At 38.5% G+C, this 144179-nt stretch overlaps 1 protein-coding gene across 3 annotated transcripts; it reads left to right on the top strand.

Annotated features, from left to right (window-relative positions):
• The first annotated feature begins 84244 nt into the window (after nt 1–84244).
• On the top strand, nt 84245–128708 carry NAB1 (NGFI-A binding protein 1). Of its 3 annotated transcripts, XM_057744976.1 has the most exons (9): nt 84245–84511; nt 90227–90330; nt 94104–94941; nt 105869–106002; nt 108699–108750; nt 120244–120333; nt 121955–122117; nt 124228–124344; nt 126287–128708. In XM_057744976.1, exons 2-9 carry the CDS (start codon nt 90230–90232, stop codon nt 126373–126375), a joined length of 1584 nt encoding a protein of 527 aa, XP_057600959.1. In that variant the 5' UTR covers nt 84245–84511; nt 90227–90229; the 3' UTR covers nt 126376–128708. The 3 variants fall into 3 exon arrangements, with proteins under 3 accessions (XP_057600959.1, XP_057600960.1, XP_057600957.1); XM_057744977.1 differs by lacking the exon at nt 90227–90330 and having other exon boundaries at nt 84246–84511; XM_057744974.1 differs by lacking the exon at nt 84245–84511 and having other exon boundaries at nt 121958–122117.
• Nucleotides 128709–144179: the final 15471 nt, after the last annotated feature.

Below are 144179 nucleotides of genomic sequence, written 5' to 3'. Positions count from 1 at the left end.
CCCAATACAGGGGGCCTGGGTTTGATTCCTAGTTGGGAAACTAGATCCTGCATGCCACAACTAAGAAGCCCACATGTTGCACCTATGAGCCCATGTGTCGCAACTAAAAGAAGATCTCGCATGCCACAACGAAGATCCCACATGCCACAACAAAGAGCTGGTGCAGCCAAAATAAATAAATAAAAATAAAGAAATAAATAGTTACAAAAAAGAGTTTGTTGGGAAAAAATAAAAAATTTCCTCCTTTTAATATTTTATTTCTCTTAAGGCTTAATCTGTTTTATTAAGTTTGCTCTTGTGTTTCTTCATTTTAGTGTAACTTCTGAAATAATTTTTAAAAAATTTTCTAATTGTCTGCTAGGTTTTGCCACCTCAGTGGCAGAGTATTTTAATAATATTTTCATTTCGTGTCTTTGTCGTTTTCTTAATGCATTTTAGCTTCTTTTGAGATAGAAGATAATAGTTTTGATTTTTTCTGTGAGCATGTCTTTCTGGTGCAGGGATATTATTCTGCTCATTGTTTTTCTTGGAAATAACTTTGCAAGGCATTTGGCCTCAATACTTTTCTGTTTCTCATTTTTATGTTAAAATGGCTTTCCAGAACTTTTAGTAGGAGACATGGCTTTGAGTAGCTTTTCTAACTTCATAAACTCCCTTTCCTGTTGTTTTCAGGTAGTGTAAAGAAGGATCAGCCTGCTTTATGAGATTTCCTGGTTCTGTTCCCTTCCCCACCATTTTTATCTGGCCCTCCTCTATCTGTTGTTCTATCTGTCTCTGTCCAACTCAATTTTGATTCCACTCTCAGCATTTCTCTTCAGTGTGACACTCTGTCCTGGAAGGAAGCTCTGGCAGGTCAGTCTCTAGGACTGCTTAAGCACCTTCAGTCTTTGTAGCAGACCCTTTGCATTCATCACCTACTGGATTGGGCAAAACCTGCCCACATGTTTTCCAGTAAACAATCCTTGCTACTCAGGGCTTCTCTTCTCAAATCTATCAATATCTGTCAAGCTTCACTGCTTCTCTCTGCTTTTCCTGCTCACAAGCTGATACGATTCAGGTCTTGTGGCTGTGGGTGGTTTGTCCTCACTCACATGTATTTTGAAGTTTGTGTGGATGCCTTGCAGCCTAACTTCAGTGTAAATGTTGTCCATGGGATTTTAATTTTAAGTCGTTGTTCCATATGTTTTTATGTTACAATTTGGATTCAAAATTACACTGCCGCTGTAGTCATATTCCCAGAATTCACCCAATAGATATAAACTACTCTCTTCTTTAAGTAAAACCCACATTTTCACAACAATTAAAAATATTAAATTGCTAACAACTTCCTACGCTTTGATAATTTTATTATAACTTCATCAGGGTTTAGGAAATGTGTTCTCCATGTTATAAAATCCTCTGAGAACTTTGGAGTAGTGTAATTCTTGTTTTACTTCTGGTACAATTTAAGAGAGAAAATTTCTGTGTCCCTGAACTAGTTAAAAAAGTTAGGTGCTCCATGTATCAATAGAAACCAACTTTATATAAACTTTTGGTATAAGGCAAGTATAAGCTGACGATTATAAAAATGATAATTCTCACTGTTGTATAAGAGGAGGTGTGTTTACACAGTGTTTTCACAAATATTATCTCATTTCATCCTCAAAATAACCCTCTTAGGGAGGTACTGTTATTATGAGTCCCACCCTTCAGAAGAAGAAGCTGTTAGAGGACTTAAATGGCTTGTTTTAAGACACTGGTAGAGAGGACTCTTACCACTTCTGTGGGTAAAGGATTTACACTTTAAGCCTTCACTGAGGGCTCAGCTTTGGAGAAATCCCTGTGCAGCACGTGGGAGGAAGTGGAACCTGCCTGGCCAGCTGCATCAGTCAAATATTTCTCGAGGACCCACGGGGTGACAGGTGCTGCAGGTAGATCTCTTTCACAGTCTGGTTAAGAACTTTGTCTAGCACCTTAGAGCCTGTAGGAGACAGAGTAGCATTTGAGCCTGGGTTTTTGGACTCTAGCTCCTGTGGTTTGCGTTTTCCTGCTGGCTAAGGTCAGCGTCAGCAGTGCACTTTGTGTGAGCTGCGGCACTAGGAGTGGCTCCATGTGGCATCGCTATACCTGCATGTTGCTGGACACGAGCAGCTTCACTTCGTGGTAGATGTAGCATCAGCATTATTTCTGGTGCTTGTGGCACTGCTTCTCCAACGTTTACTCCTGAGCGCTCTGGGCAGCAGAGGGGAGAATCCTGTCCCAACCTCCAGGCAGCCTCTCATTGCATTCTAACATCTTACCTTAAAATTCATGCAACTTTTAAATTCTACTTTGCATTATATCTGTGCTATTGAATACAAAAAGCGTATTTTCCATGCATAACAGCAAGTAAAATTTTCGTTATAGGGAAATGTAGACTTTTCCTTTGGTGGCTCTTGGTACCTCCTGGCACATTGCCACACACTCCTAAAGTGTTCCTCAGTTTGAAAGCATAAGAAGAAATACAGAGAAGTAGACTGGGGCTCCATCTTGGGAGTTTGAAGGTTTTGCTAAATCTTTGGACTTTGTTCTGCAGACACTGAGGAACCAATGAAGCATTTCAAAAAAGAAAGTGACCTGATCAGTTCTCTGTTTTAGAGGAATGGCTTTGAATTTCTTTGATGGTCATCTATAGTAAGAAATACATTTTACATGCCAATTCATATGCAGATTATAGATAATATATGCATATGTGTATATATGATTATATATTTGTATGTATGTACAATAAAAAGTTGATGAAACTTTACCTATATATTTTCCACCCTAACCTATTTCATCTAGGAAAAGTTAATGCAATCTACTAAGTTGGCTGCACAACCCTTAATGGATTGCACCTCAGGTAGCCAGAGAATTTATATACTTCATTAATATTTCAAATGGAACAGAGTTGTACTCATTAAGAAATGCTTTAATGCTTCTTCCAGGATATGTTATTGGCACAGAAGAGGAGGGGAGTTTCCCAGGCCCTATTACCACGATTTTCCTGGGAGCCCACACACCTTTTCCCTGGGGCCAGAGTCTCTCTGCTCCCCTTGGTACCATTTGTTTTCCTGCAGCCTGCCCTCTTCTCTCCTAGGATAGTTTATTTCAAGCAAAACCTTCTCCAGTCATCCTACTTGAGAAGACCCAAGAAGTGGGAGAGGGTAATCTCTGTCTTGAACTTTCACTCTCTCAGAGAACACTTGAGGGCAAAAGGTAGCACATAATGAAGACTGTATATGTTAGTCTCCTAAGGCTGCCATAGCAAAGTACCACAGACTTGGTGCCTTAAACAGCAGAACTTGATTTTCTCACAGTTCTGGAGGCTACAAAGGTAAGGTCAAGATGTCAACAGGGTTGGTTTCTTCTGAGGCCTCTCTCCTTGGCTATAGATGGCTAACTTCTCCCTGTGTCTTCACATGATCTTCCTTCTGTGTGAGTCTGTGTCCCAATCTCTTCTTATAAGGAGATCAATCGGATTGGATTAGGGCCCACCCATAAGACCTTGTTTTCACTTAATTACCTCTTTAAAGGCCCTATCTCCAAATATACTCACATTTTGAGGTACTAGGGTTTAGGACTTCAACATATGAATATTTTTTGGTGGGGGGGGCAGAAATGACAAAATTCAGCCCTGTAAAAATTAATAAACAGAAATCTCAATTAAATAGAGTCAGGAGACCAGAAGGGGGCGCTCTCATGCCCTATGATGAGCCCAACAGGAAGGAGAAAGATTCCTTTTTTTCTGGTAAGAACCCAGCCTATGAGAGACAGTCACAACTCAGCCAATGAAAAGCCATGAGCTCTTTGTTTACTATACTGCCCCCCCCACCACTCTATAAAATAGTTCTCTCCATTTCTGTGGGGCACTTGCAAGTGGCTCACCATGGTTGCACACCGTGAACTGCAATTCTTTGTTGACCTCAAATAAATCCATTTTTGCTGGAGAAATAACTAGCAGTCTATTTGTTTTAGGTCATCAGTCCATAGCACCATTTATGTTTATTTTTAAAAAATCAAATACAGTCATTTTTATGTTCTACAAAATAAATGCCAAAATACCAGCATTACAAATAACAGCACAGCTTTATTCTCATAATATAATGAGTTCAGTTACTTAACTGTTTTATGGATAGATAGATTTTCCACTTTAGTGGCCCCCCCCAGTAGAGACTTGGAGGCTATTAATTTTTTTTTAAATAAGAAGGTCTTAGTTTTTATTTTACTGTGTACTTAACTGCTGCCCAACTGTTTCATCTTGCTCTTGACTGGATGTCCTCAACACATAGAAAAATTTGCACAAAAAGCTGGTAAATGGTAATTAAAGGACTTCAGTAAAAGAGAAGAGAAAGACAAGAAATCTTTAGTTTGGGATTCACTGGGCTGACTGAAAAGAGAAAATCCAAACAGCCCTTTCTCTCTTAAGTTCAGCAAAGAAGCAAGAACAGCGGGTCTGAATTAGCTCAAAGGAAAAATACAGCCTTACACCAGTAGAAATGGGACACAAACTCCTTAGCTAAGCTCTGGCCTGATAAGGCCACTTCCCAGTCAGGAAGCTCCTGTGGCTCCAGATGGACTGGGTGTGCCCAGTCCCCCTGTTAGCTTCCCACAGACATGCCCTGTAGCGCCAGAGTGCTCTTCCTGGTCTGCATCCTGCTGTGCCAGTCCACATGCCGCACCTCCTGCCTGTCACCTCTCCGTGGAGCCATGAATACTCCCCAGCTTCTGCCTCTGAGTTTCCCTCTTCACAGTTATTTTAGGAGGCTGCTGTGGGTGGGGGCCCGTGCCCATGTTTCCAATTGGTTGACTGATTGATCAAACTTTGTCAACTCCCTGCCCTATGCCTTGGCGGAGTCTTTTTGTTCATCAAGATGATCTCTGTGATTCCTCTTCACTCTAATGTTATATGAGTCTAATCTTCAGTTTCAGGCTTTAATACAGATTTTTTAAAAAATCCCATGTAGAGTTACAAAAGAAATTTAATATAGATGTCTTTGCCTAACAGATAGAGGGAGAAAAGTACTTGTTTCTTCCTAGGATTTTAAAGCTTGTTTTAAATAGAAAATTTATGATTACCTCAACTATGGGTCTTCAACTTGCTCCCCTTCTCTGCCTTTGGCCACTCTTGTTTATGGAGGTAACTCTGAGATCACTGCTGAAACTACATATAAGCTGAAACATTCTCCTTCAGTGACATGGGCATGTTCACCACCAATTATCAGGCTAAGTAACACACATAATTCTGCATGACATACTTTTAAAAATTCAAAATGACTATCTGTAAGATGGCATCGTCAGCAATGCTTTGCTTTTTAAAATGAGAATTGTTAATGAATTGTTTTCTAATGCTCTTTTGTAGTGTCCTATGGATATTTTCTTAAGATATTCACATTCGCAAAATGGCTTTGCACTGTTTTCTCCTCTTACCCACTCACTGCCCACACACACCTGGCCTCCTACTCCTTGCTGACTCATGGGCCCAGCCTCCACCCACACACACACTCAGTGACCTGGCACCCACTATCGACCCTCTCCTTTGTTCTCCCACAAATCCACCCACTCATCGTCTCTCCTTTACACAGGTGGATGTATTCACACTCCCACTGCTCAGCAGCCAAAGCACAATAATGGCTTGGGGCCGAGGAGGGGGGGGCGGGAATCATTTTTCCAACGACCATTATGTTTTTTTTAATTAGCAAGCTCTATCCACACGAGTAGTCGATAAACAGTTCTTTTATTCTCAAATTATTTTTTCAAAACTCCCTCATACACAATAATTGGATTTTTTTATTAAAAAAAAAACTCTACCAAAATATATGTGCAGTTTGCATGTTGTCAGTTTTTCAGTGACAACAGATGTCCTTATCTTTTGTCCAAATTGAAATGTTTTACTCACATTTGAAGTGAATGGGTGTACCAATGAGACGATGGCTCACTGGGATGGTTATTTGTAATGACAGTGTCTGAGCTATAGCTGGAATCAACAGGCTGCCTGACAAGATTAATTGGCTGTGAATTATGCCAGAGCAACTCCAGAGCCAACACAAGGGTCAGCCCACTCATCAAAGCCCTGCCAAGGCCTCCTCTTGGGGAGGCAGGACCCAGAGGAGGCGGGGAGGCCAGCCTTTGCTCCTTGTATGTATTTTTAAGGCTACCAGAAAGGCCCTCCCCAAATCACCCTCAATCTGATGTTGCTTTGCCTAAAATTCCAGCATTAGTGAGTCATTCCTGAATCTTCTCAGTATTTAAAGTATGAAGAATTAGAAAGATATTGCCGGAGTTTCTTCCCATTTGTGGTAACTATTTTTATCTTTTCAAGGAGCTCAGATTATATGCCACATGGTGTGAACAGAATCTATTCTGCAATATTATAAATCTACTCTTTAATAGGAAATAGGAGCATAATAGTGGGTTTGAAGAAGCGCACAATTGAATTTGTGTTGGTATTTTTTTGTTTTGTTTTGTCGTTTGACTTTCTCTGTATTAAATTGATGTGCACTCCTTGAAGGAAGGCTGGGACCATTTCTCCTCATTTCTGTCTCTGAGATGTAGTACGACATAACAAGCCTGGAAAATTGCTACCTATCCCTCATAATTTCTCTTGTCAGTACTAAACCTTAGGGCCAATTTTATTCTACTTTGTATCCACCAGTATTTTACTTTTTATTTTGAATGTAACTATTTCTTTTCCTTTAAATTTCCACAATGCCGGCTTTATTCTCATATATTTATCGCTTTTCCTCTTGTATTACATCTAATCTTGGAGCTCACCATGGCTCAAAAGGACTTTTAAGTTAGATCTCTATATGATTTAACTTTGTGTCCTCACGCAAAGCAAAAATCCCTACATAAAAAAACTCCTCACATAGAAAGATGCAAGCAAAGTATAAAAAGCAAGAAACAAATACCTCCTAGCCCATTCCACAGCTACAGTCGTGATAAGACTGCCACCAAGTTTCTTAGGTGTGAAATTCTAGCTAAAGATGGTAGAATGAACAGAGGCATATATCTCCTCTCAGTAGAGATCAGAAAGAGGGGTTATGAATAGATGCAAGATGTCAATAAATATTTGGTGGAGGAATTCCCAGGTGGCCCAGTGGTTAAGAATCTGCCCGCCAATGCAGAAGACACGGGTTCTATCCCTGGTCCAGGAAGATTCCACATGCCACAGAGCAACTAAGCCCATGCGCCACAACTGCTGAGTCCTCATGCCACAACTACGGAAGCCCACGCACCTGGAGCCTGTGCTCCGCAACAAGAGAAGCCACCACAATGAGGAGCTCGCGCATTGCAACAGAGTAGCCCCCACTCACCGCAACTAGAGAAAACCTGTACACAGCAACAAAGACCCAACACAGCCAAAAAGTCAAATTAATTAATTAATTAAAAACAATTTGTTGGAAAGGGAATGGAGGAAAGTTAACTGGCCCAATGGGAAAGAAAGTCACAATCTACAGTGTGTGCAGTGGGGCATGCTGAAGATAAGCAAGATACTTCACCTTGAAGGACCTGAAAGAGGCTCAGGACTTGGAGTCACCACATTTGGCAGAGAGTGAGATTAAGGTGAAGAGTGTAAAGCAAAAGTTGAAAGCTTATATATGGAACAATCACCTACTCTTATACCCCAAGCACAGAAAATCAGTAGGCAGGCTATTCCTTCTTGGAGGATGAGGAGGGAGATTTATTTCCCAGAGATACTCAGTAGGAAAGGCCTGGGCATCAGAGAAAACAGGTCTATAGAAGACATGGATAAGGCATGGGGATGTAAACAGCAAAATGAATTCGAGTTCTGCACTGGGAGTGGTTGGATCATCTTTGTCCTCTCCACTGCCACACAATCAAAACGCTGTTAATCAGGAAACTAACCCTTAGGCCAGTCTTTTTCAAGCTGTGGATTATGAAATAGTTATGATTGGTGGATGCTGAAATCAGTTTAATGAGTCATAACAAATGCTGTCATTGGTTGGGTTCCCCAGGAAGCAGATTCTGAGACAGAACTGAGAGTTGAGAATATTCATTAGAGCGAGATTTTGGGATCAAAACCTGTAGAAGGAAACAGAATTGGACAAAAGATGAAGTAGAGCTGTGATTCAAGGCCCACTGACCTCTTTAGCCAAGCCCATGAGGAATACTGAAGCTAGAATGGCTCTTCAGAATTGTCCCAAGTCAGGCCAAGGTGGCCAGGACTTTATCCCCTTATCCTTGATTTGGAGATGGGGTCTTTGTTAAAATGAGGCCCTCAGGTTAGAGCCCTACTCCAATGTGACTGGCATCCTTATAAGAAGAGGAAGAAACATCAGGCGCATTGCACAGAGAAGAGGCCGTGTGAGGACACAGTGAGAAGGTAGCTATCTGCAAGGCGAGGAGAGGCCTCCGGAGAAAACAAACTGCTGACATCTTAATCCTGGGCTTCTAGCTTCCAGAACAGAGAGAAAATAAACTTCTGTTGTTTAAGTCAGCCGGTCTGCAGCATTTTATTATGGCAGCCCTAGAAAATTAATACATCCCCCTTCATTGGACGTGGCTACCTTGGGCACGTCAACTCTCTGAACTGAGGGAATCCCTGGAGGGGCTGACAGCAGAAGACCGCCCACCAGCAGGGCTCAGCGACGGGGCAATCAGGCTTTCATTGCAGAGGAGATGACTGGTACATCACGAGGTATGTCACAAACATGAAAGAAAATAAAATTCAATAGACTAAATAGAAAATATCAGAGTGCATTATATTTAGAAAAGTTAAATATTGTTTCATGAAACTTTTTTGCATATACATATATATACATATACGTACATATGTATGTATGTGTATGTGGACTGGACATGATGAAGTATAATTTCTTTCTGTCAAAAATGTTTAAAAATCACTTCCCTAGGCAAGAAATTAGAGGAATGTTTTCCAAAAAAGGTGAACAGACTCAGAGAAGAAACAAAATATTTTCTCCACCATCCAAAAGTGAACCATTACCCTATAAACACCATCCATACACACAGAGTTCCTTATCAGCCTTTTTAGCACGCTGTTCTTAAATATGAATGAACAAAAAAAGACCCCCAGATATATAAGGTAAACTATAACCTAAAAAAGAGGACTCAGTATGATAAACAGAAAATAGAATTTAAGAGAAAACTACAGAGAACAGAAAAATACTGTTTATTTGCTAATTTATAGCCTCAAAAATTATGAGATTTGTATATATATATAAGAAAGGCAGAATGCTATGATAAAAAGAATGTTAAGAGGAAAAACAAGAGTGGGCTCTTGGAAATTAAAAATATAATAATAAAAAAAAAGTTCAGTAGAAGAACTGGAAGATAAAATCAAGGAAATCTGAAAATAGAACCAAAAGATTAGTAGATGAACAATAAGAAAGAAAAGATATGAGATTTAGAGACTCATTCGAGTAGGTACAATATCTGACTAGAAGCAGCTCCAGAAAGAGAAGAAGTGGAGGAAAAATTATCCAAGAAAAGTTTCCAGAACAGGAGGGCATAAGTCTGAAAACTGAAAGTTCCTACAAAGTATTCAGCACAAGTGAAAAAGGGCCCATCATTGAGAAATAAGTGTCAGACCACTGGGAATAATGAAAGAATCTCAGAAACGTCCAGAAAAAGAAAATGAGTCTTACACTAAAAAGTAGGAATCAGAACGCATCAGGTTTCACAATTACAATATTGGACTCAAAAAAGCAACGGAACAATTACAAAGGAAAATTTTTTAAACCTAGAATGCAATACCCAGCCAAACTATGAAGAAAGTGTGAGGGCAGAATAAAGATATTTCAGACATAGAAGCAGAAATTCTACCTCTCATGTGTCTTTTGTAGGAAGCTACTGCAGGATATGATCTAGAAAAATAAGGGGGCGGAAACAAGAAAGTGAAAGACATTGGATTTAAAAAAAAAGAAAAGGAGAACCATCACATTTGGATGAAAAGGGAATGTACATGATCATTGTGAAGGTAACTGGAGTGCAGCAGCTCTTCAAGAAGCCTAGAGAGCAGCAAGTTCAGTCTACTGCAAGAGGACACAGGGCTTTGGGAAGGAAGTCTCCAAGAAAATTGAGAAATTTATAGAGTGCTTAATGCGTGCACATATATAATGAAGTCACTGAAAAAGTATCCTCTGTGAAATAAGAAATGCCCTTTGTATAATGTGGCTAGCCTTGCAATGAATCTATTTTTCCAATAAAGTGCAATACACAGTTTACTTACTTGATTTTTCTCAAGCCTTATTGATTTTTGAATAAGTTCCAGATTCAAATTTTATCTAATAGTAATTAGAACCAATCTATCCATTGTGGAATCCCATTAAAGCTGGTCTGTGGGGAATGGGTTAGGAACAGGGGGTTGAGAAATTGACCCCCACATTTCTTAGGGTAGGCAGATCCCCTGAATCGGTAGCCTCTGGCCAAGAACAGCCTAACTTTTTTATACTATACTACATGATTATTATATGTTTTCTTTGAGTGCCCTGTCATGAAAAAGGTTGGGAAGCATTGCTTTACATAGGTGGCATAAAAAATCCATTATAAGGACTGACAGCTATTTAGATAAAGTCTGAAAAAAGCTGTTTCCTTATTAAATTTATAAGAATAGTCAAATGCCTTTAGGTGATTTTTTGATGTCTCCCAAATCTGAATGGAAATTATGTAACATTAGGTTTATGTAGGACTTTGGATTATTAAGTTCAGCTACAAGTAACTTAACAGAGACCCCAAGAGAGCCATTTAAACAACTAGATTACTCCCTCCTATAAAAAGAATTCTGGAAAAAGTAGCCCAAGGCTAGTATGGTGGCTTCATAATCCTCAAGGTCCCGCTGCTTTATTGCTAAGGCTCAGGGAATGCAAGCCAGCACATCCACACTCCAAAGAGCAGGATGGAGGAGGAGAAGGGTGCGCCCTTTCTCTTTTAGGAAAACTTAACAGAAGTCACTGTCCTATTCCCATTTAGGTCTCCTCATGAGGAATGTAATCATATGACCAATAGCTGCAAGCTTGGTTGAAAGTTGTAGTCATTTAGGTAGGTGACAATATGTCCAGCTTGAGATAGGAGTTTCATTAATTTGACAGAGGAAAAAGAATACTGGGTAGGCAACAGCAGTCTTTACAACATGTTTTAGTAACTGCCACGTAATTCATTTCAAACAAAAGCCATCTGTGGGACTTCCCTGGCGGCCCAGTGGTTAAGACTGCGCTTCCATTGCAGAGGGTACAGGTTTGATCTCTGGTTGGGGAACTAAGATCCTGTAAGCTGTGGCATGGCCAAAACAAACAAACAAACAAACAAACAAAATCTGTCAATTCATTATTTTGTACATGCTGCTTAAAAAGCTGACATAAGTATTAAGGAAGGCCAATTAGCAAATTCATTATTTGTAGCTAGGAGGTAAAAACTCAGATTCTGAAGCAGACTGCTTGGCTTCCATTCATTAGTTGTGTGACCTTAAGAAAATTGCTTACATGCTCTGTGCCTTAGTTTTCTTTTTTGTAAGGTGATGTTAAAAATAATAGTGCCGTATGCTAACTTATATATACGGAATCTAAAAAAAAAAAAATGGTACTGATGAACCCAGTGACAGGTCAAGAATAAGGATGCAAATGCAGAGAATAGACTGGGGGACACGGGGTTGGGGGGGTGGGGGGTGAAGGGGAAGCTGGGACGAAGTGAGAGAGAGTAGCAGAGACATAGATACACTACCAACTGTGAAATAGATAGCTAGTGGGAAGTTGCTGTATAACAAAGGGAGATCAACTCGACCGATGGGTGATGACTTAGAGGGCCAGGACAGGGAGGGTGAGAGGCAGTCGCTGGAGGGAGGGGATATGGGGATATATGTATAAATACAGGTGATTCATTTTGGTTTACCTCAAAAGCTAGTACAAAAGTGTAAAGCAATTATATTCCAACAAAAAGCTTAAAAAAGCGTAAAAAAATAGTGCCTATTTAACAGGATTTTGGAAGATTAAATGGGTTAGTACATGTAATGTACTTAGAATAGTGTCTGGCATATAGTACGTGCTCAATAAATGTTAGCTATTAATATATCTTTTACTTAAATTAAAATCTTTCCCTCTAAAATCATAGGTAGCTGTGACAATCTGATTGTCTATTAAGGATTTCCAGGTATGCAATATTTTCCTGGTTTTGCACTGATAGATAACTTTAAAATGCTGATCCTTGGAGTCAAACCATAGTGCTTTATTTGAGCTAATAAATGTTATATTCCACAGTAGCATTATGAAAGGAAAGGAGTTAGGCACTGATAAAACTGAACAATAGCTGGTGTGCCTCTTTTTTCTCTCCCTTTCTCCCACTTGCTCCTTTAATAGACTGTACTGATGATATCACCGCCTCTCCTCTCCCCACCACAGCCTGACAGTCTTCTCTTGCCCCAGGGCTGTACAGATTCTTAGTATCTTTACCCCCAGCACTGCAGCATGCCTTGCCCATCCATAGTCCTTCCCAGTCATGTTCCCTAATCATTTCTGGTGGCTCAACATTATAAATGGCTCAGATGGGAGCAAAAATGTTATTTACACGTGTCTTTCTATTATTTTCTACTGTTTCTTTTTCCAGGTTTTCCTCAGATATCTCTGCAAGTATGAGAGGTTCTAATTTCCTTTTAGAAAAGCAATATTTAAGTTAAATTTCAATTATTAATGGCATTACAAGTACAGCTAAAACACTTCCTCACCTTTTAAAAATAACAGAAATTATGTATGGAAACACGAAAGACCCCAAACAGCCAAAGCAATCTTGAGAAAGAAAAATGGAGCTGGAGGAATCAGGCTCCCTGATTTCAGACTATACTACAAAGCTAAAGTAAGCAAGAAAGTATGGTACTGGCACAAAAACAGAAATGTAGATCAATGGAACAGAATAGAAAGCCCAGAGATAAACCCATGCACACATGGTCACCTTATCTTTGACAAAGGAGGCAAAAATATACAATGAAGGAAAGTCAGCCTCTTCAATAAGTGGTGCTGGGAAAACTGGACAGCTACATGTAAAATAATGAAATTAGAGCACTTCCTAACACCATACACAAAAGTAAACTCAAAATGGATTAAGAAGCTAAATGTAAGGCTAGACGCTATAAAACTCTTAGAAGAAAACATAGAACACTCTATGACATAAATCACAGCAAGATCCTTTTGGACCCACTTCCTAGAGTAATGGAAATGAAAACAAAAATAAACAAATGGGACCTAATGAAACGTAGAACTTTTGCACAGCAAAAGAAACCATAAACAAGACATAAAAGACAATGCTCAGAATGGAAGAAAACATCTGCCAATGAAGCAACTGACAAAGGATTAAACTCCGAAATACACAAGCAGCTCATGCAGCTCAATATCAAAAAAGCAAATAACCCAATCCAAAAATGGAAGGAATACCTAAATAGACATTTCTCCAAAGAAGACATACAGATGGCCAACAAACACATGAAAAGATGCTCAACATCACTAATCATTAGAGAAATACAAATCAAAACCACAATGAGGTATCACCTCACACTGATCAGAATGGCCATCATCAAAAAATCTAGAAACAATAAATGCTGGAGAGGGTGTGGAGAAAAGGGAACCCTCCTACACTGTTGGTGGAAATGTAAATTGAAACAGCTACTATGGAGAACAGTATGCAGGTTCCTTAAAAAACTAAAAATAGAACTACCATATGACCCAGCAATCCCACTACTGGGCATATACCCTGAGAAAAACCATAATTCAAAAAGAAAAACCACAATTCAAAAAGATACATGTATCACTGTGTTCATTGCAGCACTGTTTACAATAGCCAGGAATGGAAGCAACCTAAATGTCCGTCGACAGATGAAGGGATAAAGAAGATGTGGCACATATATACGATGGAATATTACTCAGCCATAAAAAGGAACAAAATTGAGTTATTTGTAGTCAGGTGGATGGACGTAGAGTCTGTCATACAGAGTGAAGTAAGTCAGAAAGAGAAAAACAAATACTGTATGCTAACGCATATATATGGAATCTAGAAAAATGGTACTGATGAACCTAGTGGCAGGGCAAGAATAAAGACACAGATGAAGAAAATGGACTTGAGGACACGAGGGGGGAAGGGGAAGCTGGGACAAAGTGAGAGAGCAGCATTGACATATGTACACTACCAAATGTAAAATAGATAGCTAGTGGGAAGCTGCTGTAGAGCACAGGGAGATCAACTTGATGCTTTGTGATGACCTAAAGGGGTGGGATAGGGAGGGTGGGATGGAGACTCAAGAAGGAGGGGATATGGCGATGTATATACACATATAACTGATTTACTTTGTTGTACAGCAGAAACTAACACAACATTGTACAGCAATCATACTCCAATAAAGATGTAAAAAAAAAATAACAAAAATTACATTAAGGAAGTTTTAGAAAAAATTTTTAAAAATTCATATTTCCATTAATATGTGGCTTTCATCTTTGGACCTAAGGCAACTGATTCAGTTGTCACCACTTCCCTTCTAGAGAGGGGGTGAATAAGGGATGGAGATCATGTGTCTCATCATATTTCTGGGCAAAATTGGGAAGTTTTACTGATTTCTTCTGCTCATATTCTATTGGTAGGAACCTAGTCACATGGCAATACCTAGATTCAAGGGAGGCTGTGTTCCATAGCTGGGACCAGCTAAAACTGGATGTGGGGTTTCTATTACCAAAAAGAGAAAAGAGAACAAATGTGCAGAGTGTTAGCAGCCTTTGCCACACGAATGTTTCACATACTTGCAATACAGTAAAAGCAATTTTATTTTGCTTTTTACTTAACATTATATCAAAAGCTTTTTTTTCATGTTACTACATGGTCTTCATAATTATAAAGCAATGGCTTTATAATAATTAATATGTATATAATCAATAAATTCTTTGACCCTTCCTATTATTGAAAATGTAGATTCTTTTCAGTTCTTTACAATGTCACAATAGATCTTTCCATAAGTATAACAGTATAATTTTTTTTTATCTTCTTGGGATTATTCCCTTAGGATAAATTCCCAGAACTAGGATTACTAGGTCAAAGGGTGTGTGAACAGTTTATGACAATGTTTTTGTTCCAAATTGGTTTCTGAGAAGGCAGTACCAATTTGTTCCCAAAGGAAATGTGCATATTTTTCTATGAATGTGGGGAGGAAGACATATTTACATATCCTTGTAGGTCAGTTTTCAGGGTCTGGCTGGAATGATCAGGAAACACAAGACCTGGGTTTGAATCTCTTACTCTGCCACTTCCTAGTTATATGGCTGTAGGCAAGTACTTACTCTCCCTGTGCTTCAGATTCCTTATTTTAAAAGTGAGGATAAAAATTCCCTCATAAGATTGTGTGGTAATCTTTAAGGTTGTACACAGGTTAAAAATGCAATTTCCTGCTCCATTGAAGAGAGATATAGCCATGTGACTTGCTTTAGCTGGTGAAATAGAAGCAAAAGTAACATGTGTCATCTCCAGGCATATATTTTAAGGATCTGTGTGTTATATGCCACATTCTTTTTACCCTTTGCCATGTGATCGGAAATACTTCAGATTATACCAGCTCTTTAAATGAGTCCTAGAGTAAGGATGGCACAGAGCGAAGCCTTGTGCCAGCCTGAGATGGATAAATGAATTTAGTAAGAAACAAATCTTTGTTTTTTTTTTAAGCCACTGAGACTTTGACATTGTCTGTTATTACAGCATAACCTAGCCCATCCTGACTGCTGCTGCATGTTTTCTCATGTTTTTATTTCTAATAAAATAATATGAATGAGATGTTGGACCAATGGTAGAGACTGAACATATGTCCTTCATGATAATAATTACTACCATTCATTCAATGCCCTCTTTTTGCCAGGCACTTATATATATTATCTCTAATCTTCAGAACAACCCTGTGTATTATAAAAGCCTCCATTTATAAAGGAGAAAAACAAAGCTTGGAATGGTTAGTATTTTGCCAAACATCATCCAGCAGAGCTGGGATTCAAACCTGGTGTGTGTCTTTCCATCTTTATCTTTTTTCTTTGTCTTTGGGAGTTTATGACATTTTTTTTTATTATTTACATCATTATGTGAAATTTTTAACATTTGTTTTCTAAACTTCATATTTATTCCTGCTACAAAACCTCTGTTTTCTCAAACTTGTTGGACGATAAACAGAAATTGAGTCAAAGGTACAGTAGCTTGCTGAATTTTCAAGCCCCTGCTTGTTCTGCAGGAGAAACCACATGAACTCAGGTACCTTTTACATTTTTCTTGGCTTGAATATACCTGAAAGCAGTTAAGATTTATACGCTTATAAAAAGTAAAAAATGGTTTCAAAAGTAAAAAAATGCTTTGCAAAGTAAAAAATGGTTTCAAAATTGGAGTGGAATGAGTCAGATTAGAATGGGTTATATTAGATTGAGTAAATTCTCAAACCAAACACTTACTGACTGTCTCTCTCTGTCTTTTAACAACTTTATTAGGATATATTTCACATACCATTCAATTCAATCAGTTACAATTCAGTGGCTTTTAGTATTGTCACAGAGCTGTGTATCCATCACCCCGATCAATTTTAGAGTCAATTTTAGAGTATTTTCATTACCTCAAAGAGAAACCCCACACCCCTTAGCCATCACTTGAATCTCCCGATCCACCCGCCACCTCACCCCCCAGCCCTAAACAACTAATGTACTTTCTGGACTCTGTCTCTTTTTACAGTGGCTTCCAGAATTTGTTTCCCTCCAACCCCAACAAATGGTTCTCCCCCCACCCACCCCCACTCTAGCCCTACACCCAACTCTGCAAAACTCTTTGTTCAATTATTTTTAATTCAAAGCTTAAATTCTAAAGTATCTGGTGTGAGAAACTAATTTCTTTTTTCTAAGAAGTTTTTTACTTACTCTACTAAAAACTAAGAATTTCCTTGTGATGTATCAACATTACTAAAGGTTTAAAAATATATGAGTTTTTAAAAACTCTCATCTGTTCATGACCTGATTAGTTTTTAGAGCTTTTGAAACTTTTTCTTCTCTTCCATTATTCTCTTATGAGCCATTTTGCATGTTAGTACCTCTAACTCATTATATAAAGTGGTCAAAAAAGTGAGATTAAATTAAAATTGCTCACTTATGACTCTGTTATTTTTAAAGTGTTGGTTAGGAGAAGGTATAAATTGAAATTAATGGTTCAAGAGACTACAGTAGTCTCCCTTACCCACGGTTATGTTTTCTGTGGTTATCTGCGGTCAACCATGGTCCAAAAATATTAAACGGCAAATTCCACAAATAAATAATTCATAAGTTTTAAATTGTGTGCCATTCTGAGTAGTGGGACAAAATCTCTCGCTGTCCAGCTCCACCTTGCTTGGGATGTGAATCATCCCTTTGCTCAGGGCATCCCTCCCGTTAGTCACTTAGTAACCATCTGGGTTTCAGATCAACTGCTGCGGTACTGCAGTGCTCGGGTTCAAGTAACCCTTTATTTTACTTAACGGTCCCAAAGCGCAAAAGTAGTGATGCCAGCAATTCAAATATGCCAAAGACAGGCCGTAAAGTGCCTCTTTTCAGTGAAAAGGTGAGAATTCTCTACTTAATAAAGAAAGAAAAAAATCATATGCTGAAAACAGTTGATTGAACCTGGTGTACCCCCAAAAAAAAAAAAAAAAAAAAAATCATATGCTGAGGGTGCTAAGATCTATGGTAAGAATGAACCTTCTATCTGTGAAATTGTGAAGAAGGAAAAGAGATCCATGTTAGTTTTGCAGTCGCACCTCAGACTGCAAAAGTTATGGCCACACTATGTAACAAGTGCTTAGTTAAGATGGAAAAATTTGTACAAGATATTTTAAGAGAGACCACATTTATACAACTTTTACTACAATATATTGTTGTAATTTTATTATTAAATTATTGTTAATCTCTTACTGTGCCTAGTTTATAAATTAAATTTTATCACAGGTATTGATGTTAAATAAAACAAGAAGCAATGAAATGCACCAAAGCGTTAAGAGGATGCTAGAGTTGAACTGTTCCCTAGGAGGGAAGAAATTAGTGAAAGATGTAAATGCTTAAATACCCGTGAAGACGGTAGTTCTAAGACGTACTGAATTGAAGATGAATCAGCTCGTTTATGGGGGTCTGGTTCTAGTCTTTACTTGTGCTGTGCTGACTTGTTTTCTGTGTGTTTTGGATACATATGGTGACAGCAACCTGTTATTCTCTGGTAAAAGCCAGTTCAAAGATATGTGAGGCCTGGACATGTGAGGCTGAATAAGCACATCCTAAAGCCATGAAATGTATTAACATTGTTGGGCAGTTATGGCAACGGAAAAACAGTGTTGATGAATAAGAATGCTTAAAGGGCGATGGCTTAATGTAAGGAAACAGCAGGCACTGTAAAGGCTAAGAGGACATGACACGCCTTTCTTTTATTCAATGCGCTCTGCAAACTCTACTTTTGCCCTATTTACAACTGCCCTGTTCTCACAAAGCTTACTTTCAGCAAATGTTTATTCAACAGTATAAAATTATGCATAATTCAACAGCTAGGAATTGTGCGGCATACAATGTAGAAATGACAGCACCCTTGGCCTCGAGATTGTGTATAAGAAATGACAGGACCCCTGGATTGTATGGGAAAGCACAGACGATGTTTGAGAACCAATGAGTCCAGTGTGTAGACTACTACACTGGTGGGGAAAATGAAAGAAAGATGAGAGTTGCAGAGGAGTGTAGGACTCAACAAATTTATGTTAGGACTTTATTCTTCACAAAGCAGGGACTCATTAATTTTTTTTTCCTTTTAATGTGAAAAGAAAGTCATCAAAGCTCTTTCTGGCTATTTATTCACATATTTTTGTCCTATTGATATGATCTTTTTTTAGATAGTTAATTTTCAGTGAACAAAAACAATATCTATTTTACTTGCTTGTTTAATGTCCAACGCAATGTGGTAGGCTGTGCTTAATATTTAGCTGATGTAAACACCAGCTGTTATTAAAAATTCAAGAGTTCTTAGTACGGAAGGAATAAAGGACCCCCTTTGTTCTTAACATTTATTTAGCTACACTACCATAGGCTTCACCAAGAAAAAAATAAGAAACCTAGGTAACTGTGGCAAATCATTTGCCCAAGAAGACCACTTTTAAATCCTAGTGAAGTTATCAGGTACCATGAGCACAGAAGTTCTATAAACTGATATATTCTGTATTTCAGCGATTCAGCACTTTTTCAATGCTATATCTGTAGGTAGATTCCAGAGGACTAGCATATACTTAAATTATCTAAGGGTCTGGTTAAACATGATCAAACTAATTCCCCTCTTTTATTGTCCTTTATATCCTCCGCGGGATCTCCCAGCCCCGAGTGACTGGTTATAATGGACAGGATGTGAAGGATGCCACCCCCAGCTCCACATTGGAAGGGCATCTGAAGAAACAACGGAAAAGCCTGTGACAAAGTTAGAGGGAAGGGCGAATGATGGTGACTACAGTAGAGCCAGCACTGGTTCCTCCAGGAATTTCAAGAGGGAAAACAAGAGTTTTTGTAGTTTCCAGAAATAGGACTGACTGCCAGCTCCTTTCCATCCTCCGTCTTAGACTCGCTGTGGGAGAAGGACAGGCAGGCACATGCAGGCTGACTACTTTCCTGCCTGTGACAGCTCCAGATTACACATGTGCAGAACAAGATTACAGCGCCAGCATTCCCAGGCCCCAGGAGCAAACTGCGGTGAGCTGGGATGAGGTGAAGGAAAATCACAACATAAAATAAAACAGAGGAGATGATGAGAACAGGAAGTAGGGGTGGTAGATATGGTATAAGGTGCTCTGAGGAGGCTGAGTGGAAGCAAGGGTGAGGGCGTGAGACAGAAAGCCTTGCGCTGCCTGGTGTGCATCTGAGAGAGGTGTGGGCGTGTTTGCAGAGGAAGTTGTGGGGGCATGTGTGTGTGCACAGTGCATGATAGGGAGGGGTTTTATTGATGTAGGAGTGGGAGGGTGTGTGCAGTAGGGTGTGGAGTGCAGGGGTGGAGAGAAAAAAAAGAGTGTGGAGGGAGGGAGGGCTTTTATGGAGTGCCAGGAACACCCATTTCACAAAGGAAAATTGCCAGCTGCCAGAGAGTCAGATCTCCTTATGGGAACGAATTAGCTCCCCACGGTGGATTCTGGCCACAGATCCTACCCCAGGATGTCTGCCAGATTTTTGACCCCAAAAGGGAGGGACACAATTTCTGGATTTCTACCACACCCTGATCCATGATCTTTCCCAGGGACTGATGTTTTTGCTTGCATATTATCATAGTGTTGGTAACAGAGCAGCATTTCTTGGCAGACAGTCTAGTGAACAGAACTATAAATTAGAGAGAAAGGCTAGTTTCTAGTCTTGGTTGCTTCATGTGCTTTTTGATGGCCTTTGGAACTGTGCTATAATATTTCTGTGTCTCGGTTCCCAATTTTCTTAGTAACAAGGAAGAATATACCAACCAGCTAAGGGAAATACGTTGTAGAATTAATAACTGCAGTGAATAAATAATTATAAAGACAACTGGATAATAAGTTTTAATCCAGTATGAGAAAGAACTTTTACTAATTAGAATTGTTCAAAACTAGGAGGAAGTGAAACAGGAGGGAAGGGGGCAGGGCACAACGTTTAAAAGAACTACACAATCATTGAGGATACGGCATAAACTGGGTAGAACCTACTAGGCCCAAGATGGCGGAAGATTCGACCTCCCGTAGACCTCGAGCCTCATTATATGCTCATTGTGATATACCAGCATGTGCTGGGTGACTCACCCACAGACACCATGACAGTTCTGAGGCTGACCATAAAAGGCCAAAAAGTGAGTGGGGGACCAATTCCTGGAGATCCCTGCCCCTTCTCCAAAATAGTTGGAATAATCCTTTCACTCATTAGCCTATGAAATTGCCCAGCCCCTTAAAAACTAACCACCCCATATTTTGGGGGCGCTCTCACCTTTTGAGACAGACTGCATTCTGTCTGAGGAATGCATATCTCTCTAAATAAATCCACTTCTTACCTATCACTCTGTCTCTCACTTAATTCCTTCTGGGTTGAGACCTAAAGAAGCTGAGCTTCATTAAGTCCTGAGACCAGGTATGTGATTTCAATTAAAGGACGGTGGGTTCAAGACCCAATCTGAGTTGTGCAGTTTCAGTGTTATGTATCATGTCATTAGAAATGTCCAAACAGAGGGAAGATGACCAGTTATTGGCTGTCCAGCAGCAAATGAGAGGTGTACTTAACCCTGAAGGGTTATGCAAAAACCCTAAGACATTATGATTCTAGGACTAACAGTGCTTTAAGCAATACAGAATTATTTCAAATATTAAAGTGCCTTAGATATGAAATGATCAAGGAATTAAATGATCAGCTAACAAAAGAATGTCTCTGTATAATTAGCACTATTATTGAACAGACTGTATGTACAACATATAAATGCAGAGAGAACTTGAGGCCTGAGTCCTAGACAGTAACCCTGAAGCAAACAGAATATAGAGAAGTCCCTCCTATGTACCAGGGAGAATTTACTTAATACAAACAGGCTGGAACTCTTATCAGTCATTCCTGAATAGCCTCTATTCCTATGAGCCATCCAGTCCAACTTTGTGTAGCTCTGAAAGAAGACCAGAAGTGTTCTCTCCAGTGGTAAAAACTCTCAGATATTTGCTAAGCACCAAGTTTAGATACATATGCAGTTCTCGTTTGATAGATAGTCCAGAGCTCCTTTAGCTTTTCAAGTACTGTTGATAAGTCTTCTCAAATGTTAATATGCATTGTAATCACTTGGGGATCTATCAAAACACAGATTCTGATTTGGTAGGTATGAGGCGGGCCTAAGATCCTATACTTCTAAGAGATGCTGATGATGCTTGTCCACAGGCCACTCAAAGAAGCAAGGCTCTACATGAAAGCATTGAGGGAATTCCAGGTACTCACCCATTTTCCTAGGCAAGGGCACACATTGCATTAGGAGGATAAGATTCAATACTATCCCATCCACGGAATCACAAGATTAATAGTATAAAAGGAAAGAAGCCTTGTGATGCCATCTGAAAAGCATAATTTGGTTCTTTTCACTGGTCAAAGTTTATTATCGGAGGGAGTGTGAAATCTGTGTGGAGCTGGATTGGTGTCTCCTGGGTGGTGATAATATGGTCTATGAGGGTAAATGTCAGGGACTTCTTGGGAATTCCAAACTATACTGTCAAGGAAATGAAGTTTGTTCAGTCCCTGCTTGTCTTTTCCCTTCTTAGAACATGCTTTTCCCTAACAGGCTACTTTGATCTCCTCTCTCAGGACTTTGACCTCAACTAAATGTCTTAATCTCCTCTAAGGAAACAGACTAGAATTTAAGGTGTGATCTTTCCCAGGGAACCCTTTAAGACTCCAAATTTTCAAGACACAAAAGGATAAAGCTCTATCAGGAAAATGTCAGACTCTGTGACAGGCAGAAAAGTATTTTATTAGGTGGACTTGCTTAAATGGCCTTTTCATTCCTGCACAGACTGACCTTACCCAGGATAAAAGGAGTGGGGAGAAGTGACCGTGCTGGGAAAAGTCTTAAGAAGGGTCTCAGTCTCATTTGGACCCATCAGGATTGAGAAGGTCAAAGGATGAAAATTTTGGTTCAAAGGAAAGACATCTGAGCACAAGAATTAGCTAAGGTTGTTAACCATTCTCTGAATGGTTACTGATTTATTTTGCATCAATGAATCAGAAATAATTAGATTCCACCCTGTTTCTCACCTCAGAAGCGATAGTAACTAACATTGTGCCATATAGTTTTAACTATATTAGAACTGTAGGAATTCTTTGCTTCAGCCATCCACAGCTTAGCTCCCCAGTAGTACTGTCCATCTGGAACACAACCGCAAACCAAGAATTATGCAAAAAGTTCCTCAAGCAGGAAAAAGAGATGTCATTAAATTCATATGCTCAAGCTCATAAGAGCTCAAGTTCTTAGAATTTGTATAATTGACCTCTCCCATCTCATGTCAGTCATTCATTGCTAACAATCAGCTGTTTTACATGAAACAAACTGACTGGATGCCTGTTTCCCATTATTTCAAGTGGGAAAAATTATAATGTGTCACGCATCAGCCCTAAATCACTGACAAATTTCTAAAAAGGTAATGAAACCATAGTAAGATGTGTATATGTAAGTAACAAATGACATACTATGATGTAAAATGACTAAGCAAGCTTACCGATTATGAAAGAATGGACACGGAAGTTAACAGCTGCTCTGAATGCTTTGATGTCTTAGTATCAGTAACACAGAAACTCACCTTTATTGACGATCTGTGCACATGATTCTGACTCTCAGTTATTTTCCCCACATATGGCTCTTTAAAAATGTTCTACTGAGTTTAGAGTATGTAAATACTTAATTTTCCCCATAAAAATGTCGGCCCCAAAATGATCTCCTGAGAGTGATATATGTTCTGTGAAGCTGGGTGTCAAAAACCAAGAGATGTCCTATGAGAAGATGTCTGGTGGTGTGCTGGAGCCCACTTATATTGGTTCACAAAAGCCAATCGTTAAATTTTCTGGAATTCAGCAAGCTGCTTTATGTCACATTGATAACTCAAAATCAGCCACGGTAGAGTATTTACACCACAAATATAGGCAACTACTACAAGTCATGGACTCCTCCCATCCCCATGAGAGCTGGTTGTTGGGCACTTACTAGCACACCACTGAGTATACCTGTTCTGTATTTCACCAAATGTAAGATATCATCAGTTGTTGTAGGTTATAATATTACAGTAAGGATATGCTAGACTCGAGGTGTAGTGAAAACAAACCCCACACATCAGGAACTTGTGCAACAAAAATTTGTTTCATACTACAATGAGGGTCACTTGAGGTTCTGTTCTACTTGGTCACTAAGGGGCCATATGCTGACAGCTCCATCATCTCTATAGGAGGTTTCAGGGTTTACTATGGTGAGAGAAAAGTGACTGCAAGTCAAGATCTAGCTTTTCTAAGCTTGGATTGAGAAGTAACACAAGTCACTTCCCATCCATATCTTCTGGCCAGAGCTAGTCACATGCACAGCCTACTCAAAAGGGCACAAGGAAGTCTGGGGGACAGATTGGGTGAGTGCACTGTTCAGTTACATGGACTGTTTGTTTACATGTCTCTAAGGAAAAAACACTGTCAATTAAAGTATGACTTGAGGCTTTCTTATAACACAGAATGAGTTATTTGGACAATACATTAAAAAAATCATTTATCACTCTTCTGCGCAAGGAAGAGGGTAAATTAATCAAAATAAATTGGTTAAAGTAGTCTCTAAAACAAATGCAAATCAAAACTACAATGGGGGGGTGGAATGAATTGGGAGATTAGGGTTGACATATATACACTAATATGTATAAAACAGATAACTAATAAAAAAATGGGGGGAAAAAAAAACCTAAAATGAGCTAACCACCTCACACCAGTCAGAATGGCTATCATTAAAAATTCTACAAATAACAAATACTGGAGAGGGTGTGGAGAAAAGGGAACCCTTGTACACTGTTGGTAGGAATGTAAGTTGGTGCAGCCACTATGGAAACAGTATGGAGGTTCCTCAAAAAATTAAAAATAGAGTTGCCATATGATCTAGTAATCCCACTCCCAGGCATATATCTGGACAAAACTCTATTCAAAAAGATACACGCACCCTTATGTTCATAGCAGCTCTATTCACAATAGCCAAGACATAGAAACAACCTAAATGTTCATTGACAGATGAATGGATAAAGATGATATGGTACATACATACAATGGAATACCACTCAGCCATAAAAAATGAAATAATGCCATTTGCAGCAACGTGGATAGACCTAAAGATTATCATGGTAAGTGAAGTAAGTCAGAAAGAGAAAGACAAATACCATATGATATCACTTATATGTGGAATCTAAAATGTAACACAAATGAATATATCTATGAAACAAAAACAGACTCACAGACATAGGGAACAGATTTGTGGTTGCCAAGGGGGAGGGGGAGGGAGGGATGGAGTGGGAGTTTGGGATTAGCAGATGCAAACTCTCATATACAGAATGGATAAACAATCAGGCAGGTCCTACCATATAGCACAAGGAACGATATTCAATATCCTGTAATAAACCATAATGGAAATGAATATGAAAAAGAATGTGTATATATATATATATACATGCATAACTGAATAACTTTGCCGTGTAGCAGAAATTAACACAACATTCTAAATAAACTATATTTCAGGAAAAAAAAAAGTACTCTCTAAAACTTCTGCACATTTAGAGTCTTGTTCTTCTGGATCACCTTTGAATTCAGAGTCGCTGGTATCTGTGGTTTTCTACAGACACTGCCACCAAGAGTATGAGTGATGCTGCATTTCTTAAAAGAGTGTTCCATTATTATCTCAACAACTTTTCCCCAAGCCAGTAACACCCATTCTGCAAGTTTCAAATCTGGAGCTTTATGAATCCTCCTGGAAGTTGTTGGAAGGTTTTCAGACAACAGGTTTATACTCCTCTCTTAGATACCCTCAAATGATTTGCTGTCTGAAGCCGTGCAGTTGTCCAGTCAGGCTCTGATGGGAACAACCAAGTCACTATATTTTCAGCAAGCTCATTTTTTAGTGACTAATTTCTCACGGATGTAGGCAACTATGTCATGAATGTTGCATGGCAAAGTGTGATTGTCATAGATTATAAGATGTGTCCTGAGTTCAGAGATGTCAAAATGTAAAAATTAAATGAATAAAATAAATAAGTGTGTTTTAGAATCTATTAAATAGCACACTTACCTAAGGAGGAGGAGATTGCACTGAAACTCACCCTTAAAGATCTTTGAAAACTTGATGGACAGAAGGAAGGAGAAAATCTCCGTTATTTAAAAGCTATAGACAGTTTTTCTCCTCCCTAGAGGTGGCAGCTAGAACTCACCTTCAGGGTAGACTCTTCTCTTATTTTGGGAAAATCATTGGAATGAGTCACTTAGGTGTCAAACCTAGCAAAGGCCTTGTTCTGAGCTGGTGATTTTCAATCAGGATGACGCTGAGTTGCTAAACATCTTTGTTTTATAACTCAACAACAAATGCCTGTTTTGTAGTCTGCAGAATTGCATCTCTGCACATGGTATTTCCCTTTGATAAATATTTATACTCTTCAAAGAGTGAATTTAGACTACATTGTGCCTGAAAAATATCACTTATTCATTTGGAGATTTGTGTGCACCCTTGCTCAGAAGCAAAATCTGGAGATTGCGTGAAGGATGAATAGGCAAGACATGCATCTCACACTAGTGGAAAGACCACACAGAGGACAGAATTGCACTTGGTAGGGTTCAACCAGGCCTGGACTGTCGATGTCTGTGGATTACATAAGGTCACCTAATCCAGAATTTACTGATGCTGCACTGTTGTGTTTTGATGCATCGTCCTGCTGGGAACCATGGGACAAGTTCATGACTCTGTTGATCTGTCATCTGAGGAAAAGGAATAGGATGCTGGCACCAGTGAATGATGATTGGAGACGTGGGACTTGAACTGGAAGGAGGAAACTTCTTCCCACGTCTGGAGCTTGGCAGTGGGCTTGTGCTTAGAGCTGTGGATACTTTTGACCAGTTTCTGGTGTTGGATAGGGTGGGGACTAAACAGGCACATCTTTGTGGAGGATTCAGAGTGGGTCTGAGCCTCCCTGGGCTCGGGGTAAGCTCATCTGGTAGCCAAATTAAGCAGCAGTACTGCAATGTACTTCTGTTTTTCTTCAACCTTCAGTTAACGTCTTAAAAGTGCAGCCTGGTCTCTAAGGGCTGTAGTGAATTAAGGAAAGGTCTGTTTCACATCTGAGATGACATGACAGAGGAGAGTAGGGCGCTTTCCTCTGAAGTCAAAGAGGTGGGAGCAACATATCAGGAGCGAAAGGGTTTTCCTTGCACGTTCACTCACAAGAGTGAAAACAGAAACCTGAAGAACGGGATAGAAGATTAAAATTTTTATGTAAAGTAAGCACAAATACTGAAAGAAAGGAAGAGGAAAAAACCGCAGTAACTCTGTGGGACTAGGTGAGAGTCAAACAGTGTCACACGTCTGAGCTGATGCGCTGGGTCCCAAGATATCACTCTTATAGCCCAGTACAAAAGTGCATGTTTGTCACAACAATTCCAAGTTCTCGAGGAAAGGTTAAGTTTGGCAAACTCAGTTTAAGATCACATAAAACTTCATACCACCACTGAGAAAATTTTTTACACAATTTGTTAATGTAAAGAAAATCCTTATGATACAGAAGCTTAGCCCTCAGTTCTTTGGAAGACTTGAGTATTATGGATGCTGAGAAACCCAGAGAGCCAGAGAGCTGCCTGTTCAATTCATGGCACTGGCACTACAGGACATTCTGAAGACAAAAATGGTGTTTTCCCTGAAAGCATTTGGAGACGTTCCCTGTGTGTTTCTAACAATGCTCTAGCAGCTCATATGAATCTAACAGGCATGAATTTATCTAAATCTTTCTTTATCCTATTTATATTTGTGGACTCTGCAACATCTTGAGGATAATGAGTTCCATATGTTTACTACCCACTGTATAAAGTAATGCCATCTTTTATTTATCTTTAAACTACTTTCATAGAATTTCAATGGATGCCCTGAAACATTCCAGGATTTGAGGATGTTCTCACACTAGAGCTACAGCTAGCACAGACAGGGCTTTATGCAGATAAGAAAAAAGCACCCCCTCTGGGCACTTGGTTGAGGAAAGGGTACTCCCTCTTTCTGACACATGCAGTCTTGGGTTAGGTGCACGGCTCAGTGAGCAGAGCACAGCTAGGTTTCGGTCCCAGCTTGGTCTCCTCTGACTCCCTCCCCCTCATCATGCCCTTGTCTGGTGCCCCTGCTGGGTGCAACTGGCACAGTGCTATACAGTGCTCTTGGGATTTGCCAAGATTTTACATATTTTCATAACATCCTTTCTCAGCGACCATCTTCCTAAGGGATCTTAGTCTTCCTATTAATTCTTAATTTAGAGTCTATTGACCCTTCTCTGCCTTTCTTGGGATATGGGGTTGGGGCAGCTATAAAACAGGGGCCAGAGGAAGAAGACAACAATGGATTCTATTTCCAGGGTTTCCAATGATTCAAATAATTCAGAGAAGACCATCTTATAATCATAGTTTAGGTTAATTTTTCCAAGACTCACTCACTGTCTGCCTGTGCACCACGCAGAGAGTTATTGGATACTTCTCTATCCATTTTCCCAGCTTGATGAGGTATCTTTGCATTTTTTCTTCATCAGTTCAGATCTGTATCACCTGTACCTGTCCCCTTTCAGATTTCATTCTCTATTTCTTTTCCCCAAATATGTTCAAATCCTAAATAATGCAAGAACTAGCATAATATACTAGTTCTATTATAATAGTTATACTAGTATAGTTATATACTAGTTATACTAGCATAATACAACCAGATAATACAATTTTTAGAAAAATACTGAAGATCATGAGTTTATTTCTCCCTCTTAAAAAAAAATCTTTAAACCTGTTCTCTTTTTAGATAAACTCACCTAGCCCAGTGTTGACACTTGGTTGATATGCAATGAAAGAATGAATGACTAGATTCCCCTTACAGTCAGTTTGTTTTGGTTTCATTTATTATATAGAAGCAGCCTCTGATGTAAACATTTGCAAGTCCCTCTTTCTCCTTGTTCTGCTCAGTGAACACTGGAATCTTAGTGATGTTTGGGTTATACGTTAGATCCTACCAGCAGTTAATCAGCCAGTAAAATTCAATTGTTCAAATTTCTTTCACCCCAGGTCTTTGTCCCCATGTTTAAAATATATCAAATATTTCTAAAACTAAAATTTCAATTTCAATAGTATCCATGGATAAAATACATATTTTTCTTCTTCCTACCATAGTAGAGTTTTTCTGGAGGAGAAATATTCTATACCAACTTCAACTATCAGAGGATTTATCCTAACCACTTTCTCTTTAATGGGGAATTTCATTATTTTAATACTGTTTAATTAAAAAAATTTTAATTATTACGAAAAATTTTAAACACATAGAGTGAAGAGTAAAAAGAACCCCCAGATACCCACCATACTGCTTCAACAATTTTCAATAACTCGAATTTGATCTAGTATAAAAAAAATGCCTTGACTTCTACTGTCACTTCGACGCCTGAAATTCTCAAATTCTTCCTATTCTCTTGCGGATTTTTATTTTAGCCTCTTGAGGAAGGTTGAAAATTTATTTGTATAATCATAAGCTCTCAATACCTCCAGGTATATAATCCACAGAATGACATGAGCTGTGGACTCAGTGCCTGGTCAGTGGGTGTTTGAGTGCCATTCCCATATTGTTATTGCTGGTTATTTCTTTTTGCTAATGGAGACATTCCCCAAGGGTTTCTCATATTTCTGTACACCTGTGAGCAAAGAACTGACTTGCCCTTTGTTCCCTTAAAAGGATGTTTGTATAGCGAAGAGCCCTGGAAGTCAGAGGTAGTGTCTCTCTCTGGAACAAAGGGCAGGCATACTTATTGGCCATTATAAAAAACTCTGGTTCTCTAAGCTTGGGATCTTTCTGTAACACAACCTACTGCATGGGCAGATGTTACCTGATCCCACTAGCATCCTTCCGTGGGAATCAGGAACCGATGTAAAAATGCTAATGCTCAGGTTGTTGTTAGTGCTGTAATAAACCTCATCTCCAGCCTTGGAAACTTGGGCTTTCTACTAGCATGCATGACACCGTGGCAGGCTAACTTTTTAGTCTGCAAATAGGGTAAATGTCAGACTCGTCACAGTTCTTGACAGTTTTGGCACAGATGGTGAGATGCTGACAGAGACATGGCTTTCTGAAAGAGAACGCATGAGTGCCTCCCGGGCCAATTAACAGGATTTGTGGAAAGCCCCTGGGAATCAGTAGTGACTTCACCCAATGTTATGGCCAACTGGGAAATAAATTTTTTTGTTTGTCTGTTTGGTTTTTACTTTATTGCCTGCTGAAGAGAAGAAATTGGGAAGGTGCCTGCGGGCGCGTTATCAGGAAGGAGTTTCAGAGACAGCTGCCTGACCAATGCCCCGCTTGCTGCTAATTCTCCCCTGGGGGGGGGGACTTCCTCATCAACCCAGGGGTCAACCTCAAATGTGCCCCACTGTAACAGCCAGTAGGTACTGAGATCCATCTCGCGTAGGCGGAAGGTTCCACGTTTGTTCAGACAAGATACAGAGACCCACATCCACACTGAGCATGAAAGGAAGGAAAACATGCTACTGTTATGGGCAAACCCCAGAAATCACTGGAGCTTTGGCTGATTTGCTTGGGAGATGAGGGAGTGGGGTGTGCAATGCTCATTAAGGAAGAGTGGCAACAGCTGGGCTTTCTCACAGCTTAAATCCTCCTGCACTCTATAATGCTAACTTTCGATCTACTTGGAGAGGACAGCAAAAGGTCTCAGACTTTTTTTTTGCCGTGGATCCTGGCAGCATTGGTCTTCACGGGGAGATTTTTCTGAGACAGAAAAACTCCTGTGGGAAACCACAGATGTGGCATTGACTAGCAACCAGGCTCTCACTACTCTGGACTGGGTTTACAGTGTTGATGAATGAGACTGAGAAAATGATGTCCTCCTACCCTTCTGACCTCAGCCACATTGAGAAGAAACAATTAGATGTGGAAGTCTATATTTCCCCATCCTCTGTGACCGATGATTCTGTTGATGGAAGCCTCTAGCAAAAGGAGGCCGTCTCCACTCAGGGATGCTGCCTTGGGGTTTTGGATTCATTACCTCCCTGATGCAACTACCAGAAACACTTTTTTTTTTGAAAAGTAGCTATTAGCTTGCTACTGTGCTCTTATCAAAACTGAATGCCTGACCCATGGAAACCTTGTGACTCTCTGATGTAATATTTCTGTTTTGGGGTGAGTCAACTCAGATTCAATGACTAACAAAGGGGGACAGTCCCAACAAGCTTCACTTGTCAAATGAAAAAGGCATATTCAAGAACACAACCAGCCTGGCCTCAGCAGCATCTAGGCTTTACATGTAAAAGTGGTACCTATTCCCTTGGGGGAAACTCTGTGCCCCATTATGTCAACTGAAGCAAACTCACTGGCCCTTACAGGGCTGTCAATTCACAGCAGTTTCCTGAAATGCCTGGGTCTGCTTCTTCTGTTTAGCTGAAATTTAGTGGTATTTGCTGGACTGCTATGGCTGTTCAGCTTCAGAGCTGTGATGCAAAACAAAAAAGAATGACGTTGCCCCACTCAGTGGGTAGAACTCAAGGCTGTCCTCACAGTTCTGGTTAATACTATCCTTGAAGAACCTTGTTATATTTTTTACTGACTCTTGGACTGTCGCCCGTGGTCTAGCTGTTTGATCTACCTCTTAGGAACTAAAGAATAACAGGTGGGAGACGCCCTCTTTGGGGCTGCAAACTGTGGGAATAAATTGCGGCTGCTGATAGAACTGTCTGGGTCAAGCCCATGCTAAGAGTCCCTTCTCTGATGAGACTTACAGTTGACTCAAGCTGCTGAGTAAGCTGTTACTGTCCAGATTTTTTTTTACCACCCTCGCCTGAATCCATCACTGTACCAGACATGGAAACACTTACTATGGAAGCATCGTAGGCTGGGCACAAAGTAAAGGCCTCTGTGTTTCCAGCGCAGAGGCTACTGCTGCATGCCAGACTTGGAACACCTGCCAAAAGTTGACCCATCCGTCTTGCACAAGGGGGGACATGTCACGTGGGACATCAACCCTACCGACTCCTGGCAGAGGAACTACATTTGACCTTTGATCCCCTCTCAGGGCTATCCATGGGGCCTCAGGGCTGTTGATACTTTTTCAGGTTATGATATTTCTGTTCCAGTCTAATCCGCCACCTCTGGCAACACTGTGGTGGCCCTTGAAACTAACCCAGGTCAAGTTTTTGGCCGTCTGGACCATTTGCAGTCTGACAATGGTGTGCTCTTTATCACAAGCCACTCAATGACGGACTAATAGTCAAGCACGGGCCTTCCATGCTTCCTCACATCCTTGGGCATATGGTATTGTTGAGCGTTGGAACGGCCTCCTTGAGAATTGACTCAACGATGTTTCCAACTCTACCTTCCTCGCCTCCTTCTGGCCTGCACACCTTAGTAAGACAATTCGATCACTGAATGCATCTCTTCCCAGAAGGGGATCATTTTCTCTCAGTTGCTTCTGGGTAATGATGAGGATGAAAGTGGTAGGAAGTCATATAGTCCTAATCAGAAGATTTAGGACTCTTCCCTGACCATTCCCAGGTAAGATGTTTCTACTTTTCTCCCAATGGCAACCCCAGGCCAGCACAGTTGGTTCATCTACTACTGCTGTGAATAATAAGCTGTGCTTTATTTCTAGTTTCTTCTTATTTTCTTATTTCTTCTAACAGAACACATGAATCTATGCCAGGCTAACTTGTCAGCTCGCAAGTAGAGTATAGTATCAGGCTCTTCATAGTTCTTGACACTAACCCGACACTGAATAACAGTCTGGATTGTAAAACAACAATCAGAGCACAGAGCTCTCCAGAAATGATACTTGCTTTTTACCTTTCTGCCTAGTGTTGTCGAACTGATAGTGATAACTCTGTTACATGCTCTTAGGGATGCAGCAAGATTATACAAAGAACATTTTGACAAAAAGTGGAAATGAATAGGATTCAGGCATTCTTTGTTCCCTTTGTATTACCACGCAGGGGAAGAAACTGTGTATTTTCTTTGCCAGTTGCCATCATGCTTATAGGGTCCAGGGTGTGATTACCTACAGGAAAGTGTGCCTTTTAATGACCTTTCCTCAGCGGTGACACAACGTGTACCACAAAGAATCTAATTACACTAAAGACTGTATGCAGCACAAATCAGCATTGCCTAATTAAAGCTAATGTCGTTGCTGACAGCTATGAATATGTTTAAAGAATTTGTTGTGAAAGCTCCTCTTATGTTTACTATTGTGATTCAGCCTCCATGTGGTGAGGTTTCAGTTCAGGAGGTCCCTGATACTGTAGAGCTCTCACTGTGTGTATGGATGTGTGTGTGTGAGCGTGTACATGTGCTGCCCTTCAGAACCTTTTAATACATCAAACCAAGGCAGAGTGAAAAAGCTGTTTTCTCATTTACTAACAAAGGTTTATGCAGTTACCATAAAGCACAACTTGAAAAGGTCTTTGTTTATGTCAACATGTGACAGTTCTGACACGCAGTACTTCACATGTCTTACACACGTGTGATAGCTGCTGCTCATAGAAACCTCATGAGGCTTGGGGGCCTGGGCTTAAGAAAACTCAAAGACAGACCTGGTGTGGTCATGGGCAACTGGATGATGATACATTATTGCTGTTAGGGAATCTGTGGATGATTCAATAAACATTCATGAGGTGCCCGCTATCTGCAGCTACTGTACCAGACACGAAGAACACACAGATGCCAAAATGTCTACCTAAATGTCTGATGAAAAGCTGTCAGTCTAGTGGAAGCAACCGTGAATAGGTCTGTAACCCAATAGTTCCTCTACATGTGGACGTGCACAAAATGCTAAACGGGAACACAGAGGAAGAAATGACTAATTCTGCCTGGGATTAAAAAAAAATTGAGAGCAGGAAGTGGTTTGGGGGTCCATTACATATGTTTGGGACTATTGCATACGACCGTGCATTCTGTGTACCATGAGGCTTAGACTGCTCCAGCGGTGCATCCAGAAAGGTAAGCTCTGAGTCACAAAGCTCTGAGTTTGAATTGCAGCTCAACCATTAACAACCACTTACTAGTTACGTGACTTAGTAAGGAATTTAACCTCTGTCAAACCTCCTTTCTTTATTGTTAAAACAGGAATGATGTTTCACATTCTCCAACATAAATTATAGCAATATTTTCTTAGATCAATTTCCCAAGGCAAAAGAAATAAAAGCAAAAATAAGCAAATAACCTAATCAAACTCAAAAGCTTTTGCACAGCAAAGGGAACTATCAACAAAATGAAATGACAACCTACGGAATAGGAGAAAATATCTGCAAATGATGCAACCAACAAGAAGTTAATATACAAAATATACAAATAGCTTATACAGGTTAAAATTGAAAATACAAACAACCCAATCAAAAAATGGGCAGAAGACCTAAATAGACATTTTTCCAAAGATAACTTACAGATGGCCAACAGGCACATGAAAAGATGCTTGACATCACTAAGTACTAGAGAAATGCAAATCAAAACTACATTGAGGTATCATCTCACACCGGTTAGAATGGCTATCATCAAAAAATCTATAAACAATAAATGCTGGAGAGGGTGTAGAGAAAAGGGAACCCTCCTATACTGTTGGTGGGAATGTAAATTAGTGCAGCCACTATATAAAACAATATAGAGGTTCCTTAAAAAACTAAAAATAGAGCTACTGTGTGACCCAGCAATCCCACTCCTGGGTACATATCAGGAAAAAACAGTAACTCTAATTCAAAAAGATAAATGCCACACCAATGATTATAGCAGCACTATTTACAATAACCAAGACATGGAAACAGCCCAAGTATGTGTATGTGTGTGTGTGTATGTATATACACACACACACACACACACACACACACACACACACAATGGAATATTACTCAGCCATAAAAAAGAATGAAATATTGCCATTTGTGACAACATAGATGGACCTAAAGAATATTATACTTAGTGAAGTAAGTCAGACAGAGAAAGAGACACTATACAACATCACCTATATGTGGAATCTAAAAAATAATACAAATGAATGTACATAAAAAACAGAGACGGACTCACAGACAGAGAGAACAAACGTATGGTTTCCAAAGGGGAAGAGGGAAGGAGGGAGTGAGGGACAAATTAAGAGTATGGAATATGATATTGCTTACATGTGGGACCTGAAAAAGGGGACTTCCCTAGCGGTCCAGTAGTTAAGACTCCACGCTCCCAATGCAGGGGGCCTGGGTTCAATACCTGGTCAGGAAACAGATCCCACATATTGCAACTAAGACCAGGTGCAGCCAAATAAATAAATAAATAAACAAATAAATAAATGGTACAAATGAACTTATTTACAAAACACAAATAGAGTTACAGATGTATTCACAGATGTAGAAAACAAACTTATGGCCAGCAGGGAGTAAGGAGGGGGGAGGGATAAACTGGGAGACTGGGACTGACATATACACACACTACTATACATAAAAACAGATTGCTAATAAGGACCTACTGCACAGCACAGGGAACTCCACTCAACACTCTGTAATGGCTTACAGGGGAAAAGAATCTAAACAAAGAGTGGATACATGCATATGCATAACTGATTCACTTTGCTGTACACCTGAAACTAACACAGTATTGTAAATCAACTATACGCCAATAAAATTTTTTTAAGTTTTTTTTAAAGCATGGAATTAACAGATACAAACGACTATACATAAAATAGATAAGCAGTGAGAATTTACTGTATAGCACAGGGAACTGTATACAATATCTTGTAATAACCTTTAATGGAATATAACTTGAAAAAAATAACTGAATAACTTTGCTGTACACCTAAAACTAACACAATATTGTAAATTAACTCTACTCCAATAATTTAAAACAATAGAATGATGGTATCACCACATTGAACGATGAGGATCACAGGAAATAACCAACCTAAAGTGTACACGTGGTAGGTGCTCCATAAATAGTAGTGCCCCTTCCCTCCCACCCTTCACTCCCATCCTATACTGAGTGATGTAGCAAAGCCAAATTACCAGCTTACTGGGACTGACCACTTAGTCATTCTTTCAGGGATTCATGGAAGATTTAAGTATTTTGGAATTTTTGAGTTTAGGAAAGGAAGAAACTAACAACTATGACAATATTTTTTGCTGGTTGCTTTACATACATTTTCTTTTTTAATCCTCAAAAAAACAAAAAACAAAAAACCCTCTAAGGGAAGTTGTGTTTCTTCCATATTAAAGATTATTTTCTTACCTAATGTAATATTAATATTACTTAACTCATTTTGTTTCACGTGTGTGTAAACCTTCATAACCTTGAGATGGACTTAAAAAAAAATTAGTAAGTTTCCAAATTAAGGTACACTGCAACCAGGTGAGAACAGTTGGCTGTAGCCACCCAGTACAGATGGAGGGACGAGGCCTCATGTGTAAATGTGCTCCATTGATAGAGCTTTGTGTATTTTCCATTTATGTGCATTGTATAAATACTACATCACTGGGGGTAATTAAGTCAAAATGTAAAGTTTCTTTAAAATAATGGTGAAGAAAACAAGTCTATGTTATTTTTCAGTTTCCTTTTTATCGGTTTATCACAAACTTAATATTATACAGGGTTCATGATTGGAATGTTCCTTTATTACTCACCCTGAATCTTAGCTGGGGCTCAGAACTCTCCCAAGGCTTGTGTATGGCCCTAGGGCTTTGGACTAGATTAGTATCTGAATAGTTTTTCTCTCAGTTGGCTATGCTTTCTTCCTGTTCCAGACATAAGGGCACTGATCAGCCCAAAGACATCTGCCATGCTCTGGCTTCTCTGCTCTAAATGCTTTCCCAGAGCTCCTCAGTTCCTTAAGGTATGGGATAAAAGTGGTTCTAACCAAAAGAACCTAGAATACAGCACAGCTCTAAAAAGAAAGAAGTTTCTCTTTCTCATGTGATATAGATTGAAGGGGAGTGTTGAGGCCAGCCAGAGGGCTGTCCCATGAGGTCATTCAGGGAAGTGTGTCCTTCCATCTGGTGCTCCACTAGGCCCTAGGGTGATGCTCTCACGCCCCGGGGGTCAAAGCTGGGCTGATCCATGTCTGAGTTTCAGCCCAAGGGAAGAGTGAAGAAAGTTTACCAAGCAGCTGTGTCTTTAAGAAGATAATCTAGACTGAGCACACATATTTCATTTCCCAGTGGGCTAAATGTTGTCACAAGGTCATTCCCAGCAGCAACGGAAGTTGGGATATATAACTGAAGACCTAACGGCCATGTGTCTTGCTAGAACTCAGGGAGTTCTATTACAAAAACACAGGAGAGGGACTTCCCTGGTGGTGCAGGGGCTGAGAATCTGCCTGCCAATACAGGGGACAAGGGTTCGATCCCTGGTCTGGGAAGATCCCACGTGCTGCGGAGCAACTAAGCCCGTGAGCCACAATTACTGAGCCTGTGCTTTAGAGCCTGTGAGCCACAACTACTGAGCCTGACCTCCACAACTACTGAAGCCCACGCACCCAGAGCCCGTGCTCCACAGCAAGAGAAGCCATGCAAAAAGAAGCCCGCACACTACAACAAAGAGTAACCCCGCTTGCCACAACTAGAGAAAGCCCGTGCGCAGCAACGAAGACCCAACACAGCCAATAAAAATAAGTTAAAAAACAACAACAACAACAAAACACAGGAGAAAGGATACTGAGAGATGATAGTAATCTCAGCCACACTCTAAAAGACAAAAGTTGAAAGAGAAGAGTAGCTACACAATGGTAGATCACTTTTTTTTGGCCCCAACGAGGAGGTACTCTCCCATTGTTAAGTTTTCAGTATCTCTCCTCCACTGTTATCCTTGCATGGCAGCTTCTAGCGGTGTCCTCAACAGCACTCTGCCACTACTGCTGCCTCCCCCAAATCCACTGTTGACACAGAAGCCAGCAGGATCTTTTTCAAATGTAAACTAGGCAACATCACTTCTCTACTTAGAACTCACCAAAGACCTCTCTTTGCAACAAAGAATCAAATCTAAATTCTGTACTGTGGCCTGGAAGGCTGCCCTACTGGCTTCTGCTTCCTTCTCTTCCTTCTCCAAACTCGGCCAACTTTTGTTGTTTTCCCTGAATATACCAAGCTTGTTCTCATCTTGGGTCTTTCCCTCCTGCTGTTCCTTCTGCTCGAGGTCATATCTTCACAAAGCTTCTCCTTCTAATTTTCAGGCTTCAATCCAAATGTGACCACTTCAGCGAGGCCTTCCATAAACACTCAGCTAAAGCAGCCCCACCCTCCTGGTTACTATCTGCAACATGACCCCAAAACGTCTTTCATAACATGCATCTTGACCACTATTATTTATTATCCATTTACATGTTTATAGCATATAAGCTCCTGGAGACAGAATACCATCTTGTTCACCACTGTATCTGGAACTCCTACTGGGTAGCTATGAACACATAGCAGGTCCTCTGTGACTATCTGTGAACTGACAGCCATTAGCACAGGACCTTGCCATAGCAGGTACTCAGTAAATATTTGTTGAATGAATAGAACTAGCTACAAACTCCAGTGAATCAGAGAGACAAGGGATGCCATTTGAAAAGGCTTTACATAAACATTTTGTGTTTAATAATTTTCTGAACATTAAAGAAACCAATAATTTTTGTAAAAAATACAGATAAGTATAAAGAAAAGTCAAACCACTGAAAGAAAACAATCGTTAACATTGTGGTAAACATACATACAGACTTCTCCTACATGTGTGCACACACACACAATTTTTAAAAATTGGTATGATACATACACGCAGTTTAAATACAAAACGTCTCAAGTATGCTCGCCAAGAAAAAAATGCTTATTTTAAAGTATGAGAATGAACATTAAGAAACATTAGACTGTGTGCTTTCCTTACATATTTCAGGTGGTGATTATAGAAAATAGAGAATAAGATTTGCATGGGCACATCTTTCAGCAGCCAGACCCATGTCCCTGCAGAGCAGGGGAAAAACACAGTTTCTAGAGAAGTTTGCCAAGCCTGAGATGCTGCTTATTCTTAGGTAGATCTAACTCCTTCCTTCCACAGAAAAGATCTGATTACTTGTCTTTTCATCTTTCTTAGCAAAAGATGATCAACATGGGAATTCCCTGGTGGTCCAGGGGTGAGGACTCAGCGCTTCTGCCACTGGGTTCAGTCTCTGGTTGGGGATCCAAGATCCCACGAGCCACGAGGTGTGGCTGAAAACAAACAAACAAACAACACAAAAACAGAAAAAAACCCAGAAAACTTTTTTAAAAGATGATTTATATCACTGGAAGAAAACTATTCTGTTATTTTTACCTTTACTGTAAAATTGTATATAATACAAACTCCCATGAGGGAACCGTATAGTTAGGCTATACTATCGAAATGTCAGGAGTGGTGTCTTCCTCGGAGGTGAGGGGAAACACCTAGATTTGGAAATCTGGTGTATGAATGTATATGAATATACAAATGACATTTATAGATCCATATATACCCATCCACCCATGAATATATATAGTTGGCATCAAGTCACTAAGCATAAAAATGTGGGTGTTTACAACTCCTTTTAAAAAGGCATTATTTGCATTAAAAACATGTCTTCTAATTTCCAAAATAGTCTGTGTAAGGAGCTGGGAAATTTGGGTTAAAAGATAATGGGGGGAAAAAGCAAGCACTGGAAAAAAAATTGGAAAAGTACACGTATCACAGTCTTTTGTGTTTTCAGCCTTTTATATATTTGGAAGAATGAGTACATTGTTTCCAATTCTGACCTTGCCCGGCTGCCTGTGTGACTTTGGCCAAGTCAATTCCCGTCGCTGAGACTTTGTGTCTTCATCACCAAAATAAAACAGGACAGAGAAAAAGAAAGAAGCCATCTCTTGTTACACAAGGTAGCCCACCTAAGCAGTACAGAATGTCCCATCCAGCTCTAGCATTCTATTATTATTACTGTTAAAATAATATATCAATTGTGTTATTTTGTACCGGTTAATTATATATGTTACTGCTTTTTTTTCCTCTTGCCTTTTCGTTCCTTTGTTAAAAGGCTATTGGTAGGTAGTTCTGCTAAATGATACTTTATCTGCTTAGAATTTTTTGTGTGGTGTCTACCAGCATGAGTGACGTTTCTAGCATCTATCAGTTACACTTGGAAACCCTCTGATGCTGGTTGAAGTTTTGAGCCAAAACCCTCCTAAGGTGGTTTTGCCATAGGTGATCACTGTTCCCCAAAGGAGGCAGCGACCTGTCTCAGGAAGACTGTGGTGAAGAACACAGCCATCTCAGCGCTGCGGCCGGCGAGACAGGGGACTGGATGGGGAAACAGAAGTGTGCTATATGGTTTTCAAGGGAGAAAAGGTACTTGCCCTAAGTGATTGCTGGTACGTGAAAATAAAATTATGCTGAAGTGCTCCAAATCTTGCGAATGCTAAAGACTCCATTGCTATCCACAAAACGACTCTCTAGAAAGGACACACGTGACCTGAAAATTTCCTGCTGAATTGGACAAGGGCCTGGAGGGTGAGAAGAGAAACCAACATCTCACCAAAAGGGATGACATAAAGAATGCCCACATGGCAGTCACTGTTAAAACACACAGTTAAGACTTTCAGGAAGGGGAGAACAAACTCATGGAGGTGCCCCATACAGTAGAGGAGAATCCCAGGCCGAGGCCCAGCCACAATTCTAAAACCTTAGAATAAAGTCAATGGTCCCTCTTGCTGTTTACCACAACGCTTCCTTTAGAACTTCTATTCGAGGAGGTGGGGTGGTGCAAAGAGTAAAAAACATCCTTTCTGAGCTTGCCTCGCATCTAGCTTGAACGCAGAATTTCTTTACGGGAACTGCTGATCTGTAAGGCTCCCGGTTTACGTGGGTTTCAGTGGGCTTTTAAAGTGCAAGCATGGGTATAGTCTGTTTGTTTGTGTGACAGTGCTGCACATATGTACACACACACACACCCGCCTCATTTATATCTCCAGGCTAGTTTTCCTCAGTCTCAGAACTATCAGTGTTTCGGGCTGGATAATTCTTTGCTGCGGGGCTGTCCTGTGCACTGCAGATGTTCCGCAGCATCCCTGGCTTCATCTACCAGGTGCCAGTACCCCCTCCCTCCTCCACTTGCCTCCTCCCTGCCCCCCACGAGATGTGACAACCAATAACATCTCCAAACGTTACCAAGAGTTTCCTGGGGGACAAAATCTCTGCTTGAGGCTGAGATGAGGACCTTTCGTGAAGGGGAAGAGAAGACTCTGGGAGAGTGAGGAAAGATTCAGATATTTACTTTTGAAATTATTCTGTTTATGGCACTTATTCAAAGGGGCCTACACGTGTTTTTAGGAAACTGATCGTATTCCAAGCAAGCCAAGAGTACATATATTATTTTAAACTGTAACTTATAACTGCTTCTCAACAGAGTGTCTCACTGGATTCAACCATTTGCCTTGAAGAAGGCTATTGATTCAGTCATTGTTCTCAACACTTGTGGCACTGCAGCCTTCCCCACGGAAGAACATCAATTGGTGTTCTGCTTTCTTCCCCCAAACTTTGCAAATTACTTTGAAACAACACTGAAAACACATTTCAGCAGAGTAACATTTTTTTTCTGTGATTCTCAAAGAATCCGTTTTGTCTACTAGTTAGGAGAGCAATTATCTTTATTTTCAATATAACTGAGACAGCTATCTAGATCCATTTTGCCACATAGACTTAAAATATTTTGCTACCAGCAAAACTGTAATTTGCAGATAACACTGACCTTACTGAATAACCTTATGATCAAACCTCATATCTTCAGAGTGACTAAGAATTAATAAACCTTAATCTGGAGCTTAAGGACACACCCTTATTCAGTGTCTAATTTTGACTTGTATTTTGTCACTAAAGAATAGAGAACCACCATAAATGGTAAGGTTGTGTGTGTTTGTTGATAGTAGCACTCTAGGCCCTCTCCTTCTGTAATTTATTTAAACCATCATTTATTGAACACTGACTGTGGGCCAGGATTTGTGCCAATTTTAAGTAGATTTTATTTTCGCAGAAAAATCAGATATATTTCTTTTAAAATTGTGCTGTAATGAATCTTTTCTCCATTATTTTGATATTAGTGAAGATTACCACAAAACTACTGTTTTTTCCAGCTATAAATGTAGGACAGAAATCAAGGAATGGGAGAGAGGGACTCTACAAAAGATAGGCTGGGTTTTTATAAAGCCAAACATCTAGCTTTATAAGATTAAAATATATGGTGAGAATTCTGTTTCCTATGGTTTTACTACCTGTAGACAAGTAGACAAAAAAAAAAAAAATGCTCTTGAGCTAAATTTTTATTTTCAGCTAGATAGACGGCAGGCCCAGAAGAACATCGCAGGTAAAACTCTTGAAACATCTGTTTCAGATGATTTCTGGAAAAAAAGATATACTTTCTGGCCTATAAATTATGCATCATATTTTTCCATATTTGCTACTGATTCACTGCTAATAGGTTAAATATAAGTAAATAGGAATAGCATAAATATTGCTAATGCATTTAAGAGTTTTAACTTTAATTCTTACTTGCTTTAAGATTCTATCTTCTGTGTTAGGTGCTGGGCCTCTAATCTGGTGTCGATTTACTTGGCTGCGTAGGAGTTATGTAAAATTATCCAACTGATATAGGCCAGGTGTTCACAGCTCTTTATGCATCAGGGACTACACTGAAAGCTTTCCAAGAGTAGGTGGCTGTGACCTATAGCAAACATGACAAAGACAGCACGTGGGCCTATTTTCAGTGTCCCTTAAGCAAGTTTTCTCCACAAACTCACCAACCTCCTCAAAGCTCCCTGCCCCCATCCTAGTCACCTCCTCTCTCCCCAGTCACCTGAAAGAACTGTCTCTGGCCCCCTTCTGCACCAAAATGGAGAGTCTGCAGCAGCACGATGGCCTTCATGCTCTACCACTACCGAGCACCATCCTTGCTGCTGCTACGTGTGTTACCTCCTACATCTCTAGCTGGTCTGAGTGGTACAAAGCACACAGAACCTCAGAAAATGACTTTCTGAAGCTTTCTAACCTCAGCTCTATATGTCACAGAAAACAGTACATTTGTCATCTTAACAGTGGTATTTTTAAAACCTCTCTTGCTCTTCCCCTCATTCTTTTCTTTTTATGTTGCTTCTAATTCTTGTTTCTTGGTTGTTCTTTTCAAGGTGGGAGAAGAAATAGGATGAAAACCAACTAGAAGATATTGGAGAAGGAAAGGAGAGCCTCTAGAGGAGGGCACAATAGGCGGATGAGCACTATTCGTTTTGGAAAAAGGCTGCTGCTGCCAGGTAGAAATTATTTGTTTGGGGTAGGAATTTCTAGCTGCAATCACGGAGCCATCAAGTGGCCAGAATCTTAGCAATGTGTTCCCTACTCTGGCAGCCAGCATTCCTGTCCTCCTGTCACTCACAGCTCTAACGCCTTTGCATGAAGGCTGCTCAGAAGTGAATTGAGGAAGTGCAGGCAATTGTTATGGGTTCAAATATGTGGAAGTCCTAACACCCCATATCTCAGAATATGACCTTATTTAGAAATAGGGTCACTGTAGATGTAATTAGTTAAGGTGAGCTCATGCTGGAGTGGGGGGGGCTATAATCCAATATGACTGGTATTTTTATTAAAAGGGGAAATTTGTATATGAACACAAACAGACAATAAGAATACCACGTGAAGACTGGAGTTATGCTGTCATAAGTCAAGGAATTATAAACCAGAAAAGAGGCTTGGAACAATACTTCCCTGTGCCTTCAGAGGAATTAAGGCACTGCTGATACCTCAATCTCAGACTTCCAGTCTCCAGAACTGTAAGACAATAGATTTTTGTTGTTTAAACCACTCAGTCTGTGGTAATTTGTTAAAAGACAGGCCAAGCAAAGTGATACAATAATGTAGCAATGATGGAATTATCCTGCTCTTGACTAGAATCTCCCTGGAGGGGTGCAGCTTTGATGTGGCTAAAAATTGTGCACCATCCAATCCAAACACCTAGAATGAAACCGGTATGTACTGATGATAGACGTACACATGTAAGGACATAAATAAAAACACACTGCAACAATTTCTAAGAAACTCCATGAAAATAAGAGTTGCTGAAGCTACTTGTTATGGTTTTCATAACTAAATGATAAAAATCTGTGGTCACTCTCGGGTTTCTTAAATGTCAGAGGGTCTGTATCTCCACCTACCAGGGCAATTCCAGGAGCTGAACACTCCAGGTCACCTCTGTCTAAAATTCAGCTCAATCAACATTTATTTACATGAATATGTATCAAGAGTTCTAAGCAATGGTAGTTGAATAAAGCATCGGCAGTGGAATAAAGCATCAGACACAATCCCAGTCCTTAAGGAGCTTATTGTATAGTAACTAATAAGGCAGAATTCTGGAAGGATCTTTCATCTATTAACCTATAGGGCATTCTGCTCATTTACACCCAGGAATAATTAAGACTCTTAGTTACAGGTGATGGGGGAAGCACAACTCAAGCTGGCTTAAGCAAACACACAAACAAATAAAACCCTGTGTTTTTTGAGGGTGAAAATATGACTTAGTGTATTAGGGTTCTTCAGAGAAACAGAATCAACAGAAGAGAGAGAAAAGGAGCGAGAAAAGGTAGGGAAGGATGGAGGAAGGGAAGGAGAGAGAGACAGACAGAGAGAGGAGATTTCTTTAAGGACTTTGCTCATGTGATTGTGGGGGTAATTTGTAGGGCAGGCTGGCAGGCTGGAAAATGAGGTAAGAGTTGATGTTGTAGTCTTGAGTCTGAATTCTGCAGGGCAAGAGTCTGGAAACTCAAGCAGTGTTTCTATGTTGTAATCTTGAGGAGAATTCCTTCTTGGGAAACCTATCTTTGTTCTTAAGGCTTTCAACTGACTGGATGAGGCCCACCTACATTATGGAGGGTCATCTGCTTTACCCGAAGTCCGTTGATTTAAACGTTAATCACATCTAAAACATACCTTCACATAAACGTCTAGACTGATGTTTGACTAAACAACTGGGCACCACAGCCTAGGCAAGTTGACACATCAAATTAAGAACCACAGGCAGAGCAGAATCCAAGGAGTGCCCCCAAGTTATCAGGAATGCACCCCTCCCCATCTTCCTTGGTGAAGGCTTTGGCTAGCTCATCTTCCAGTTCATGCCCTGGTGAACCAGTCACTGTGGCTGAGGGAATGCAATGCCCTGACTGGGGGGTTAAGAATGGGGAGAGAGGCTGTTGTGTTTTAGAAGGGGTGTTGGGTAGGCATCAGGAGTTGTTCAACCAGAAGGATCTCACCAACCAGGGGTAGGGGGTGGGAGAGTGTAGTTTTGAAGGAAAAGGAAACATTTTGTGCAAATCCAGTTCTTGGGTACTTAAAGGCGGGAAGGAGAAGGGAGGAAGAAGAGACCCTTTGGGAGAAATGAAGGGTTCTTGCTGGAATGTCCTATACACTCCTGTCCCCAGAGGTGGGCAGTCGTATCAGTGGTCACACCAGAGACCACATGCAACGAACTGGCTTATATCACATTAGCTTGATATATATTACCTTTGAATCTCATGAAATTTTCCTTTGAGGAAAATTTAGTTTTTCTCATTGATTTAAAGTCAGTAATTTCTGTTCCTCTGAGCGCAGAATTGCTTTTAATTATAAATGCATGACATTTAAAATTATTTAAATACAAATATTTTTACACCAAGGGGTGTAGAATGCGGGGTGTGGGATGTGGGGATGGAAGCAGTGAATTTTTTCCTGTGCAGAAACCCTGCTGGAAAAATATTTTCCCTTAGTCATCGTTCCGAAAACCATCCCTCTCAGGGATGCTTGTTACTTAAAATTAAATGGAATTGGCACTTAGAGATTTTTGAATAATTTAGCTGGACTTGTTTCAAGGATTACATAATGGTTGCAAACGGGTCAAGGTCCCAGTCACGTCGGGGAATTAATAAATGTGTGTTTATGGGGCCATTATTCATCTGCCTCCTGCCACCCTAATCTGCTTCCACCACCACAGCGGCTACCCCAACTCCTCTCCACACTGGAAGCTCCTTGGGGACAAAAACAACCCTTCATTTATCTTACTCCTGGTGTGGTCTCTGACTTACAGTTTACTGCATCAGTGTGTGTTGAGCTGCACTGAACATTGATATCGGGGGAACCTGGGCTCTTAGGAAGGTAGAGAGTTCTGTGAATTCTCAGTGAACAAAGCTCCTTTAGAACAAAAGTCAACAACATTATAACAACAGCTTTACAAATTTCCAGATGCACAGCTGCTGCTGTTGGCAGCTGCGTACAACAAAAATCTTACATGCAGCTAATGTCTGTCAAATATTGGAAACCAACTGTAGGAAACATCTGAAGTATGTTTTCTATACCCTCACTCTTCACCTTTTTTTTTTTTAAATTTCCCTTTTTAAACAACTCTCCCACCCATCCTTCCCTTTTCCACGTCCAAATCCCCCCCACCCTCTTCATTCCCTCCTCTTATGAAAACAGGAAAGGCCCTCACTTTAATCATTTTTACTTGTAAATTAATCTACTGATTATCATTTGGAATTAATGAATTTCATTTGAATTTCTCCTCTATTATAAAACAAAAGACTGTGTTACACTCTGAAAGGAAATCCAGGTATGAATAAGCAGGTGGTGACAATCGTCCTGTCCACCTACAGGTGCCTCCTTCCTTCTCTCCCTCCCCTTCTGCTTTCCTTCTTGGGGAGTGGATGGGAAAGGGGCATAGACAGGGTTACTCTGAAGACCAGCCCTAGCAGTACCCTGATTTTAATTCTTTGAGGGTGACTCGGGGGACTCAAATGGAAAATGTGGTTACGGTCTTTTTCTACCTCAAAGACCTACTTCCGGGACCTGAACAGGGCTATGGGTGAGGCTGATGCATTGCCCCACAGAGGGCAAGTCCACCCTGCCTTACGCCAGTGCGTGAGGCTAACAGTCCCTTCCCTGGACTCTTCTTCTTTCTTTTGAACACAGGCCAGTCCCCTCTCCCGAACGGAACCCAACTCCTTCCACCCGTGAAGTTTAACAAAAACTACCACATGCCAACTCAGTTGAACCAGCGTTTGTTAGGAGTTTGCAAACTTTACTGCTAATCTGAATACAACCCTGCAAGATGGGTTAATGTTGTTTCTATTTTACTTGTGAGATTCCCAGAGGCTGGGTAACATCCCAAGGTCACAGCACTAAGTGGCCGAGTCTGGAAGCTTGAGTCTTTCAGCTCCAAAGCCCATGTCTACTCCCAGATGTGTTTTAATGTCGTCTAGCAGTATGGCATTCATTTTTTAAAAACTGAGGATATTTTTATTCTGCTGCCTCCATAACCTGACATCTTGGATCACAGCCTCATGCCTACTATGCTATTTCTGCCCTCACTTGAATGTCTCTGGGGTACTTCACATTCCACCTGATCAAAACTGACTTCAGAACTGCTCCTATGGTCCCAGTCTTTAATTCAATCAAGTCAGCTACTTAAACTAGAAACCTAGGACCCTTGACTTTTTCCTTCTATTCTCTTTTTAAAAAAATTGGTCACCAAGTCCTACAGATTCTTTCTCCCACAAACACATACATACATACATACATATACAGTGCAGATCTACTCCTGGACTCTCATTTTTTAAGAGTTCTAACTGTTCTCTCATTCAAACCTCCATGTTGTCATCAAAATACGTTTTTTCTAAAATACACATTTCTTTATGTCACTCTCTTGTTTATAAATTCACAGGAGAAGGTCAGAATTTCTTAGCCTGGCATAGATGACCCTGTCTTCCTCCCATCCCCCATTCCCTCCCACAACCTTGACCTCTTCGCCCATTCCCAAACTACTGTGTCCTTTGAATCCATGCTTTCACACCTGCTAAACTTTCATTTTCGTTTTCCACACGGCCATCCCTATTCACACACCAACCCCAAGTTCAAATGTCATCCCTATTCACACACCAAACCCAAGTTGAAATGCTGTAAAACCCTCCGTGACTTCTCTGGAAAACTTGGTCCCCTTACACTTCTACAGCTGCCAGTACATATCTTGATGATAAGAACAGGTACCATTGTCCTTGGTCTGCTGACAGTGTGCCTCTCGCCCCCATGAGAATGAGAACTCTATATGGGCAAAGATCTAGTGTCATCTGTGCTTGGAATGCAGACATCTTGCACCATTTCTGGCGTGTGACAGATTTTCAATAAACATTGTGGGGCTGAGCTTAACTGAAGTGTATCTGAGGAACAAGTGTCCCATAGTGCCTACCTTCCATACTTGTGCTTGTGATTTGAATACCTACTCACAACTAAGCTGAAGCCTGAGTAAAATAAGCAAGATGTCAACATTTGTCTTTTCTGTCTGCGACCTCATCTTTTTTTAGTTCCCTTTTCCTACCAGTAACAGCCTCTCTTCCCATTTTAGATTCCCAGTGACCTCATACATTTTTTGCTCTGTCTCTTTCCCCAAATCAGGAAGGACCTAGAATCATCATTTGTATCACAGCGGAAACTCCCAGCTCTGCTGCACACTAGCTGGGCAAGTTTTTAACCTGTCTGAAATTGGTTCCTCATTTACAACATGGAGATGAGAGTACCTGCCTCCTAGGGTTGCCACGGAGATGCAGTAAGAAATTCTAAGTAAAGCATTAGCACCATCTCAGACACATAATAATGGCTCAATTAATGTTAAAAGAAAATGACCTCATTTACACTGATATGCTAGTTCTTCCCAATACATTTCCTTCAAAAAAATCTATTCAATTGTGGGATGAATTATCTCCTATTAAAGAAACCTCTTTGTTCAACTAATAGCTATTGATAACTTCCTTGGTGTCTTTCTTCAGGAGGAAAGACTGGATCCCAGCACTGGGGAGTGGGATGTCCCCCCTCTGTGGCAAGGGCAGCAGTACAGGGGTCTACACATGACGCGTTTCTGGAGTTTCGAGGAGGGCACCTAGCAACAGCCTAGTGAGGGGTGCTGAGGGCAGGTTGCTCAAAGAAGGGGTCCACGGGGGCCGCCATCAGTCAGATGAGGGCCATCTGGTCAGAGGAGACTGGAGCAAAGGGACAGAAGTCAGGGTTAAGCAGGAGAGGATCAGTCGCAAGTCATTTGGTTCCGCTGTACCCTGCGCATGTGTAGGAAGGGGTGAGCTGGAAAGATGAGTCTAGAAAGATAAGAAAGTGGCCAAATCCTCAGGAGTGACAGCAAGCGGGTGGGGAAGGTGTGGGCGGGGGTTCCTCCAGCCCAGTAAATCCCAATGGTGTTTTGAATATTGGAATCACTGGGAGCTTTTAAAAACACTAAGATCTGGGTCCCTAGACAATTACATGTAAATCAGTATGGGGGTACGGAAGCATCATGTTTTTAAAGCTCCCAAAGTGATTCTAGTATGCAGCCAAAACTGAGAACTGCTGTGTAACCTAGCCCCTGAGATCACACCAACCCAAATCTGGCCATGAAGGTAACAATGTGATTATAGACCTTTAGAACTGGAGGGAAACTGAAAGCATATCTGATCCTACCCCTGTATTTTCTTAATTAATTTATTTATTAATTTCTTATTGTGGTAAAATACATATAACATAAAGTTGACCATTTTAACCATTTTCAAGTGTTCAGTTTAGTGTCATTAAGTACACACATTATTGTGCAACCACCTTCATCACCATGCATCCCCAGAATTTTTCATTACCTCCAAATGAAATTCTACATCCACTAAACACTAATTCCCCATTCCTTGCCACAGTGAAGCTGAGATGGACTTTCAGAGATGTTCTTTGTTGGGGGGTAAGGGGACGGCCTTTGATTTTGACCAGTCATTGGATACAAAGTGCTACAAGAAGGAGCTGTGACTGAGGGCAATACAGCTCTCTCCAACCCAGGCAGCTCTAAAGAAGACAGACGGCAGAAGGCTGTTGGCTACCCGCATTTCTGGCATTTGGAGAATAAGGCTGTCATTCCTGGAAGGAGATCTGGGTGACATATCGCATCATCTACCACACCGCAAAGAGGTCTCCTCTTGCTTGCTTTGGCCTCCTGGTGCTGGGGCGCCATCGTCACTTTACTATAATTGAGAGAGGAATCTGAGGTCTCCAGGAATCCCCAACCTATTCTCTCTAGGCCCACCCCACCCCATCCATTTCCTTCTTCACCCTCCGCTTTGCCATCCCTGGTCCTTCTCTTCCTCACCCACAACACAGTAACATTACTGTTTCCCTTCTGTTGAAGGCTGAAGTTTAAGTCCTGGCCCTGAGTTCCTGCCACCTCAAGCCTTTCATTGTCCAAGACACAGTGAGCATGAATGGGAGCAGAAAGCAGTTGCCCAGATCCTGGAGTATGGGTAGATGGCACAGAGGGATGTCGGGATAAAATACTTACGCACAGAGAACACTGAGCCAGGAGCATGGACTCAGGTACTGAGGGGCAGATACTGAATCAAATAAGCAGATACATGATGAGAAAGTCAGGACCAAAAAGGATGATAGTTAAATTATACTTGGCATTAGGGCCATAAAACATTGACCTTAGTTTTATATGTTGAAGAAATGGCAAAATGAGAAGGAGAAAAACACCAAGTTAGTATTTATGTCGCATTATTATGCAGTGCAATAATTCCGTATATAATAAAATGTGTTAAAACTTCTAAATGTGTTAAAATTAAATCCTATCTCAAGTTGCATTTGATTAGAACAGTAAACTCTTACATACAAATAAGGGGCTTCATAAACTATAAGATAACATGACGATACCTCTAACTTGGAGATCTGCCCACAACCTCAAAACATCAGAGAAAATGTTCGCTGCAGAGCACCCTCTTTCGGGGGGAAGGAAACGGTACTTTTGGATCCCTCTTGCGGCCCCCTTGGCTCTCACAGATGCAGCACCCATGGGCTGAGTCCCTAATTCTAAACTCGGAGACCTGTTTCTCATACAAATTTCTCCTTAATAATCTTACCTATGCACTGTGACTTTTTTCCTAAAAATAGTTTTTAGACTATTTATATAACTGGATTTACGAACATTTCAATTCATAGCCCTTGGGTAACCCATTCCACTTCAGTTTTAATTAAAGTCCACTACCCTAGGGTCTCCCCAAGGCCTCTATGTTATCTGATGTCAGACTCCATTTGGAGGCTCAGTAACCTTTTTTTTTTTTTTTTTTTTTTTCTGAGAAGTCCTCCTGAGAAGGTATTATTTATTTGGAAATTGTTTAGGGTAATCCAGATGGAGAAACAAAAGGTGGAGTTTGTATTCTTCCTTTCCCTTTATAGTTCTGTGGATCTAAAGTTACCACAATTTCCCCCTACTCCACCCCACCCATCCCATCCCCCCTCTCACCCAAAACTAAATTGCCCCATCAGAGAGATTAGGAAAACACACTAATGGTTGAAAAACATTTCACCTGCACAGTATTTCCATCTGGCCTCTATTGAATTTTTGAGTGTCACTTCCATTTCTTGTTCTGACACTCTCTGTACTCTCTATATCCTCAGTGTAAGAGAGCATAACATTTCTCTGGGGAAATTTACTCAGAATAAACCTCCAAATGCAAATTCTCTGAAAAAAATAACAGGACCGTACATTTAAAAAAAATAAGTTTTGATATTTCCTTTAGGCTAGAGTCTCTTTTCTCGTAGGCCAGCCATGTGGGAACTGAATGATTTCTTTGGTTGCAGGACAGTTGTCTTTACCCTCATCACCACGATTATCGCTATTAAGTTTTTAGTCTATATTTTTATGATTCAATCTTGGAAATGGTTCTTAGAGTTTCACGATCATTTCCTTAATTGTTTCCTTTTTTCAGGCTTTTATGATGACATTAGCTTTGTCCTTTCTTTTAACTGCCTGAAAATCAGGCCTTAAATTTTATTACCAAGTAGCTGAATGGAAAATCCCTCTCCTGGGATTCTTAGTGGGGCCTCATGAGACGCCTCCAAGGACGTGATGTCTCACTGTAGAGCTAAGTCAGAGCCCAGGACCTCAGGTGGCTCTCCACTTTGCTCACAACTCAGTGTGATAACTCATCAAGGCTTCAGCAAAAATAATCCTCCCTTTCCACTGTTTGCCTCACTGTTTACTTAGTGTGACCCAGACTACAAATCAAATCGCATCTCCTCTGTCTATCAGTTCTTCACCCTTGGCCAGCTGTTCTAGGTGGTTCCTTAGTTCTTACCATCAGTTTCTAGCACTTCTTGGACTCTCTGAGCAGGCATGGAACACTACAAACATATTTCTCACAGGGATCAGTGGCACTTCGTGAGAAACACCCAAACTCCTTCACTGAGACCCGAAAAAGATATAGTACTGTTGTGAGTTTTCATGTATCCCAATCCCTTTTTCTTCCATCATTCCTTCTTCCTTCCCTTCCACCAAGCAGAAGTTATTGGATAGGGATAAATGATGTCATCCTTAGACAGAAGAAATAATTCCCAATTACCTAACTTCTAATTTACTCTGTGATTGGGTTATAGTTTCATATGCAAGCAAAGGGAGATTCTTTGTTCTATTAAAGTTCCTTTTATCCCGACCAAGCTTGCCTAAAATGTTGGGAGTTGGCAGAATGGAAATATATGCATAACACAACACTGTAAATCAACTGTAATCCAATAAAATAAAAAATAAATAAATAAAATGCATGAGAATGTTAAAAAAAGAATGGAAATAAAGAATAATCTCTCTTCTACCAGAAGCAGCAAACCTGGCTCTCAATTCAAAGAGCAGAATTGGTCTCACTATTAAGACTTAGAGAGCAATACATTTGTTACTTGGCTCTGAAAGCACGTGATGTGAACTTTAAAGATTTTTTTTTGTTATGGCTTGGCTTTAAGATTGTAATTGTCATACATAAATAATGCAAGGCTAAGCAAAGTGAAACCTGCGGTGCGTGCAGGGTCAGTTCCAGAAGCAGGAGACACATGGTGTTTCTATTCTACCATGTAAGGCAGAGGTTCATGGGCCAGCCAAGGGCAGTACTAACTGTCCCTAGACACCACACAGAGCAAAAGGCAAAGTGCTAAAAGTTGAGAGTGAGAGATGAGTTCTGGCCACTAGGGAAAATGGCAATCTAATAGGCAGTTACAAAACACTTAGAGAATAGAAGTTAGAGAATAGCACCAAAGCTATTCAATTAATTCTGCCCTACTGTGTCTTCCTTGGCCGGGATGGTTTTTACCTGGGTGGCCAGTCCTGAATTGGCTCTTGGGCTTCTTAAAGGTACCAGTTAGCACCTGGTAGTTCTTATGTTACAGTAAGTTGAAGATGCTGCACCATCGTCATTTTTATTATCCTCACAATCACCATCAAATCAGCAATTCTTTTTCCAGGATGCAGAGCAAGTCCTAATTTGCCAGATCCCCTGAGAACTAAACTTTCAGTTGGATTTGATAATATCTTGTCTTCTTAGAAGTTTGTTGAGATGTTTTCTGGAGCTGGCACCTTTACTGACTTCCTGAAGCTTATTTTATATATCATCCGTAGAATATGTGCTATTGAAATTTGTGCACAAATATACTGCATCCTACAAGCATACGGAGACTATGGAGAGAAGCTATTATATTTACCCGCCACAATCAGTTGTTTGCTCTCATGTGGTGGGAGATAAGGAAAAATGCTTGGGGGATAGGAAAAGAGAAATACAGAAAAGTTCCTTCTGCAACATGCAGCCTTTTCTGGAAAGAAATAGATAGCCTGGCTCTAGCGGGCATTATTTCCATATCTTATTACAGCACTGAAAAGGACATAAAGTCCCAAAAGAACTTTTAGATCTCATTAGTTATAACAATTCAGCCCTGCCCATCAATGGCATTTAAAGAGAGATACACAGGGAACTTCCTGAACCCAATAAAGGTCATCTACAAAAAACCCCACAACTAACACCATACATGATGGTGAAAGACCAGATGCTTTCTCCCTAAGATTAGAAAACAGATAGGATATCCGTTCTGCCACTTCTGTTCAGTACTGTACTGGAGGTTCTAGACAGGGAAACTAGGCAAGAAAAAGAAATAGAAGGCACCTATTGGAAAGAAAAATTATCTCTATTTGTAGATGACATGTTCTTGTATACAGAAAATCCTAAGGAATTTATTAAAATAATACACTAGCAATGACCAATGTGAAAGCGAAACAGAAAAAAATTTCATTTACAAAATGTCAAAAAGAATAAAATAGGATAAGTAAATAAGTAAAAGTAAAAGATTTGCAAACAGAAAACTCTTAAAACATCATTGGAAGAAATTAAAGATTTAAATAAATGCAAACGGCACCCCAGGTTCATGGATTGGAAGACAATATTGTTAAAGTGCTGATACTCAAATTGATCTACAGATTCAATATAATACATATTAAAATCTCAGCTGCCTTTTGTGCAGAAGTTTTCTCACACTTCCCCATTTCAAAACTTACTACAAAGTTATGGTAATCAAGACAGTGTGGTAGAATAGACATTTAGATCAACGGAACAGAACTGAGAATCCAAAAACAAACTCTCATATTTATGGTCAACTGATTTTCTACAAGGGGGCTAACTAAGACAATTCAAGGGAAAAACTAGATATCTACACACAAAAGAATGAAGTTGATTCTGACCTTGCATCATGTAAAATAATTACCTCAAAATGAATCAAAGACCTAAACATAAAAGTTAAAATTATAAAACTCTTAGAAGAAAATTTAGGAATAAATCTTTGTGACCTTGGATCAGGCAACGTTTTCTTAAATATGACACTAAAAGCACAAGTAACAACAACAGAAGATAAATCAGACATCATCAAAATTAAAAATTTTGTGCTTCACTTCAAGAAAGTGAAAAAGTTGGGGTTTTGTATGTAGCGGAGCAGCTGCCTCACTGTGATCTATTGAAAGTCAGCCCTCAACACAAGGGTTTGTAAAAAAAAAAAAGAAAGAAAAAGAAAGTGAAAAGACAACACATAGAATGGGTCAAAATATTTGTAAATCACTTATCTGTTAAGGGACTTGTACCAGAATATACAAAGAATTGTTAAAATTTAATGATAAAAAAGAAATAACCCAATTAAAAATAGGCAAAGGACTTAAATAGATATTTCTTCAAAGAAGATATACAAGTGACCAACAAACGCATGAAAAGGTGCTCAACATCATTAGTCATTAAGGAAATGCAAATCAAAACCATAATGAGAAACCACTTCACAACCTCCAAGATGGCTATAATCAAAAATTTGGACAATAACAAGTGCCAACAAGGATCTGGAGAAGTTTGAACCCTTATTCTTTGTTGGTGAGAATGTAAAACGATGCAGTCACTTTGGAAGACAGGCTTAGTTCCTTAAAAAGTTAAACATAGAATTACCATATAATCTAGCAAGTCTAGTTGAAAATATATGTTTACACAAAAAGTTGTACGCTTATTCATAATAGCTAAAAAGTGGCACTGGAGCTGGTGGCGTCTCCAGCAAGCAGCGTGGTTCTGGACACCGTGGTCGTGGGGCGTGCATGGCAGGCAGCTGGGACACCCAGGTGCATCAGGAATACACCAAAAGATGCAATAATTCCCACAGAGAACCAGCCGAACACCAGCAAACAACCTTGGACACCAAAAAGGACTGCAAAGATCCTGACATAACTGGGTAGCAGAGAGGGGAAAAAAAAAGGAGAAAGAGGAGGAGAAGAAAGGAAAGGGATGGGTCCCACACCCTGGGGTGGGGTGATCTGAAACAGAGGGGAGATTGCCGAATTCGGGGAAACACCCCTTATCTGAAGGGGAAACCCCTTCTCCAATGGGGAATTTCCCTGGTCAGAAGGGAGGCATTTGGGACTGTTCAAAGAGGGTGAAGCGGCTGAGCGGTGGCAGACGGGAAAGAGTGAGAAACACACAGAGGGTCCGCACCACAGTTCAGCATGTCCGGACTGAGACATTGGTTCACAGCTGAAGAGGGGCTCTGGGAGCTGGAACGTGGGAACCAGAGAACTGGTTCAGGGTGAGAAACATTGTTGGCAGTAGGGAGACAGACTGAGAGGACAGGAGGGAAGAAATCCAAAGCAGAGAATGCCTACTGCGGAAAGCTGGGCGGCCATGGTGGTGGCTCGATACTGCTGACTCACAAGGAGGGGGGAGGAGCCGTGGGTGTAGCCTCTCTCTTGGTGCCTGCGATGGACAAAGGAAGGACCCCTCTGGGCCTGGCTAAGACACTCAAGGACAACAAAGGCCCCTGAGTGGGGCTGGCCTAGAGTGCCTGCAACCAAGAGCCAAAAGTCCGCAGAGTGGCCCAGCTCTGGAGACATTCTGTTTACACCTGAGCCACTGGCGTCCCTCTGCAACAGGCACCACCACGGCAGACTAAGCCGCCGTGACCTAGGCAGGGTGCCCTGGCGGAGTCGTAGCAGGGGGAGAAGCTGCAGTTGGAGTCACTCTCTTGGCCTGAGCCGCCCAAGCTGCCATTACCCAGGCATGGTGCCACTACTCACTCACTCCCAGGGGAATGAGTCACTGTTGTACCCTCTCTCTCCCCACACACTGGTGCATACAGACGAACAATAAAGGAAGCTCTGCTGATCGCAGAGTAATACAAAAATCCCAAGGTGGGTAAAAGGACACTTACAGCTGAGACCCCAAGGAAACAGAAATATTATTATTAGTTCTATTGATCTGGTCCATTCTGCGGTCAGTTCTAGATTTTTTTTTTTTAATTTTATCTTAGTCCTAAGGCATCTACATGTTTTATAACATATTTTTTATTCTATTTTTATTTTTAGGCTTTTTATATATATCTAATTCTAGCTAAGTTTTTTGTAGTGCTGACTGTATCTCTCCTACCTTCTTTTCATCTCTATCTTTTATACATTTCTATTTCTTTCTTTTTCTTTTCATATGTCCAGTCACACTACACTCTTCTGTTGCCCTGTCATCTATCCTTTTTTAGTTTATTTTATCTTAATATACTTATAAGCAATATTATCAGTCTGCTCTGTTTCCTTGCTTTATTCTCCAGATGACACACTGCTTTGGTTTCTATTATTAGGTTTTGTCTTTATCTTAGTTCTAAGTATAATTGTCTTATTTTGTTCTGAGAATCTTCAGTCTGTCTGGTGGTACTCCTGCTCTTTATTATATTTTATCCTAGCTTTCAAAATCTCCCTGGATTTGTGTTTGTGTGGTTTTTTTGTTTGTTTGTTTGTTTGTTTTGTTTTGTTTTGAATTTCTGTTGGTTTTCTCTTTGGTTGTCTCATGGCATCCTGGGGTTCTTCTGTCAGGTCTTTCTAGTGCCTTATGTACTATTGGATTCAGTATGTGTGTGTCTTATACATGTATATTTTTCCTTGATTTAGTATTTGTTTGATTCAACATAGTGGACAGTCTCCTTTAACCCCTTTATTGCCAGGACAAGCAACCTCTGAAGTTGGGACTACTCCATCAGAAGTCAAGTAGGAGGCTCTAGGGAGGGAGCACTGAATCCAGGATGCTAGACTACTAGGGAGTCCTCAGACACAGGGAAGATTAAATGCAGAGAACTCTCACGGAGCCCTGTATCAGAGTCTAAGACTCGGTTTTGTCCGACTGTCTGCAACTGCCAGTGCTCGACACCTCACACCAAACTACCATCAAGACAGGAACACAAACCCACCCATCATCACACAGACTACCTAAAGCCATATTAACCTCATAGATACCCTAAAACACATCCCCTGACACAGCCTGCTCATCAGAGAGAAAAACACAGAGCCATACACTGGAAAGCAGACACCAGACGCCCCCACCAGGAAGCCTACTCAAGACACTGGACAAACCCCACCACAGGGGGCAAAGGGCAGAAATAAGAGGAATTACTACTAGGCAGCATAGGGAAAGGAGACAGCACGTCCTATAAATTAGACAAAATGAGAAAACAAAGAAACACCATGCAGGCAAAGGAGGAGGAAAAAAAGCCACAAGACCAAATAAATGAAGAGGAAATAGGAAAAATGCCTGAAAAAGAATTCAAAGTAATGATAGTAAAGATGATCCAAAATCTTGATAACAAAATACAGAAAATACAAGAAACAGTTAATAAGGACTCAGAAGAACTAAAGAGCAAACAAACAGTAATAGATAACAAAATAACCAAAATTAAAAATACTCTAGATGCTATAGACAGCAGAATAACTAAGGCAGAAGAATGAATAAGTGAGTTGGAAGATAGAATGGGGGAAATAACTGCCACAGAGCAGGAAAAAGAAAAAAGGAATAAAAAGAATGGAAGACAGTCTCAGAGACCTTGGTGATGAGCACCAACATTCGAATCATAGGCATCCCAGAAGAAGAAGAAAAAAAGAAAGGGTGTGAGAAAATATTTGAAGAGATTATAGTGGAAAACTTCCCCAACGTGGGAAAGGAAATAATTAATTAAGTCCAAGAAGCACAGAGAGTCCCAAAAAGAATAAATCCAAGGAGAAATACACTAAGGCACATATTAATCAAAATAATGAAAATTAAACACAAAGAAAAAATATGAAAAGCAGCAACAGAAAAGCAACAAATAACATATAAGGGAAAACCCATAAGGATAACAGCTGACCTTTCTACAGAAACTCTGCAGGCCAGAAGGGAGTGGCAGGATATAGTGAAAGTCCTGAGAGAGAAAAACCTACAGCCAAGAATACTCTACCCAGCAAGAATCTCATTCAGATTTGACGGAGAAATCAAAAGCTTTACAGACAAGCAAAAGTTAAGAGAATTCAGCACCACCAAAGCAGCCCTACAACAATTGCTAAAGGAACTTTTCTAAGCAGGAAACACAAGAGAAAGAAAAGACCTACAAAAAGAAACACAAAACAATTAAGAAAATGGTAATAGGAACACACATGTCAATAATCACCTTAAATGTAAATGGATTAAATGCTCCAACCAAAAGACACAGACTGGCTGAATGGATACAAAAACAAGACCCTTCTATATGCTGCCTACAAGAAACCCACTTCAGATGAAGGGACACGTATAGACTGAAAGTAAAGGGTGGAAAAAGATATTCCATGCAAATGGAAGTCAAAAGACAGCTGGAGTAGCAATACTCATATCAGACAAATTAGACTTAAGTAAAGACTATTATAACAGACAAGGAAGGACACTACGTAATGATCAAGGAATCCATCCAAGAAGAAGATATAACAATTGTAAATATCTATGCCCCCAACATAGGAGCACCTCAATACATAAGGCAAATGCTAACAGGCATAAAAGGGGACATCGACAGTAACACAATACTAGAAGGAGACTTTAACACCCCACTTATACCAATGGACAGGTCATCCAAACAGAAAATAAATAAGGAAATGCAAGCTTTAAATGACACATTAGACCATCTCGACTTAATTGATATTTATAGGACAACCCATCCCAAAACTACAGAATACACTTTCTTCTCAAGTGCACATAGAGCATTCTCCAGGACAGATCACATCTTGTGTCACAAATCAATCCCTGATAAATGCAAGAAAACTGAAATTGTACCAAGCATCTTCTCCAACCAGAATGCCTTGAGACTAGATATCAATTACAGGAAAAAAACTGTAAAAAATACACACACATGAATGGTAGACAATACATTATTAAAGAACCAAGAAATCACTTGAGAAATCTAAGAGGGAATCAAAAAATACCTAGAAACAAATGACAATGAAAACACAATGACTCAAAACCCATGGGATGCAGCAAAAGCAGTTCTAAGAGGGAAGTTTATAGCAATACAGTCCTACCTCAAGAAACAAGAAAAATATTGAATGAAAATCTAACCTTACACCTAAAACAATTAGAGAAAGAAGAACAAAGAAACCCCAAAGTGAGCAGAAGGAAAGAAATCAAAGATCAGAGCAGAAATAAATGAAAAAGAAAGGAAGGAAACAATAGCAAAGATCAATAAAACTAAAAGCTGGTTCTTTGAGAAGATAAACAAAATTGATAAACCATTAGCCAGACTCATCAGGAAAAAAAGGGAGAAGACACAAATCAACAAAATTAGAAATGAAAAAGGAGAAGTAACAACGGACACCACAGAAATACAAAAGATCATGAGAGACTACTACAAGCAACTATATGCCAATAAATTGGATAACCTAGAAGAAATGGATAAATTCTTAGAAAAATACAATCCTCCAAGACTGAACCAGGAAGAAATAGAAAATATGAACAGACCAATCACAAACACTGAAATTGAGACTGTGATTAAAAATCTCCCAACAAACAAAAGCTCAGGGCCAGAAGCCTTCACAGGCGAATTCTATCAAACATTTAGAGAAGAGCTAACACCCATCCTTCTCAAACTCTTCCAAATTATAGCAGAAGGAGGAACACTCCCAAACTCATTCTACAAGGCCACCATCACCCTGATACCAAAACCAGGCAAAGATGTCACCAAAAAAGAACATTACAGACCAATATCACTGATGAATATAGATGCAAAAATTCTCAACAAAATACTAGCTAACAGAATCCAAAAGCACATTAAAAAGATCATACACCATGATCAAGTGGGGTTTATCCCTGGGATGCAAGGATTCTTCAATATATGGAAATCAATCAATGTGATACATCATATCAACAAACTCAAGGATAAAAACCATATGATCATCTTAATAGATGCAGAAAAAGCTTTTGACAAAATTCAACATCCATTTATGAGAAAAACTCTAAAGAAAATGGGCATAGGAGGAAATTACCCCAACATAATAAAAGCCATATATGAGAAACCAAAAGCCAACATCGTTCCCAATGGGGAAAAACTGAAAGCATTCCGTCTAAGGACAGGAACAAGACAAGGGTGTCCACTCTCACCACTATTATTCAACATAGTTTTGGAAGTGTTAGCCACAGCAATCAGAGAAGAAAATGAAATAAAAGGAATCCAGATTGGAAAAGAAGAAGTAAAATTGTCACTCTTTGCAGATGACATGATATTATATATAGAAGACCCTAAAGACTCTACCAGAAAACTGGTAGCACTAATTGATGAATTTAGTAAAGTAGCAGGATACAAAATTAATGTGCAGAAATCTCTTGCATTCCTATACACTAACAATGAAAGAGCAGAAAGAGAAATTAAGGAAACTCTCCCATTTACCATTGCAACAAAAAGAATAAAATACCTAGGAATAATTCTGCCTAAGGAGGCAAAAGATCTGTATGCAGAGAACTATAAGACACTGATGAAAGAAATCAAAGATGATACCAACAGATGGAGGGACATACCATGTTCTTGGATTGGAAGAATCAACATTGTGAAAATGACTGTATTACCCAAAGCAATTTACAGATTCAATGCAATCCCTATCAAATTACCAACAGCATTTTTCACAGAGCTAGAACAAGAAATCTTACGATATGTATGGAAATGCAAAAGACCCCAAACAGCTTTCTCAATCTTGAGAAAGAAAGACAGAGTTGGTGGAATTAGGCTTCCTGACTTTAAACTATACTACACGGCCACAGTGATCAAGACAGTATGGTACTGGCAAAAAAACAGAAAGGAAGATCAATGGAACAGAAAAGAGAACTCACAGGTAAACCCAAGCACATATGGGCACCTTATCTTTGACAAAGGAGGCACGAATATACAATGGAAAAAAGACAGCCTCTTCAATAAGTGGTGCTGGGAAAATTGGACAACGACATGTAAAAGAATGAAATTAGAACACTTCCTAACAACATACACAAAAATAAACTCCAAATGGATTAAAGATCTAAATGGAAGGCCAGACACTATAAAACTCTTAGAGGAAAACATAGGCAGAACACTCTATGATATACATCAAAGCAAGATCCTTTTTGACCCACCTCCTAGAATCATGGAAATAAAATCAAGAATAAACAAATGGGACCTCATGAAACTTAAAAGCTTTTGCACAGCAAAAGAAACCATAAACAAGACAAGAAGCCAACCCTCAGAATGGGAGAAAATACTTGCCAACGAAGCAACAGACAAAGGATTAATCTCCAAAATATACAAGCAGCTCATGCAGCTTAATACCAAAAAAGCAAATAACCCAATCCACAAATGGGCGGAAGACCTAAATAGACATTTCTCCAAAGGAGACATACAGATGGCCAATAAACACATGAAAAGATGCTCAACATCGCTAATCATTAGAGAAATGCAAGTCAAAGTCACAATGAAGTATTACCTCACACCGATCAGAATGGCCATCATCAAAACATCTAGAAACAGTAAATGTTGTAGAGGGTGTGGAGAAAAGGGAACTCTCCTGCACTGATGGTGGGAATGTAAGTTGGTACAGCCACTATGGAAAACAGTTTGGAGGTTCCTTTAAAACTAGAACTACCATGTGACCCTGTAATCCCACTACTACCCAGAGAAAATCATAATCCAAAAAGAAACATGTACCATAACGTTCATTGCAGCACTATTTACAATAGCCAGGACATGGAAGCCACCTAAATGCCCATCAGCAGATGAATGGATAAAGAAGATGTGGCACATATATACAATGGAATATTACTCAGCCATAAAAAGGAATGAAATGGAGCTATATGTAATGAGCTGGATAGACCCAGAGTCTGTCATACAGAGTGAAGTAAGCCAGACAGAGAAAAATACTGTATGCTAACTCATATATATGGAATCTAAAAAAAAAAAAAAAAAAGGTACTGATGAACCCAGTGACAGGTCAAGAATAAGGATGCAGATGCAGAGAATGGACTGGAGGACATGGGGTTGGGGGGGCGGCGGGCAAAGGGGAAGCTGAGATGAAGTGAGAGAGTAGCAGAGACATATATACATTATATATATATACATAATTTATACATTACCAACTGTAAAATAGATAGCTAGTGGGAAGTTGCTGTATAACAAAGGGAGATCAACTCGATGATGGGTGATGCCTTAGAGGGCCAGGACAGGGAGGGTGGGAGGGAGTCGCGGGAGGCAGGGGATATGGGGATATATGTATAAATACAGCTGATTCACTTTGGTGTACCTCAAAAGCTGGTACAAGAGTGTAAAGCAATTATATTCCAATAAAGAGCTTAAAAAAAAAGTGAAAATAACCTAAATGTCATCATGAATGGATAAGCAAAATGTGGCATATCCATAAATGGAATATTATTTGGCCATAAAAAGGAAGGAAAGCACTATTCTGAGTGAAAGAAGCCAGACACTGAAGGCCACTTATTGTATGATTCTATTTACATAAAATGTCCAGAGGAGGCAAATCCATAGAGACAGAAAGTTGATTAGTAGTTGTTTGGCAGAGGGGTACTGGGGAGTGATGGCTAACAGGTATGGGGTTTCTTTGGGGGCTGATGAAAATGTTGTGGAATTTTGGCTGATAATTGTACAACTTTGTGAAAATGATAAAAACACTGAATTGAACACTTTGAAGGGGCGAATTTTTTGGTATGTGCATTACATCTAAATAAACCTATTGTAAGAAAGAAGGAGAGAGAGAGAAGGTAAGGATGGAAGGAGGGAAAGAAGGAAGGGAGGAAGAGAGGGAGAGGGAGGGAAGGAGGGAGAAAAACAAAGAGAGCTGTATAGAAATTAATCTGTGATGGTTAGGTCACCATCATCCCTGAGAGCTTCAATGCTGTCAGGTATTTGGATTTATTAGCTTGTATTTAGTTGTGCTTTTACCTTTTTTTTTTTTAAATGTTGATGCTTCAGTCCAAGTTATCCAGCCAAATAAACTCTCAAACATGTGTTTCCAACATATCTGAGTCCATGGCCAAATGATCCGGATTCAGCTAAGAAATCATGACCCAATACATTTTAGTTATAGATTAACAGACAGGGGGGCCTCTAGAAAATAGGTTCCCTTTAGTGCCAGGATAATAATAATAATCAATTTAAAAGTTAGAATGAATAACAAATGGAATGAAACACACACAGACACGCACATATCTTGAGGAATGCCCTTTTATATTACCATATTAAGAGTATATAAAAATAAAAAAGAGCTGTATCTGTATAATGATTTTGGATGGTTATGCAGCACCCTTCTTTTGAATTGCTCAGAATGCTTTATAGCATTTACTTTGGCAATTGTCACAACATCCTTGTGGGTGGCAAGCATTGTGCTAACAGTGCAGTACAACTGCAGGTCAGACAACCAAGGGATACACAGTTATCACAAGACTAGAGCACAAGTAGGCGTGAAGTCCAGATGGTCCATCTAATAATGCTTCATCCACATCTGACCAAAGTGGCATCTTCTTGGACTGATAACCTCTCTAACCAATGATGGTTTTGAGTTCCTCGTACTCTGGATTTTCCAAGTGTATATGCCATTTCCTAAACAGATGGTCAGTATCACACGATATGACTGTTTTTGATGGTAATAGAAATCACATGGCTAACACTTCCTGAAAAAACTGGATTAGATATTGAAAATTGGACCTTGTTTTTTTTAATTTGATTTCCTGTTTCATTTCCAGAAAAGCATAGGAATATTGAAAGTCTATAAAGAGTATTTTGAAATAGATTGCTAACTACATTTGTTACGTGGCAGACAATTTGAAAATTTTAGAAGGACCTATAGGACAAGAGATGCTTCTTTCCACTAGCAAAAACAGAGAATCCAAGAGCACAGCCAGTTTCACTTATACAATATTTTGGGCCTCAGTTTCCTGTGTAAAATAAAAGTTTGGACAAAGTGATCTCCTAGGTCCCATGCAGCTATTTGATTTGGTGACTGCGATATTTTCTCTGACCAACTCAAAGCTTAGGCAGGGATACGTGTGTCCAGAGAGCATCCAACTTATTTACCAGTATATTCCCCATGCTTAGTACAGTGCCTGGCATACAGCATGTGCTCAAAAATATCTTTTGAATAAACACATATCTACATTATTTTGTTTTATAAGATTTTCTTTGACTGTGAAGCACTATAGTTGAAGTCAAATTTATCACAACAATCTCTCCCAGGAATATATCTGTTGTATTGCCAATGTGTTTTTATTTTTCCAGATTTCTTTCATTCCTAATTACTCTGACCGATCATTCACAAAAGGATATTAAGCTTTGAAGATTTCCCAACACCTCTGGCAAGGGAATTTCTACAAGTGTTCATATGTTTCTCACTAAATTTTAAAAGGTTATTTATAGCTGCAGTATTTTTGGCATTTTAACAAATAATAACATCTTCATATTACATCAACACTTACTTCATTGTTTTTCCTTTAAAAGTTCTTTTTAAAAAATGTCAGCATCTTCCCTGGTTTAATTTCCTTCATCTCCATTAGTTACCAGTGCTGACTCTATTTGTTTTATTGCCAATATTCCTCCAGAAAACTTAGAGGAGATGACCTATTTCTCCTTGATTTTTGCATCCAAAGATGCTCCACCAAAGAATAGAAACTCCTTAGAGAATGCATACATTTTAGGGGCATCTGTCTCTGTGTTTAACTTGACAAAAATAAAATAATAAAGTTATGTGTTTCCTTCACACATTTAAAAGCCAGAAATAGATTTAGACGTACATTTTTCAATCCGTGTGCCAACCTAACAAGCCGAGCGAAACAGAGTGCGGCGCGGAGGGCCACCTCCACCCGCCCTCGCCCACGCTCTTCCTCCCGCCGCCAGGGCCCAGCCTCCCGGAGCCCAGCCTCCCGGAGCCCAGCCGGGAGCCCACCAGCTGCTCCCCTGGCAGCTGCACACTCGCCTCTGGGGCTGTTCCTGGGAGTCATTAAAATCATAGCATCATGGCATGACTTCAGCTCCTTTGACACCACTGAATTCCTGCGGATTATTTACTCTTCGGACTCTTCACGCTTAACCATTGGGAATGGACTAGGGAAGGCACTAGGACCAGCTGACTGCTGTGATATCCTGTGCACGGTTGGTCAGTGTCCTCTGAAAGCAGAGGTTGAAAGGCGTGTTCTAGGTCCCCAGGGAGATGGGCCTGATGGGTGAGGCCTATCTGTTACTGCTTTTTCACCCTTCAAGGAAGGAAACCTCCCAGGTTTCTGAGAATTTAGAGCCCAATAGTGTAACAGTTTTAACCAGCAATATATACGATACACGTTTTTCCTCAGAAAATACAAACTCAGTTCTGTAATGCCTGTTACCTCAGTCTCTATTATCATACAAAATATTCAGTGAAGAGTGTCCCCCGGCCTGAACTGGACAGATCAGTCTTTCTCACAGGAGTTTGGAATTGAGACAAAAATGCTCATCTCAGTTTGTCCTGGTTTCTCCAACAGAAAAGATGAGAGGGAGGTATGCAGCAGCAGCGCTTAGGGCTGTGCGCCCCGAGAAAGTAAAAACACCTGCAGAGGAGGAGGAAAGAGAAATCTACGGAGAAAAAAGCAGAGAGGAGAAAGAAGGCATGCTTCCCAGCTTCCTACAGGCTTCTTGGCTCTTGGTTCTAGTCCCTTAGGAGACAGGGCTGCCTCCACCCTTGGCCTGAAGTTCACTTCTCTTATATGCAATGTTAAAAAGTCTTTCCTAAAACACTGACTCCACAAGTTATCTGACAACAAAGCACAATCATAGTCCTTTTATCAAGTTCAATTATCCAAACTCTCAAGAACTTTAGAGCTCAGAAGTAATTGTACAGCAAATAATAAAAAGTATGTTCTTGGTCCAGAATGACACAGAGCATCGCTTGCAGCTGTGCCTAACCCTGCCAACTATTCCTCCTCAAAAAACCAGTAATTCACCATATATTTATTGGGCAGCTGCTATAGGCTCTATTCCAGGTCAAATGCTGAAGGTTTGAAAACTGTTAAGACACAGCGCCTGCCTCCTAGGAGCTCTCGATCTAGTGGAAGAGTGTAATTTCTCTGATATACACTGGTGAAAGGATTCATTCTCCTTTAACGCTGCTCTCGATGAAAATCTCAGTGTTAAGAAATGATAATACTGCTTTGCAGATTTTATTTGTTTCATATTTCAAGAAGGCAAGCATGAGCATCAGCTACAAAAATCTCAAGAATTTTTAAGGTTTGACTAACTAAAATTCTTTCAAAGATGTTGGGTCAGTGTTGCAGAGTTCTAGATGAGGAAGAAACAGTGTGTTCCAAGAAGCTTACACATCCAACCAGATGAAGCAGATTACACACAATTTAACTTCCTCCTCTGGTTGTGTAGAACTTTGATATGGTCATATTGAATTTTTGACCAGGTTATCTATGTTGACAGCACAGCAAAGTCCTTTTCGTCAAGGTAACACACCTTATTTATAAGACACTGTCAGAGACCAGTTATAATATCAAGTCATTTTAAATATTAAAGTAAAGCAATCTTTATACTAATATTTTTACCAGTTTTATATTGAGTATACATCGAAGTTCATATGCTGTATTTCTAAGTTAATTTGTTGTTTAGAATAGGACTCATAAAAGTAACATCTGATTATAAATTAACACATATTTAATGCAGAATATTTGCATAATATAGACCAATATTTTCTGACCCTAACCCACAAAGGAATTTTCTTGCTATAGTCATATCATTATCTTTATAATAAATTTGTCAGACCTTTACTTGCCCTACAGCAGAAAGTCTAATGCAGACTGGCCTCAAACTGTCTAAAGACCTTGGGGGCTTAGTGCAAAGGAGGACAAGGGTGAGTTGTGTTTCCAATGCCAGGTCTAGAGGGAAAGATTTAGACCCTTTCACTAGTACAGAGTCCATTCTGTGATAATGCCTTTGCTGATGTTGGCCCCTGCCCAGCCATGGTGGGGCCCTGACCTGGGGATGTGCAGTTACAGCCCTCTTCAAGTCCTTCACATACCCAGCAATAGTTACCATTTTCTCCTAATGCACAGCACTGGGCCAGGGTGGCTGGGTCCCAAGGAGTTTCCAGCTTTCTGTGTGCTATGCTTCCTCCAAGAATGCCTTGGCCCTTATGTTTATGCCAGGACACCTAAGTCTGCCTATTTCTAAAGGTAATTTTATTTAAGGGCCTCATTACGGTTCTCTGATAATAGGCTTTAGCCAGGCTATCCTGATAAATCTCAAAAAGGGCAGAAGAGAGTATTTATCCCTGCCTTTCCAGATGGTCAGAGCTCCATACTCCAATTGTCCAGCTATTTCATCAGGAATCAATTTTGTCGTCAGTGTAATATGTGGTAATATATGGTCACTGTAGGATATGTTGACTATATGGAACGTTACAAAGAAAAAAATTGACATTACACATAATCTCAATCACAGGTAACCACCGTTAATGTTGTAAAGAAAGATTGTTGTCCTCACTTAACACCCTCTTGTGCTGCTCTTCCATACCAACCCTTGATACAGAGTGAATATGCCCTACTTTACTTCTCTGTCCATTGTATTTCCTTTTCCTGGAATGCTTTCCTCACTGTTTTCACCTGTTGACATGTATTTCTTTCAAGGGCCAGACTGAATGTCACTTCTTAAAGACATTCTGATCTTATCCTCTTGTGGAAGCCCCACTTAGACTGACTAGCTAAAATCTGTATATCTCTAAAGGCACTTATATTATGCTCTTGTATTGTTCTTTTTTTTGCAGTTATCTCAACTCTGATTAAATTGCAAGCCTGAGAGTAACTTTTACTTGAGAGCAAGAATTTTGTTTCACTCAACTTTTCATCATCCATGTCAACTGGTACAGTGCCTTCCTTGTAAATAGTAGGTACTCAGCAAATATTTGTTGAAAAATATATGTATGCATCAGCAATAGAAAGATGACATATCAATTTAGTTAGCCCAGTCAAATTCTTTAGCTTTATTAAAATCAAAATGATATGTATTAAATGCCTGTTATAAGTAAGATACCAGATAGTTACTATTTCAAACTTTTCTTAAATTTATTTTGAAAAAGTTCAGATGTGAAAAATTTAAAGAATAATATAATACCTATACACCTACCATTTATATTAAGAAATAAAACATTACTAATATAATTAAGGCCCTGTGAACTCCACCCCAAACACATTTTTTTCTCTCTCCACCATCTTGAGCCAAATGTTGAGCTTGGGGACTACTCCTTCCAAGCATTTATTTATATTTTAACCATATTACATATATATTTATAATGTCTGCTGAATTATTTACAAATAATCAATTCTGAAAGACCTGTCCTCTGAAAACTATAAAACACTGGTGAAAGAAATGGAAGGAGATAAAAACAATATACCCATGCTTAAGAATTTGAAGAATTAATATTGTCAAAATGACTATACTACCCAAGGCAATCTACAGGTTCAATGCAATCCCTACCAAAATACTCCTGACATTTTTCACAGAGCTAGAACAAATAATTCTAAAATTTGTATTAGAACCACAAAAGAAATAGCCAAAGCAATCTTGAAAAAGAGGAACAAAGCTGGAGGTGTCAAGTGTCCTAAAACTATACCACAAAGCTATAATAATCAAAACAGTATGGTACCGGCACAAAAAAAGACACATAGATCAAAAAAATGGAACAGAATAGAGAGCCCAGAAATGAACCCACACTTGTATGGCCAATTAATCTATGACAAAGGAGAAAAGAATATACAGTGGGGAAGCCTTTCTGATAAATGGTGTAGGGAAAACTAGACAGCTACATGCCAAAGAATGAAACTGTACTACTATCTCATATTATATATAACAACAAATTCAAAGTGGATTAAAGACTTAAATATAAGACCTGAAACCATAAAACTCCTACAAGAAAATACAGGCAGTACGCTCTTTGACATCAGTCTTAGCAATATTTTTTGGATCTCCTTAGGCAAGGGAAACAAAAGCAAAAATAAACAAATGAGACTACATCAAATTAAAATGCTTTTGCACAGCAAAGATTTCACAGTATGGAATGGAAGGAAACTACCAGCAAAACAAAAAGGCAGCCTACTGAATGGGACAAGGTAATCACAAACAATATATCCAATAAGGGGTTAATATCTAAAATAAATAACTCATATACCTCAACATCAAAAAAAAAAAGCACCAGATTGGGCAGAGGATCTTAGTTGACATTTTTCCAAAGAAGATATAGATGGCCAATAGTCATATGAAAAGATGATCGACATCACTAATGATAGGGAAATGCAAATCAAAAGCACAATGAGATACCACCTCACACCTGTCAGAATGGTTATCATTAAAAAGACAACAAATAACAAGTGTTGATGAGGATGCGGAGAAAAGGGAATGCTTGTGTGCTGTTGGTGGGATTGTATTGGGTTGGCCAAAAGGTTAGTTCATTTTTTTCTGTACAATGGCTCTAGTAGCACTTGTCTTCAACTTCATTTGAAACAATTTTGTTAGATTGTATGTGACACTTATATCAGCCAGTGTACATTTAAAAAAAGACATCAAAATTGGTGAATTTTTGTGTAGCCATTTTAATATTGAAGATGGAAGGGAAAAGGCAACATTTTTGGCATATTATGCTTTATTATTTCAAGAAAGGTAAAAACACAACTGAAATGCAAAAAAAAAAAAAAAAGATTTGTGCAGTGTATGGAGAAGATGCTGTGACTGATTGAATGTGTCAAAATTGGTTTGCAAAGTTTTGTGCTGGAGATTTCTCGCTGGACAATGCTCCACGATCGGATGGATCAGTTGAAGTTGATAGTGCGCAAATCGAGACATTAATTAAGAACAATCAATGTTATACCACGCAAGAGATAGCCGACATACTCAAAATATCCAAATCAAGCACTGAAAATCGTTAGCATCAGCTTGGTTACGTGAATCACTTTGATGTTTGGGTTCCACAAAAGTTAAGTGAAAAAAACCTTCTTGACTGTATTCCCACATGAAATTCTCTACTTAAACATAAAGAAAATGTTATGTTTTTAAAACAAACTGTGATGGGCGATGAAAAGCAGATACTGTACAATAATGTGGAATGGAAGAGATCATGGGGCAAGTGAAATGAACCATCACCAAGCACACCAAAGGCCAGTCTTCATCCAAAGAAGGTGATGTTGTGTATGTGGTGGGATCGGAAGGGAGTCCTCTATTATGAGCTCCTTTTGGGAAACCAAATGATTAATTCCAACAAGTACTGCTCCCAGTTAGACCAACTAAAAGCAGCACTTGACGAAAAGAGTCCAGAATTAGTCAACAGAAAACACATAATCTACCATCAGGATAATGCAAAACTGCACGTTTCTTTGAGAACCAGACAAAAACTGTTACAGCTTGGCTATGAAGTTCTGATTCATCCGCTGCATTCACCAGACACTGCACCTTCAGATTTCCATTTATTTAGGTCTTTACAGAATTCTCTTAATAGAAAAAAATTTCAATTCCCTGGAAGACTGTAAAAGGCACCTGGAACAGTTCTTTGCTCAAAAAGATAAAAAGTTTTGGGAAGGTGGAATTATGCAGTTGCCTGAAAAATGGCAGAAGGTAGTGGAACAAAAGGGTGAATACATTGTTCAATAAAGTTCTTGGTGAAAATGAAAAATGTGTCTTTTATTTTTACTTAAAAACCGAAGGCACTTTTTGGCCAACTCAGTAAATTGGTACAGCCACTATGAAACATAGTAAGGAAGTTCCTCAAAAAATTAAAAACAGTTCAACATCACTAATTATCAGAGAAATGCAAGTCAAAGTCACAATGAGGTATCACCTCACACCGATCAGAATGGCCATCATCACAAAATCTAGAAACAACAAATGTTGGAGAGGGTGTGGAGAAAAGGGAACTCTCCTGCACTGTTGGTGGGAATGTAAGTTGGTACAGCCACTATGGAAAACAGTTTGGAGCTTCCTTAAAAAACTACAAATAGAACTACAGTATGACCCAATAATCCCACTACTGGGCATATACCCAGAGAAAACCATAATTCCCCAAAAGAAACATGTACCATAATGTTTATTGCAGCACTATTTACAATAGCCAGGACATGGAAGCAACCTAAATGTCCATCAACAAATGAATGGATAAAGAAGATGTGGCATATATATACAATGGAATGTTACTCAGCCATAAAAAGGAATGAAATGGAGCTATATGTAATGAGGTGGATAGACCTAAAGACTGTCATACAGAGTGAAGTAAGTCAGAAAGAGGAAGACAAATATTGTATGCTAACTCATATATACGGAATCTAAAAATGGTACTGATGAACTCAGTGACAAGACAAGAATAAGGATGCAGATGCAGAGAATGGACTGGAGAACTCGAGGTTTGGAGGGCTGGGGGGTGAAGGGGAAGCTGAGATGAAGTGAGAGAGTAGTATAGACATATATATACTACCAACTGTAAAACAGATAGCCAGTGGGAGGTTGCTGTATAACAAAGGGAGTTCAACTCGATGATGGGTGATGCCTTAGAGGACTGGGACGGGCAGGGTGGAGGGGAGTTGAGGGAGGGAGGGAATATGGGGATATGTGTATAAATACAGATGACTGACCTTGGTGTACCTCAAAAACTAGTACAAGAGTGTAAAGCAATTATATTCCAATAATAAAAAAAAAAAACTACCATATGATCCAGCAGCTTCACTCCTGGGTATTTACCCAAAGAAAACAAAAATATTAATTCTGTAAGAAATATACACACTAATGTTCATAGCAGCATTATTTAAAACAGCCAAGATATGCAAGCAACCTAAGTATCCATTGACAGTTGGATGGATAAAGATGTGGTATATATATAATGGAACACTACTTAGCCATAAAAAATGAAATCATTTGTGACAACATGGATGGATCTAGAGGGTATTATTAAATGAAATACATCAGACAGAGAAAGACAAATACCATATGATCTCACTTTTATGTGTAATCTAAAAAATAAAACAAAGAAAAAATGAAAACAGATTCATAGATACAGAGAACAAACAGGTGGTTGCCAGAAGGGAGGGTGTTGGGGGGGCAACATAGGTGAAGAGGATTAAGTAGTAAAAGCTTCTAATTGTAAAAAAATAAGTCACAGAGATGCAACATACAGCACAAGGAATAGGGTCAACAATACTATAATAACTTCATATGGGGACAGATAGTTACTAGACTTATCAAGGTGATCATTTTGTAATGTATGCAAATATCAAATCACTATGTAGTACACCTGAAACTAACATATTATATGTTAACTATATTTCAATTAAGAAAGAATATTCGAGGGGGCAGGGGGTGAAGGGGAAACTGAGACGAAGCGAGAGAGTAGCACAGACATATGTATACTACCAACTGTAAAATAGATAGTCAGTGGGAAGTTGTTGTATAACAAAGGGAGTCCAACTCGAGGATGGAAGATGCCTTAGAGGACTGGGGCGGGGAGGGTGGGGGGGACTCGAGGGAGGGAGGGAATACGGGGACATGTGTATAAAAACAGATGATTGAACTTGGTGTACCCCCAAAAAAATAATAAAAAAAAAAGAAAGAATATTCAATTTTGCTTTAGCAAATAAGAAAAATAAATACATAGGGAGAAAAGTGAAACTAAGAATTAAAGCAAATAGCTTATGAGACAGGCAAATATTGTAAAATATGTAAGATAAGTAAGTCAGTAACTTCTGACACATGTTAGACATAAAGTAAGTAGAGCATTTGAATAATGAACTATAATGAAAATAATTAGAAAGGGATGGAAAGAGCAAGAAATACCTAATAGTCATGATACACTAAATATATATGAGGCCATGAATCATCAAATACTCACGACACACTGAAGATACAGGAGGCATGAGGCATTCACTATTTATGAGGTCTTAATTCTGCCGACCATTGGCTCCTCACATCCTCTGCACAATGAATGCAAAATAAAATCTGTAACCTTTCATCAGGCTAATTACACTACAGCTATCAGCCAGATACACTTGCCCCCAAACCTGTAGAGTAAGTGTGTTTTGACCCCAGGCACCTATGTGTTGGGTCACTTTGCTCAAACCTTAACTCTGGTCCTTGCTAGCATACCCTTATCAGGAAGATAAGGACAGGACTGAGGATTCAGGTAGTGTCATCTTTCCAAGATATACCTACACTATATCTTAAATGTGTTAAAGTACCAAGCTCTTTCACCTTGCTTTTCTTTTTTTTTAAGAATACACTTGCTGTGACTTTTTTTAATGTACCATTTCTTTTTTTTAACATTTATTTATTTATATTTATTTTGGCTGTGCTGGGTCTTAGCTGCAGCACACGGGATCCTCACTGTGGCATGTGGGATCTTTAGTTTGGACATGCAGACTTCCTAGTTGCAGCATGCAGACTCTTAGTTGAGGCATGCATGTGAGATCTAGTTCCCTGACCAGGGACCGAACCCAAGCCCCTTGCTTTGGGAGTGTGGAGTCTTACCCACTGGACCACCAGGGAAGTCCCTCACCTTGCTTCTTGCTGTGTGTTTTCAATTGATTTAATAAACCATGTGATTTAAGCATCTCATTTTGGTCTGTAAGCCCTTTTGTTCTGTGATCTTTTGGATAGTTCGGCTTCCATTGCAGCAAGACAATTTTCCACACAACAATAGTATTTACAAGTTTTTAACCTGAATATAAATGGCATCATGTTGCACATATTTATCTGCCACTTGCTCTTTTATCCAACATCATACTGTGAGATTCTCCCATGGAAGATATGTAGATCTATTTCATTTATTTTCACAGTTATATCCACTGCATGAATATATCACAATTTACTCATAAATTCTCCTATTGATACAACGTAGGTTGTTTCCAATTTTTAAGTACTGCAACCAGTGATGCTGTGAATATTCTTGGCCACATGTAAGAGCGTTGCTCTGAGAATATACCTGGGAGTGCAAGAGTACACACACATTTACCTTGACTAAATATTGCCAAATTGCTCTCCAAAGTGATTGCACTAATTTATACGCTTACGAGCTCTTAATCCTAGCCAACACTTTGTGTTGTCAGACAAACACTTTTGCTGATCTAATGAATGGATGGACAGACTCAGGTTACAAAATAATAATTCTGGCAATTAAGAAACCTTGTGGCATTTCCTCAGTACTTCAATCACAAGGAAAAAAATCTGTGCACATTTTGTGTCATATTTTTGGACTTTCCCATTCTCCGTTTAAGGCCAAGTAAAGTTTCCCCTTTTTTTTTCCAACTCTGTGAACACCAAAGAAAAAACAACTCTGCAACAAAATTTGTCTTTTTTTTCCTCCATAGAGATGAGGGTTTGGAAGAATACCATGTTGGCTGCTTTATGTCACAAAAATATCGCTGTGATCATAAGGGGGCACAAGAAAAACAATTTAGCTGCACCCATGCAAATCAGTCACTGCTAAGTACATGACATAATGATGGTGCGTCAGTAGCTGAACAACTATTACTCATAGGCTGAGAATGCACTCGTTTAAAAAATTCTAGAAAGTTGCTCCTTGCCCCAGAATATCTACCCCAGAGGCGTGTTCCATGCCTTAAATTTGACTATTAGAAATTATTGGACTGGGGTCAAATTTTTTCATATTTAAGAAGCCCTCAAAAGAAAACATACCTTAAAAAATACATTTAGTACTTCCATATCATTAGCACTTTCTGTTTGTCACATCTCTTTCAAACGCAAAGAGGGAATGGGATATAGGACCTGCAAGTGCTATTGGGTATAAGATGGAAGCCATCTTCAGTTTATTCCTCTCCCTAACCCAGCACATTCAGACAGGCAAATCTTTGTTCTTAATCTCTTGCTTAAACCTTTTGGGTGACTCCCCAACAGCCGCAGCATTGTTCTCAAAGGGTGCTCTAGGGGGTCCCTTTTGGCTTCAGATCCTCCAAGGTAATTGTTTAAAAAATGCAGATTCCTGAGTCCCAGCCCAGGCCTACGCTCAAAATGTCTGTGTGTGAGGCCCTGGAATCTGTGTGTTCAACAAATTACTCAGTTTGATTTAAAAGAAAACTTTTCACAATTGAGAAGTATAACGCATGTTAAGAAAAGTCCTAAAATCATAAATATGCAGTTGAATAGATTATTGGAAAGTGAACAGCCATATTACCACAGCCTAAAACAAGAAAGAGCCTTGTCAGCACTTCAGAAGTCCTGCTTTTTCCCTTCCCAATCACTTCCCTCTTCCCTAATTTTAACTACTATTCTGACATCTAACAATACTGGTTTGATGCTTGCACTCACTGAAGATGAGGACTACAGTAACAGGATAAAACTCACATTGCTTAGAGCGTCATGTGATGCTGCTGCATAATTTGTTCTTTGCAAACTCATCTTCTGCCTCTGCCCTCTTCATATTTCATTCTGAAGTCATTTGGAACCAGTTAGGTTTCATTTTACAATTATTGCCCTAGTTCACTGCTCTTGCTTCATGCTGTTTCACTGCCTCAGTACTTGCTGGGGAATGCCCATACTTCCTGAGTCTTTCTATTAAATACATCCTTCAAGACCTGTCCAGTTGTCGCTTTTTTGTAAGCCTCATGACTTTCACCCCTGTGCCCCATCCAAGGCAGAACCATCACTCCTCCACTGTGTGACTGAGAACATCTTACAATGTGGAGCAACCATTCTTTCATGTGTCTATTCCCCTTTCTAGACCAGGAATTAGGGCAGAGGTTTCTCTATTTATTTTTAAAATTCCCTTGAGCACAGTACAGGCTTAGTGTGTGTCCTTCAGTAGGTGCTTAGTTGTGGCTCAAACAATTTCCAGGTATGTACATCTTTGGAAAAGTAGCACACTGCAACATTAACACCTCCAGGTATATTTGGATCAGATCACATTCTTTGTCAGGAAGCAAACCAAACTCAAACATCAGGGGAACACTGGGGTGCCTGAGAGGGGGGTGAAAGCTAGTGAAGGAAGTGGGATGAAGTGCAAAGGGGGAGGGGGGAGCCTAAGTGATGTTGCCTAGATCTCTGTGGGGCCTTTCAGAGAAAGGAACAATCACACTGCTCCAGGCAGCACCAGGAAACCTGCCTCATCTGAGTCCTCCTTTCTTTCTCAGACAGGACACCTAGCTGTCAGACTGCTGTGCTGCCTGGGAAGCCTAGACTACCTTGACTTCTTTACAACGTCTTGTCCTGCCTCCAATGGCACTCCCACTATCCGTCTCTGGGTGTCCATTCTTGTTTGAAAAATGCCACCTTACAAGTAATCTGCCTATTTCTTGACCTTAGCACACAAGGCAGGTAGAGCATTCAGTGCTTCAAAACTCCTACCCCTCCACAGTATGTGTGAGTAGGAGTGGCGGGCGACAGCCACGCCCACCGAAGGGCCTTGTGCAGCTGCCCTGATGCTCAGAGGATCTGGATGCTAAGCTCTGGGCAGCCTGCCACGGGAACCTTCTCAGCAATGTAAGTAGTCCTTACGGAAATGAACCTCGACTGTTAGGCAAGCTGAGAGGTTGGAAAAACAGGAATGAGAAGAAAGACTCCAAATTTATATAATCCAGAAAAGATACTCTAAGACAAAATTAAAATCTATCAGAAAGTAGTCTGAAAGAGAGCCACTGCAGTTTGATTCCTGGGATGGGGACAGGATAGGCGTGGCTTTGAGTCTGGGCTGATCAAGGCCGGCAGGGAGCCAGCACGCTTGGGAGACAGTTGTGTTTGTGAAATGAAGGAAGAGTAGAGCCCTGCAAATGGCAGTCTTGGAGAGAGAGAGAGAGAGAGAGTGCGCTCCTCTGTCCTCCCCTAAAGAACCACACAGTCTGCAGAAGGGTCTCAGCAGTACTGGACCAGCACTGCATCTGGTGGGCCCAGTTTATTGCGGCAAAACAGGGGCCACCCAGAAGCCAATTCTGTCTCTGTTTGCCTGTGGAAGCCCAATGAAAGAATTACAAAAGCCCGGAAGTACATATGTCCCTGGAGTAGGGGCACCCTGAAGAATATACAAGCTGATATTTGCCTGAGTGATTAATCAGAAAAATAAAAGAAGTATGACTATATTTGTAACATGATATATATACACACACATCTAATGATATTTATACACATATATGATATATACAGCATATATGATATATATACACACACATATAATGATATATATATATATATACACACAAACACACACACACATATATATTCACATTTCACACATGGTAGGCTCTCAATACACACAGTTATACAGGACTAATAACATACGAAGAGCCCCATACGTACATATTTATTGGATAAGCTCCTGATTTTTGTTGCTCTCTTCAAATAGATAAAACAGAATTTTGTTTTCATGTTTATTTCATTGTAAACTGCTTTTGAAGCAAGGTTGTTTTCTAAAATAACGTTAAAATTTTCTTCCTGATCTTTAAAGTAATGAATGTTTGTTGTTGAAAAGTTTTGAAAATTAAAAGGAACATAAAAATTATCTCTAATATTGTCACCTAGAGATAACTACTGCTCACATTTGGTAAATTTCCTTTCACATTTAGGTAGCATGACTATAGTTTGTTCTGCTCTGTCCTATTTTGACTACTACTACTGCATCATGAGCATTTCCCAATGTTATTAAATATTAACTAAATGTATTGTCACATCGACTTGCTATAACTTAACCAATTCGTCTCAGATGTTTTGGTTTTTCAATTTTGCAAATAATGCTGTGACAAATCTCTTCTTCTTAAATGTTTATAAACTGAGGATGATCTCCTGGAAGTGAATCTGTTGGATCAAATTGTATGAACACTTTGAATCTCCTGGCTCAGTTTGCAGATTACCCTTCTAAAGGTCACCTTTTGACCAGCAATTTGCATGAGTCCCTAACCTTACCAACACCAGATTTGGAAAATTCTATGTAAGGAATATATTTGTAGTTGGAAAAAACTCTCATTCTGTCACTATTAGAGACTGTTGTTAAGGTAGAAAATGAAAAAAAAGTGCAGCAATCGTTTCTATTATTAAGAAATCAAGGTCCTTAAAATTTCTGACTACCATATATTATTGTCAATTCTGGGCAGGCTGATGAGTTACGATGTCTAAATCCAGGTAAACACAACAATATAATCCAAGCTGAAACTTGGCGATTGTATGTGAACAACACCATGTTTGATTTACTTTTATCTCAATAGTTCTAAGTCTCTTATTGTACAATACATGCATTGTCCTTTCCAAGTGTCTGCTCCTAGAAGGCAGTGTTGAGTAATTTGTTGTGACAATTAGCCCAACTATTAATATTAACACACTCGGTTTCTTCATATCTGAACCATAGTGTGGTGAAAGCACTTGGTGCAGTTTTCTGAATCCATTCTGCTTTTCTTTTTTTCCTGATACACATTTGTACCTGATACATTCACCACCTCTTCCAATCCAACTTAAAGATAATATACAGGCTCTCTTCAAGTGAAGACAGCAGGATACCTGCTGTTTCTCTGTCCCTCCTTCCTGCAGATCTATCCCCAATACTGCATCCCATCATTGCCATCTGTCCCAGGTCAAGAGCCTACTTGTATGGTGAGCTTAGGGGAATTTATGTTGGGATGATCTCTTCTCTGTCTCTTCTTTCTTCTCCTTCAGGAGAGTTATGAACTGGGTAATTTTTCCTTGGTTTTTCACTTCTTCCAGAAGAGTTAGGTCCACTTTAGTCAGCTTCTCACAATTGCAGTTATCTTCTGTCTCTTCATCTCGTCCCACTTTCTTCCAACTCTTGCCCATTTACGTCAAGAAAAGTTCTCTTCCTTTACATGCTTTTTTCTTATTCCTTTACTCCATGTCTTGGTTAACAAGTCATACAGCTTTGTTAAGGAAACAAGCAAAACCTTCCATTCACTCTCATGTGGAATGCTTAAAAGGGGGACTTGACCTGGTGACTTGCCTGCAGAGTGTAGATCTGAAGAGAGAGACAAGCACAGAGACAAGGTAGGAGAGTAAGCACAGACTTGCTGTCAATCTCAGCAAACTGGGTGGAAAAGAGCAAAAGCTAAATATGGGATGGTGAGGAACAAGAAAAGCAAGCCAAGAATGAAGTGTGCAAATGGAAGATGGTTCGGATAAATTCCTGAGGCTGAACAGAGTATTTCTTCTACTTTTTCTCCACTTTGCCTTACGTAGATAGCTGAGACTTATCAATGGCCAGTGCCTTTGTTCATTCAGGCTGCTATAACAGAAAGTGCCATAGATCTGATAGCTTAAACAACAAACATTTATTTCTCACAGTCTGGAATCTGGAAGTCCAGGATCAAGGCACTGGCAGATAATTCTGTGTCTGGTGAGTGGCCACTTCCTGATTCATAGATGGCTGTGTTCTCACTATGTCCCCACATATCAAAAGGGTCAAGAGAGCTCTCTGGGGTCTCGTTTATGTGAACACTAATCCCATTCATGAGGGGTTCACCCTCATGACCTAATCATCTCCCAATGGCCCACCTCCTAATAGCATCACATTGGAAGTTTGCATTTCAATATATGAATTTGGTGGGGACACAAACATTCAGTCTGTAACAGCCAAGAATGAGTGGACAATAGTTAGTGTTGTCGAGGCCTGAAATAGTGTCATGGAACAGTTAACTATACAGGTCTTGCACAGTGAATGCCAGAAAAAGGAGAAAAGGTGGGAAGAAAAGAGAAAGAGAGGATAGAGAAGGAAGAAAAACAGGGCATTAATCCCTAAAAAATGTCCAGAAATTCTCTTTAGACAGTCTCTTCAAAAGTTTCCATTTACATTCTCTCTGTCTTAAAGACAAACTTTTATTTTTTTAAATTATTTTTAAATCATTTAATGCTTATTTATTTTTCTTTCAAATTCCAAGGTTCTTTATTTGTAAAATGAGAGGACTATTGTCCCTAAATGCCAGTTTTAAAAAATTTTTTATTTTATATTGGAGCATAGTTAATAAAACCAGAATTACTCTTCATTCAATTAAACATTTGGTTGTATTTACTGCCTAATATTATATTAGTATTTTTCTGCTCTTTATATCAGGAAGGTATAGTATAAATGTCCTTATCTGTAGAAGTCAACTGGATTAGATGACTTCTAAGATCCCACCTAGCTCCCCATTGTCTGTAATTGTGTATTTTCACTTGCATTTTATAAGGATTTATAGCCCATCCTGAGAATCTAACAATTTCCCTTTTTTTTTTCCCAACAGGGATTGCAATACAAGTTCAAAGTAACCAACTTATTGCAAGCTAAAGCTGTATGTTGAATTTCTGATTATTTGAAAATACTTTGAATATACAAAGGAGGTTGAACTAGGCGAACTTCACAATCCTTTACAACTTAAAATTCTATAGTCTTGTAATAAAATGCAATGTATGAAGATTTGTTTATTTTTTTAGAAGAGCAAGTGTTTTTAAAGTCATAGCTCTTGCTAATGATCCTATTAGCATACCTTTAAGAAACTTGCTTATAATTGCCATATATTTTATAATATTCAAATCTCTATACACTAAAAATTATTTTAATCTACATACGCATCCAAAACTTTAAATTTCATATTGCCAAATAAGGGAAATTTAAATTATATTCCTGATAATATGAATATTACACGACTCAGTTAATTGTAGGGCCACCACCACACAGAGTGGAAAATTCGTTAAGTATGGAAATGCTCTAAGGTAACAACAGAAGAACAAGAGGACAGAACTATACTGTATCTTAGATCTTGTAGGTCATAAGCCATAATGTTATTCCTCCTCCCCTCTAAGAACATTTAAAATCATTTGTTCTTTTGTTTTGAATCACTGAAGCACTTTAAAGAAATCTTTCTAAAAGCAATGTTAATGCTCTTTCAGGGAAATTTTCACTCTAATGTCAGAACCACTACCAACTTTCTACACTTTTTTAAATTAAAAACTTAATTTTTAGGTTCACAATGTGGAAATTTTTTTTGTCCAAAAACTCCTAATTTTTGCAAATGCACTAATCATGAATGTATTTTTAAAAATTATTTTTTAAGATCCTATTAAACATACATTTTACTGAATTCAAGAGAAGTATAAGACATACTTAAGGATAGAATGGGATATAAAATAATCAGAAACCATAACTGTTACCTTATAGGATGGAATGCTTTTCCTTAAGAAACCACCAGGGCCTGGGAATGGCAGAAGACTGTGTGTATTGCGGAGGAGGTGGTGTTCAAGGGTGGCATTGGCCATGAAAGTAAGTGGTAAGGAGGTAAATAAGAATCAATGTTTCTTTATCTGAGTTGTCTCAGATATGGGTGAATGCCTCAATTCTCTCTCTGAGCACACATATTAACAACACTGTAGTTGAAAGTAAGTGGTAAGGAGGTAAATAAGAATCAATGTTTCTTTATCTGAGTTGTCTCAGATATGGGTGAATGCCTCAATTCTCTTTGAGCACACATATTAACTACTGGTCTTGCTATACAGACATACAGAATTGGATGCTAAAAGCTTAAACTTTTATCTTTCCTTCATTTTCCTTCTTCCCATCATTTTCCCCAGCACTATGGGTGTTTAAGACAATGTAAAGTGGGTCAAAAATGCCATTCTTAATGTGGGAAGAATATACTACCTAAATGTGCTCAGAAAACAAACAAGGAGAGATTTTAGTGTTTAACCATAGAAATAACCAGTTACAAGCCAGAAGAAAAAGTATCTGCCCTGACACATTTTGTTTTCAGCATTATGTTCAGCGCTGGCCAGACATATACAAGTTTTGGAAGAGGATTTAATGTCATTTCTTCCAACTCTGGAAACAATTCTACTGGGAGGCTCAATAGTCCAGGTAAGACTATTCATTTCATGACTTATGAATCACTGATTGTACATCTTTATGCAAGAAAATTATTTTTCTCTAGCTGTTCAGAACAAACGATGTTTGCAAAACATCAGGATTCCAGACAGGAACTGGAAGAAAATAATTTTGCAGATTTCATTTGTTCATTTGAAAATCTGTTAACCTATATCTTTCCAAGAAGTGGTCTTTTATTACAACCTAAGTTAACTTTCTCTTTAGAAGAACAGGGTCCACAGCGGCAAAACCGAGACAGTTAGGCTAAGACACACTTCTAGTGGTGATTCTTCAATTGAAGAAAAATTCCAGGAAGTAAGCATGTTTGTTCACATGAAATATCAACACAACTATTCCAGACAGAACCTTTCACTAATACTGGAGGAAGAGGTTTAATTACATATATTCCATTGTGGCATTACTCATTCCTATAACATGTTCTTGCAGAAAGAAAGAAAGAGAGAGAGAGAGAGAGGGAGGGAGGGAGGGAGGGAGGGAGGGAGGGAGGGAGGGAGGAAGGAAGGAAGGAAGGAAGGAAGGAAGGAAGGGAGGTTCAGTACATTAATAAGGTCTTTTTCTTTCAATGTCATCATCCCATCCATTGCTGCAACATAAAGATGTGGTGTGAAGAATTTCCCATCTCAGAGAATGCCTTGTATCCCCATCAGCGAAGTAGGCACACTCTGGGAGGCCAGCCAGGATGTGGGAATGGCCTCCTATAAAACTGGGTTTGTATGTGGACTTTAAAACGGAATTTTACCTGTATGTGCAGTAGTTTCATATTTACTAAATGCTCTGCAGCCTTCAAGAACACAATGCTAAAACTCGAGGACTTCTTCCCTTTTCCTGTTTTTGCAAAGAAAGGAAAAACAGACCCTCAAACACATTTCCAAATTTTCTGGCAATATTTTAAGTACATTTTTGGAGGTGTTTTAACACTTTCTTTGATTAGAAAAAGTTCATGCAAACCGAACTCAAAAATTCTATAGCGTGCCTTGGGAACTCTATTTTAACACACCCCAGGACTGTTCTAGCGCCGTCAGAGTTTTACAGCATGGAAACAGAAAATAGTAACCAGTGAAGTAACAAGCAGGTTCTCGGGAGGGTTCAGAAGGTTGGACTTAAACTACCCAGCAAGCAAGACAGTGGTCAAAGCCGCAGTTCGGGTTTGCCGGTTCCCATTCCTCCTCTCCGCCCTCTGCCAGGGCGGTGGCGGGGAGGGGGCAGGACAGGCGGGGCGGGGGCAGGACAGGCGGGGCGGGGGCAGGACGGGCGGGGCAGAGACTCTCCATAACTGCCAGTTTTCCTTCCAGCGCCGCGCACCTGCCACCCCCACTCCACGCGCTCGCAGCCAACTTCCCGCAGGACGCCTGGCGCGGCCCGGAGGGGCGCACCTGGCCCCCCAGCCTCGAGCCGGCGGGGGCGGGAGCAGAGGCGCGCCGGGCGCCCAGAGGAGTGGGCTGAGCGTGCTATTTTTTTTTTTTAAAGTCAGCCTCCCGGGGGATGTTGGATTTGGCGGGGCGTGCTCTTTGAAATACTATATTGGGAACCTCACACATCAAAAAAAATGCAAACCTTCCCAGTTCACTCGGCAGCTGGAGACCAGGCCCGGGGCAGCGTCCCCGCCCGCCACCCCCGTTTTCCTCCTTCCCGCCCCCTCCCCCCGGCGGGAGCGGGACTCGCGGGAGCCGCCCCCTCCCCGGGCGCCCACTTGGTTCCTCCCAGCTGCCGTGTGAATGGGCCGCCCTCCGGATTCCGCGGAGGGGGCGGCGGGAAGAGGCCGAGCCCAGGCCCCGGCGGCCGCTGCCCCCGTCCCCGCCCCCGCCCCGCGGCGGCCCACGCCGGGATCTGCGTCACTCGGCCGCGCGTGGGCGGGAGCCAGCGCGGCGAATGTAGCAAGAGCGGAATCTCCCAATGTGACAGCGGGCTGGGGGTAGAGGCGGCGGAGGCGGGCGGGGGAGGGGAGGAGAGGGGAGGAGGGGGGAGGACGCGGCGGGGGAGGTGCCGGTGCCGCCGCCGCCGCCGCCGCCGCCGCCCGCGCGCCTGAGCCGGGAGGAGCCGCCGCCGCCGCCGCCACCGCGGCCGAGCGAGCGCCGTCGGGGCTGGCGGGAGGGAAGGAGCGGCGGGCCCGAGCTGGGGGGGGGAAGCAGGGAGAGCGCGCCCACCACCTTCCCTTCCCCCCCTCGATGGGAGCGGGGGCGTCCCGGCCGCTGCAGCCGACCGAGGAGAGAGCGCCGGGGGCCGTCGCCTCGGAGTTGGGGCCGAGGCGTCCTCGGGGGAGAGCGCGCCAAGACCGCTGCAGTCGCCGGCCGAGTACGTACCAACGCGCTGTCCGCCGAGCGCGGGGTGCGTCCGCGCTCGTGCGGCCGCGGGCTCACTTGGGGCCGCGGAGTCCCCGGGCCACGCCGGCACTTGCGGGGGGCGGGCGTCCAGGGCAGCGGGCCCTGCGCGGCCGCCGGCGGAACGAGAGGGTGGCATCGGGCTCTCGTGGGCGATGCCCGGAGAAATTCGGGGCGCCGGGGCAGCGGGCAGAGGGCGAGCCAGGCGGCGGGGCCGACCTGTGCCGCCTGCTCCGAGAAAGCCGGGGGTGCGCCGTCCGTTCTCTGCTGACCCGGCTGGGGCCGCCGCGCGCGGCGCGGAGCGGTCGCGGGGTGCGTGGTGGAGGCGCGCGCCGGCCCCCGAGTTTTGCAGCCACCTTCCGCAGGGGCAAGATCATCTTGTTGGTTTGTTTACTTTGTGAGTGTTGCCCTTAAGCGTCTTAATTTTCGTCCCGGGTATCCTCCTTCGGAATGTAATTTTCTTTTTCAAAGCGGAAGGAGAGTTTTGTTTGGAAGCGGCTTACAGAAACTTGGCGCTGAGGTGCTGTGGAAGCGAGGGACTCATTGTGCTCGCCGAGGCCGAGTGTGGAATTTGCAAACACATGTGGGCTATACAGGGCTTGGGTGCAGAAGTCTGTGACCTTATTCATGGAGAAACGTTGCAAGTGTAACCAGATGATTATGGGCTGCAGTGTCAGGGTTCATAAGGCTCAAGATGTGAAACGATACTTCGAGTGAGCCTAACTGTTGTGAGATCTTGGAGAGGATAATTGAATTGGAATATGCATTTATAGGTTCTGCAGACCAAGTTTTGCAGCAGGTGATCAGGAGGAATCCTTGACTTGCATATACATAATTCCTCACTACGTGAGATCCGGGAGGCATGGAAAATTTGGGGGTAGCTGTCAATTTAAGATTTCCTTACGAAAGAGTTGATTTGGAGTAACCTGTCACTACCAATTGGTTTGCCAGTGACGTGTCTGCAAACTTAAGGAGTGCAAAGATCAGAGCTGAGAGGAAGATACTCAGATCTTGTTTAAAAATATTGTGGCAGTTTTAATAGATAATATTAGATTGCATAGGAACAGAGGAACGGAATTTTAAAAAGATTAGTCACGTAGGAAATGCTAGGCTGTTTTGTTAGATAAGTGTGCACGCAATGAAATACCTTCTTAGATTTTCACTTTTTGGAAAAATTTCCCCTCTGAAACATACCAGATTATGACCTGTCGTAATTTATGTGTGGGTTTTAAGAAGGAATATTGGGAGGAAGGATGCATAGGATTTACTTTCTCTATTTTGGGTGGGGGCTGATATTTTCCAGAAGACCTAAGAAGCTGCTTCTAGTTTAACCTAAGTGCCAGGGATATCCTTTTTTCCTCCATTTTCCGGTATTTGAAACATTTAATATTGTCTTTTCATCAAGTTCTAAAAATTACGTTATCCTAATAGGTATTACCTTGCATGTAAGGGTTCTCTTGAGAGTTTATAGATGCCTGGCAAGGTCAGCCTTCTTTATTCCTGTTTGGGTATTAGTTATTGGAAAATCAAGTCTTGAAAGAAAATGTCAAGGAACCATTGGAAGCTTTCTTGTTTTCATTTTACTGTTTTTAGCATCTTGCATAAAAGTTAACTTGCTATCCTGGTATTAGAACAATTTCGTTTGGCTCTGGTGATTTCCTATTACATGTGAATAAGTCAATAATAATTATTAAGACATTGAGGCATTGTAGATTTTTATTTCATTCTTCCTGTTAACTGTGGATGTAATGAACGTGACAGAAATCCTTAGGAATACTATAGCTGATACAAAGAAATTTAGTGAGTTTATGTAGCTAATAAATAATTGGATATATCTAGTGAATACATCTTGTCTTGTTTCAGAATTATTAATGAAATTGAATCATCTCAGCTAAATTAATTAAAATTTTTTCTTTTTTATTGACGAGTAAATAACATCCTTTGCCTTGTAGAAAAGTTAATGTGGTTTTATTCTCCTTGTTGTCATTTGGAGAATCAGTTAAAACATTAGATTTTTTTTTAATCACATTTTAAGAGCATATTGATTTATTATTAAAGATTTGGGGGGGTTGTACCATGACTGCTTTGAAAGAAGAAATTATAATGTGTGACAAAGTGGGGGAGCCCTTTGAAAAATTTATTGCATGAACTTTAAATATTTAAAGTAAAAGATGGTTACATGGAAACAGAAGTATGTCAGGTTTTTGTGTCTGTTGACCTAGACTCTGTCCTAAGACTTAGGCTTCATCTATTCCATTATGATAAGTCAGGTTGTTTTGTTACTATTCATCTGCATTATTGGAAATAAAAGCTTTGTAAAATTTACCTTTAAAAGTGAAGCTGTATTCTGGATACCACAGCAGCATGATATATTTTATGTTACTTTCATGGAAATGACCATCTTATAATGTTATGAACAGGTTAAGACCTTGCTATGTATAATCATCTTGTGTATGCATATTTCATGTAATGTTTATTAAAAATAATAAGGAATAAATAATGCTCACTTAAGTGTAATATAAGGTTCGTAGCCCCTTTGGTTTGGATTTAGTTTTATTTTAACTGCTTCATTCATTCTTTTTAGTAGAATGAAGAATAGTACAGTTATTATATTAAATGCAAATTTCCTTTCTGATCTGACATTTTCAATAACTAGTACAATAGTAGAATATACTGTCTTAAACTTAATGGAACAAGTGGGAAATAAGAGAAGTTGTTGGGGGGAAAAAAAGAGTAATCCTCTTCTTGTCAGAATTCTCACAGCTAAAACATACCATTAAGCTTTCAAATAGTTTGTCATTTCTCAATACATTGTATTTAGAGAGTTGCACCTTAATTTGTACAGTATGTTAACTTAATAATTTTTGAAGAGAAATTTCTGAAAAAAAAATGATAAAATTTATATGTACTGTGTACCTACTACATGCTCAGATGGCACTTAATGTTTGTTGAATAACTTGACCGTTGATTGAAGAATTTCCAGCCATATTATATGAAATACTAGTGTTTACCTGTTGGTATCATAGTTGAGTTAATGCATAGTTATTGTTTAACTGCAAAATAAATCTGATTTTTTTTCTTTTTTTGATAAATTTAAGCTTACACATTGAATACTTTAATGAAAATTTTAAGAGGTTTATAAGAAATTTTTTCCAGCTTCATTCAGAATTCGGAAAAAAATCAGTAGTAGAGAACATTTTAAATTTCCTCAATTACTGTTAATTCATTAGAAGCTATATGTTTAATTCATAGCTCATGCTCCCCTAAGCCAAATTCTGGCTTGTCATAAACCTTTTCAGTCTCAACCTGCAGTGTGCCCGTTGCACCCTCTCCCTAGGCTCCTATACCTTCAGGCTACGTTCTCCCAACCTGGCAATGCTTCAGAGGCTTTAAATGTAGTCAGTCGCCTCAGATTTCCCATTTCCTTCCTTGCCATTTCCCATCTCTAGCTTTCATTCCCTTAGTGTGTACCAGATCTCATCTAGGTGTTCGAGAAAAAAAATCTGGTGGAACTAATTCACCTTAATCTGTAAATGACTCATGAGCTAAGTCTTCCCACGGTTTTTTTCACATTTTTTTAGAAGTCTGTTAGAGGTAGCTGTTAACTTAGACAATTTTAAAGTAAAAATTTCAGGCTCTGTTGGGAGGCAGGAATTTTATAGCCCTCTGCATAACTAAGTCAGATTTTACTAGGATTTTGCCCTTGGTTTCTCCCCACTCCTGGAAGAGTCTCTCTTTGGAATGCCATAGACTTAATAAAACTGTGTGTGTGTGTGTGTGTGTGTGTGTGTGTGTGTGTAGTTCCTACATCATGAAGAGGGGGATTCAAGAGTAGTGTTTATGAATCTGTTTGAATCTAATGACCATTTATAAGATTGATATTTGTTATTTGAGGATAACATTTTAATTTGTACAAACCAAGAGGAAAAAGACCTAGGAACTGTCATGACTGAAATTGATTTCTTAAAATGCTGTTGTTGGGGCTAGGCTAACATGATGTATGTTATAGCCTTAACCATGTGTATTCCTGTAAAGGGAGAGCATCCAGTCATCTAATGGGAAACCACCATATAGGGTTATAAAAAAACAGCGAGTATTGAGGATGAGAGGATGAAAAAGACTGTAGGTAAAGTAGCCGGGTGTGCTCTTATTAGATTGGATAACTGTTTCCACAGAGGACATCCCTTTTGTAATATAAAAGGAGACTGCTGATCAGATTCTGACTCAAGTGTTGGGTTTCATTCAGCAGAAGCCTTTATTAGAGATGTTATTCTGCCTTGAACACTTTGCTCGGAGTAGAGAGAGAGAAAAAAATGAATGAGACCTAGTCCCTACCATCAGGGAGCATATAGCCTAAGGTAACCTGTTCTGCAGAGCCATGTGAGTCTGCTTCTCTGTTCCATGGCTCCTTATGTATAACACTTAAGCATGGCATTTATGATAGTGTTTAAGTGTGTGCTTACTCTTCTGTCTCCTAATTCTTAGCTGATTCTCTATGAAGAACCAATTGAGGAAAGTCCAGTGTTTGGCATGAACCTAGGGGCAGGTTAGGCTGGGCAGGTCTGGGATGCCTATATGAGTAGTCGGGATTTTTTCCTCCATGAAGTGGGGAAATTTGGATAGGTGAGTAAAGAGCCACACCTGTACTTTAGGAAGATAAAGTTGGCATTGCAGTGTGGATTGTATTGAAGATGAGCAGGCTGTTTTCAAAGTTGGGGCAAGAAGCAAGGGGAAAATTAGAATTAGGTGCTTTGGAGACAGAGAGAGAAAAAGGGTGGCGATGTGGCCTAAGGACATGTAGGTTTGAGAAAGGAAGAGGAAAACAAAAACGTGAATGTATAAAGAAGATGTGGTATATATACACAATGGAATATTATTCAGCCATACAAAGAATGAAATTCTGCCATTTGCAACAACATGGATGGAACTGGAGGGTATTATGCTAAGTGAAATAAGACAGAGAAAGACAAATACTGTATAATATCACTTATATGTGGAATATAAAAAATAAAACTAGTGAATATAACAAGAAACAGACTCAGATACAGAATAACTAGTGATTACCAGTGCCGAGGGGGGAGGGGCAAGATAGGAGTAAGGAATTAAGAAGTACAAACAACTATGTATAAAATAAGCTACAAGGATATATTTTACAGCGCAGGAAATACAGTCAATATTTTGTAATAACTATAAGTGGAATATGACCTTTAAAAATTGTGAATCATTATGTTGTATACCTGAAACTTATATGATATTGTACATCAACCATACCTCAATAAAAGTTTTTTTTTTTAAAAATGGAATCCCTACTTTTATTAATCCAGGAAACTGAAATAGTGGTGGTGCAACTAAAAGAAGTAAGAGAGCTGTGAAGAGTAAATTTGGGAATCTGGAAGAGGGGAGGAAAATGAGATAACATACTTGCTTTTGGACTTACCAGATATGAGATGTTTGATGATCTCCATGTTGTAGTTGAAATGCTGAATTATCAGAAAGACAGTTCAGGTTCTCAGACTTTTCAGATATGAAGATCACTTTTTAAATTAAAAAAAAAGCAAGTACCAATTAATTTTGTTTTTAGTGTTTGTTGATAGAGTACATATGATGACAACTGTGAATTCAGTTACACTTTTAAATAAGTTTTTATTTTATAAAATCACAGAGTATTTGTTTACTTTTATTTGCAAAGTTGATGTACACATGTGAGCCAGTGCTTGGTGTATGTTTGGATTTGAGAGCATTTTGCAGTAACTCCATGAACCACCTGTCCAAGCTACGGATAGCAGTTTGGAGGTGAGTCTGCTGTAGGTGATATTGAAGCCTGAGAGAGGATGGGATCATCATGGGAGAATATGGAAAGATGGTAGAAATGGGATATAATATAAAACTTTGGAGAATTCCTGCACTTAGGATAGAGTAAGGGAAGGCAACATAATATAGCAAACAGTCAGGTGAAGAGCATTTCGAGGAGTGGTGTCAAGCTGCAGAGAGGTTAAAAGAGAAAAAGCAGGTGATCAGTCAGTAGTTCCTCGAGAGTTTTGATCGAGGAGTTCAGGACAGAAGGCAGGGTGAAGCTTATTGGAATAGATTGAGGCAGATTTGAAGGACGGTTCTTCTTTTCCCTTGTGACCATTAGACCTCTATCTTCCCTAAATCCCCACATCCCAGCTTGGAAAAAGTCAGAGAAGTTTTGTTTCCCATATTCATATTAAGTGCTGGTGTTGTGGTTTGAGGACAAAGCAGGAGTTGATCAGTAAAGTTTTCTTGAGCCAAACCTGCTCCTTATTCATTTAGCATAGTTTAAATCTGGCAGATGACTGGTCCTACCCCATAAGGAGCCAAAGTGAGTTTGTTTTTAAAAGGTTCTGGAACAAATCATTACCATTTAAAATAGATCATTGAATAACAAACAACAACAAATGGCCTTAAATGAATCCATTGTTTAATTCCTCTTCCTCTGGAACTGACCAGGCTGAGGAACATTTAAGCTGGTGCAAGTGGAGGTTTGCTGTATATAGGCAGCTGGCTCTTGGATTAGCTTTTGAATGCAGTAAAAATGGGTAACTGGTTTCTCTTAATTGTAGAATTCATAAAAAGGTCAGACTCAGCATGGTTGTTCCAGCATCTCTTGAAAAGTCCAGGTAACTGGAGTTTTTGGCTGAGTAGATTTACTCTACTATTAGCTTCCTATATTATATAGCATTGTGTTAGGATCCTTTTATATTAAGATTGGAGAGATGCAGGTTTCTTTTGATTTATTTGACCTTCATGTTGAAGCATGAATAGATGCAGAGTTTATAAAAACAAAATCTCATCTTATAAAAATTTTTTTTTAAATCAAATCAAGTTAATGTATGAAGTGGTGGCTGTTTAAATTATCACAACAGGCTTTGTAGGAAACTGAAACATTCTCTTAAAGCAAAGAGCCTAGGGAGAAAACTCCTTTCCCAGCAGTAAGTAGTAAGTGTGGGCCTTTAGAAAGCCTCCTGGGACTCTAAATAGTTCACTTATTTATCTTTCATCTATGTCTTGACTTTGGAAATGTACACTTGGTCCTATCAGCCCTTATGGGGATATTATAATCAAAACTACTTTCTTACTGGTACATAAGGGCTTTGTCTTAGGAACTAGGGGTTTCCTTTCTTTCTGGGTAAAGATGAGAAAGGATAAAAGTTGAAATACTTTCTAAAATCATTGCCCTATCTCAGAGTAAAACCTAAGTTTGGGGTTTTAGTTCTGGCTCAAGAACTCTGTTCTAGATTTTCTCATATAATTTTTACTTTATTCCATAGTTTGGGGGAGTATATATGGTGAGGTCACTGATGACACCATAAATCTTGCAAGGTTACAGTTCTCTTTTAAAAAAGATTTTGTGTGTGTATGTGCATACATACATATTTATATGTGCGTATAGATATATCTTGTGTGTGTACTCTTGAGTCAAAAGCTTGTGGAGCTATGCATTAGGTGTATGAAGGGAAAGTAGGTTTCCTGTCCACTACCTCAGACACTTTCTAGGAGCCCTTCTGTTTGGTATAATGTTGTTCAGTACAGACTTTAATGTGTCTATAACTCCCAAAAGCTTGTTTTTGTGGGTTAGTGTCTAGCTGGATGATAGATTCTCTCCACAAAAAGTCTCCCCTGGAGTGGGAGGACAAAGCAGATCCTCCTGTGGGTGATTCAGAAGATGCAGGAATGTTTTTATCCAGAGAACTGAGGTGGCATGAACATGAAGGTGGTCTCAAAACCTGTAGGAGTCTGTGGTGCCCAGAGGGTATACTAAATAGGGATCTTCTAGTGTAATTTGCCAAATCATGAGAGTCTCCTGAGATGCAACCCAAGAACCTAGGAAACTATATTTTTCAGAAGCACCCCAAGTGATTTCCTGGCTGTCAGCAGAAGTTTAGTGGGCTCAAATTCAGTCTTTTTTTGTGTATCCTGGGAAGTCATCAGGTCACCTGGCAATGCCCTTATAAAATAAAGAGCCATACAATTTGAGGGGGTCAGGAGTTGATGAGAGCAGATTGTGGATGACACAGAGGTTCCAGGTGATGGGGCTTCCCAGGAGTCAGTCCTTAGGGTAGTAAGGAAATGCATTCTTCTTGGATGGGATTATGGAGACTAGAATTTTGTGTCACATTCTGGTTGATGGCATAAAGCAAAAGTCCCACATTTGGTGATCTGGCCTTCAGCGGTGTTCCTAATATTCCTCAGCTTGCACTTATCTCCCAGTTAACAGTTGCTCCTTACTTTTTTGAGTTGAGAGTGGAGCTTTCATTTTCCGCTGATGAAAGCTTTCCTTTTGGCCTTTTAGAACTTTTGCGGTAGAGAGCTATAGGGTCCTTTTAATCTAAGGTTACACTGATTTACAAGTCTGTTTCTCTTAAATGGAAGTTCTTGGCCAACTCCCCTTTGTATGTGGGAGGTCTCCAGGCAACTGTGAATAAATTGTAAAGGCTGCTAAGAGGTCAAGAAGTGCTTTGCTGGGTCTTGTTCTGTCTCTTTAAAGGCAGACTTCTCTGCTCTAAAAGTATTACTTCTTAGCTCTGTCTTAGGCTCTCTGCTGCTGCTTTGGAAAGATCTCCCACCCTCCCTGGCCTCATCCTCTGTCTCTAACCCTGAGATACACTTAGGCTCCAGTCTGTTATTTTGCACACAGGACAATTCTACTGAAGCATTCTACCTTGTGCCATATTCAAGTGCTATGTGTTTGAAAAGGAATTCCATCATCCCTAATTTTCTGTACCCCCAATGCCACCTCTGTCAGTTCTGAACTCTCATGTATGTAATCCCATAGTCACCTATTTTTCTTCTATTCCTGGAACCACAGAAAGTGTTTAAAAAAAATAACTGTTTCCTCTCCTTCATCACTTACACCTAAGTGATCACCAGATCTTGTCATTTGTCTGAATTTTTCCTGCCTCTTTTTCTCTCAGTTTCTAAATATACCATCTTCTATCTTATCAGCTCCAGTTCATACTGAAATCTCTCATCCTTTGCCTGCCGGACTAATCTTGCTACTTTTTCTTTATAAAATGGGAATTAACTATACTATCTCACAGGGCTGTTGTGAGGATTAGACATAACAAAGTGTTTATCATATGGTCTGACACAAAATAAGGGTTCAGTGCATGGTAGCATAGCATACGTCTTACCCTCATCTGAATTTGATTATCCGTCACTTCACCTCTGTGTCACACTGTGGAAGCAGCAAAATGAATAGTCAAAAATATGGAATATAGAGCCCTGTGAGCCTTGGTTTGATTCCCTAGACTTTTCCTTAGCTAGTTGTGAGATCTCATGATTACTTATCTTCTTTGAGCCTTTATAATTTTTTCTTTAAAATGGAAACTGTTACTGAATATTGACCATTAGGGTTGTTAGGAGAGTGAAATAAGATAACTTAGTAAATAGAGAGAATGCTTCCTTAACAGTCAGTTGCTATGCAAATGCTCCTTGTTGTTTTATTCTTCCCATACTGCAGTCTTAAATCCTGTGGTGTCTAGCAAATAGGCTTCAGAAGTTTGGAGCAAGTGTGATGAGTATCTCCTCTCTTCTTTTTGCAGGTTAAGCCCATCCACAGTAATGGCCGCGGCCTTACCCAGGACCCTGGGGGAGTTGCAGCTGTATAGAATATTACAAAAAGCCAATCTGCTTTCTTATTTTGATGCCTTTATCCAGCAAGGTGGTGATGATGTCCAGCAGCTCTGTGAAGCTGGAGAAGAGGAATTCTTGGAAATCATGGCACTTGTGGGCATGGCTAGCAAGCCCCTTCATGTTAGGAGGCTACAGAAGGCTTTGAGAGACTGGGTCACGAACCCTGGCCTTTTCAATCAGCCGCTGACGTCCCTGCCTGTCAGTAGCATACCCATCTATAAATTACCAGAGGGATCACCAACCTGGCTGGGAATATCCTGCAGCAGTTACGAAAGGAACAGCAGTGCCCGGGAACCTCATTTGAAAATCCCCAAGTGTGCTGCCACCACCTGTGTGCAGAGCTTGGGACAGGGGAAGTCAGACGTGGTGGGGAGCTTAGCACTGCAGAGTATCAGTGAGTCCCGACTCTGGCAAGGCCACCATGCCACCGAGAGCGAGCCCAGCCTCTCTCCAGCTGACCTGGGCTCTCCAGCTTCCCCAAAAGAAAGTAGCGAGGCGCTGGATGCTGCTGCCGCACTCTCTGTGGCCGAGTGTGTGGAGCGAATGGCCCCCACGCTGCCGAAAAGTGACTTGAACGAAGTGAAAGAGCTGCTGAAAACCAACAAGAAGTTGGCCAAAATGATTGGTCACATCTTTGAGATGAGTGATGATGATCCACACAAAGAGGAGGAAATTCGAAAATATAGTGCAATATATGGCCGATTTGACTCGAAGAGAAAGGATGGGAAACATCTCACACTTCATGAGGTAAAAAGCCCACGTTTTTCTTCGTGTATATGTGGTGTGTTGTGTCTCTTAGAGATTAATTTGGTAGTAGTTTGCAGCAAAGGAGATACACCCCCTGAAAACAGTCTTAAAGACATTTAGGTTTAGAAAAATGTAACTTTTCAGTGAAAATGGACCATGTTTACTGTGTTAGGGTATTTTTGTGTTGAATTCAAACATGTTGAGCTTTGGAACTACAGTGTAGGGTGACTTTTAGAAAAATATCAGAATTTAAGCACTGAAAAGCATAAAATAGGCAGTTTGTCTTTTAATTAAGAAATAAAATGAGATTTTAAATATAACTTAAAAGTCATTTTTGTAGACTGTTTTTTTGAAAAAAAAATTTTTGTAAAAAATAACCAGAACTTAAAGTGATTTTCAGCTAGCATAGAAAACAAAATTATATTAGATGAATGTTAGAAGAATTATTATAGCTTTGATTATTGTTTTGGTTTGACATTTGGCATTAAAAATTCTCATTTTATTTTTGTAGTACTCTATTCAGAAATATTTTGCTTAAGTAGAAGAATGCATATACATATATCTCTTTCTCATTTACTCCCTTTTTCTTGTCTGTGTGGCCAACACATTATCTTTAATACTCAAGCATCTTTAAGACTCAAGCATAAGCATAAGTCTTTTATGTTTTCCCCCAAGTAGAATGACCTTTCCTTTCCATTTTTATCCTTATATACCCTTCTGTCACAGTAAGTTCAGCACTTTATTGTGCTTATTTATATACTGGTCTGTCCCTCACAGTATACTTTGGGATTCTTCAAGGCAGAGATAATGTCTCATTCATTTTTATATCCTCAGAATCTAATGTACCCAATAAATGCTTGAAAAAATAAATGCATTTCAAAAGTTTAAAAAGCTATTTCACAGGTAAAATTTATAGCCATTTATCTGTTAGAAGAGAGGAATTCTCCTTGAAAAAAATGTTCAGTTGAATGCAGTAGTTCATGTTAGAAACATTAGATCTTTTCCCCCAGACTTGTACTTTAACACAAAAAAATAGTATGTACTTATTGAAAAAGTATTCAGTCATTATAAAAGGATGTGAAGTAATTGAATCTGTAAACATCCAGATACTTTTCTTTACGTATACAAATGTGGGATCATATTTTGCTGACTGTTCTCCAAATTTTTTTTCAAACTTATCAATATACTCAAAGTACAATATACTATTAGATATATTTTTCAAGTGATTACATATAGAGCTACCTTATTCATTTATGGGTTACATTATATTCCACAGTATGAATGTGCTGTTATTTATCTTAACCATTCACTTTTTGATGTCACTTCAGTTTCCATTTCTCGAATTTTATATATGGTGGGACGTGAACATTATACATATATACCTTTACAGACTTTTGTATGTTTTCCTATAGAATAGAGTCCAACATTTAAAATTATGGAATCAAAGAATATGTAGATTTAATATTTTAGTAGATACTGCTAAATTGCCTTCTAAAAAAGCTGCAACAGTTTACATTTTCACTATCATTATATGCAAGTGTCCATTTTTCTACTGTCTTGCTAATATTGCATTTATCATTTTTAATCTTTGTCAGTCTAAGAGATGAAAAATTTTCATTGCTCAGATTAACTTTCCTTAGTGAGGATGAGTATCTTTTCATAGTTTAACAGACATCCAGTTTTATTATATTCATACCCTTTGTTTTAATGTTGGGGTTGTTTGTCTTATCTTTAAAATATTGGTAAGAACTTTTTATATTTTAAGGATATTAACCTTTTGTCTTATGTTGTAAACATTTTCCCAGATTATCATTTGTCCTTTGACCTCTCAGACTGGTTACCATATGGAAGTTTAATTTTATATAGTAATATTCATTGATCTTGTCCTGTGTGATTTCATTTGTCTAGTTCTCTATTCCTTCACCAGTATAAAGTTAATTACTGTAGCTAAATAATATATTTTAATATATGGAAAAACAAGTGCCCCTTCAGTAGTATCCTTTTGCAGCTTCTGTTTTTTTTAGGTAGTCTTATACATTTCTCCTTCCAAATGAAATTTTTAATGCATTTGTCAAATTTCCCCAGAATTTTTGTCGGTGTTTTGATTAGCAGTGCCTTAAAGGTATAGATTAATTTAGGAAAAAGTGATATGTTTACAATAATGAAAATTCCCATACAGTAATATAGTATATACATTTACTTAGATCTTTTATATTCCTCCGTAATTTTTTAGTTCTTTTTTAGGTTTTGCACATTTCTTGTTAGGTCAAATACTGTGTATTATATATATGTATATTAGATGTCTGTATCATATACATATTTACATTTATTTTGCTTATATAGATACACAAATATGTAAGATATAAAAGGTATATAACTGTAAATGAAATCTTTCCCACTTTTTAAAATTACTATCACTAGCCGATTTTTGTATATTAATCTTGTTTTCAGCAATTTCACCATCTGATATTTTAAAATAAATTATTTTAGACACGAATGGATACTGGTGCTTAGTATCAGAGAATAGGCTAGCACAATTAGTCACAGGGATTCTGTGATTTGATCTATTTTGGGCATGTCCTTTTGTAATTGTTATGTATTGTTGCCATACAATAATGGACTCACAAGAACTTATGAGCAGATGTGGAAAATACAGGTAGCATTAAAATTTGGATACACTTTGACACTTTTATTGCCTATGAACCAATAAGGGAATCTCCCAAAAGGTTGTCAGTAATAGGAAACAAAGGGCGAAACATGTTGGCAGTTTTAGGATCATGTTTTAACCCAGTTTTCATATAATTTTTAAAACATAGCAGATGAAACACAGTTGAGTCAAGGACCTGTATTTTTACTAAAGCAAAAGTATGTTAAAGAGATGACTTTAATAAACCCTATCAATCTCACTTAAAAAAAATCCTAAACTACTTTTTAAAAATTCAAAATTAATTACTTCACACTTGGCTTTTGCTAAGGGGCTCTTTGCTTCTTTGGATAAATAGGCACAGGTGGTATTTAAGTAATGAGACCATTGTGGGTTTCCCAAAATAAGGGAACAGTCAAAATGAATGCTAGTGACTGAGGTGTGGGGGTGGGGGATTTGGAAAATGTAGCTTGTGTTTTTGAAACTTAACTTAGACCGCTTATTATTTATAACTCAAGTATGTGAATCTAGTCTGACAATATAGTTTAGGATAGAAGTTTATGAATCAGGACACTTTCTTCAAACTAGTAACCATCCAGGAGTTTGGTAGAAATTATGAAATCCTAAGGGAATTGAAAGATGGTATTAAGTGTACCTTTTAGGTATTGTGATAATTTCACATTTTTTCTTTTGACTATTTAAAATGAGAGAAAGATTTTTGAGTTTTTCTAAATTCCTAAGATTAAAGAATGTTACTAGTTTGTCCTTAATTTCTAAATAAGGAAATATATGACTTATTCTTAAATCACTTTTGGTAGTATTTCTGAGTGTTTTCTTCATATAAACACTGTGAACACTATTCTTTCAATCTTTCAAGACATATAAATAGGTCACGAGTAGATGAAAATCAGGAAGTTATCTATACCTGAAAAAATTTCTTCAACTCACAAGTATATAAAGTTCTTATTATATGCATTTTTATACTTGTTTCCAAGTATACATCGTAAAATGTATAATTCTTCACATTTTACAATAAAGAATTGTAGAGTGAATCATTGTTATAAACACTGTTTCTAAGCTAGAGAATTAGTGATTGTCTTAAGACATGGCTAGGTGTGACCTGGTCGTAGGAGTTAGACCATGAAGATAGTGTGAGGGGCTGAGGCCTAGAACCTCACTAGTTATTGCTGTGGGGCAGGTGCTAAGGGACAAACCGAGAAGCAGTACTAGAGAGAAGTCCAGGCAGGCAGAGTTCCATCTGTACAAAGGTGTGTTGACAGTATATGGTAAACTAGGTAAACACTGTGTATCAAATCTTGAAGCAATGAATGGATGAAGAGAGGAACTGAAATTGAGAATAGCAAGGCCATGGAGAATGTAGGGGCTTGTAATATTCAGAAATATAAGCACATAAACTAGTCGGCATTATAGAATATTTGTCAGCAGATAGCAACCTTCAGCCGAAGAGCTCTGGAACTCAAAGATAGGAAGGGGAAGAAGAGAGGAATGTGGAGTTAGTGGGTACCTTGTAGACCTGGTGGAAATGCTACAGGAACTGGAGTGCTAATAAGCAGGTTACTAAGATAAGGACCTAGGCCCATAGAATACATGGTGATGTCAAGTTTAGGTCAGTTACCACTGTAGTTTTGAGAAGGCAAGGCTGAGTGTTTCAGAGAAGCCCAACAGTCTTAGTTTTGAGAGGGGGGGAATGCCACATCTGGGAACCTCTTAGACCTGAACATACTACTAGTGAGCTATGATGCTGTATTCCGAACTCTCAGCTTAAGTGGATCAATTTCAGTACCTAATACTTGAAAAGAAATGTTGGACACTTCCTTTTGATCATTTTAAAAAGTGGACTGTAAGGCTATTAGGATAGTCTTTCTTCTTGAGTCACTTTTGATAAGTCACAGTTTTCTGAGAATTTGTCCATTTCATCTGAGTTTTCAAACTTACTGACATAAAGTTATTTATAGTTTTTAAGACCTAATATTGTTTGTATATTTGTTTTTCCCTGATCAGTCTTGCCAGAGGTTTGTCATTTATATTAATCTTTTCAGGGATCTGTAAACTAGAGCCTGTGGGCAAAATCTAGCCCAGTTCCTGATTTTGCAGATAAACTTTTATTGGAATACAGCCATGCCTGTTTCTTTATGTATTATCTGTGGCTGCTTTTGAGCTACAGTGTAGGGTTGGGTAGCTGTAATACAGACTGGCCTGTGAAGCCTAAAATATTTATTATCTGACCTTTTATAGAAAAGCTTTCCAGCTTCTTTTTGAGGAAGCACTTTTGGCTTAATTGATATTTTTAGTTGTGCTGTGTTTGTGTTTACACCTACTTTCTTACAGTTTATTTTATTATTCTGACTTACATTTCATCCTGAGTTCATTAATGTTCAGCTGTTCTTTTCTAATGTAAGCAATGAAGGCCATAAATTCTCACTATGTATTGAATTAGCATTATTCCCAAAGTTTTGATATGTGGTTATTTTATTATTTTTCAATTCTGATTGTTTCTCTCTTTTTTTTTTTTAATAAATTTATTCATTTATTGGCTGTATTGGGTCTTCGTTGCTGCATGCGGGCATTCTCTAGTTGTGGAGAGCAGGGGCTGCTCTTCGTTGTGGTGCGCTTCTCCTTTTAGTGGCTTCTTTTGTTTTGGAGCACGGGCTCTAGGCACATGGGCTTCAGTAGTTGTGGCACATAGGCTCAATAGTTGTGGCTCACGGGCTCTAGAGTGCAGGCCCAGTAGTTGTGGCGGCTTAGTTGCTCCACAGTGTGTAGAATCTTCCCGGACCAGGGCTTGAACCCATGTCCCCTGCATTGGCAGGCAGATTCTTAACCACTGCACCACCAGGGAAGCCCTGATTATTTCTCTTTTTATTTATGATTTCTTTTCTGATCCATGAGTCATTAAGTGTTTTTCATTTCCTAATATGAGGGGGTTTTCCTTAATTATTTTTGTAGTGATTTCTAACTGAATTACATTGTAATCAAAGAACATGGTTTGCATGATGTCAGCCCTTTAAAATTTGTTGAGATATTGGCTATGGCCCAGTATGTGGTCAGTGTTTTTAATGTGTTTCTGCAGTTGTTGGTAGTGTTCTCTATGTGTCTATTTTAACAAGTTTATTAACTCTGTTATTCAGACCTTCTATAGAGTTAATTTTTTTTTAAATCACATAATCTGTGGAGTTGTCTATTTCTCTGTGTATTATGCAGTAACCTTATTAATCTTTAATAATGCATTTTGTCTTAAAAAACATTTTTGTTTGATATTAATATAAATATATATGCTTTCTTTTTTGTTAGTAACTGCTTGTTACTTCTTTTTTCCATCCTTTTACTTTCAGTTTTTCTGAATCTATGTTTTAGATACATCTCTTGTAAATACCAGTAGTTGGATTTTTTTAAAAATTCTGTCTTACATTCTTTGTCTTTTAACTGCAACATTTGGTCCATTTACATTTATTATAGTGACTGATGTTTTGAATTTGTTTCCTTTATTTTATTTTATTTTTGATAGGTAATAAGTGGATTTATTTAGAGAGAAACACACTACACAGTGTGGGCCATCCTAGAAGGCGAGAGCAGCCTATTTATCTTATTTGATATTTCTTCCCTTCCCCCTATTTATATCTCAGATTTACTATCTGGAATTAGTGTCCTTTAGCTTGAAGTGCATTATGTAGAATTTTCTTAATGAAGGCCTCTGATGGCAAACTCTGTCCTTCCTCACCCCATTGGAAAATATCTTTATTTTGCTCTCATTCTTAATTGCTATTTATTCTGGGTATCAAATTCTATATTGTCAGTTATTTTCTGTTAGTAATTGCAGATATCATTTCCTTGGTGTTCAGCATTCATTGTTGTGTTTAGAAGCCAGTGGTTATCTCACTATTGTCTGCTTTTGAAATCTGTTTTTCTGTGCCCCAGTTTCTTCCCTCCTTCTGACTTCTCAATATTTCTTGCTCATTTTTACTGTATTACTCTTCAGTCATATTTTCAACTCCTTTTATTTCTTTTAAGTGAAGTCTTTGAGGGTCTGTTTCTGCTATCCGTTGTTTCTGCTGGTTTTGACTTTTGATTCCGTGTCTCTTTGGATGTTTTATGATTTCTGTCTATGAACTCATGTTTCTTGGAACTGTGGGAATGTTTTGAGGCCTAGGAAGAAAATGGATTCTTCTAGAGGTTGTTTTCGCTTCTACCAGGCACCTGTACTCTGTATACTACAACTCTGGGTCCCCATGAAAATAAATTCTCAGGCCGTTTAGTGTGAATTAGGGCTGGAAATCCATGGGAAGAGGTGATTTGGGGTTATGAAATCTCAAAGAGTGTCTTCTGTTCTCTCCCGTTTAGAAACGAGGTTCAAGACAGGTAATTCTCCTTGCATTCCCCTGGGGGGTATGGATATATTTCTAATTCTGTCTTACATTGGGCTGTGGTACTTTCATATTGTTTTTCACCTTTATGGGGGAGGGGTCTTAGACTCCTCAGCCTCACCTTTGATGGATCCTGGGCTTTTCCTGTTATCCTCTTCCCACACTCACAAGCCCAACGAGGGTGTGTGTGAAGACCGAAGCTCAAGTTCATCTGGTTTAGCAACTGCCCTCAACTTGCTTCTTTGAGATACTGTCTTCATTCATTTTGGCCTGAATAGTTCTGTCTTGCTGGCTTATTGATGCATTTAAGATATTTTTTTCCTGCTATTTCAGCCAGCATTTTTCCTGTGAGAAACGTGAGAGGGGCCAGTCACAATACCTTGCCCTCCCTGTGCTGCAAGTGAAAATCTTGATTGCCTTTCAAGCCTCCCTATCACACAGGGTTCACCTAGTGTTTTTATTGCTAACACTTATTTGAAACTTAATTGAAAGTCACAACCATTTTATTGTTAAAGATTATAATTTTAACTACCAGTAAAGAAAGTTTTAAAATGGAGTTATAAATAATAGAAAGCTAACTTGAAGAAATCTTTTACATGAAGATATGAATGGAATTTTGTTATTTTTAGCCATGAAAGAGGAAATGGAGGAAGTAAGTAAACCAGTGAGGGAGAATATCTTATTTTATACTTTTAACAAAATTAGAAACTTAGAACTTTTAAAAAGCTAGCTTGGTGTTGCTGTGAATGACTACTGGTTTTGGAGTATTTGTATAATTCTTCTTAAAATATATCATAATGGTTATTGATTTAATTATTAGCAACTGGGAGTATGAAATCTAAGATACTTACAGAAAATACTTTTTTGAGGGGATATCTTGATAAATCAGCTTCATATTGCAACTCAGGGTGAGCTATAGTTATTTCTCCAGCCTCAGTTTTTCTACCAGAAGCCTCTTTGAGGGCCTGGAGAGTTCAGTATAGTTTTTTGGTCTGTTGGAGCCTGAATTCAATAGCAAAGATTGTGTTATTTTTTTTTTTTTTTTTTTTTTCTTGGTTCTTGTAGGGTGATGGAATACTGGAACATTGTTTTCAGTTTATGTTGAAAAGTTATTTTCTGTGGCTGTGTATGAGCTGGTACCTCTGAAATGTTGTCAATTAAAATACCTTACTGACAACCAGAACTTCTCCATACTAATTTAGATTTATGAGTACAAAAAGAAAAAGCTACATTAAAAAGCAACTTGAGAATGATCTTTCAAGGTCATTGTAGCTATCACTAAGCTGAAACTGAAGTTTATTTAGGAAATTATTCTTTGAAGTATATTTTACTTTTAGCTCCTGTAACATTGTGCCTGTCAAAAGCACTCAGGGAAGAAATTGATCTAATGATTCTTTAGGAGGAGGGGAGAAGGCTGGAAATGGTCTAAAGTAAGAAGCCTGGGCTTATTGTAACCTTGTTGCCAGTACCATGTTACAAGCATACCTGGGTGGTATTGCAGGTTTGGTTCCAAACCACCACAATAAAGTGAGACACACCAATTTTTTTTTGGTTTTCCAGTGCATATAAAAGTTATATTTACATTATACTGTAGTGTATTAAGTGTGCAGTAGCATTATGTCTTTAAAAATATACATACCTTAATTAAAAAATACTTTTTGCTAAAAAATGCTAACCATCATCTGACAAAACAGGGTTGCCACAAACCTTCAATTTGTAAAAATTTAGTATCTGCAAAGTGCAATAAAGCGAAGCACAATAAAATGAGGTATGCCTGTATTTGAGAATAAGCCAGTGTGACCTACAGGTGGAAATCTGAGGAGGAGGATGTTGGATACCTATATCACACCATATGCTGTATACATAACACATTCTAGATGGAGTAAATATGTGGAAAAAATAAAACCATTAGACCAAATTACAGGAGAACATTTGTATGTATTAGGGTGAGAAGGGAGTTTCTGTGCATAGCACCCAAGACAAAACTAAAGGGCTAATGGCAAACTATGAAAAAGTAAAAAAACAAATCCACTACACATGATGAAGAGTTAATGCTCTTAATACATAACGAATTCCTCAAGTCCCTAAGAAGCAAAATAGTGCAATAGAAGAAACAGGCAGCTACCCTGAGCAAGCATATTTTAAAATAACTCAAAAACATAAGAAAAAGTTTCAGTTTTGTAGCCAAAGAAATGCAAATTATAACCAGATGTCGTTGAAAATACATCAAATTGGTAAAGCTTTTAGATAACAGCCAGTGTTGGTCAGGATTCTGGGAAATGAACTCTTCATATAATTGTTGGTAGCATTAAGATTTGAAATGACTTTTTTGGAGAGTAATTTGGTGAAATATATAAATCTCTTAAAATTTAGTATATTCTGTGACTAAGAAGTCTCTTTGTACTAATTTTTTCCCAAGAAAATATCTGACTGTGTGCAGAGATGCACACTTAAGAGTGCTCTTTGCAGCTTTCTTTGTAGTACATGAAAAATGAGGATAATGGCCAGAGTGAGGTTGATTTAAATAATGTACTGCTGTGTTCTGCAATGTAATATTGTATGTCTAGGTAGTAAAAATTACGTTGTAAAGAATATTTAAATTCATTCATCATTACATTGTAAAGAATATTGAAATTCATTCATCAGTCAGTATTTATTAAGCTTACAACCCATGCCAGTTGATGTAAAAAAAAGCCAAGTCTCTGCCTTAATATATGAAAAAGTAAAAAATGCAGCATATATAAGTGAAGGAAAGGAGGTTACACATCTGCATTCACATGTATATGTGTACACAGGGAAATATTGGAATAATATGCATTAAAATATTAAAGTCATTCTGGGTGGAAGGACTGCATCCTGCATTCATTATGCCTGATTCCTCATCAAAGGAAAATGAGAGCTAACACTAACAGCAACTTTGTGCCAGGCATGTCTTCTCACTTGCTTCTTGTTATAACGAGTTCTTGGAGGTAGTGATAGTATCCCATTTTGCCTCTGAGAAAATTGAGGCTCTGACAAGTTTTTACATGTCCAAAATCATATAGCCGGTAAGTGATGGAGCAGGACTCATCCTAGGTCTCTCTGTCATCAGATCCCATCAGTTTGCCATCAATCACACCTGGAATGAGTATGTTTCTTGCTTTTTTAAAAAGTCTCATATACCTCTTGGCAGTTCCTTACATTCATTTAACTTGACAAAATTGTGTGAAAAACATTTTCTAGTCCTTTAAGCAAATTATAGATTTTAAGTTTAAGATAACATGTGATATTTTAAATTTTAGTGCAGGTGTTTGGTCGACTAGCAACTCTGTGTTGGCAATATTTAACACTTAAATGAAAGAGCAGAGCTAGATGAATCTTAGAGATTGAGTGACTTCAGTCTCTATTATAGCCATCATTTGTGATAATGCTTTTTACTAAGTGATTTTATAAGTATTTAAAATCATTTAATTTTTGTTTCTTCCTAAGCATTTTTATGTCAGTTCACATTAAAAAAAATCTGTCTGACCATGTATACTCACTTTTAGTTAAGGAAATATCATCACCGTATCATATAATCAGATCCCTTGGTTTTTTATAAGCAAAATAAGATGTAGAACATTTTAAACTGTTTATTTTGCTTATTTTCCATAAACTCTCCTACTTAAAAATAAATAAAGCATATAAATAAATAAAACCAAGGTGACTGTTTTGATTAGTTCGAATTCTGAGAGATGTAAATAACTTGATTTTCTTCTGAAATTAGGCAGTAGGACTAATTAGGGTAAAGGCTTCCTTATTTTCATAAATTATGATTTCATTATATAATGATGTGACATTTTTGTATTCTTAAGTGAAGCATCTTCTGTATTGATGAAATAAAAATGTTTATAATTTTTAAAACTTTATCTTGAACATGCAGCTCACTGTTAATGAAGCGGCTGCTCAGCTATGCGTGAAGGATAATGCCCTGCTGACAAGAAGAGATGAGCTTTTCGCCCTGGCTAGGCAGATTTCTCGAGAAGTCACCTATAAATATACTTACAGAACCACCAAGTAAGTGTGTAACTCATTGGCAGTGTTTTTGCATTGTTTGCTAGAAGTAGAGCTTGAAACGCCATATCTGACAAAGTTGAAGTGTGATTATAGTTCTGTAAAATTAAACAGTGAACTGACTTTAGAAAACACTATTGCTGCAGTGGTTTTTGTTGATTTGTTTAATCCTCTTTTATTATTGTCTTTTGAAAGATAGTTCCCTAGCACTATAGCATTGGTCTGGTAGTGGTTCTTGACATTCTTCTCTCACACAGATGCTTTGGTTTTGAGTGTGATGATGGGATTTATTTAGTCATCATTTATAAAGTTATTTGTATACCCTACTGACTACATGAACTTGTTGAACTCTCTGCGGACGCAGCGTGTTTCCTTTTGCAAGGTGTTTGCGATCTAATGAGATTAGCTAAATAGATAAAAAGACTCCATTGCCCAGTATTTAAAGGAAAGTTGGAAAATACTAGGTTACTACGAAGTGAAATATGTAATGTGTTTGAAATAAAAACCCTCATGTTGAAAGTGGTGGTGATTTTAAAATTTAATGTAAACCTACCATATCATTCTTCATCGTATCCTCGCTTGGAGCCTAAGCACTGTCTTTAGATAGAGGACCATTTTAATTCTGTTCATTTGGTTCCACGTGGACCCTGATTTCCAGGGCACCATCGGTTGTGCTTGCCACCGCTCCTCTGAGCAGATGCATTAGCGTGACTGAGTGTATGTTGAAAAAACCACATCCTGAGCACCCTTCCCAGCTCTAATAAATCACATTCTCTGGGGATGGAGACTTAAAGTCTAAACTTTCACAAGCATCTCCTATGATTCTTGTGCACATTCAAATTTAAAACCACCGATATAGGCACTTGCTGTCATCACCGTTATTTTCCCCAACTCATGGCAGCTTTGCTTTCTGTCCTGTCTAAAGAGCCCACTTACTTAGGAACTGGCAACAGGTAAAATTATGCAAAATAAATGAACAGTGTAAGAATGTTCAGCAGTATTATAGATTATTTATAAGATATTTTTGAGTTAAATGATCAAGAGCTGATTTTTGTGACTTTCTGTTTTCTTCACTGTATTATACAAAATTTTCTTCCTGACTGCTTTACTTAAATAATTTTCTTTAATCAAAGTAGTACATGTACGTGATTTATGAAGTCATATAGTACACAGGCTTATCACGAAACTCAGCAGTTCCCCAGCTCCATCCCCTTCCTTCTGAATACTGCAACCCAGAGGCAACGGCTTTCAACAGCTTTTAGTTCTTTTTTGTAGTATGTATTTACGTTTATATATTTTGTAAGTTAAATCATTTTAAAATACATAAGACTTTTACATTATTTATAAGCCAAAACTATGTAAAAAGCTAATGCAAAAAAGTTGCACTCTCATTTCTGTCTCTTTTTGCTCTGTTCCTCTTCTCATTGTAGGTAGTTTTTATTAGTTTCTCTTTCATCCTTCTAGTGTTTGTTTATGCACATATAAATAAATATATTTTCTCACTTATACCTTTTTTTGAAAAAACAATAAGTAGCATGTGTCTACATTATTCTGTATTTAGCTTTTAGTTTAACATGTCTGGGAGATCTTGTTATATTAGTACATGTACATCGTCCTCATTATTTTTTTTTTACAGCTGCATGATACTGCAGTGTGGGATATACCATGATTCATTTAACTAGTACTCTATTGATGGATACTTGAGTTGTTTCTAGTCTTTTGTCATTATAAGTAATACCACAGTAAATAATATCATATGTCTCATATTTCGTTGATTCTGAGGTGTGTTTTTCCACATTTTAACATCTTTTGTGTTGAGGTATAACTTAAAATTTATGACTTGACATAGTTTAATTGGCAGTTATATTTCATGTATGTGTAGGTGCTTCTGTTGGATAGATTCCCAGTCAGGGATCCATCCCTAGGTCGGGGAAAATGCATTTATAGTTCTGATAGATAGACAAAACGCATTTTAATCTCATGTAGCCTTAAGCATTCATCTTAAATGAACATTTTTGTCATTTTATCCTGAATTGTACTGATCCCTGAGAGGTATTATGGAATACAGTCCTCCTTTATCTTTTTTCCTTTTTTTCATTATGTGGTACTCATTAATACTTACTGAGTACTTTCTGTGTGAGGCATTACTAGGTAGTGGCCTTTTAAAATGTGTAATATAGGACTTCCTGGTGGTGCATTGGTTAACAATCTGCCTGTCAATGCAGAGGACACGGGTTCAAGCCCTGGTCCGTGAAGATCCCACATGCCACAGAGTAACTAAGCCTGTGTGGTACAACTACTGAGCCTGAGCTCTAGAGCTCACAAGCCACAACTGCTGAGCCTGTGTGCTGCAGCTACTGAAGCCTGCGTGTCTAGAGCCAGTGCTCCACAACAAGAGAAGCTACTGTAATGAGAAGCCCGTGTACCGCATCGAGGACCCAACACTGCCAAAAATATAAATAAATAAATTTAAAAAATAAATAAAATTTGTAATATAATTGTGACTGCCTATTTCCCCAGTGTTAATTTAGAAATAATGAAAAGTCTCTTTTTCACTATTTTAATGTTCATTATGAATGTCTTATTTCTGGTGGCAGGGTTCCAGGGTTGTATATTTTGGTGGAAGTTTATAGATTGAGATACCTTTAGAAGAAATTTGTTACCTTCACAAGTTTTTCTCTCTCCCGCATTTCCCTCAGGTCAAAATGTGGAGAAAGAGATGAATTATCCCCGAAGAGAATTAAAGTGGAGGTATGATTATGTATTGTATTTTCTTATGCTAATAATGTGTGCTTACTAGTTCAAACTAAAAAAAAAAAAAGAATGGTCCCATCAACTAGTGAGAAAATGTGAATTGTAGAATCTTAAAAATAATATAGAATTTGGTTGCTTTGAAGTATCTATAGTAATTTGAACTAGGATACTCAGGAAGTTCTTAGAAGGAAACAACAATGATGAGCTTGATGTCCAGTCAGTTTATCAAAGGTTGATTTGTAAGTAGATGTTTCTTACAGATTTAAAACTCTTTAGTGGTTAAACTTCCTTTTATAATTTTATTTATATCATTCATCATCTTATCAAATAGACTGAGAGGAGCTAAGGTTTAATTTCTTTATATTAAATATCTGCGAGAAGTGACAGTTTAGTAGCTGCAAGTTATGGAGACTTTGCTGTAATTAAAAGCCTGTTTTGGGGGTTATGGTTGAGGCTCTCCTTCTCATTTTGGACCTGCGAGTGGTAAGATGAGTTGAGCAAGAAAAATGTGTTTTTCTCAGGGCTCTCAGAATTGGTTTCAGAATGACTGCTCCTTAATTTGGATTGAATACTTTTTTAAAGGCCAGTCTTCAGCTGAGCAGAAATTTGAAGTTAGGCAACTCCTTCCTTTTTATCTTGGGCCGGGGATGGAGGTCGGTACTCTTAGCCATTCATTATTTAATTTCAAGTTAAAAGAAAACAAGCTATGTTTAACTACCCTAAATTTCCATCATCAAATTATTCTTACTAAGCATCTGTTTGTATGTAATAATCTTTCACTTATACCAAAGCCAGAGTTAATCTTTTAAAAACATAAATCCCTTTTCTTTCTTAAATCTTTCCAGTGGCTTTCTACTGTGCCTAGAATAAAAATCTATACTTTTTCCTGAGGCATCTAAGACCCTGCATGATCTGACTCTGGCTTGCATCTCTGACCTCATCTGCTACCACATTTCCCCATTCTCACTGTGTCCCAGCTCCACTGACCGACTTTCTGTTCCTGGAACACATCAGACTCATTTGTGCCTCAGCACTCGCTGTTTGTTCCCCCTCTAGATGTTTCTCTAGGTCTTCACATGGCTTCAACTCATAGCTGAGAGTTTCCTCAGACTTTCCTGCTTCCCTTTCTAAAGAGGCACTGTTACCCCCAACATCACATTTAGGCTCTTTGTCCTGGCTTGTTTTGTTTGCTTTCATAGCACTTACCAGTTTCTGAAACTATATTATATATTTATTTTTAATTTATTATTGGTCTGCCCCATTAGATGCGATTAGAGCTTTTATCTGTCAATCCATTTTACTTAGTTTATAATAGTGCCTTGCATGTAATAGGACTTAATAAAATCTGTTAGATGAAATAATGAATGGCCATGGGTAAACGTCTTTGACTTCTGAAAGCTTTAGCCCTAAGCAGTGGTTCTTAAAGTGTTGTCCTGAATGAGCATCTTTTTAAAACTTGTGCTTTTATCTGTAATCTACCTCACTGTTAGCTCTGGAGTAATGTTTAAGATGGGTTAGCCTCAGCTGCCACTCAAAAAATTTATTGAAATGATCTAAGGCCATTGAAAGAGCTAACTAGTGAAATAGTTTTCTCCTGTTGCATCTCAAGATAATGAGTAAGAGAGGGTCCCTGTGGACTTAACTGTTAGTGACTCTACCACTGAAAGTGAAATCGGATCAATGAAGAAACTGCTAAAAGGCATGTGCCATTGGAGGATTTAGAGGAAAGAAGGTATAAAACCTACCCAGTGTCCAGGAAGGGTAGACAGCTACTAAGTTAGAAATGATGTCTGCCTCTCTTTCTCACCATTGGCCCTCTATGTCATCATGACTCAAGCTGTTCTCACATTTAAGCCCTGGTTTCCTTTCTGTCTAACTTCGGAGGTCACTAGTGAACACTGAAGTCTGAGATCATGAGTCTCACGGACTCTTGGAGCTATAGTGTTTTCTTGTTAGATTGTATTGATAAGTCTTTCTGACCCTCTCAATGGCCCTGATCGGAAATGTAAGCAGATTGTTTCTTGTATCTACTTACAGTGTTTTGAATTTCTTTTGGGGAGCTCACAATGTTAGGTTACAGCATTAGATGTGACCCTTCTAGTCCTTTATGTTCCGCTAGATATAATTGAATTATAGTTCTGTATGATTAGTTTATTATTTTAGTAGACTTCACAAAGCTATTTGAACAGTTGTGGATTTAGAATTAAGATAATCAGTGTTTCCTTTTTCTGTGAATAACAATTCTAACTCTTCCTAAATAACAAGTGACTAATCAACCCCAAGTGTCTGTAAATATTCTTATAGACACTAAACTCTTGATTTTGTTTACCAGAAATGAATAGGGACTTTAGCTTTGAATTTAGGCCAGCAGTTTACTTTTGTTGGTTTGTTTTAATTTTGTCTAGTTTTTGCTTAGTTTGTTAAAAAGCTTGTGTATTGCAGAGCATTAGTATCTGCAAAATGTGTGTATTACGCATGTGTGTATACCTACACATATATAGTATAATGTGTAATCCTTTGCAAAATATATAATATTGGCATAAATGCTGTGTAAATTCTCTTGTGGTGTATTCTTAAGTCAAATTTGAGATACTGGAGCTGTTCATTTGGTTCTGCTGATACTGAGGTAGTTAGTACTGGTCGTATAGGGTTACTACTCCCCTAAGAAGACTTTTCACCAAGCATTAGTGCTTTATTTATGTCTACCTTCTCTGTGGCTACTGGGGAGGGGGAGAATTTCTGGTATGAGAAGAGATTAGGGTTGGCTTTATTGAGGAGATACCATCCGAGCTGGGTTTTAAAAGAAGGGTAGGATTTCAGAAGGTAGGATGTGGGATGGAGGGGCGTTGCAGAGAAAGACTAGTATGGGCAAAGACACAGAGGTAAGAAAATACTCTGTGTGTTTAGAGAATAATGAGACCAGTTTGTCCAGAATATGTGGCTGACACAAGGGACGTCATAAGTAAAACTAGAAAAATTTTAGAATTCTTTGAACATACTGTTTGTCTTACTTCATTTGAGTATTTGTTTTGTGATTCTTAGGTTAACTTATTAATTCTCCATTAAGAAAAAGTAATTAAAAATAAGCTTAGCCCATTGTAAAGTAGTATAAGATTCCTATTCCTAGGCTCAAATTAATGTCCTTTTTTTCTCTTCCTTTTCATCTTTATTTTTCCAAAATCCTTAACAGCAACCAATAAGCATACATGCCAAGTTGCGAAGTTTTTTCAATCTTAAAAAGATCATTTTTAATATCTTTAAGGTCATAGAACAAGAAGAAATGTAATGTCCAGCAGATGAAATAGAAATAATTCAAAATAGACATGTAAAGGAAAGAGAAATATTTTCTTGTATGCTGTTTTCAGTGCATTGAGGATACACTAAAAAAAACTAGTGCTTTGTTCAAGCTCAGTAATTGTTTACTTACTGTTGAATGCTGTATTTTCCTGATCTGTTTGTGAAGGATTGGGTGGAATGAAATTTTAAAATCCTTGCCTGATTTTTCTCCTCTTATTATGTAATAGGTTGTTCCCCCACTAAGGATAGTTAGCTATTTCTTTGATCGTCATTGTTGTTTAATATCAGTATACATACTGTGAAGTACGCAGGATAATCTCTTGTCCAGGAATAGTGCTGCTTCCTACAGGGCATCTCAGACATTAAAAAACATAGAGATTTTGAACTTTATAATTCCTAGAATATATGAGATAGTCACAGAGGAAAAAGCCTGCTAACTTCAGGAGGCCTTATTAGGGGAGCCCATCGTTTGGAATGCAGCCTCTAGGGAAAGCCTCTTTAGCCCTATAATTAGTAAGTGAGGTTTGGGAATATTTCTCCTACTGAGGCTAGATGAATAGCTTGGCCACCTGGAATACAACCCTCTGTGTGAATCCACTTTCAGCTAAAATGCATGTGGATTATGTTTATTCTTTTCTTTTTCATCAGAGACCTCAAATCTAGCTCTGGGTCAGTTGTAGAAATAACTGTTTTATTGAATCTGTTACATGCCTGTCCCTGCTAGGCATTTGAAATTCATCATCACAGACCTTGTCTGCTCTATTTGGAGGCTTTATGATTTCCATTTACAGCCGAGGAGAGACTCAGAAAGGCACAGTAACCTGCCTGACTTTCCACATTGCAGTGGCAGAGCCAGGGCTTCAAATCTAGGTCTGACTTCTAAACTTCAAAGCAATGCCACTCTCCTGGGTGCTAGTGAGCATTCACAAAGCATCTTAGGTGTGAAAAACGCTATCTGGACTATACCTGTCCTGCTAGTATGGTAGGAAGGGCAAAGTGTGCACAAGACTGGTAGTCTTTGAGGAAGGGGGAAAGAATGGCAGTTATTTTCTAAGGCAAGGAAGTTTAACAGTTACACATTTTGAGTAGAAAATTTAACACTGTAAGTGACAAAATGTATTTAAATGTAAGATATCACCGTTTTTCCTACTCATTTTTTTTTACAGTGAAGAAAAACCGTGTGTTGGGAAGATTAACAAAGTAAATCAAGAAAAATTAGTTTGATTTATTTATGCTCTATGACAGAACATATTTTAAATGGCTTGACTACTAGTTAAAGGAGATGAAAAATCAAGAGCCAAAGTCCCTGGCTTTCTTGTCTTCCTCTCAGTTTTTTTAGACATTAGTTATAAGTGGATTCAGTTGATATCTTTTTTTTTCATCAAGAACATATCCTATGAACAAACCCTGTCATTGCCTCCAGTGTAATAAGTATTTTCTTAGAGGAGAGGAAGGACGTGTAAAACAACCAGTCTCAGCCCTGGCGATGGTAGCTGATTAAATAGACTGTACTGTGCATATCTTATCTTGTCTGTCAGTTTTCTCCATTCACTGAAATTGCTGGAGACTAGGCAAAGAGACGAGAGGTGACAGCGTTCTTGATCCTGTGTGGGCTGGGAGTGCAAAGCAATCAGAGATAACTGGATGAAAGAAATGAAGTTTGTTAATAGAGACCAGAAAGTCAGAGAATTGGGGCTTGAAAAAGAAAGACTTGGAGGAAACATCTGCTAGCAGTTCCAGTGGGGTGGGAGTGGGAGAGTGAGGAAGGGGGAGGGAGGAGGGTCAGAATATCCACCTACGCTGTTACTAAGCTTGTTGAAAAGAAAGCTGGTCTAATTTGACGTAGACTCTTCCCCTCTGGATCAGAAAAACAGAAGCATTACAATCTGCTATTCATATAGAAAGTGTGAGTAGAAAAAGGGAAAATGCACGTGTGAGGCTGAGAACATCTGTTGGAACAAGGTGTTTTAAAGATAGCTAAGCAGTGGTTTTAAAGCAACTTGCTAGTATTTGGTGGAAAGGATGAGGAGACCAATGTGATGAGAGTAATTAGGTCATGAATAGCATCCCACCCTATATCTTTTATTTTCTCAGTGCTCAGTCTCTCCAGTAAGGGAACACTGTGATTAATGGCAGCAGCCAAGAATATGACACGAGGATAAATTGTTCACGGCATGGTACAGCTGGTTCCTGGGGAAAAGGCTTCAGAGACTTACAAGAAAAGTCCTGTAGCAAACATAATGTGAAAGAGACCATTTTCTTGGGAATGTTCTCACTTTTATTTCTAAGTCATATATTTTGGGGTACGTTAAAACCTACCTTATATGTCATGAAGTGATAGCTACTCAGTCCAGTAGTTTTCCCACCCACGATGAACTGTCAAAGACTGAGAAAATCAGAATAAGTAATGTACCCAGTTGCAGAGAGAACACTGATCTGTGTTATTTATTGCTTATTGCATGCTTTTATTTCTCCTTATTAATGATGGAGCAGTGTCCATTTTCTAAAAACTTTCACATGTAGAGTTTGAAGTTCCTCCTTCTGGCTTTTCAGGATTCTTATGGTTAATAATTGGTGTTGCTATATGTTTGTATACGCGGTGTGTACTTTTTCAAGCTTTATTATTTGTATTACTTTATTTAATCCCCACAAATTGCCATTGGGCAGTTAAGCTATGTCTTAATTTCCATTCAAAAACTGGGAACAATGGAAATAATGAGGTTTCATTTCCTTGTTGAAGTATAACAAGATCACACTTGCCTGAGATCACACTTCCAGTCCCTAACGTGAGAAGATTAGATTACTCCTTTCTCCTTCTGCAAGCTCCTTCAAAGATAGTATTGAGATTCTGGAGCTCCTTAGGGGTTCTGGCCTGGGCTCACTCCACTCAGGGCCTGTTGATGAGCTGAAACTCTCCAGTCTGGTTCTCCAGCCCTGACCTTACCCCAGGTTCCAAAGTCAGCGCACCTGCCTATTGGAGGTCTCACCAGCAGCAGATGAGACTCAATATGTTCCCCAACGGAATTCATCAACTTTCTGCTGTCTCCTCAAACCTCCTGGTCTTAAGTTTCTGCTTCTAGTGAATGTTATCACCAAACTCCCAGTTGCCAAAGCCATATCTCAGGAATTCATGTATTTCTCTGTTGCATCTGCCATTGTCTGGGTCCAGGCCACTAGTCTCTGTCTTCACTATAGCCTTCTAACCACTATCCTTGACCCCCCTCCCCCAATACATTATCCCCATCGCTTTTTTTTAAAATTAATTTATTTATTGGCTGCATTGAGTCTTCATTGCTGCACACTGTCTTTCTCTAGCTGCCGTGAGCAGGGGCTACTCTTCATTGCGGTGTGCAGGCTTCTCATTGCAGTGGCTTCTCTTGTTGCAGAGCACGGGCTCTAGGCGTGGGCTTCAGTAGTTGGGGCACACGGGCTTAGTAGCTCTTCAGCATGTGGAATCTTCCCAGACCAGGGCCCAAACCTATATCCCCTTCATTGGCAGGCAGATTCTTAACTGCTGCGCCACTAGGGAACTCCTTCTTTTTTCAAATTAATTAATTAATTAATTGGCTGAATTGGGTCTTCGTTGCTGCGCACAGGCTTTCTCTAGTTGCAGAGAGCAGGGGCTACTCTTCATTGCAGTGCACGGGCTTCTCATTGCAGTGGCTTCTCTTATTGCAGAGCCCAGACTCTTGGGCTCAATAGTTGTGGCTCACAGACTCTAGAGCACAGGCTCAGTAGTTGTGGCTCACAGGCTTAATTGCTCTGCAGCATGTGGGATCTTCCTGGGGCAGGGATTGAACCCGTGTCCCCTGCATTGGCAGGCAGATTCTTATCCACTGTGCCACCAGGGAAGTTCCCCCCATCGCTTTCTGATTGGGTTTTTTAATGCAGATCTGATTAGTCTTTTCCCTAAGACCTTCAGTGACTTCTGTTTGCATTTAGGATAAAATCTACAATTCTTAACATGACTTACAAGGCCTCATAGAATTTGACCCTGGGTTTCTACCTTCTCAAACCACTCCCCCTTAGTGTATTCCCTATGTTACCTATTACATATTACTATACTTAATATTACTGTACTAAGTATTTTCCAGTTTCTCAAGGGTATCTTGTTCTTTTTGCCTCCAGGCCTTTATATAGAGCTGTTCTCTTTCCCTAGAGTTTTCTCTTTCTTGTCTCAGCCAAGACATCATGCCCTCTGGGAAGCCTTCCCTGACACAGAGACTCCCCTGTGCTCTGGATCTCTTTGTCCGTTTGCCTTTCTACAATATATTTGTCAAGAGGGCAGGAGTCATTGTATCCCCATCATTGAGTTGATAGAATCTATGAGGCAAACAAGATTGAATGAATAAACAAGTGTTTCTAAATTTTCGTTGTTTTTTTCACTAAAATAGTTCCCCACCAATATGGTCAATATTCTTTTGGTGGTTTTAGTGTTAAATGCCTAGCTCATTCTCTAAGATATCTATACTGTGTAAATATTTCTAAAATTTATCTTATTCCCCCTATATGATAGAGATATGGTAATTATCACTTCTGGCATGCTGTTTTTTTACTCTGATTAAATCTGGTGGCTTTTTGGGTTAGCTTAATAAATATCAGTAACAAACATTTGTTGGGTTAATTTCTTTATGCCAAGCACTGTGCTGAGTATTTTTTAAGAATTTTTTGCTTCTGTAAAATGGTTCTGAAGTTAGCTGGGTAATGTGGTTATCCCCATTTTTAAAAATTTTCTTAAACATTTTTTTTATTTATTTAAAAAATTATTTTATTTTTATGCAGTTTTTAAAGGTTGCTTTCCATTTACAGTTATTAGAAAATATTGGCTATATTCCTTTGTTTTGTAATACATCCTTGAGTCCGTCTTACACCTGATAGTTTGTACCTTTACTCCCCACCCCTATATTACACCCCCCCAACTGGTAACCACTAGTTTGTTCTCTATCTACGAGTCTGCTTCTTTTTTTGCTATATTCACTGGTTTGTTGTATTTTTTTAGATTCCACATATAAGTGATATCATACAGTCTTTCTCTGAGTTAATTCACTTAGCATAATGCCCTCCACGTCCATCTATGTTGCTTCAAATGGCAAAATTTCATTCTTTTTTTATGGCTGAGTAGTATTCCATTGTATGTATATACCACACCTTTTTTTTTTTTTTAATTTTATTTATTTATTTATTTATTATTTTTTGGGGGGTACACCAAGTTCAATCATCTGTTTTTATACACATATCCCCGTATTCCCTCCCTTCCTTGACTCCCCCACCCCGGAGTCCCCACCACCCTCCCCGCCCCAGTCCTCTAAGGCATCTTCCATCCTCAAGTTATACCACATCTTCTTTATCCATTCATCTGTTGATGGACACTTAGGTTGCTTCTATATCTTGGCAGTTATAAACAATGCTGCTATGAACATTGGGGTGCTTGTATCTTTTCAAAGTAGTGTTTTTGTTTCTTTAAGATATATAGGCAGGAATGGAATTGCTGGGTCATATGGTAGTTCTGTACTACAAAGCTATAGTAATCAAAATAGCCTGGTATTGGCACAAAAATAGACACATAGATAAATGGAATAGGATAGAGAGCCAAGAAAGAAACCCATACACCTATGGCCAATTAATCTACAAGAAAGGTGGCAAGACTATACAGTGGAGAAAAGACAGTCTCTTCAATAAGTGGTGCTGGGAAAACTGGACAACTACGTGTAAAAGAATGAAATTAGAACATTTTCTAACACCATATGCAACAGTAAGCCCAAAATGGATTAAAGACCTAAATGTAAGACTGGATACTATAAAACTCCTAGAGGAAAACATAGGCAGAACACTCCTTGACATAAATCACAGCAATGTTTTTTTGGATCTTTCTTCTAAAATAAAGGAAATAAAAGAAATGCCTCTATTTACTGTTGTGAGTTCCATAAAGGTGGCAACTCAAGGATTTTATGGTTTTGGCATAGGCTTTGATGTCAATGTCTGTAGCTGTAAAATGTGGGAGACCCAGGGTTGTTTGTATGAGAATTAAATGAGATGATGTAAGTAAAATACAGAACATAGTTAGGAACTGGTTCATTGTAGGTACCTGAAAAATGATAACTGGTCTTATTGATGTTTTCTAAGTCGTCTACTAGCTTACCTCATTGCACTTTAGGACTTAAATTAAAGAAGGGTTTGTTAAAGATAAAACTGGATTTTTAGGTCTAAATAAATTCTTAGGAGAGAAATGGAATGACTAAGAAAAGTGCACTTTTCATTTGGATTTAAAATATATACACTTGTATAAAATTCATTCTAGCCCAGTTAATGATTATATTCTACACATTCCTCTAATCTCAGGGTTCTTGGTCTTATAGGAGCCTAGAAAGGTGGCTATTTTTAATAATTTTAAAAGGCTGATTGTATATTGACCCACCCACCATGGAGCTACATAAGACTGTTTCAAGATGTTAAATTTATTTGCTCTTGGCTCTAATTATCTTATTTCACATCTTTGAATTTTATAAATGGGAAATTATTTCTTAGGAAAAGAATTTTGGTAGATGCAGTATTTGAAAACATGAGATTTGTAGTGGAGAAATTATTTTTTGAGACGACCCTGATGAGGAAAATCTTTGGACCAGTGTTTCCTATTTCAAATAAGATAAATATTTTATTATTGCAACTTTTTCTGCTCTGTTATATAACAACTCCAGTTTTTCATTATTCACCCTTTGCTACAAATATACAGCTTTATCAAACAAGGAATGTTTTGGAGGTTAATGACAATGTCTCTGAGGGTTCCTTGAGTAGTTTTCAGTAAAGTTAGTAAAACCATTCTATCATGATGTTTGTAGTTATAAATTTCATGTGGAGCACTAAACAGGCACACACACACACACACAAACTTGATAAAATTAGTAAATGGATTTGCATATATACATATGTATATATAGTATAAAACAGAAATAATTTAAGTCGAAGTGTTGTCCAGGAGTACAGTGCCCCAAGTACACTCTACTTAATATAAGAATATTCTTAGAATATACTTATGTTGAATATAAGAATGTACTATTTAATATAAGAACAGATATAAATAAGAATATATATAAGGATACATACTGATATACTTACTCAGTAGTTATTGTATGCTAAAGGCAATATCTTTTACTTTATCTCACAACAACCCTAATAGATAGGTTCCCTTATCCTTATTATTTATATGAGAAAAGTGAAGTTCAGAAAGGTTAAGTTGCTCATCCAGTGTCATGTAGCTAGTAAGTGGTGGTGGAATCGGAACATAAATGCAGATCTTTCTAATTCCAAAACCCCATCACTTGTCATGTGAAGTGGTAAAGGAGAAATTAAAGTCAGCATGGAAGAATTCTGCAGAAATTCAGGTTGGGAATTTACTTTGGATCTTTACCACATTACATATAACAAAATAAATTCCAGATGTGTTAGAGTTAAATTTAAAAAACGAAACAATGAAATAAAGCTTTAGAAAATTGGAGGGTAGATTTGAGTACTTCTCAAATCTCTAAAGGAGAATGTCTTTTTGAACTGTATAGTAATAGAAATCACAAAGTAAAATATAAGTATATACAACTACAGTGTATAAAATGTTCTTTAAAAATTTATTATCAAAACACAAGTATAAATTGGCAAAAATTAAGACACCACCACCCAGTACTGGCAAGGAAAACTGTCGTGTATTGCTTATGATAACAAAGCAGTAAAAGGTAAAGGCCCTTGAGTAACATGTTAAGGACATAAAAATCTTCATCCTTTGCACTAATTCTACCTCTGAGAATCTATTGTATTAGATCATGTAAACTATGGAAAATGCTATTTGCACGAAAATATTTTTGCAGTATTTTTCATAAAAGCAAAACTCATATGAAGGTAGTGATGAGTCAAACCCCCAGATGAAATGTTCTGTTATCATTATCATCAATGATCATAAAATCTGGGTTCCAGTGTAAAACACTGTGGGTGTATAAACTTCTAAATCTTTCTCATTTATGTTTTTACTGAGGTTACAACTGTAGAAATAAGGTAAATTGTACCTTGAAAGACTAAAGTATTGTACATTAAAATCTTAATCATGATTATTCAGGTAATAGAGTTAAGGTGGATTTCTTTGCTTTATTTCCTGAGTTTTTGATAATATGGTTATTTTAAAGTAAAAAGGACACATTCTTTGATCCACAGGATGGGTTTCCAGATTTCCAGGACTCGGTGCAGACACTCTTCCAGCAGGCTAAAGCTAAGAGTGAGGAACTCGCTGCTCTTAGTTCACAGGTAATGTCAACCACCAGTTAATATTTCATAACAGCATCTGTAGATTACAAAATAAATGGCTGCTTCTACTAGCTTCAGTTTTAAATTCAGTTTCATCCAAAGACTGAATTTATTTCTGGTTGTTTTTACACTGTCATCTGATCCACAGCTGTGTCAACAAGATAGCAGTGTCCACTAGGTTTGGTTTGCTTTGTGAGCAGAACCTGATATCTGCTACTTACTTATTCTTTGAAGTTTTGTAGGAAGTAAGACAGATTCTCTACTTAAGAAAACTCAAAAGAAGCAACTTGATACCAGGAAAACAACCATGTTGACTATGTGTATAATACAACTCTGAGGTAAAATAGATCTAGTTCTCAATAAAATATTAATAGTCAACATTGTAGCTATTGTTGAATCATTTCATGTATAATGAAAAATTAATAAATTAAGATGTAGCTTCAGGTGCTTTTGCTGCTGAGTTATTTAATTGTGTACACAGAAATTAACATTTTCAAAAGTCGTTTTTGCCTTTTAGAAAATACTGTGTTTTATTCTCACTGATCTTCTCACTAGTGACCACTTTTGTTCAGATTTAGTAGTGCCAAGTTTTGTGTTTTCATGTTAAGAGGATGAAAAATACATTTCCCCCTCAGAAATCTTTTTGAAATTTTATTAATTAGTAACAAATTTAAATGAATTGAAGTTATGGTTCCTTTTGATGTGGTTTATTTGATTGAGAAAAATAATATAAGCTTTTATCCTATTCTATGAGTTAATATATTTCACCTATTGATTTTTACTACTGTGAATCAGGATTGTTTGTAACTAATTTTATATAGCAGATGCCTTGTATTACTCTTCTATATAGCATGGCAGAGATTCATATCTGTGCATTTTGACTATTACCTCCTTGGCAAAATACCACAAATACACTGCTTTAAATATCACACATAGGTAATAATTTAGAGCAGTGCCTAGAGAAGGGACTTACAGAACACATGCAGAGATAAATTTACATGTCAGCGAACTAATTCTGTATTTTAAAATGTCTTTTTATGATTGGTTGGAAAATACTGCAATTTCATTCCATGACGAAGGTGAAGATCCTCGTTGGCACTGATATTTTTCTGCATAATTTGCATTGTTTAATTTTAGTGGGAGGTGTGTTTGTCTTGTTCTTCTAGACAGCTGTTTTACACCTTTTCTCCCCCAAATATACTGTCATCATATCAGAGTTTGTGTAGTGCCAAATCCTGAAATAAAAATGCCAAGATTTCGCCCTGTGTGTTAGAAGCAGTTTATAGCAGATGTTGGCGATGAGGTTCCTTTTTAAAAAAATCTTTAAAAGGACTCAGTACCTTGGGAAACAAAGCTAAGGTTATTTTGCTTTTGAGCTAGAATGGAATTCTCTTTATAGGATTGAGCAGAAAGATTTTTTCCTTTCATAGAAAATCCAACATTCTGTGTTTTAACATGATGATATAGACATCAGTCATATTTATGGAACGTGTTTACCACATGAAGTGTGAACTAATTTTAATGAATACTAAATATATTTGCTGGAGTCTGAAATTGGCATCTTTAAACCATTAAAAAATCTAGCATGTTTTAGTTACTTTATTTTCTCTTTACTTACTAGCAGCCTGAAAAGGTGATGGCAAAGCAGATGGAGTTCCTTTGCACCCAAGCTGGCTATGACAGACTGCAGCGTGCTGAGAGAAGACTGTCTGCAGGACTTTACAGGCAGAGCTCAGAAGAGCACAGCCCTAATGGCTTGACTTCTGATAATGCTGATGGACAAGGTACATCTTTAGAGTGACCCAAACCTTTAGAGCCAGCTATTCTGTGCACTTCAAAGAGAAATAAAAAATTGCTGATTTTTAAAACTTGATATTTTATGGAGATTATTTTATAGGTTCTCTGTCAAAATTAATTTTTAAATTGTCCCTTTTTCTAAAAAGGAAAGAATTCTTGCAGCAAATTTAATTTTTTTTAAATAAATAAATTTATTTATTTATTTATTTATTTTATTGGCTGTGTTGGGTCTTTTTTGCTGTGCGTGGGCTTTCTTTTTAGTTGCGGTGAGTGGGGGCTGCTCTTCGTTGTGGTGCGCAGGCTCCTCATTGTCGTGGCTTCTCTTGTTGCGGAGCACTGGCTCTAGGCGCGTGGGCTTCAGTAGTTGCAGCACATGAGCTCAGTTGTGGTTCACGGGCGCTAAACTCAGGCTCGGTAGTTGTGGCTCATGGGCTTAGCTGCTCCGCGGCATGTGGGATCTTCCTGGAGCAGGGATCGAACCCGTGTCCCCTGCATTGGCAGGCAGATTCTCAACCACTGCGCCACCTAGGAAGCCCACAGCAAATTTAATTTGTAGAGTTGTTTTTTTTTAACATTTTTATCCCTAAAGAGTAGCTGGCATATGTGATTGATGTGTATTTTGTAGAGGGTGGGTGGGAATGGGAAAGGTAAACAGTACAGGTCAGTTTTCCTAAAGAAGTGGATTCCGTGGGAGATGTTTATCATTTTTTAAAAGGTAAAACTTTGTATTTTTTTAGATTTCATGAACAGATCTGTCTGAAATTTATAGCATTTGGTTCCTAAGAACGTTGTGACTGCTTCTAAAGTACTATGGCAGAGTGCAGATTTGAAGAGACGGTATAAGACTGGAGAGACTTGTAGAAATTTTGTCTTCTTTCAGGCTTCACATTGGCCTGTAGCCCCTATGAAAATATTTTGTGTGGTATATGCTTTGGAAATTGTTCTCTTAAACTCTTAGGTGTAGAAAGCTTTGATTCATGAGTATTTTTGTCATTTTAAAAATTATTTCATTTTTTCTGTATCCACACGTGAAGAAAATCCCAAGTCGTTGTCATTCACCATTCAACAAATTTTTTTTTAGTATCTCCTATGTCCCAGGCACAGTTCTAGGCGCTGAAAATGCAGTAGTGAATAAGAAAAAGTCCCTGCTCCCTTGGAGCTTGCACTTGAGTGGAGGGAGATGTGTAGCATATAGGTATAGAAATAAATCCCCTAGTTTCCAATAGTGATAATGTTTGAAGAAAAACAATTTTGTAGGAGCTTCTTTTTTATGTATTATTGTTATACTTTTTCAGAGAGTGGTTTCTATAGTCAAATAAGATTTCTTTCTAAGTAAGAATACCTTTTTAACCAGCATTCTTCAACTGTAGAGTAAAATATTACACGTCAGCAGATCAGAGTACTGGTGAAGAACTTTCTTCCTTTTTAAAATATGACAGAAACTTTTTAGTGGAGGTCTTATTTAACTTCTCCAGTCATCCTTGACAGTGAAGACTGGAGTTAAGAAGCAAAGGCATTATTAAAAGGTTTGATGACTAATTTGTGACACCAGGATAATCCAGTGTAGGGCAGTAATTTGCTAAGTATGATGGATTTAGGTTTATGATAGAAAGTATGATATGGCATATGATTTTTTACCATATCTGTGCTAATTATATTTTTTCGTGGATTTGCCATAGGTTTTGTTTTTGTTGTTCTAATAATAGGCGATTGGCCTGTAGCCATCTCTGTCTCTGCAGTATTTGTTATTATGTGGTTAATGACCTGCCTTGGTAAGAAAATGCCCTGCAGAGGTGATGCATTTTCTGCCAAAGTTGGAGTGCATACTGGAAATCTCAGTCTTTTGTTTAGTTTGTGATTAGCTCTTCACAATGTCCTGGCACAATGGTAAATCTTGAGACCAGCACAAATTGCCATTTTCCTCCTAAATTATTATTTTAAATATTTCTCCAACTATTATTTAAATTCTTCAGTGCCTGTTGACTTTCCAGACTTATTTCCTAAGGAGTGTTCAGGCAATTGGTGAAAACTTAGTTTTAAGAAAAACCATGTTGTGTTTTTAATTTATTCACGTTGCTTTTTTTTTCTTTCCATTAGGAGAAAGACCTTTGAATCTCCGAATGCCTAATTTACAGAACAGACAACCCCATCATTTTGTGGCGGATGGGGAGCTGAGTAGACATTACTCCAGTGAGGCAAAGTCCCACTCATCAGGTGAGAAAGTGGGATGTGATTAGAGGGGTGATACTTGAAGAAAATGTCTTTCAATTCTAATCTCCTAACTTCCACTGTCCCCCTCCTTAAAAAAGGGTAATTACTAATACTGTTACTCGTCAGTTTTCTCCCCTTGGAAATAATAGATTGCTGTATTAATAGCTAGTCTTTTTGAAAACATGATATTCTAAAGAATTGAACAAGGGGAAGAGCTCTTGAAGGTTGAGATTATTTTGACTAGCTATTCCATGAATGGTGACTTTATACAGAATTCTAAACCAGATAATAAATGGCTGGTTTCAGGTGTGTAATTCCCTTTTCCAGCCTTTCATAATATGAAATTGATGGATTATATGTTTGCTGTCATGCTAAGAAAACCTTGTGTACCACAGTCTAAACTTTTCATGCAGCTACCTTTGGGGGATGATATTTATAATTCAGAAGTAAACTGAATTCCGTAAAAGGATAAGCTGTTCCTTATTATAATCTGGTGTTTTCATGTTTTTATCCAAGGAAAATGAGTTAAAGTATTAGAGACCTACACCATTTGAAAGAATCCAGTGTCATTCAATCTTTGGGTTAAAGTAACTTTAGTAGTTACTTGAAGTCAATTGTTTCATCTGTAAAATAGTAATAATTTCTGCCTCACAGAACAGTTATGAGGATTAAACAAGATAGCCTATATGAATTGCCTGGCTGATAGGAATTCAGTAAATGGTAGCTACTATTTTTATTCCTCTTCTTATGCTGAATTTTGTATATAGAGGGAAATTCATAAAGTGAACTGCCTAACTTCAGATAAGCTATTAATGTTGGTTACTTTTCTAGAATCCTTTTTAAAGTGTGTGTGTGTGTGTGTACTTGTGTACCTCCCAGTATTAATATTTCGTGTAAGTATTACTTTTTAGTGTCATTCTGTAGTGTCTGTTTGAGGTTGAAATAATTATTCATTTAACTCCAAGGAATGAGTCCTTTTGAAAACAGAACCTTCATTCTTTTGTCCCTGTTTCCCCCACCTTAAGGTTTTATGGGTAGATAAACTTTTAAAATAGTTCCACATTTAAACACAGATGTTTTTCTGCCTCGTGTCTTCATTGATAGTAAATATTTTAGCCAGTAACTTTGTTGTATATATGACCAGTTATATTTTATATATTTTATTTGTCACTTTGGACCAAGCATTAAATAAAAAACAGTAGGTTCCTTGAGCCCACGTGCCTAGAGCCTGTGCCCTGCAACAAGAGAAGCCACTACAATGAGAAGCCCATGCACTGCAATCAACCCAATGCAGTCAAAAATAAATAAATTAATTTTTTAAAAAAACTCAAAAAACAAAACCTCCAGATTTTTCTTTCATTCAACAGTTGGTGGAGTTAAAATTATGAAATTAATATTCTAAAATATAAAAATATCAAATTGTACACTTTAAATTATATGCAGTTTATTGTATGTCAATTATATCTCAATGAAAGTCCTTAAAAAAAAAGAACAGGAAAAAAAAAACAGTAGGTTCCATATGCTGTGTGCTTTGCATGCATTTTATGATTTAAGTCTCATATCACCCTGTATAGATACTATCCCCATTTTATAGGTGAAGACACTAAGGCTTAAAGAGGTAACTTGCCCAGAGATTGCATACAGCTAATAATTGGCAGAAATGGAATATAAATCCAGAATCTAAACTCTAAACCTCAACTCTATAAACATAAAAATTTTATATGGAATTGCAGAGTCATGAATAGTTGATACTGCTTGCTTTGGAGTTTGAGGGTTTGGTTTTGGTTGATTTGTTTTATTTTTGATTTTTTTTTTATTGGAGTATAATTGCTTTACAGTGTTTCATTAGTTTCTGTTTCGGTGTTTGTTTTATAAGTTTGGGTTTGTTTTTTTGTGACCATTGATTTAAAGTATCAATACATTTTGTGTTTCTATTTTTATACAGAGAGCCTTGGGATTTTGAAAGACTACCCTCACTCAGCTTTTACTTTAGAAAGGAAAGTCATCAAAACAGAGCCTGAAGATTCAAGATAGCTGTGATTCTCCCACAATTCTCTGGAAATGGCATCAGATTTAAGGATAATGCTCCATCACAGAAACAAGCCTTAATAACCAATGTTGCCTCATTCAGCACAAACAGATTTCATAGCCAAAGCGTAAGGACTGATACAGTAGCCTGTGGAAACCAGGAAGACAAAACTACAGCCACAAAAGAGAAAATGAATAGAATGTTGCAATCTATAACAGAAATACTGATCCACATTCCTGTGTAAGTCGTTTTCTGTGGAAAGGCTTACAAATTAATATTGTAAGCATTCATTATTTAAGAATGTACAATGTTTTTGTGTAATTTATAGAAGTAAAATCTAGATGTTGAGACCTGTTTGGGCCAATAGGTGTGGATACAGTTTATTTTACTTGAAATTTCATTGTCTGCTTTAAGTGTGTTTTGCGTAAATATTATTGTATGTCAGAGTTTAGAATCTTTGCAGTCATAAAAAAGAAAGTTTAAGTGATGTAGTTATTGGCATGGTTGCAATGACTTTGGAAAAATGGAAAGCAAATACTCAATTTAAGCCAAGGAAAATGTTGTAGATTTAATATCTGATAAAACCAATTTTGTTTAATAGGAAGTGTGTCATTTTTTAGTAGTCAAATGTCATTTTTACTGGCTTAATTAGGCACATAGTTAATAAATACTGGAGTAAAGTCAGAAAGATGAGCAATAGAGCAGAAAAATCTCTTACCTAGTTGACCAGGTTGCATTCTATGATAGCTGCTTAAGGTATAACAAAAATAGGAAGCTATTAGTTGGACAGAGAACTTGAAACAAGTGGACTGATGTGTAAAAGCCTTGACTTAAAATTATTATTTCATAATGTGCTATATAGATTAAGACATAGTAAGTTAACCCTAAATGTGATAAGGATGGTGACTTAACAAAGGCTATAATATATAGTAAAGTACTGTTTTATATCCAGAAATTCTTACTCTACGTACCAGCGTCAGAGAAGCTAGATGGCTCTCCCTGGGAAATGTCTTCCCGTGCACACCATCACAAGTGTGGACAGGCAGGGCATCCACATTTGCAGGCATATTGCTGTGGAGGTTTAGTTGACACTTACATTCATTATTTATTTTACAGTTTCATTTTTGTGTACTTTTCAGATTTATGAATGCAATTTTTTTCTTAAAACTCATTTTAACTTGAAAATCTGTTTTAATTCTCCCTATTTAATTAATGGGTTGTATGCATATATTTGAGGGTGTGCTTAAATGTTAATAACATACTTGCATACTTATCAGAATTTCACATTGGAATCCATAGTGAAAAACAAATACTGCTTCTACCAACTTGCATTTTTTCTGTTGGTTTAAGAGGAGAAGATGTTTGACAGCTTTACCTACTTCCTCCAGATTCATCTAAACCCAGATATTGCTGAGAAGAGTGTATTGACTTGGAATATGTGTGGTTATTTTGTTGTTTCTGGTTCTGCTCTAGGTCATAACTATGTAAAAAATATTAAGTTATAATCTGTTATACTAAAATTCATTAGGCAAATGTTAGGTGAAATGTCTGCACTGTAGTCTCTGATCACTGTCACATATATAATTCCTTTTTCATTTTGATCTGTAGAATAGCTTTACAGTAGAAACACCAGTAAACAACTTTTATACTATTAAAAGGCTTTTTTCCCCTTCCTAAATGTTTTAATTGTACCATAGTGTCTTTCCCACTGAAGAAGCTTTTTATGGATCTTGCAGCTTTGTTGCTAGCTTGAGGTTGATTATTGTGGTTGTGTTGTTAACTGTTTGTAGAAATAGTATGAATACGATTTACATAGATTGTTCAGTTTTTAATATTAGCCATAGAACTGGTTAGTATCTCAGTAGTTTCATGAAACGTTTCCTGTATTCTAATCTATTTTGAGAAATTTTGTGGGTTTTTTTTTTAAATTGTGTCTTATGGTTCAAGTTTGTAGATTTTAATAAGCAACAATTTTTAAAGATGTGGTGATCTTCCAACTAATATTTATCTGTCTTTCATGACCGCACAAACTGCATCTTTAAATCCATAAATAAGTTTCATTAAGTATCATACTTTTCTGGTCTTTCATGCATAGTGATAAGGGGGAAGCACAAGAAAAATTTCAGTAGAATACAGTTTTTATTTTGTAAACACTAATGTATTAAACTTGCTATACATTGAAGCAAATAATATATATTTTTATTTGAATTGTATATATGAACTGGATGTTATAACTAGTTGATTTTTTTCATTGTGTTAGAGGTATTTTCACTGAACAAGGTCAATTGGTTACCTCAGTATTACAGCCAATATAGTCCAAGGGACCATTTCTCCCCAAGTCTGTGTTGTACTTTATTATGTGAAGTCTGCGTTTCTGTGACTATTAAAGCTGATGGTGAGGTGGGACGAGTGCACTTGCTTCCTGTGGCAATAAAGACTTTCTGTGCCTCACACATCTATGTTGATAGAGCTTTCTGCATAGCACTCCTCACAGTAGTATTGGCCTACTTGTCTCCCCTCTCTCATTTGGTCTCAGCTTGAGTGTTAGGGGCCAGAGGCTTATGTCTTAAGACTAAATATTATTGTCAGCTACCTTCACTTCTATAAAATTATTTGGCAGACAGGTACTCAGTTTACTCTGGTCTGTCAGAAAATTTGGTTTATATTGTTCTCACTTACGAGAAAGTTACAAAGGCATTTTGAAAACTGCCCACCATATCTAACCAACTAAATTAATAATTAAAGGGGGAACATTAGGATTTAATATTTATGATATACTAATATTTGCAAAGTGTTAATGTGATTTGGTCTCAGTATTAAGGGCTAATTATATGTAATTGAACTTATCTGTGGTAGAGAATTAGCAAAAGCTTTGCAACAAAATTGTAATTGATGAGGTTGGTAAATTAATAAAGAGCTTCAGTGCTGGGCCAGGTGCTCAGGTGAGGGTGGAGGCCACAGAAGAAATATAAGACATGATCTTTGTCCTTTGGGAACGCAATACTTAGTTGAATGGGAACTATTACCATTCAGATAAAATCCAAATTTCAGTGTGTTACAGAGGGATTAATAAGGAACTGACATTTAACTGCCTTCTGTGGTCAGTAGGCGTTATGGTACTAGATACTTCACCAGTGAAAGAAAGCACATTTAGTGAGTGAGACTTGAGATCAGCAAGGACTGGAATAGTTAGCAGAAGGAGGTGGGTTGTGCTGATAAAGCCATAATGGTAGTGCATTTCACTTTGAAGTCACATTTTAAAAAATTATTAAGCCGAATGGTTCAAAATAATGCTTGTCATGGATAATCATTCTTTTGACAGTCCCGTTGAACCTGTCAAAAGGCAGGAGGGAAGAAAGTGCGTTTTCCTGTCCTTAATTAGTAAAACCACTTGGGTAAAAGCTTTAGGATTTGGTGATTATGAACACCTAGTGTACCTTTATAATTATAGATGATGGTAAGACTTGAAACCTAAATAAGCATGCAGGGAATTTCCTAGCATATGTTCTGCTCACTTGGCTACTCAAATGTTTAAGTATTAATGACACAATACCCATTTTACTTGTGACTTCACTTCATACTGCACCGAGTCTTCAAAAGAAAATCAACCAAGACATTAACCTAATGAAACTAGGAGGTCTATCTCTTATAGGAAATGAATTCAGTTAGTAAATAGCTGAAGTTAGAATTGAGCAAACATTTTGTGTTTGTAACAGCTTGAAGCATAAGACCAAATATGGTAGCTGCTATTTAACTAAAAACCACCTTATGGTCCAGCTGTGTGCATGGGTGGTGTTTCAGGGAATCCAGGCTTATTTATTTGTTATTATCTGTGGGTGTTCTCATAAATGAGATCTCAAGTGTGGGCCTCCGAAGTTAATAAAAGAACGATCCAATGTCCAGAAATTTGTTTTTGTTATAAATATGTTTAATCTCAAAAAACCTTACTATTGACTGTTTCCTTAGTGACTCTCTAAGATGATTCTTACATAGAAGTGATCAAAAGCTAAATGCTGGCGTTTTTCTTACTTTTTGGGTATGCAGCAGTTAAAGCTTTAAAATCTTTTCTCTGGCCTTTGTTTCTACTGACCTATGAACATTTTTTTTTTTTTAAGGAAAAACCCACCTCTATGGTGTTTTAAATTTTTTGTGCAGAAAAAGCTACTCAGATATTTATTTTGTAAGTTCACAGTCAACTGATTGAAGTTAGAATCCAAGAACTTACTGTGTTTAAGTTTTTAAGTTCAACTTATAAAAAAATCTTTTTCTATCCATAAGTTTATTTTTTTTAATTTTTGTTGGAATATAGTTGCTTTACAGTGTTGTGTTAGTTTCTACTGTACAGCAAAGTGAATCAGCTATATGTATACATATATCCCCTCTTTTTTGGATTTCCTTCCCACTTAGGTCACCACAGAGCATTGAGCTGAGTTCCCTGTGCTCTACAGTAGGTTCTCATTAGTTATCTATTTTATACATAGTATCATAGCAATTTTAAGGGAACTATGAATAATGGTTGGTTCCATTTACAGAATTGATTAAGATCCTTTATATTTTATTTCATATTTTCCTGTCTTCTGAGGGCCACAGCGTTTTGAAGTATTAAAACAATATCCTATTGAATTCTGGGTCTCCTGGTTTGTGTCTGTTTGGTCACAGTTTCCAAGGTTATTCTTCTGACAGCTAAATAATCTAGCTCCAGGTATTGCTCTCAACAAGGTGAAAGGTCTAGTCTTTACCAGTTCATCTTCAATTAAAGGAAATTTTTTATGACATTTTTGTAGCAATTGCATAAAACTCTCAAGGAACATCAGAAATGAATCACAAAAAAATGCTGATCTTAGTTTTATTTCAGCATCCATATCAAATGTTTAGTTATGATCCTTTTTCTCTTGCCTCTATTTTTTTATTTATTATACAAATTGCTGTCCTAATTTTCCAGTGTAACTTTTCAAAAGAATTGACTTCTTCATAGTCTCAGAAATAGAGTTAATTGAATGCTGCTATCAAACATAATATTGCAAAATGCAGGTTAAGTACATGTAACACTGGTTTAAGATGGTAGCGCCAAACAAGTGTTAAAATTACCCCAAGAATTTTTCTCATCAGCCTATTAAAAGTGACAAATTTTGTGAATTTCCTGGTAGTCCAAACAGTTTGGTAATCAACCCAGGCTAGTTTTGCTGTGGGTGAGCACCAGTGACGGTATAAGTTAGACTGTGCTTCATATTTACACATTCTGAAACCTTATGAGTCATCTTTGCATTAAAAGTTTGCACCTCATAAATTTATGCTTAAAGTGCCATGTTCAACACCCCCACACAATCCTAAGCAAGTAAGGCCATTCTCTTGTAACTTGTCACAGACACCCTCTGCTGACAGGTCACTTAGGCTCAAGTATGTAGGAAGATATTTAAGTAGCGCACACGTAGGTGGAATCTTACCGGTACTGGCTCAGCAGAGGCATTTTATAATTTTCTGAGACTACCTACCATCCTCAGCTGTGAACTGTTAAACCAAACATCTGTGGTCTAGCCCCATACCCTGCTATTTAGTATCCTTCCCAGAAGACAAAGTGATCTTTTTGACAGCATGTTTTCATACTGTAGGTCCTCCAGAGTCTCATCATTTTAGTTATAGTTCCAAAAAAAAGTACAGGTCTCGGACAACATAATGTAAGGATGTTTTCCATCAATAATTAAAATGGGCTAGGTCATCTTTTTTCTTTCTGAGTTCAGCCAGTTATTTTATGATCAGAACATGCCCATACATTGATTGAGTGAATTTCATCTGCATGCGTCAGCTAATTCTCAAATTGGAGCATGTCTTTCTGAGTTTTATTGATGAGAAGACAGCTTGTGTAAAATGAGATAGACATATCACAGATATAACCAGATACTTAACTCCAGTTCTTAGAGTATTAAAAAGCAATATCCACTTGTTAAAAAAGTTAATATTGAAGGTGAAATAAATTTTAGGTTACCTAACTTATTCAGAGAAGAAAAAAATATGTTGTAATATTTAAAAGTGAGACGAGATAAAGATCTAATGTCCCAAGATTTTAACTATTATGTATATAATAGTTTATAGGGAAAATAAGTCATTTGTATGCTCCTTTATTAAAAAGACAACTACTTCTGCTTTGCAGAGGAAATGATCTAAAACTGAGGCTTATACTTTTAATCTAGTGACAGTTGTAATAGTGCCATGTATCAAAGTTACCATTTTCTAGCACTGGGCTAACTGCTGTACATGTACTCCTCTCTGTAACTCCAAGAGGTAATTATTATCACCCTCATTTTACACATGAAGAAATGGAGGTCTCCAGATTAGGTAATTATTACACCCCTAGGAAATAGTTACTTGGGCCAGTCCACTTGTTTGATGCCAGTCCATGTGTACCCTATCCTGTCCAATTTCCTTTCAACCAAGTGGCCTGTACTGTATCAATGTTTAACACAATAAACACTTTAAAATACGGATACAGCTTAACTATACACACATATAGAAACTAATGGGCCAAAACACGGAAACAGCGTAAATGTCCATTAACAGAGCAATGGATAAAGAAGATGTGTATATATATATACAATAGAATATCACTCAGCCTTAAAAAAGAATGAACTAATGCCGTCTGCAGCAATGTGGATGGACCTAGAGATTATCGTGCTAAGTGAAGCAAGTCAGAAAGACAAATACCATATGTTGTCACTTATATGTGGAATCTAAAATATGACACAAATGAACATACCTATGAAACAGAAACAAGCCCACAGATATACAGAACAGACTTGTGCTTGCCAAGGCAGAGGGGAGGTGGGGGAGGGAAGGATTGGGAGTCTGGGATTAGCAGATACAATCTAGTATGTACAGGATGGATAAACAACAAGGTCCTACTATGTAGCACAGTGAACTATATTCAATATCCTGTAATAATCCATAATGGAAATGAATATGGAAAAGAATATATAAATGTATAACTGAATCACTTTGCTGTACTGCAGAAATTAACACACTGTAAATCAACTATGCTTCAATAAAAAAATTTTTTTTAAAAACTAGAAAAAATTATCCATAGTTATCTTAAAAATACTGGTGAATTCTCAGATGTAACAGTAATGTTAGTAAATTTTTTTTTTTTAAGCTATTGGGCTATATGTATATGAGTACTGATCCACTGGCTAGTTGTTAGTGGTGTGTAGATAGATTCCAGCAAAATCTTCCTAAAGAAAGTAAGTGTCAAGCCATTCTGAAGGCAGCAGAGAAGTGAAGGGGCATTACACTGCTTTAGGGCTAGCACATATGAAAGGCCCAGGTCGGGGAGCAGAAAAGTGACATTCCGGTACCACTGGGAAATGCAATGGACTGGAGCAGAGAATTTAAATAAAAATTATTAGAGATGAAACATTTAGAAAGAATTGCCCACTAAATGGAGTCTTTAAAACTCTTAAAGTTTACATTTAATTTGGGAAGCAATTAGGAGTTTTTGAGGAGGGGAGTGAAACAGTCCAAAGATGTTTGAAACAGGACAAAGTAATATAAATCAGATCCTTAATATAAGGTATTCCAAGGAGCCTCCAAAAAGCTTGATTCTGGCTCTGACATGTGAAAGGAGTGACTAGGATGCTGTTGCAATGTCCAGCCTTCAGGTGGTCAAACTAAACTCAAGCAGTGAGAACAAGGAGGAAGGGGAATAACAGTTAAGGCTGTCCAATCATTCAATAATTCGTTAATTCAGCAAACATTTGTTAAGCCACCTGTTTAAAAACATCCAGGCCCAATGTTAGGAACTTGGGATACAAAGATCATAAGACATCATCCCTGCCCTTGAGAGATACTCACTGTTTAGCAGAGGAAGATGGTGATTGTTGATGACGAATTGGCAGGACTTGATAACAGACTAAAATAAATGTCTGGCTCATGAGAAGGGAACACATTGGTCAACTGGATGAAAATTATCCATGCTTGTGACCCTGAGAAAAAAGAAGGAATAGTAGCACGACTTTACAAAGGAATTTAGGAAGGAAAGTGAGTTTTGGTGTTCAATAATATTTTGTTTCAAACAGGTTGAATTTGGAGGTTGTTGGTGTATGCGAGAGCACTGCCCTGCAGGCAGCAAGAAATATCACACCAGTGATAATGATGGTCTAAGCTGGAGTTGAGGATTTTTGAGAATTTGAAGTCATTTTCCCAGAGAGACTCCACCAAGATCAAAGTTAGTTATAAACTGATAATCCACGAATAAACCTAAAAGAACCCCCTGATTAAAGGTTTAGGTGTGTTTTGTATGTAGTTTAGAGGGAAGAAGGAAAGGAGGGATTCAGTGAAGGAAACAAATTAGCTAAATTTCAAACCATGTTTCATTTCATTTGCCTCTCCAAATTTCATCCACAAATTATTTTTACAAAGGGAAAAAGCTAATTTTACAATTGTGAGATCTAGTTTATTATCCTTTCCTGAACTGAGTGGGAAAATTCTAGAAATAGCACCTTTATTTAAAGCTTGCCAGGCTATCTATCATTACAGTTCTGACCTAATTAATCCTTTCCACAAACCAGCAAATTTGGCATTATTTTTCTCATTTTATGAAAGAAAAACTGCACAGGGAGGTTTAGTAGCTCATTGATACTTTGAGAAGGAATTAGTTTACAGGTGACAATTGTTTCTGCTTTGATTTCAGTCCTTCATGAGGAAAGAAAATCAGACTGTGCATTTAAAAATATAGGTTACAATAGCAAAGATCAATAAAACTAAAAGCTGGTTCTTTGAGAAGATAAACAAAATTGATAAACCATTAGCCAGACTCATCAGGAAAAAAAGGGAGAAGACGCAAATCAACAGAATTAGAAATGAAAAAGGAGAAGTAACAAGGGACACCAGAGAAATACAAAAGATCATGAGAGACTACTACAAACAACTATTTGCCAATAAATTGGATAACCTGAAAGAAATGGATACATCCTTAGAAAAGTACAATCCTCCAAGACTGAACCAGGAAGAAATAGAAAATATGAACAGACCAATCACAAACACTGAAATTGAGACTGTGATTAAAAATCTCCCAACAAACAAAAGCCCAGTGCCAGATGGCTTCACAGGTGAATTTTATCAAACATTTAGAGAAGACCTAACACCTACCCTTCTCAAACTCTTCCAAAATATAGCAGAAGGAGGAACACTCCCAAACTCATTCTACGAGGCCACCATCACCCTGACACCAAAACCAGGCTAAGATGTCACCAAAAAAGAACATTACAGACCAATACCACTGATGAATATAGATGCAAAAATCTTCTACAAAATACTAGCTAAAAGAATCCAACAGCACATTAAAAAGATCATACACCATGATCAAGTGGGGTTTATCCCTGGAATGCAAGTATTCTTCAATATACGCAAATCAATCAGTGTGATACATCATATTAACAAATTGAAGGATAAAAATGTTATGATAATCTCAATAGATGCAGAAAAAGCTTTTGACAAAATTCAACATCCATTTATGATAAAAACTCTCCAGAAAGTGGGCACAGAGGGAAATTACCTCAACATAATGAATGCCATATATGACAAACAAACAGCCAACATGATTCTAAATGGGGAAAAACTGAAAGCATTCCCTCTAAGGACAGGAAACAATACAAGGGTGCCGACTCTCACCACTATTATTCATCATAGTTTTGGAAGTTTTAGCCACAGCAATCAGAGAAGAAAATGAAATAAAAGGAATCCAAATTGGAAAAGAAGTAAAATTGTCACTCTTTGCAGATGACACGATATTATACATAGAAAACCCTAAAGGTGCTACCAGAAAACTGCTAGCACTAGTCGATGAATTGAGTAAAGTAGCAGGATACAAAATTAATGCACAGAAATCTCTTGCATTCCTATACACTAACAATGAAAGAGCAGAAAGAGAAATTAAGGAAACACTCCATTTACCATTGCAACAAAAAGAATGAAATATCTAGGAATAAACCTGCCTAAGGAGGCAAAAGACCTGTAAGCAGAAAACTATAAGACACTGATGAAAGAAATCAAAGATGATACCAGCAGATGGAGGGACATACCATGTTCTTGGATTGGAAGAATCAATATTGTGAAAATGACTATACTACCTAAAGCAATTTACAGATTCAACACAATCCCTATCAAATTACCAACAGCATTTTTCACACAACTAGAACAAGAAATCTTACAGTTTGTATGGAAACGCAAAAGACCCTGAATAGCCAAGGAAATCTTGAGAAGGAAAGATGCAGCTGGAAGAATCAGGGTCCCTGACTTCAAACTATACTACAAGGCTACAGTGATCAAGACAGTATGGTACTGGCACAAACACAGAAATTTAGATCAATGGAACAGAATAGAGAGCCCAGAGATAAACCCACACACATATGGGCACCTTATCTTTGACAAAGGAGGCAAGAATATACAAGAAAAGACAGCCTCTTCGATAAGTGGTACTGGGGAAATTGGACAGCTACATGTAGAAGAATGAAATTAGAACACTTCCTAACACCATACACAAAAATAAACTCAAAATGGATTAAAGACCTAAATGTAAGGCAAGACACTATAAAACTCTTAGAGGAAAATATAGGCAGAACACGCTATAACATACATCAAAGAAAGATCCTTTTTGACCCACCTTCTAAAATAATGGAAATAAAATCAAAAATAAACAAATGGGACCTCATGAAACTGAAAAGCTTTTGCACAGTGAAAAAAACCATAAACAAGACAAGAAGACAATGAAAATATTTGCCGATGAAGCAACGGACAAGGGATTAATCTCCAAAATATACAAGCAGCTCATGCAGCTTAATACCAAAAAAGCAAATAACCCAATCCACAAATGGATGGAAGACCTAAACAGACATTTCTCCAAAGAAGACATACAGATGGCTAACAAGCACATGAAAAGATGCTCAACATCACTAATCATTACAGAAATGCAAGTCAAAGCCACAATGAGGTATCACCACACAGCAGTCAGAATGGCCATCATCAAAAAATCTAGAAACAATAAACGCTGAAGAGGGTGCAGAGGAAAGGGAACTCTCTTGCACCATTGGTGGGAATGTAAATTGGTACAGCCACTATGGAAAACAGTTTGGAGGTTTCTTAAAAAACTAAAAAAAAACTACCATATGACCCAGCAATCCCACACCTGGGCATATACCCTGAAAAAACCATAATCCCAAAAGAAACATGTATCACAATGTTTATTGCAGCACTATTTACAACAGCCAGGACATGGAAACAACCTAAATGCCCATCAATAGATAAATGGATAAAGAAGGTGTGGCACATATATACAATGGAATATTACTCAGCCATAAAAAGGCATGAAATTGAGTTATTTGTAGTGAGGTGGATGGACCTAGAGTCTGTCATACAGAGCAAAGTAAGCCAGAAAGAGAAAAACAAATACCATATGCTAATTCACATATATGGAATCTGAAGAAATGGTACAGATGAACCCGGTGACAGGGCAAGAATAAAGACGCAGATGTAGAGAACAGACTTGAGGGCACGGGGTGAGGGGTGAAGGGGAAGCTGGGACGAAGTGAGAGAATAGCATTGACATATATATATGCATATATACACTACCAAATGTAAAATAGACAACTAGTGGGAAGCTGCTGCATAACACAGAGAGATCAACTTGATGATTGGTGATGACAGAGGGGTGGGATAGGGAGGGTGGGAGGGAGTCACGGGAGGGAGGGGGTATGGGGATATATGTATAAATACAGCTGAGTCACTTCGCTGTACAGCAGAAACTGGCATAACAGTGTAAAGCAATTATACTCCAATAAAGAGTTTTAAAAAATTGTAAAATGTGTTGAGGAAAATAAAAATTATTTGAGAGATAAAGCATTTATATAAATCATAAGATGCCATGAAATTTTCAACATACCCAATTAAATCTATAAATTTGACAACTTTAATAAATATCTTTAAGCTTAAAAAATATATAGATAGGTTGCCTCCAGCTCCTTTATGTGGACCAATGTGAGGGCTCCAATGAGACAATTATGAAAGGTTGAGGAAGAAGCAGCATAGGCACTGACGGCCGAAGATACATTCAAAATAAAATATGAAGATCGTTACTTTGTTTCTTAAATGGACAGTTTTTTAAGATAAAGAAATCATGTATTGTTTTGTTAAATATTTTCTTAAAACTCAAGGGTTTGCTAAACAGAACAAAAATTATCATGAACATTTTTTAGGCATGAGTCTAAGGACAAGGTGACCTTAAGAACAAGTTAAGGTATTGATTCCTGAACTTGAAACATTTATAATATAAAACAGACGACATTATTCTGAACAAATTCAAAGAATAAGAGAAAGAATTACATATGGTGCCCGCCATCCAGACCCATGCTCTGCCTTCACTCAAGGGTGTAGGTACCTTCACTCAAGGGTGTAGGTACCTTCATTCAGTGCACCAGGAATGGGTATCATTGCGGGCCATCTTGGAGGCTGCTTCCACAGGGAGGGGAGACGATGAGCTCTGTTTGACACGCTGAGTTTGAGAGGCTGTCAGTGTATCTTAGGGGAGCTATTTAGGATTCACCTGGAAACAGAAGTCTGGAGATCAGGAAAGCCTGGAGCTCACGTCAAGACAGGGGTCATGGATTTGGGGGTTACTGGTGTCTTATAAATGGTAGTTGAAGCCACTGGAGTGAATGAGAGAGGGTAAGAAATAAGAGAAAGCTAAAGATAGAATCCTGGGAAATATTAACTCATATGGGAGCAGATGGAATGAGAAGAGCTGCCAGAGATACAAAAGAAAGGGCAGTTAGAGAGAAGCACACACAGAGAGAGAGAGAGAGAGAGAGAGAGAGAGAGTAACATCCTGGAAGCTACAGAGTAGAGGTCATCAGTAATGTCAAATTAGACAAGAGTCAAGTAGGATGAGTACAGGCTGTTGGATGTGATTATTAAGTAGATCATTGTTAACCTTTAAAAGAGTGCTACAACCAGGGTAATTGGGGAAAAGAATTGGTGCAGTTGTTTAATGCAGTTCACTGAAGTAAAATACAACAAACTGATAAAAGTAAATAGACTATGAAAATTAGTAATGGCCTTGATATGAGGCATCTTTTATTCAAATCTAAGCATGGCCTATTCCTTGATAAACACCACAACCCTCCTTCATCACAGATTAGACAGATTTACTTAGAGCTATTTCACAGCATCCCAGCTCACTATGCAAGCCAGAATTCAGTGCACCTAGATCCCTGAAGCTCCTCAGCCCAGCACCTGTCAATCTGCACCTCAAAAGGCTGAAGTAGAATCCCACAACAACTGATCAGGAATACCAAACTTCACAGCAGAACAAATTTGTGTGAAAGGAAACATCTGAGTTTTTTGTTTGTTTTGTTATTCTACACATCTCAGTAAAACGAGCTTTTAACTGTAAAATACTAATGACCCCACCCATGATGCCAGGCCACCAACATAAACATCTGGCTGTTTATAATAACTTTGTGTTTATTTGTTCTAAAACACTTCATTTAATTTATCACTGCTTATTTGCAGTTTTTATGTCTTCAAAATAGGTAGTAAAAATCAAGAATGGAGAGAATGTTGAGAAGAAAACAGTAAAAATTCACCAGTGAGTATGTGTTTGTAAAGATTTGAAGTACGTTTGAACCTCTAGAATGTACTTGCTTTCCTCATGCTAAGAGCGGCTATGAGTTACAGTTAGAACACTCTAATAGCTGTAGTTTAGCCAAAGCATGTTCTCCCTGATCTCACAGAAATGATGAATTTTGATGACTTTAATCCTATGAAAGTAAACTGGATACATCTGATCTTTGCCACCAAAGGGAGTGAAGGTATACACAGCAGAGCCTAAGAAGGAATATGTGCCCAATCACATCCTGGCAGCTTTGGGAAGATAGGATCTGCCCAAACTCAACATTGGAATTGGAAGTAAAGAGCCATAAAAATTAATATTTTAGTAGCCTACAATCTACTATTCTTGAACTAAAGTACAAGATTAATTATTGTAAAAATCTTTGAGGTAAGAAAATTACAATAGTCTAATTCTTTGTAATCTGCTATTTTTAATTTCATAAAAGTAGCTTTTGAAAGTCACTTCATTCTCTCAAAATCTCTCACTGGATGTCCATTTTATGTTTGACTGCAGATGGACACCAGAATTCTGAGGTAGAATTTATAACATGGGTGGGGATACATACATACACACACAGAGATGGAAGAATCTAAGGTAACTTTACTATTGAAAGACTGTGGAAAGTTAAGATCATCAGCCCAAGTCCCTAAACGAACCTGGGCCCAGCTGTTAAGTGACTTGTCAAAGGTCTCACAACCGACCAGCGATAGCGCCAGGGCGAGACCCCAGGTCCCTGTCTCCCTAGTCCAGTGCTCTCTCTCCTACACCACCCTGCCTCTCCACTAGGTGTATAGTGCACCCCCAAACAAAACAAAAAATGTTACTATTAGCAGTTAGAGAAAATTCAGGAAACATGAATTTGAGTTCTGGCTCATCTACCATTTATTTGCCACCAAGAAGTCACTTATATCTCTACATCCATAGCTGCATTCCCCTTATCCAGAGAAGTACACTTTGGTACTTCAAAGCTATGTGCTACATAGATTAAGGACTGGGAGTCAGAAAACCTCTGTTTTAAAATTGGTTATATCTTCAGGCAACAAGACTTTTAAACAAGTCCTTAAAGTTTTTTGTAAGATGTGGATCATAAGAGATGCTCTCCAAATCTCAGGAGTGTGATAGAATTATGGCATATAAAAGACATAAAAGTGTTCTAAACAGTCACAGTCTTTTATGAGGTACAGATATTGTCTTACCTGATTCCATGAGTATCCCCAAGAATCCAGGAGGCTATTCTTATAATGTTTAAGTTATTGCTAATAGCAACTGAGGAAAAAAAATTATTGGAGTCTGCAGCACTTCTTCCCATTAAAGAACATTCTTTGCTTATTTGCTACAATCCAACTTGAAAAATAAAAACACTTCTATTTGAGCACCTGGGAGGTGCCACAAAAGACAACTGAATAAGGTTCAGGATGCTGGTTTCCAGTCCTTGGCTCTGCTATTGTCTTAATGTGTGACTTACCAGATCACATCTTTGCTCTACTTTAATTTCCTCTTCTGTGAAAAGAGGGTTGGGCTTTCACTGGTTGTTAACTCTTTGTGCCACATGTCCTTCTGATAATCTGAGGAAGTATATTGATCCTCTCCTCATAATACACCCAGGCTTTAACTTTTGCATAAATTTCAGTGGACTCACAGCCTCACCCAATATGGAATGGACTCCAGGTTAGGAATTCCTAACCTCATTGGTCTCTTCTAGATTTAATTATCTAGGAAAGCTACAACCAAGAGGTCTATGTCTATTTTGGACAAAGATAGCATTCCATTTTCAGTTAGCTTTTTTGTTCATTAGAATTCAACCTGGATCCTACAGATGGTAAGAAATTTCTGGCACAACATCTCCACATAAGTAGTTGAAATTTGTGAGGAAAAGGATCTGATGGCCTCAATATTATTTAAAATGGGAACTCCTGAATCTGTCATCCCATATCTTAAGCATAGATAATTTTTGGCTCCCACATCTAGGCCAACAAGAAAAATACAATGGCACTTTATATAACAAGTTCTTAAATCTTTGCTCGTATTAAAAAGAAGTTTAAGAAATTGAAAACCCTTCTTTGCTTGAAAAGATAAATGGAAAGGGAAGAAATAAACTTGGATTGTTTTGTTTTTTGTTTTTGTATTACCTGTCCTGAGAATCATGTGAATAGATGACAGACTACCTACTCTGTCAATTATATAATGACTGCTGTGAACACTTGGTTGACTGCAAAAAGAGTCCCTTCAAATCAGGTTAAGCACACAGTGAAGTGTTTTGGAAGAATACAAGTATATCTCAAGGAATCCGGGGCAAGATATCAGTGCAGCCTCAGGAAGAACCAGTGCCCAAGAAGCTGGGAATTTAGAAATGAATTTTTTTTGTTTCCATCTCTCAGAGAAGCTACATGTTTCCTAGTTTTCCCTTCCCTCTGCACATCTGCTTCATCTGTCCCACCAGCAGTGTCTGCTTCAGAATACTCACGCTGCCCAGCTAAGCACAACAATGACTTTCTGTCCAGACCCCAACTAAGATTGAAAACCCAATTCCAAATTTCTTCCAGGGAGGATTTGATTGCTCCAGCTTAAGGCAGGAAGAGTCATGGGAGCAAAATTTCCCATAAGTTTCCCTTAAAAGAGGGTGTCAGGAAGAGTGAAAATAATAGGGAAAGGAAATAACTTTCATCCCTAACATATGGCAGACCTCAAGTCAAGGCGAGGGACTCAACAACATCAGGAGCATCTGATGCTTGTTGGTAGTGGCTGAGGATGGAGCACTGACGCTTGCTCCCTAGGTCCAGTCTCTTCCTGCTACTACCCACGCTCAGAGGGAGCCTTTATCTGAAGAAGACATCCGTAGCCCAGCAGCTACCAGTCAGTGCCAGGGAGCTAGTCTAGTATCTTGCCTGTATCTCTTTCCAGATGGAAACCAACACCTAAGATTTTATGCGACAACCACATTCTGAAATCTTCATCAAGAAAATTTTAACCGTAGAGTTGCAGTATGTAATACAGATTTTCACAGTAAAAATTGTAGGATCATTTAACCACCTATTAATGTGTTTTAAAGTGTTTTTTTTTTTTTAAAGTGTTTTTTAAGACAGTTGGGAAAATGTAGATTAACTTTGAAACTATAAAACTATATTCATTAGCACTGTTCTGATTGCTAAATATGTAAGCTCATTTGAACTAGCTTAAGAAAAATTAGAAATTTATTTTAAAAATATAGTGATTAAGAAAATGAGGATAAAAGGACAGCTCTAGTTGGGCAGAAACTAGGAAACTGACATGTATCAGGAACCCACATAGTTCTCTTCCCACGGTCTTCCCCGCTTCTCTAAGTCCACTTCCTTATTATCCCTGCCTGCTGGCTTTTACCTGTTCCCTAATTCACGAAGTGGAATATGACTGCCAACAGTAGTGGGCTTACCCACCTAGGAGGTGATTTTTTGAAATATGAATTTGTGTGTGTGTTTCTGTTTGTAGTTCTTTCTGCTCCTCCAGAGCCATCCATACTGACTGAAAGAGAATAAAGAAGGTTCCAGCCAGTATGCAAAGATAAAGAAACAGTCAATGCTTGCCTTTTTTTTTTTTTTTAAACAAAATAAGCTCTTTTGCAAGAGTCTGTCAGAAACAATAGTTCTGGAAGCAGCAACCCTTTTTTTTTTCTTTTCTTTTCTTTTTTTTTTAAGGCTTTACATTTCAGAATAGTTTAAGATTCACAGTAAAATTGAGTGGAAGGTACAGATATTTCCTATACATTTTCTGTCCTTTCCCCCCCTTTCCTCAAGGAGTTTATTTGGGCAGACTTGGGTCAGAAGGATCTGCATCTAAAAGAGGGCGTTCACAGGCACAGAGAACAGACTTGGGGTTGCCAAAGGGGAGGGGAGGTGGGGAAAGGATGGATTGGGAGTTTGGGATTAGCAAATAAAAAACTATTATATATAGAATGGATAAACAACAAGGTCTTACTGTATAGCCCAGGGAACGTATTCAATATCCTGTAATAAACCATAACGGAAAAGAAAAAAGTAAAATAAAAATAGGAGGGTGTTGAGCCTCTTGATGGTGAAGCGTGGTTTGTTCTAGTGACTCAGGGCCCAATGGGGCAACGGGAACTTGACCTTGGAGTCATGGAACTGCTGGGCAGCATCAGAGATCTGGATCAAGTGAGCC

The sequence above is a fragment of the Hippopotamus amphibius genome, chromosome 8 (assembly GCF_030028045.1).
Source record: "Hippopotamus amphibius kiboko isolate mHipAmp2 chromosome 8, mHipAmp2.hap2, whole genome shotgun sequence".
NCBI classification, from domain to species: Eukaryota; Metazoa; Chordata; class Mammalia; order Artiodactyla; family Hippopotamidae; genus Hippopotamus; species Hippopotamus amphibius.
Note: the sequence above shows the minus strand (reverse complement) of the source record. Positions and strands in the feature narration are given on the sequence as shown.

What these genes read in the sequence shown, in the direction of transcription:
- NAB1 (XM_057744976.1), top strand. Translation starts at nt 90,230, where the DNA reads ATGTACACATGTGAGCCAGTGCTTGGTGTATGTTTGGATTTGAGAGCA. An exon ending in CTACGGATAGCAGTTTGGAG is followed by an intron (nt 90,331 to 94,103) that starts GTGAGTCTGCTG and finishes TTCTTTTTGCAG; the next exon opens with GTTAAGCCCATCCACAGTAA. An exon ending in TGATAATGCTGATGGACAAG is followed by an intron (nt 122,118 to 124,227) that starts GTACATCTTTAG and finishes TCTTTCCATTAG; the next exon opens with GAGAAAGACCTTTGAATCTC.